Source organism: Salvelinus namaycush, chromosome 6 (assembly GCF_016432855.1).
Source record: "Salvelinus namaycush isolate Seneca chromosome 6, SaNama_1.0, whole genome shotgun sequence".
NCBI lineage: Eukaryota > Metazoa > Chordata > Actinopteri > Salmoniformes > Salmonidae > Salvelinus > Salvelinus namaycush.
In genome coordinates this window covers 9,516,538-9,659,225 of record NC_052312.1, presented here as the reverse complement: position 1 = coordinate 9,659,225, position 142,688 = coordinate 9,516,538, and the positions used below count along the sequence as shown (strand labels likewise).

At 44.5% G+C, this 142,688-nt stretch overlaps 5 protein-coding genes across 8 annotated transcripts in view; 3 read left to right on the top strand and 2 right to left on the bottom strand.

Annotated features, from left to right (window-relative positions):
* The window catches only part of LOC120049602 (transcription factor p65-like), a 19,001-nt gene extending 197 nt beyond the window's left edge, over positions 1–18,804 (top strand). Inside the window, exons 2-11 of one of the 2 annotated variants that reach the window (XM_038995896.1) lie at positions 3,286–3,321; positions 13,457–13,593; positions 14,105–14,250; positions 14,468–14,559; positions 15,015–15,149; positions 15,364–15,468; positions 16,413–16,628; positions 16,753–16,827; positions 16,930–17,004; positions 17,178–18,804. In XM_038995896.1, coding sequence (XP_038851824.1) covers positions 3,286–3,321; positions 13,457–13,593; positions 14,105–14,250; positions 14,468–14,559; positions 15,015–15,149; positions 15,364–15,468; positions 16,413–16,628; positions 16,753–16,827; positions 16,930–17,004; positions 17,178–17,953 — 1,793 coding nt within the window. In that variant the 3' untranslated portion in view covers positions 17,954–18,804. The remainder of the gene's footprint in view (positions 1–3,285; positions 3,322–13,456; positions 13,594–14,104; positions 14,251–14,467; positions 14,560–15,014; positions 15,150–15,363; positions 15,469–16,412; positions 16,629–16,752; positions 16,828–16,929; positions 17,005–17,177) is intronic. The other variant, XM_038995897.1, reaches the window with a different exon arrangement.
* A 2,813-nt stretch (positions 18,805–21,617) lies between these two features.
* Positions 21,618–37,542, bottom strand: LOC120049600 (UPF0696 protein C11orf68 homolog). 3 transcript variants are annotated; one of them, XM_038995893.1, is made up of 2 exons: positions 37,471–37,542; positions 21,618–22,967 (listed from the first exon to the last, which is right to left on the bottom strand). In XM_038995893.1, the coding sequence occupies exon 2, from the start codon at positions 22,898–22,900 to the stop codon at positions 22,136–22,138; it is 765 nt and encodes a 254-aa protein (XP_038851821.1). In that variant the 5' UTR covers positions 22,901–22,967; positions 37,471–37,542; the 3' UTR covers positions 21,618–22,135. The 3 variants fall into 3 exon arrangements, with proteins under 3 accessions (XP_038851821.1, XP_038851822.1, XP_038851823.1); XM_038995894.1 differs by lacking the exon at positions 37,471–37,542 and adding an exon at positions 36,397–36,508; XM_038995895.1 differs by lacking the exon at positions 37,471–37,542 and adding an exon at positions 25,694–26,287.
* Positions 37,543–37,850: 308 nt separating this feature from the next.
* LOC120049222 (dr1-associated corepressor-like) lies at positions 37,851–42,652 on the top strand. Its single transcript, XM_038995457.1, has 7 exons — positions 37,851–38,020; positions 39,583–39,655; positions 39,980–40,073; positions 40,212–40,334; positions 40,463–40,553; positions 40,735–40,823; positions 41,219–42,652. Exons 1-7 carry the CDS (start codon positions 37,979–37,981, stop codon positions 41,391–41,393), a joined length of 687 nt encoding a protein of 228 aa, XP_038851385.1. The 5' UTR covers positions 37,851–37,978; the 3' UTR covers positions 41,394–42,652.
* A 2,184-nt stretch (positions 42,653–44,836) lies between these two features.
* LOC120049599 (mitogen-activated protein kinase kinase kinase 11-like) lies at positions 44,837–86,136 on the top strand. The gene is made up of 10 exons (XM_038995892.1): positions 44,837–46,747; positions 70,460–70,640; positions 72,983–73,131; positions 73,645–73,820; positions 74,031–74,277; positions 76,124–76,240; positions 77,517–77,679; positions 79,850–79,950; positions 80,116–80,763; positions 82,184–86,136. The coding sequence occupies exons 1-10, from the start codon at positions 45,976–45,978 to the stop codon at positions 82,795–82,797; spliced, it is 3,168 nt and encodes a 1,055-aa protein (XP_038851820.1). The 5' UTR covers positions 44,837–45,975; the 3' UTR covers positions 82,798–86,136.
* Positions 86,137–110,036: 23,900 nt separating this feature from the next.
* LOC120049479 (neurexin-1-beta-like) overlaps positions 110,037–142,688 on the bottom strand; it is a 167,882-nt gene continuing 135,230 nt past the window's right edge. The window contains exons 5-7 of the mRNA XM_038995744.1: positions 133,771–134,099; positions 124,271–124,349; positions 110,037–113,349 (exon numbers count right to left, since the gene is read on the bottom strand). Coding sequence (XP_038851672.1) covers positions 112,469–113,349; positions 124,271–124,349; positions 133,771–134,099 — 1,289 coding nt within the window. The 3' untranslated portion in view covers positions 110,037–112,468. The remainder of the gene's footprint in view (positions 113,350–124,270; positions 124,350–133,770; positions 134,100–142,688) is intronic.

Sequence of the window (142,688 nt, the reverse complement as noted above, 5' to 3'; positions counted from 1 at the left end):
CTCGTGTGAAGCTTAGCAACTTGTTTGCGCACAAGGGGGAAGCCCCGATACCATTGGTTTTGTACTACCGCAGGAGGAGTCAATACAACATAATGGAGATCACTGTCCGCGACTTGCCAGCACTGTAGCCTACTAGGAAGTTGGACATGGTTTGAGATAGGCCCACATCTATTATAGATGTATTATTTTACATCATATCTAGTAGAACGTGATCCTTCGTGACATTGAAGCTGTATAGCCTATGCACATTATGGATGCCTTTTTATCCCAACACTAGGGTAGTGCGACAGTCAAGAGGCCTAGGCTACGCGATTCTCCGATATATTTGACTTTAGCCGCAGGGAGATATTTCCCTTGTATGACCAATTATACAACTTTGTTGACGCTTAGCTTAATTATTAAGGGGACAATGTCCCCGAAATGACTTCATAATGTTTACACAACATTGCATATGCCTATTTGATAGATGTAGCTGTATGTTTAATGCCTAAATGTTTACAATGTATGACATTTAGGAAATCGTCATACGTCGTCACAGCGAGGTTTTGCGCTGATAGGTTAATAACAGGTTAATAAAGCAATGCAACAACAATGTGACTCAAAGTTGCATTGTACCTAATAGGCTTGAAGGTCGAACGTCAACAAGCTGGATACTTTGTAACCAAATCAGTTCTACAACACCACTGAGGAATGGACAACACACATGCGCGAGGCGCGTCTCACACACATTTGCCCCTCAAAAAAAGGAAACGTTCTTGTAATATGTCACGTGTTGGGACAGTCGGCGATGGCACATTGAAATAATAAAGGCACTAGGTTTTTCATTTGGGTCGCCAGGGCGTTACTTTCGCTTTGAAGATAGCCTTAGTTTGGTAACAGTGGGCTTTGCATTGCTTGCTGTTTGGGGCTTTAGGCTGGGTTTCTGTATAAGCGCGTTCTGGCATCTGCTGATGTAAAAGGGGCTTTATAAATAAATTTGATTTGATGAGCACCCACTTTCACTACTTAATTTAAACCTCTTGTCAATATAGCCTAAGTTATACATGTATTCGTTCCTGCTGCATTATTTACATTGGTTTAAAAATGAGTCTGAAAATCGAGTAATATACTGTTTTATCAGGAGTTGAACATCATTGTCAAAGTTAACTATACAATCATCAAAGCTACAACATAAGGGAGGCTTTGAAAGCTTTCTAAAAATGTTAATGTCATGTAATAACACTCAACTCAATCCATGCTCAAACACCATGTGTAATCAATCTTGTCTACCCAGTTGATGCAGAATCGACCATAGACTATCAAGGAAGAAACACAGTCTCCAGTCCTTTTCCCATGAACTAGAAAACGTCTGTATTTTAGATGTGTTCTACAAACCGACTGCTCTATTGAACTATTTCAGACACAATAGAAGTGATGTCAGGTGGTAAAAATAATGGTAATCTGACTATCTTTATTTCCTCTGTGTTTACTTTTCTTTATTAATCCGCAGTTCACTCAGACATTATGAGCAGTTATACCTTGCCTGCTATTGTGTTTTAGAGGAACCTCCTTTGTTTTCAATGCATTTAGCTTTGCATATTTGGGGCAGCAGGTAGCCTAGTGGTTAGAGCAGACATGGGCAAACTACGGCCCGCGGGCCACATACGGCCCGTTAGGCTTTTTAATCCGGCCCGCCGAACTTGTCCAAATTATAGTAAAAACCTCCTTTTTTTCCCCTTTCCCTGCAATGCCCACGTTTCCCCAATAGATGGCGCACTCAAAACACATTGACCGTTGTTGGAGTGGCGCGTATTTCTCTTTATTTCACTTTAATTTTCACTTCGTTTCACGTCACCATTAAGCCCTTCTGTGAAAATGAGCGGACCAAAGAGAAGGAAAGTGGACAGCGAATGCCGAGTGTTTAATAAGGAGTGGACAACAAAATACTTCTTCACTGAAGTCCGATCAACGGCTGTATGTCTGATATGCCAAGAAGCTGTTGCGGTTTTCAAAGAGTACAATATCAGCCGTCACTTTGCCACGAAGCATGCAAACTATGCTAGCAAGCAGTCAACACAAGAACGGGCGGCGAAATAGTATGTAAATGCCATATCTTGCATATTCCTTGAGACAAATTTATTAACTGATAAGGGCTATTTTTCACATTTGAAAGACAGTTAATAAATTGGGTTGTAGTGTTCTTACTGTGCTATGAGGTTTGCACACACTACATTTAATGCTTTAGTATATCCGGCCCAAACACTCCCTCCAAATGCTCCTGGCCCGGCCCCTCTGTCAAATTTTAGAACCCATTGTGGCCCGCGAGTCAAAAAGTTTGCCCACCCCTGGGTTAGAGCATTGGGCCAGTTTGCTGGATTGAATCCCGAGCTTCCAAGGTAAAAATCTGTAGTTTTCCCCCTGAACAAGGCAGTTAACCCACTGTTCCTAGGTCGTCGTTGTAAATAAGAATTTGTTCTTAACTGACTTGCCTAGTTAAATAAAGGTTAAATAAAAAATAAAAAAAGTAATATTTAAGGGGGAGTTCACCCCAAAACATTCCTAGGCCGTTTATAACACTTGCCTAGCCATTTGTCATCGCCCCAGACAGTTTGTAGGTCCATTGCTTGAGTATTTAGATTTCTGTATTTTTATATAAAAATGCTACTTTTAAGGTTAAGGTTATAATTAAAATCACATTTAAGAAGATAAATTGTAGAGATAGACAGGTTTTATGACTTTGTGGCTGTGGTAACTAGTGACGACCCGACTCGCTGCACGCATTAATCTACTTCCTGGATTTCAATGCGAAAATAGGGGGTAGAATTCTCTTATAAGCTACATCTAAATCAGGGTTTCCCAAACTCTGTCCTCCAATGGGTGCACATTTTGGTTTTTGAAGGGTCCAGGGCCCTCAAACTCAACTCTGGACCTCGAAACCAGTTCCACTGCATTTTTTCATTGTTCCCCTCTAATCAGGGACTGATTTAGACCTGGGACACCAGGTGGGAGCAATTAATTATCAGGTAGAACAGAAAACCATCAAGCTCCAGACCTCATAGTGTAGGAGTTGAGGGTGAACTTCCCCCTTTAACTTCTACTTTTAGTTAACACCCTTCTGCTTATGGAGGAGCTGCATTTGTACCGCGAAGCTGTTGTGATCTTCAATGTTAGCAGTTCTTGTCTGCCTTTTCTCATCTGAGAATAGTTGAGGGGAATTATGGGTTGTGGATTTTGGTTGATAGTTGTTTCTTACTGACTTATTTGTTCTAGTAAATGTTTTTGTGTCAATTTCTCCCATCTCCATAGGAATGTATGGATGGGGACAGCCCCCTTTGAAACAAGGTAAGGAGAGTTATATCACGCTGTTGACCTGTTTTCTGTTTGTCTCTGTTCACTTTATGGCTTCTCCCTTATCATGACTGTATTCACGTGAAGCATCAGCTTTATTTTGAAACACATACCGATATACATACACTGCTCTTTCCATGACATAGACTGACCAGGTGAATCCAGGTGAAAGCTACAGTACTCGTCAAAAGTTTGGACATACCTACTCATTCAAGGGTTTTTCTTTATACACACATGGAATCATGTAGTAAACAAATAAGTGTTAAACAAATCAAAATATATTTTATATTTGAGATTCTTCAAAGTAGCCACCCTTTGGCTTGATGACAGCTGTGCACACTCTTGGTATTCTCTCAACCAGCTTCTCCTGGAATGCTTTCCCAACAGTCTAGAAGGAGTTCCCACATATGCTGAGCACTTGTTGGCTGCTTTTCCTTCACTCTGCAGTTCAACTCATCCCAAACCATCTCCATTGGGTTGAGGTTGGGTGATTGTGGAGGCCAGGTTATCTGATGCAGCACTCCATCCCTCTCCTTGGTAAAATAACCCTTACACAGCCTGGAGGGGTGTTGGGTCATTGTCCTGTTGAAAAACAAATGATATCCTATCTGGTTTGCGCTCAGCTGTAACCATGCTGGTTAAGTGTGCATTGAATTCTAAATAAATCACTGATAGTGTCACCAGCAAAGCACCATCACACCTCCTCTATGCTTCACGGTGGGAACCACACATGCAGAGATCATCCGTTCACCTACTCAGTGTCTCACAAAGACACGGTGGTTGGAACCAAAAATCTTAAATTTGGACTCATCAGACCAAAAGGACAGATTTCCACCGGTCTAATGTCCATTGCTTGTGTTTCTTGGCCCAAGCAAGTCTCTTCTTCTTATTGGTGCGCCAAGGATATAGCTCATCAGTCGAGGATGTGCCACCAGGAATTAACAAGCGTAGCGAATTCGGGGCGCATTTTCTACCAAGAATGAACATACTAGCCGATGTCGACCCTGTATCGAATCCCGACACGGCTGTATTTAGCTTTTAATTGTTTTTTAATGCTTTATTTTCCTTACTGTGACAATCTGAGAGTAGAAAAGCATTGAGCTTCATCCGACAATCATTGTTCCTCTCAGCCCGTAAATCTGTCATCATCATCCATAACTTTTCCGAATGAAAACCCGTCTCTTATTGTCAAACCGCTCACCCTCTACAGGATTCAAACCTATAGAAGGGGAGCCTAAATGTGTTAAGCCTAAACACCACAGGAGTTAAATCTTGTTTATCTCAACAACAAAAAAATGGCTTAATCTTTACATTTAATATCAAGTTCACATTGAACACGTAATGTTGGCTAAATTGTTTTGATTGTAAATCAAGAAAGTAATTCAAGACACAGAATTGGAGGAAGACGTGAGAATGACAAATATATTCTAATTGTTTGAAATCAGTGCACAAGGCACACAAGCAGGAACATTACATCGTTTATACAATGGAGCATTCAAAGACTGACACTTGATCAAAATGTAATTACAGAATTCAGCTAAGGGGTTTTGTGCTCAGAGTGAATTAAGAGGAAGGGGATAATACTGTTGAGAAATACATCAATGACAAATTATGCTGTTTAAACAGTTAAATAAACACCACAGATGGACAAACAGTTGAACACAAATAATTACAATTATATATAATTTACTGAAAATGGAGAGCGACTGATCGCTGGCTCCATCAGAATGCAGAGTACGGGGCTGACTGAGGGACAGCCGAGCATAGGTGTGGAGATCATGAACAGAGGCCCAGCCGGGCACCGGTGTGGAGATCATGAACAGAGGCCCAGACGGGCACAGGTGTGGAGATCATGAACAGAGGCCCAGCCGGGCACCGGTGTCGGCCAAGGGGGTCGAGGGCACGGACAGAGGCCCAGTCGGGCACTGGTGTGGAGATCATGAACAGAGGCCCAGACGGGCACCGGTGTGGAGATCATGAACAGAGGCCCAGACGGGCACAGGTGTGGAGATCATGAACAGAGGCCCAGCAGGGCACAGGTGTCAAGCCCACGGACAGAGTCCCAGCTGGTGGTGGAGTAGTACATACAGGAGTGGAGGACTGATGCCGGTAGATGTGTGGACTGGATGGTGGGGTGGGACCTCCAGGTACTCCTTTAAAGTCATCTGATTGGCAGCATGTTTTTTTGCGTCACTCTTCATCGATGCCACCAAATACCCAGCATACCACAGAGCATTTTCAACAACCTACTTGAAGGTCTGCTTCCTCTAAAGGCTGAACTGCATCTCATGTTGACCCAGCAAGTGTGCCTTGTTGCTAGGTTGCCAACTCGAAGCAGTACAGCCCTCCTGGATAAATGTATCCAGAGATATACAGTAGCCCCGGTGTCCTCTCTTTCAGAACTATGTCTCCTGAAATGGCAAGCATCCTTACTGTCAAAAATCAAATCAAATCAAACCCAATTTTATGAATCATATATACAGAATACAGCAGGGTGTAAACAGTGCAATGAAATGCTTACTTGCAAGCTACCTCTCAACATAGCTCTTATGTCATACAGCATGATATTTGTGCGTCTGTAACTTTCTCACTCATCATTATTCAGAATTCATCAGGACTATCCGTAATCCTGGTATCATCCACATTAATGTAGAAGTGTTTAGAAACATATTCTATTGACTCCAAAATGACACAATACATTAAAAAACAGTCATTTCTATTGGGCACAAAATCATCTGAAACACAACCAAAACAAAGAGTGTCCAACAGTTTGTAGAGACACAAGCTTGATGTAATCATTGTGTGCTAGGAATATGGGACCAAATACTAAACTTTTGACTACTTTAATACACATAAGTTAATTTGTCCCAATACTTTTGGTTCCACTTAAATGGGGGGGTCTATGTACAAAAAGTGGTGTAATAAAAAGTGCTGTAAATGGATGAAAATACCCTCAAATTAAAGCTGACAGTCTGCACTTTGTGTCATTTCAAACCCAAAGTGCTGGAGTACAGAGCCAAAACAACCAAATATTTCACTATCCCTATACTTTTGGAGCTCACTGTATATTTAGTTTGTATTCCAACTCTTTGCTTCTCCTGAGGTAGCCTGCTGATCATGACTCTCACTTCATTACATTACACATAAGAGTCATTGGATGAAGGCTTCTTCTGTACGGCGGAGTTTTGTTTAGAGCCCAGACTCTCTAAACAAAAGGTTAAAATTATACACACCGTTTATAGGTTTAATGTTACCTTACCACACGGCCATATCTCCATGTTACAGGTCGTGTTTTCAGAGTCGACTACCTGTGCTAAAAAGCTATCTGTGTCTCCCAACACCTATGTGTAAACAGAAGAAGGGCGCCGCAACATGTTGTCACAAAAAAATATGCTTGGCTGCAACTGTGTTAAAACAGTGTACAGTAAGTGTGTATTTTGCATGTGAAATTATTTTGCTGTGTTTTATGTTTCTAAACCTGTACCGGAATTGAGAATCGATTCACGTTCAGAAGGTGTATTTGGCTGTTTTGACTGCCAGAGTCAATTCACACTTTAAAAAGAACATTTATGGTCCTGGACTAAGGAGTAACGTTAACCCGAACAGGAGTGGAGGACAGGGGACTGACTGATGCAGCTGTGGACTGGATTATGGTAGAGGGGGTGGGAGTAGGACAAAAGGTGCCAACAAGAGGCAGGGCTGTCTCCACCACTGGAACTGTCAGGTCCTGAAATTCCACAAGCTCCACAAAGCCCTCATCATCCTCCCCTTGGACATCAGGATCACCTGTTTCCAGGTCCTCAATGGCAGCCTTGTAATCCTGCAGCACCAAACCAGTTTGATCAAAGAGGTACTCCAAACCTATCAGCTCCCCTAAAGAAAAAAACCCACATAAATATATGAGCATACACAGGATTGAGTATGGAATAATTCTATAATAACATTTCACAAAGAGAAATGTGTTGCTGTTTGTATTAAATATAAATGCTGTATTAGATTATTAATTGCATTATATTGCCATTACCAGTCAAGATGATGGCGCCAGTGGGTAGGGCTGCCGTTTTATCGGCCCTCAACCAATCATGCTATTTTGTTTGTTTTTTCGCGTCGTTTGCAACTTGTTTTGTACATAATGTTGCTGCTACCGTCTCCTATGACCGAAAAGAGCTTCTGGACATCAGAACTGGGATTGCTCACCTCAAACTGGACAAAGAGTTTTTCTTCAATGAGTTTGACGCGAAGGATATACTGTTGACACCCGGCCAGATGTGATCCCCGTGATTCGCTGGAGAAGGAAATGTATATTTCGAGGCAAAAGATCAGGGTGCCTTGTGAGGACCAGGCGACGAGTGGCTAATCTGCCCTTGCCCTCCGTTCTGCTAGCTAACGTTCAATCGCTAGAAAATAAATGTGACGAACTGAAAGCACGTATATCCTACCAACGGGACATTAAAAACGGCAATATTTTATGCTTCACCGAGTCGTGGATCAACGACGACATTAAGAACATAGAGCTGGCGGGTTATACACTTTATCGGCAAGACAGAACAGCAACCTCTGGTAAGACACGGGGCAGTGGCCTATGCATTTATGTAAACAACAGTTGGTGGACGATATCTAAGGAAGTCTCAAAGTTTTGCTCGCCTGAGTTGGAATATCTTATGATAAGCTGCAGACCTCACTATTTACCCAGAGTTTTCATCTGTTTTTTTTCGTAGCTGTCTATATACCACCACAGAGCGAGGACGGAACTAAAACCTCACTAAATGAGCTGTATTCCGCCACAAGCAGACAGAAAAACGCACATCCAGGGGCGACGTTCCTAGTGGCCGATGACTTTAATGCAGGGAAACTTAAATCAGCTTTACCGAATTTCTATCAACATGTTAAATGTGCAACGAGAGGTAAAAAAGTTCTAGACCACCTCTACTCCACACACAGACGCGTACAAAGCTCTCCCTCGCCCTCCATTTGGCAAATCTGACCATAACTCTATCCTGCTGATTCCTGCTTACAAGCAAAAATTAAAGCAGGAAGCACCACTGACTCGGTCTATAAAAAAGTGGTCAGATGAAGCAGATGCTAAACTGCAGGACGTTTTTGCTAGCACAGACTGGAATATGTTCCGGGATTCTACCGATGGCATTGAGGAGTACACCACATCAGTCACTGGCTTTATCAATAAGTGGACGTCGTCCCCACAGTGACTGTACGTACATACCCCAACCAGAAGCCATGGATTACAGGCAACATTCGCACTGAGCTAAAGGGTAGAGCTGCCGCTTTCCAGGAGCGGGACTGTAACCCGGAAGCTTATAAGAAATCCTGCTATACCCTCCGACGAACCATCAAACAGGCAAAGCGTCAATACAGGACTAAGATTTAATTGTACCAAACCGGCTCTGACGCTCGTCGGATGTGGCAGGGCTTGCAAACTATTACAGACTACAAAGGGAAGCACAGCCGTGAGCTGCCCAGTGACACGAGCCTACCAGACGAGCTAAATAACTTCTATGTTCGCTGTGTGATCATGCTGTGTGACTGTGACTGTGTGATCATGCTCTCCGCAGCCGATGTGAGTAAGACCTTTAAACAGGTCAACATTTACAAGGCCGCTGGGCCAGACGGATTACCAGGATTTGTACTCTGAGCATGCGCTGACCAACTGGCAAGTGTCTTCACTTACATTTTCAACCTCTCCCTGTCTGAGTCTGTAATACCAACATGTTTCAAGCAGACCACCATAGTACCTGTGCCCAAGAACACTAAAGTAACCTGCCTAAATGACTACCAACCTGTAGCACTCACATCTGTAGCCTTGAAATGCTTTGAAAGGCTGGTCATGGCTCGCATCAACACCATTATTCCAGAAACCTTAGACCCATTCCAATTTGCATACCGCACCAACAGATCCACAGATGATGCAATCTCTATTGCACTCCACACTGCCCTTTCCCACCTGGATAAAAGGAACACCTATGTGAGAATGCTATTCATTGACTACAGCTCAGCGTTCAACAGCATAGTGCCCTCAAAACTCATCACTAAGCTGAGGACCCTGGGACTAAACGGCTCCCTCTGCAACTGGATCCTAGACTTCCTGACGGCCCGCCCCCAGGTGGTAAGGGTAGGTAACAACACATCTGCCACGCTGATCCTCAACACGGGGGCCCCTCAGGGGTGCGTGCTCAATTCCCTCCTGTACTCCCTGTTCACTCATGACTGCACGGCCAGGCTCAACTCCGACACCATCATTAAGTTTGCTGATGACAACGATGAGACAGCCTATAGGGAGGAGGTCAGAGACCTGACCATGTGGTGCAAGGACAACCACCTCTCCCTCAACGTGACCAAGACAAAGGAGTAGATTGTGGACTACAGGAAAAAGAGGACCGAGTTCCATGGCGTCCACATCAACAACAAACTAACATGGTCCAAGCACACCAAGACAGTCGTGAAGAGGGCACGACAAATCCTATTCCCCTCAGGAGACTGAAAAGATTTGGCATGGGTCCTCAGATCCTCAAAAGATTTTACAGCTGCACCATCGAGAGCATCCTGATGGGTTGCATCACTGCCTGGTATGGCAACTGCTCAGCCTCCGACCGCAAGGCACTACAGAGGGTAGTGCGTATGACCCAGTACATCACCGGGGCCAAGCTTCCTGCCATCCAGGACCTCTATACCAGGCGGTGTCAGAGGAAGGCCCTAAAAATCGTCAAAGACTCCAGCCACCCTAGTCATAGACTGTTCTCTCTGCTACCACCGGCAAGCGGTACCGGAGTGCAAAGTCTAGGTCCAAGAGGCTTCTAAACAGCTTCTACCCCCAAGCCATAAGACTCCTGAACAGCTAATCAAATGGCTACCCAGACTATTTGCACCCCCCACGCTGCTACTACTCTGTTATTATCTATGCATAGCCACTTTAACAACCCTACCTGCATGTACATAATTATCTCAATTACCTCGACCCCGGTGCCCCTGCACATTGACTCTGTACCGGTACACCCTGTATATAGCCCCACTATTGTTATTTACTGCTGCTGTTTAAATATTTGTTTTTCTTATTTTTACTTTTTTTTAAACTTTTATTTTTTAGGTATTTTCTTGAACTGCATCGTTGGTTAAGGGCTCGTAAGTAAGCATTTCACTGTAAGGTCTACACCTGTTGTATTCAGTGCATCTGACAAATAACATTTTATTTGACCAGTGTATTTGCGTGGAACAGTGTAAGGAACAGTTTGTTCCAACTGATGACCTTCACTCTAGCAACCTATGTTGTCATCTCTAGCTACTTGCTAAAGCACAATTCTACCACAAACAGATGCAAGTGCATAGGATATCACTCGTGCCATTTAATTCATAATTAACATGATGACACTAGCCTATTTGATATCAAGACAGTGTTTGCCCTATAGCTATGTCTAGTCCAATTTGCAAAATGAATTAAAAGAGAAAAGGAGTGGTTTGCTGATGCTGAGTTGAGTGAAAAAACACAACTACTAGCTATAAAAATCTCACTTTGTTTCGATAGCTAGCTACGGTAATAAGAAAATAATAACTCCAGATAAGTATGGAAATAACGTTAGTGGGGTTAAGACTATTTTGATGGTCAGAGTCATCGGACATTAAGCTAGCTACGTTACTTCGATAAACTGTGTCAGTGTCAAAACACCAGTTTGCTAACGAGTTAGATAGCATTAATGTAACTACACTGTAAATCTTGTTAACCGTACTAACGGTTTAACCAGCTAGATATTTTTACCAGCTAGATATTCCAATTGATGTTGATGATCAATGAAAACAGCAGACAACAAAAAGTTGTAGCTAACATTACTTAAGATAACTCAAACAAAATGACCTGAGAGGAAATATATTTTTCCATGGTCCTCTTCTAGCGTTTAAAGGTCCTGCCATAGCTCTATCCTCATTGGTTAATTATTGGTTACTTCTTGGTTTCACTGGCGTCTCGGATTGGTTGGGGAGTGCAATTCTTGGTTACTTCTTGGTTGCAGACGGCAATATGATTGGTTGTCGCAACCAGAAATTGTAAGGGGGTGCCATTTAGTAGTGGTTTCTTTGCAGCAATTCGACCATGAAGGCTTGATTCACGCAGTCTCCTCTGAACAGTTGATGTTGAGATGTGTCTGTTACTTGAACTCTGTGAATTATTTATTGGGCTGCAATTTCTGAGGCTGGTAACTCTAATGAACTTATCCTCTTCAGCAGAGGTAACTCTGGGTCTTCCTTTCCTGTGGTGGTCCTCATGAGAGCTAGTTTCATCATAGTGCTTGATGATTTTTGCGACTGCACTTGAAGAAACTTTTAAAGTTCTTGAAATGTTCTGTATTGACTGACCTTCATGTTTTAAAGTAATGATGAACTGTTGTTTCTATTTGCTTATTTGAGCAGTTCTTGCCATAATATGGACTTGGTCTTTTACCAAATAGGGCTATCTTCTGTATACCACCCCTGCCTTGTCACAACACAACTGATTGGCTCAAACGCATTAAGAAGGAAAGAAATTCCACAAATGAACTGTTAACAAGGCACACCTGTTAATTGAAATGCATTCCAGCTGATTACCTCATGAAGCTGGTTGAGAGAATTCCAAAAGTGTGCAAATCTGTCAAGTATAAGGGTGACTACTTTGAAGAATCTCAAATATAAAATATATTTTGATTTGTTTAACACTTTTTTGGTTACTCCATGATTCTATATGTTATTTCATAGTTTTTATGGTCTTCACTATTATTTTACAATGTAGAAAATAGTAAAAATAAATAAGCTCTGGAATGAGTAGGTGATTCCAAACTTTTGACTGGTACTGTATGATTCCCTTATTGATGTCACCTGTTAAATCCACCAGTAGATGAAACCACTGGGTAAAATCACTGGGGAAGCCAAGCCAGAAATGTTTTTGTTTCATCACATAACCGGAGAACAACAGTAACATGACCTACAGCATGGTCAAGCAAGTTCATGTTTCCGACATTTTCAGACGACTATACAACTACTGATTTAGAACCACAGATAGTTACCACAAGTTGCAAAGAAAACAGGAGCTGCCTCCACTATTCCAGCACCGTTTCATCATCATAAAATCAGTTATGCTTAGATACCAAAAACAATTTAGTCCAATCAACGTAAGCTAAATATGATGTGGCTGTCCATGGTTCTGATTTCTGTGTGTGTGTGTGTGTTCGTGTGTTCGTGCAAGTAGAAAAAACATGTTGACTCACCCTACTTGTTGAGAAATGCCAATGCCATCCTCACCTCTTTTCATGTTGACGAAAAGGGATATGACTGTGTGATACAGTACACGTCACGCTTACATTTTTTGTTGTCGTAGGCTACCTTGCTAAAATGTTTGCTCGCTAGCCTAACTTCCTTTAATGGGCAACGTTAGCTAGTTATCATTAGCCTTCTACATCTAGGTAAATATTGAACTTCCATCGTCTCAGGCCAGGGGCACCATGTATGAATTTATGGTTGGATCAGAATTGCCGTTATAATCATTGGCCAACGCGGAGAATTAAGTAAAACCACATGTCCAAATCCCTATCTATCAGGTATGAAGGTAAGACCCAGATGCAGACTACGTCAAATGAACAATGGTTGAATAATCCAACAGGAGCAGGCAATAGATTCACAGTTGAGCTCACTCAGTTTAGCTCAACGCTGAGTGGCTATTATTTAATACTTTTTTATTAATCAAGGGAGGCCAAATGCTCGCCAGCTTCCCTTATATTCAATGCTACGGGCGACAACAATGTCATACTCTTTTTGACCAGACAGCATCAGATAGATGGCCTACACATAGAGAGAGAGAGGCGCTGTTTTGCCCGCTCGGATGCTTTCTCCGGCGAGACCCATTCAGCCTTTTGCGAATTGAAGGAAAATTATGAAACAGAGAGACAAAAGCCTGACTTCCCTTGGCATCCATGAATACACTGAAATCAACTTCAATCAGTGTACATGAAGGGGAGGAGACCGGTTAAATAAGGATTTTAAGCCTTCAGACTATTGAGACATTGATTGTGAATGTGTGCCAATCAGTTACATTGAGATAGTAATGAGATCCCATTGGAATGAAGGTCACAGTGTATCTCTCTCTCTCTCTCTGCAGGGAATTCTTTCATAGAGATCATTGAGCAGCCCAAGCCGAGAGGCATGAGGTTCAGGTACAAGTGTGAGGGGCGCTCGGCGGGCAGCATCCCGGGAGAGAAGAGCAACGATACCACCAAGACACACCCTGCCATCAAGGTTAGGGCACCCTTAAATGACACATAATTGGCACACTGATCTAACTATGTATTAAGGGGCCATGCTTTATTTGCACTGTAGTTTATTGAGACGTTCAGAGACCTTCAAAACCAAGGCTACATTCACCATATATTCTAATATACTGTAGTTGATGGATAAATGATTAAACAATGTGTTATGCAAATTAGTCATTTTGTCTAGTTATAACCATAGCTGTCTGTTTTACTACTACACAACACGGGTTTTGTCTATAGCTTTTGTTAAAATAGATTTTTTTTTTAGCAGGTTTAGGATACCTTACACAGCAGGTTAGGTTAATTCATGTGTCAGGTTAATGTTAGGAAAAGGGTTAGGGTTAGGGTTAGCTAAAATGTAAAAAAATATATAATTTATGTCAAATTTGACAGAAGCTGTATCCCATCTAGACATGACCCACCTTTGAAAGGAAGAGGTGGAGATTTTGTGGCGAGTGATGACACACATCCTGCTAACCTGGTTTGCTCCCATGCAGGTGCACAACTACAATGGTCCCCTGCGTGTCCGTGTCTCCTTGGTGACCAAGAACCCGCCTCACAAGCCCCACCCGCACGAGCTGGTGGGGAAAGACTGCAAACATGGCTACTATGAGGCAGACTTGCAGGAGAGACGAGTACACAGGTTAGACTGTGTGTGAGTGTGATAGAAGACATATATTTGGATGACCAAAAGATTACCAGTTAATCATTTATATGACCATTTAGGTCAAGGAAAAGTTGTTTCACATAGTCTTGATTTTTTAAAGACTAGAACCAGAGCGTGGTTGAATGAAGCACCCTCTTGTGGTTGATCACTATCTCACACGTTCACTCTGACTCCTCTCTCGGTCTGATCTCAGTTTTCAGAACCTGGGCATTCAGTGTGTGAAGAAAAAGGATGTGAACGAAGCAGTTTCCTGTAGACTGCAGACCCAAAACAACCCCTTCAACAGTGAGTACAGACAGACACACACACACAGTCGGTCCATTGTCATAACATTGACAGTTATGCACATATTGACTCAGCCAATCTCATTTTCATGTTTTGTTTACCTTGGTTTAATCCAATAATATTGTGTGAATAGTAATGTATTTGTCCTCTGTGACCATGATACAGTCAATGCTAGGGCTGGGAATTGCCAGAGACCTCATATTATCACGATACTTATGTGCCGATACGATATGTATTGTGATTCTCACGATTCTATATATGTTGCGTTTGATACTGCGATTTTATTGCAATTTGATGTTAAACATATTGCTCACTATGTTTGCTGTAGCATGAGAAAAATATTATTGCGATATGTAACTATCGATTTTGTTTTATCACTTGTCAATGCCAGATAGCCAATCCCAGATGCCACACCCTTTGGCTTTGTGACTGACTGTGTTGTGTTTTGGCGGTAGTTCCCGAGGCGAAGGTGTGGGAGGAGGAGTTTGACCTGAATGCAGTGAGGCTTTGTTTCCAGGCCTCGATTACTCTACCTACCGGTGAACTCCACCCTCTGGAGCCCGTGGTGTCTCAGCCCATCTACGACAACAGTGAGTCTGCTACACACACACACACACACACCAGATACAATCTTTAGATACACACACTCACTGAGTACACACTGGCTCCTTCATCTGTCATTCTTCTGTCCAGGCTGTTCCTGTTCCACTGTTTACTCTGTCAGTTTCACTCATTTATAAACATGAACTAGACAGGTGCTGTGGCCCTTTAACGCTCCTTCACTCCCGTCTCTCTCTCTTACAGGAGCACCCAACACAGCAGAATTGAAGATCTGTCGAGTGAACAGAAACTCTGGGAGCTGCAGAGGAGGGGATGAGATCTTCCTACTCTGTGACAAAGTGCAAAAAGGTTTGTCTGACACAAACACTCCAATTGTTGTTGGTGTTATTGAGTTGAGCCTGTTAGTTATTTTTTACCTGCATTCAACGGCTTTGTTCTCCTGTTAGTGTGTGGACTCTTTTGAAGTTCCTCTTTGCCAGACACCCATTTGAAATCATGGTGTATAAGCCCACTGGTAACCACTTACTTTATTGACATCCATTTGAAATCATGGTGTATAAGCCCACTGGTAACCCACTTACTTATTTGACACCCATTTGAAATCATGGTGTATAAGCCCACTGGTAACCACTTACTTATTTGACATCCATTTGAAATCATGGTTTATCAGCCCACTGGTAACCCACTTACTTATTTGACATCCATTTGAAATCATGGTTTATCAGCCCACTGGTAACCCACTTACTTATTTGACATCCATTTGAAATCATGGTGTATAAGCCCACTGGTAACCCACTTACTTATTTGACACCCATTTGAAATCATGGTTTATCAGCCCACTGGTAACCCACTTACTTATTTGACATCCATTTGAAATCATGGTGTATAAGCCCACTGGTAACCCACTTACTTATTTGACATCCATTTGAAATCATGGTGTATAAGCCCACTGGTAACTAATTACTTAATTGACACCCATTTGAAATCATTGTGTATAAATCCACTGGTAACTAATTACTTAACTGACACCCATTTGAAATCATTGTGAATAAGCCTACTAGTAACCACTTAACTAATTGAGACTCATTTGATAGTATTGCGTATAAGCCCACTTAATTGTTCAAACTTAGAACGAAGGGACTATTATCTCCTCTGTATTACATGAAACTGTGGGCTACCAATTATTTTGTTACAAAATGTTACCAGGTCAGCTGGACTGAATGAATTCTCCCAGCCAGAAACTCACCTCCTTCCCATCCCCGCTTCCACCCTCTTCTTTGTTCCCTCCACAGAGGACATCGAGGTACGGTTCTTCCAGGACTCGTGGGAGGGGAAGGGCACCTTCTCCCAGGCGGACGTCCACAGGCAGGTAGCCATCGTGTTCCGTACCCCGCCCTTCTACAACACCAACCTGACCGAGCCAATCAGAGTGAAGATGCAGCTCCGCAGGCCCTCGGACCGCGAGGTCAGCGAGCCAATGGACTTCCAATTCCTGCCCTCTGACCCAGGTCTCTTCCCTTTTTGTTACTATGACGACCCGTTTGGTTTCTTTTGGCGACACTCCTGTAGGCTGTGAGGTTGTCATGCAAAACCTTTCACCCAAGCTAAGTCTTTTATTTTTTCACTATACAGATGAATATAGACTGATAGAGAAGCGAAAACGGACAGAGGGAATGTTCCAGAATCTGAAGCTGGGGTCCATATCAGGTAGGTGTCTATAATGATCCATGTCACTCACTGAACTAGACAGCTGTCTCATCTGATGGTTTTGGGGGAGTTCATGTGTGATGGTTTATGTTTGAATTCCAGGGGCCATGCCAGCAGAGAGGCCTTTCAACACTGCCAGAAGAACAGTCACTGCCAAGCCAGCAGCTAGCCAGCCTGGTAAATCATCCTACTTATTTAGCTGTTTCTTCTTCATACAGTTAAGGGTGTTCTGTATGTAACATTAGTGGCCAGAAGTTAACATAGATAACTGTTTAGGGACCCTAAGTTAATTTGTAAATTCAACAGCATTGGGTAGGGGACAGTGGTATTGACTGTTTGCCCTCTTGCAGTGAACCCAGTGGCGCCCCCTCGTGCCGCCTCTGTGAAGCCCCAGCCCTACTACAACAGCCCCCAGCCTGGCCAGCTGTTCCAACCCCAGCCCAAAGCAGAGCCCTCCTCCACTCCAGCAGAGACCTGGAAGTTCCTCAACAGCCTGACCTTGGACTCCCAACACAAAGCCACCCCCGTGGCCCGATTCACCACCAACCCCCAGGCATCTGCAGCCACCTCACAGGCCTTCCCCACCGTCAACCTGTCGGACCTCCACGGCTTCACCTTCTCCACCTTCGCTAGTCCCCAGGAGCCAGTGAGCGCAGCCGCTACCCCAGAGCCCACCTCTACCTTTGTCCAGGATTCTCAGTTCAGGGTGGATGGCCCCATGGTGGATGAGGAGCTACCCGAGTTCCCCAGCTTCTCTGAGGTCCACCAGTCAGGGACACTAGATAACATAAACATCGACGACTTCCAGGCTATGCTGGTCCAGAGTGGTCTGGCTGGAGAGGGGCCAGGGAACAGTAGGGTGTCGGTCTCTCAGGCACCCTGCCACTTACCTGCCACCAACCCTGTGGTCAACAACAGCTGTGGCGGCAGCACCTGGATGAACTACCCCAACAGCATCGTGAACCTGCTCCAGAGTGAGGGCATGATCGACAGTTCTCCTGGCAACTCCAACCAGCCGGCCGTCCTCGACGACCTGGACGTCTTCAGCTCCATGGACGAAGACCGTCTCATGTCCATCCTGAACAGTGGCAACCAGGCCGGTTTCGTGTCCGGACATCAGACTTAGAGACCTCTGTGATTTTACAGATATTTTTACTGCAATACTACTCTTCTGTCCCCTTGCCTTTTGAGACCCAGCTCCCTTCCAACCAAACTTCCCTTGTACTTGTTATTCTAATGGACTACAAAGAAAATACATTTGGCTGGCTGATCGAGAATCAGATGATGGTGCTGTTTGCTCTCTTCTCTATGTGGATTGTGGACATGTTAATTAGGACAGCTGCAGAACCCTGCCTGTACTCGAACAGAGTGAATATGAGAGAGGGCTACAGGGAACCCCTGGTAACTGCCAGTTTGTGGGCAATCGCAAGACCCAAGGATTTGTCACTTTCTGTCAACCCCTAAAGATACACCTCCACTGGGTTGTGTATAAACCCAGGCTTGTATCTAGTCTCCAAAGGCAGTGGTATTCACTCCTGGTCCCTAAGAACTTCATGGTTTGAAATGTGTCTTCTTGAATCATTGTCAAAGTCTGGACTGGATAGTCCAGGGCCCGGTTTCCCGATAGCAATGGAACTTAGGCATCTTTCCTACAACGCCTGAAGATGTAACTTACAGAGTACAAAAAACATTAAGGACACCTGCTCTTTCCATTACATAGCCCAGGGATATTCAACTCTTACCCTACGAGGTCCAGAGCCTGCTGGATTTCCTGTTCTACCTGATAATAATTGCACACACCTGGTGTCCCAGGTCTAAATCTCTCCCTGGTTAGAGGGGAACAATGAAAAAAAATGCAGTGGCACTGGCTTTGAGGTACAGAGTTGACCAGGTGAAAGCTATGATCCCTTATTGAGGTCACTTGTTAAATCCACTTTGTGACGACCCTCCCACTCTGTCTACCGTTTTCTCTCTCTCTTTGCTCTTGTTTCCTTATTAGGATGCTGGTGGGCGGAGTTGGGAGGGTCGTCAGCTACATGGGGAACACCTGGGCCCACTCTCCCAGGATAAAATTTCGTTATTTAATAAATATATTTTGTTATTCCTTTTCTCCACGTTGTCTCCCTTTTGTTACGGGCTTTGAGCCGGTTCGTGACAAGTGGGGGCTCGTCCGGGATGTTTGAACGTATTAGTAAAGGGAGACAACGTGGAGAAAAGGAATAACAAAATATATTTATTAAATAACGGAACTAGGTAGCACCATGAAACATAACCGAATCTATCAAAATGTCTGCCTGGAGAGAGTCCCCCTCATGAATGGAGAAGTGGTGTATTTATCCTGGGAGAGTGGGCCCAGGTGTTCCCCATGTAGCTGACGACCCTCCCAACTCCGCCCACCGGCATCCTAATAAGGAAACAAGAGCAAAGAGAGAGAGAAAACGGTAGACAGAGTGGGAGGGTCGTCACAACTTCAATCAGTGTATGAAAGGGAGGGGACAGGTTAAAGAAGGATTTTTAAGCCTTGAGACATGGATTGTGTATGTGTGTCAATCAGAAGGTGAATGAGCAAGACAAGATTTCAGTGCCTTTGAACGGGGTATGGTAGTAGGTGCCAGACGCACCGGTTTGTGTCAAGAACTGCAACGTGGCTCGGTTTTTCACACAAGTTTCCCGTTTGTATCAAGAATGGTTCACCACCCAAATAAAATCCAGCCGACTTGACACAACTGTGCTGTCAAGTTGGAGACGTGCCAGGATCCCTGTGGAACGCTTTCGACACCTTGTAGAGTCCATGCCCCGACAAATTTTCACTCGAAAACCACTGTCTGTATCAAGGCCTTTTGGGATGACACGTGGTTGTTCTCCAAATAAGAATCAAAATGATTGCTCTGTCATCATCTATTATATTGTGCTTGTTTGTGTGCTATATGTTTTGTTGGACTCGAAGAATATCAGAAGATTCAGATTTTTACCAGAAATCGGGTCATAATATTAACCTTGGCTTTCACAGCTTGTCATTGAGAACTTATACATTTGTATGTGAAAGGGAAAATATTTCTCAAAAAGGGAATAATTTTTGCAAGCACAAAATAAGTTCCCAGTTTAGCTACGCAATCTAACAACCAATGAAAATCCTTAAAATTGTTGGTCATCTACTTCATGTGTCAAATTCATTCCACGGAGGGCCGAGTGGCTGTGGGTTTTCGCTCCTCCCATGTACTTGATTGACGAATTAAGGTCACTAATTAGTAAGGAACTCCCCTCACCGGGTTGTCGAGGTCTTAATTGAAATAAAAAAATAAACTGCAGACACTTGGCCCTCCGTGGAATGACTGACATCCCTGATGTAGATGAGTGAGGCAGATGTCTATGCATTACAACCATTCAATTTTAATTGGAATAGTTTATTACTAGCCTATAGGGTAGGTAGTGTAATATCACCGTACTATAAAGCAAGACAAGAATACATTGAAATGACAATGTGCTTAGGCTTTAGATCACGTGTCAAATTCATTCCACAGAGGGCCGAGTGTCTGCGGGTTTTCGCTCCTTCCTTGACGAATTAAGGTCACTAATTAGTAAGGCACTGCACTCACCTGGTTGTCTCGGTCTTAATTTAAAGGGAAAGCCAGCAGCCCTCAATGGAATGAGTGACACCCCTGCCTTAGGTGATGATATGCGCGATATAGTACTCACCTTGGTGACCTATCTAAAATGTTATGTACAGTTTTACCATGTTAACACCTAAGTATAACTTGTCACTGTAATTTTCAATACATCTTTGGAACAGGAAGGATATTGTTTATAGATGTCAGAAATGAAGCAGATGCACTGATGTGCTTAGTAAAAAAGATTTGTTAGTTGAGTCGGTATCTCAAATATCATTTCCGCCCGTCAATTATGCTCATTCACAGTGTAGTTTGCTTTAAGGTCAGTGTGATACCATTACATTTTGCGGTATGGTATATGAACTTCGGCTGCAGTTCATTTTACATCAAATAAAACATGTTTAAACGATAACTCTGTACTTAAGTCAATGCTGCCTCTGAAAACAGACACTTGTATAATATTATATGCAGACAGAAAATTAGATTAATTTAAACATTTGGGTTTGCTAAGTGATTGTACGTGTTGCCTACTACACTTCCCACTGTCACTCAATACAGTATAAATAATCCCCTTTAAAATTTGCGCCTGAAATTACATACCCAAATCTAACTGCCTGTAGCTCAGGACCTGAAGCAAGGATATGCATATTATTGATACCATTTGAAAGGAAACACTTTGAAGTATGTGGAAATGTGAACTAGGAGAAGGAGAATAACACAGATCTGGTAAAAGTTGGTACAAAATAACACATTGGTTTTTTATTTGTATTATGGTTTGAAATGCAAGAGAAATGTAATGTATTATTCCAGCCCAGGCACAACTTAGATTTGCCACAAGATGGCAGCAATGTATGTGCAAAGTTGTAGACTGGTCCAATGAACCATTGCATTTCTGTTAAATTTTGTATCAAGACTGCCCTAATGTGCCTAATTGGTTTATTATTAACGGTGCACTCTCCTCAAACAATAGCATGGTATTCTTTCACTGTAATAGCTACTGTAAATTGGACAGTGCAGTTAGATTAACAAGAATTTAAGCTTTCTGCCAATATCAGATATATCTATGTCCTGGGAAAATCTTGTTACTTACAATCTAATGCTAATCGCATTAGCATACGTTAGCTCAACCGTTTCATGGGGGACCCACCCATCCTGTAGAGGATAACTGACAATACAACAGAGAATGTTTAAAATACATTTATTTGGCAATTGATGACATTGAGCACAAAACATATTGAAGCCAAACAATGAAAATGGTAAGACATTTTTATTACAGATAACTTGACATCTTTGTAAATGTTAAAAGGTACAGAATCACAACAAAACATGCATGTATTCAGTCACTGCATGACCAGTGACAAGCTCTGGTTTCAGAGTTGTGGATGGCAGCTGCACTACCGAATAAGTAAATTAAAGACTTGATTTACAAATTTTTTGCTTGTATGTAGACAATATAATCTGAATCTTGAAGCACCCTGCAATGAACTATGGCAAGAAATTATCTGAAATTAATTTCAGCATGATGAACAAGTCTGCTTCGAGACGTATAGGAAGATCTCAGAAATATTAAACCCCATACTTCGGGGAATTAACTGAACCCAAGTCAGAAGTACAGTGCTGTACAATATAGCCTAATTCATGGCGTGTCCAACACTAAGCGCTTGTTTAGCAATAGCAAACTATCCTCCCACACTCCTTTCCTAGGTGACCTCCAGATTGGTGACTTTGTTGACGATGTGGGAACGTCGGGGCACACACTCCAGGTCGTACTTGCTCTCGTAGATTGTGGGGCAGAGATTCCAGCGGTTGTTGCGGTAAATACCCAGGTAAGTGTAAACATCCGGCTTGAAGGACAGCAAGCACTTGACGCCCGTGGCCCGGATGACTGCATCCAGCCTCATCACCTCGTTCTCATCTGTGAAGTCCTTGTTATAGGAACAGATGACATGCTTACGGTCAGACGTGGGGTCGCGCGGGCTCACCTTGGTCTGGAGGATCTTCCCTTCCACGGCTGCTCTGGCCACACACTCCCAGGCATGGTCCACCTTGAAGCCTGAGTCCAGGTGCATCAGCCACTTGCCGGTGAGCACCCTGTGGTTCAGTGCCAGTTCTTTCACAGTCTGGAAGGTGATGGTTCTCCCGCTGGTCAGCAGCCTCTCCCAGCTCGCCTGGAGTCCAGTGATGTCCCCTGTGGCAGGGCAGTGGTCCGGGCCCAACACAGCGATCCACCCCACAGGTCCCTTACCACCCTCCTCGTCCCCAAAGCGCCCCACCTGGGATGGCCTGTTGGTCTCCAGCCAGGCGTCAAACTCAGCTGCAGGCGTTTTGCGAGAGTCAAATATGATCCAGGGGTCCATGTCTGCAGCCATGGACTCTGCTGCATAGCTCTCTGCAGGTAATGGCTCTGTGTTCTCCACCTCTGCCCCCTCCTTTGGGACATCTTCCTCCACCTGAACATCCTCCATGGTGGAATCTCAATAAGGGGTTCCTGGGGTGGGTTCTCAGCAATGGTCAAATGGGTGCACAATTTTCCTGTAGATAAGCATGGATGTTAGTTTGAGTAGGAAAAGTTATAAAACCTTGTTCATGAGAACACTGCCTTTGCACTCATCCCGAACAAGCATACAACAGAGAGCATGGAAAGCCCACAATGAGCTCGTACAATCAAAGATAGAAGCTGTTTTGGCCTAGCTTTGTTAAACAGCTAGCTAGCTCGTTAGCATGGATAAATGTTTAGAACTCTGTATTTACATTTTACTTGCATGAACAGAGCAACTTACAGTATAGTAATGAAATGTTTCTGTACTAAGGTAGCTGGCCAGCTAGCAATGTTTAAGCCTGCTCAAGCCTCCATGATTTCAATGTCGCTAGCAAAACTTTGAAACACTCCGTATACAAAATAGCATGTAGCCTAGCGAACGGTACCTAAGCAAAACAAATTGTCCTCTCACTGTCAACTGCGTCTATTTTCAACAAACTTAACATGTGTAAATATTTGTATGAACATCATACGATTCAACAACTACGACAAACTGAACAAGTTCCACAGACATGTGACTAACAGAAATGGAATAATGTGTCCTTGAAGGGAGGGTTAAAATCAAAAGTCAGTATCTGGTGTGGCCACCAGCTGCATGAAGTACTGCAGTGCATCTCCTTACGGACTGCACCAGATTTGCCAGTTCTTGCTGTGAGATGTTACCCCACTCTTCCACCAAGGCACCTGCAAGTTCCCGTACATTTCTGGGGGATAATGGCCCTAGCCCTCACCCTCCGATCCAACAGGTCCCAGACGTGCTCAATGGGATTGAGATTCGGGCTCTTCGCTAGCCATGGCAGAACACTGACATTCCTGTCTTGCAGGAAATCATGCACAGAACAAGCAGTATGGCAGGTGGCATTGTCATGCTGGAGGATTATGTTAGGATGAGCCTGCAGGAAGGGTACCACATGAGGGAGGAGGATGTCTTCCCTGTAACGCACAGCGTTGAGATTGCCTGCAATGACAAGCTCAGTCCGATGATGCTGTGACACACCGCCCCAGACCATGTTGAACCCTCCAAATCAATCCCTCTCCAGAGTACAGGCCTCGGTGTAACGCTCATTCCTTCGACGATAAACACAAATCTGACCACCACCCCTGGGTAAGACAAAACCACGACTCGTCAGTGAAGAGCACTTTTTGCCAGTCCTGTCTGGTCCAGCGATGGTGGGTTTGTGCCCATAGTCACCTATTGTTGTTGCCCGGTGATGTCTGGTGAGGACCTGCCTTACAACAGGTCTACAAGCCCTCAGTCCAGCCTCTCTCAGCCTATTGCGAACAGTCTGAGCACTGATGGAGGGATTGTGCTTTCCTGGTGTAACTCGGGCAGTTGTTGTTGCCATCCTGTACCTGTCCTGTAGGTGTAATGTTCGTATGTACCGATCCTGTGCAGGTGTTACACGTGGTCTGCCACTGCAAGGACGATCAGCTGTCCATCCTGTACCTGTCCTGTAGGTGTAATGTTCGGATGTACCGATCCTGTGCAGGTGTTGTTACACGTGGTCTGCCAAGGCGAGGACGATCAGCTGTCCATCCTGTCTCCCCGTCTTAGGCGTCTCACAGTACAGATATTGCAATTTATTGCCCTGGCCACATCTGCAGTCCTCATGCCTCCTTGCAGCATGCCTAAGGCACGTTCACGCAGATGAGCATGGACCCTGGGCATCTTTCTTTTTGTGTTTTTCAGAGTCAGTAGAAAGGCCTCTTCAGTGTTCTAAGTTTTCATAACTGTGACCTTAATTGCTTACCGTCTGTAAGCCGTTAGTGTCTTAACAGCCGTTCCACAGGTGCGTGTTCATTAATCGTTTATGGTTCATTAAACTAGCAGTGTTTAAACCCTTTACAATGAAGATCTGTGAAGTTACTTGGATTTTTACGAATTATCTTTGAAAGACAGTGTCATGAAAAGGGGACGTTTACTTTTTTGCTGAGTTTATTAGAAAAATAAAGGTTACGTGTGGATCACTCTTATGTGTAATAAGTGTAACTACTTATGTGGATAACTCCCATATGGTATCCTTCCGCGCGGCAGTATACATTGCGTAATAATTTCTGATTAGTCCCGTGTAGTGCTGCGGCTGACCCCCTTAAGTAACTGCCGCCGAACTACTTCCACCTTGTGTCCTTTGAAGCACTGTAGATCACAGACAGAGGATTTGAGTGATCCAATAGCTCAAATAACCGTGGTTACATACATAACCTTCGTTATGTAGCACTATATTGGATCACTCCAATATGGTATCACAATACCATATAAAAAAAAATACATTTTTTATTTATTTATTATTATTATTTTATTTTTTTAAATCGGTGAACTAGGTAAGGGTCAGACAGAGAACAAAGTCCCGTAGGACTGAGCTCAGCGCAGTCATAGTTGCTACATCCCTCCGTCCCCACTCAGGGAAATGGAGGCAACACCAAGCACAGTGCAACAATGACTCGATAGTAACTAGAAAAAGGTGCTAGATGATGCCCAACTGGCTAAAGCGCACGTTATTGAGGGGAACTCCTTGCAGCAGTGCCCACGATTTAGCTAGTCCTCTAGTAGAATGCGCCATTACAGCAGAAGCCGCGGGAGGAGCATTTGCGGACAAATGTTAAGGGCCGGTTCACGTCTGTCAAGAATGAGGGGTTAAGACGGAGGGTGAAACTCGTCGTCTGGACTAATTCTGAAATGCATTCAGTGCTCACTGAAAAAGGCATGAAGTTTACTCACCCTCTTAGTGGAGGTAATAGCCAACAGGAATGCCATCTTCATGGATAGGTGCTTCAAAGTCATCGACTCTAGGGGCTCAAGGGCGGCTTAGCAAGCGCTGACAGCACAACGTCAACGTTCCAGTTTGGCACCGAGCGGGCCATTGTTGGACACTGAAGTTGAACTCCCTTCATAAAATTTGGAGAGCAATGGGTAGCCAGCCATGGGTCCCTCTTGGCCTTCGTCATGACGGCTAAATACACTAAATGTGGATTCCGCTCAGCCCGGATCAAGCAGTGACTGAAAACCGTTTGCACATATTGCTCTCAAACCAGGTACAGAATATGCCCCACCACATTTCATATGACGCAGTGGTGGAAGAAACCATGGCGCTCTGCAATGTGTTCACCACATTGTCCTGAAGGCCAAGACTGGTCCACTAACGCCTTTGAGGCCAAGCCCGAAGCATGTCATTCCAGATGCCAGTGGTCCCCTAGCCTGAAGAGAAGGTCGGGCCTTAAGGGCAGCTTCCATGGTGTCCCCGAGAGGCTGAACCATTGGAAAGCGTAAAGCAGCATCTCTCAAGAGCATGTCTGCTGCATTGTTCAAGAACCCTGGGATATGTGCTACTCTGATCAATGCCGAACGGGTCTGGGCCCATGGCAAGAGCTCCCGAACCATTGGATTAGGAAATGCTGTCCTACCAGGTAGGGCTGGAATGGTTGAAGAGCTAGGCAAACCAGCTAGCTCCAGCACATTGATCCAATGGCCAACTGCCTCTGAACACAGCACCTCAACCTGTCAGAGGCTTCAGTGCACACCAGCTCTCTGCGGTGGACTCGGATCAGGCTCACACCATTTACCAGGAAGGAGCGGGATAGCCACTTCGATGAGGTCCTCAAACATTCACTAATCACGAACAGTTGACGGTGTCTGTTGTTTTGGGGGCTGCCTGTGGGAGTTGAACCATCGCATGAGTGGCCTGATGGAGAATGCCCAGTGGAACCAACAGTGAAGCCACCAATTTTGTTACTCTCGCCTAAGGGAGATGTGCCCTCATGAGAGTCGAGTCTATGGACATCCTGAGGTAGATCACCTTCCGCGAGGGGGTCAGGTCCCATAACTCGAATGTGTGTCAAGAGGGTCCTTGTGTCTGTTGTGGCCTGTTCACTGATGGGGCAGACTATCCAAACATCCAGGTAAGGCAGTTAATTCCTACAGTGGAATGTGCCACCACTTCAAAAGGCAAAGGCAACCAGGGCGGCCAAAATGCTGCCGTAACAGTGTCCACCATGCAATGTGAGAATCAGGTTGGATAGGCCCTTGCACAACACTCTCACCATAGTTACCTGATAAAGCTTTCGTATTGCCTGCGTCTGTGAAAAGTGTCCATTGCTCTAGCAAGGCACAACACACTGGGGGGAAAACCCTAGTTCACCTGCAACAGCGAGTGTGGACAACTTTCTTGACCGGTTAATGTGTCTGTCAGACAGAACCCTTGGCCAGAATGAGGGGTTTGGATGTAGGTAATCTGAACTTCTTCTGAAAAATTGTCAACCAGGGCATTAACACTAGAAAATCAAAACTACAGCGGTGGCCAGCATCGGAGGTCGTAGCCTTCCATCACTATATTCAGTGCCCATGTGGACTCCACTTGCCTCTGTTTGGATTTTGGGCCTGTGCCAATGCCAGCCAGCACCTCAGGGTGACTACAGAGTGCCACACAGGCAGGGTCACCTGGCATTTCTCAAGAAAACCCCCCCCACTGGAAATGGTAGTTTCTCTCTGTGGGAGGAAGACATACCCTGCAGTGTAACAAAATGGCAACCCCAGCTACACACTGCACAAGACCAGCAGTGGAATCTAGCTGTTTTGCAAGTTTCTAAGGGAAACTAGGATAGATAGTATCTGTACTGTAAACTAAAGTAACAAAACTACAGTAAACCCAGCTACAGTGCCTTCGGAAAGTATTCAGACCCCTCGACTTTTTCCACATTTTGTTACGTTACAGCCTTACTCTAAAATTGATTCAACCCCCCCCCCTCAATCTATACATAATACCCCATAATGACAAAGCAAAAACATTTTTTTGTTGTTGCTAATTCATGAAAATAAAAAAATGAAATAGGCATTTACATAAGTATTCAGTCCGTTTCCTCAGTACTTTGTTAAAGCACCTTTGGCAGCGATTACAGCATCGAGTCTTCTTGGGTATGACACTACAAGCTTGGCACACCTGTATTTGGGGAGTTTCTCCCATTATTCTCTGCAAGCTCCGTCAGGTTGGATGGGGAGCGTTGCTGCTAGGGTTGCAAAGGGTCAGAAACTCCACGGAATTTTTCCGTGGGAGGTTAATTTCCCAAATTCCCGGGCAAAAATTAATTTAAAAAAAGTTAGATTATAACAGTAAACCTTTTTTTTGTGGGATACACAAGGATATTATAGGTCTTGTGGCATATTTTGGTTAAACTATCCTCAATTCATAGGAATTGTAACCCTCTGCATGCACAGTGCATTCTTCCATCACATGTACAGCTGATTCTCAAGATCTTGCACACTAATGAGATGCTATTGAGCCCACACTACTACACTGTCTGAGCCAAGGACTCATGCTTTCTGGTAAGTTTTGATTACAATACTGGGTGGGGTGAATATATTTTATGTGACATGCATTATTTTTTGTTAACTAGTAAATAGTAGCCTACAGCAAAGTGTGTTTAAAACATTTCTAACTTGTTAACACTTTCTACTAGTTAGTTTCTGCTACCATGTGGGTTTTAGCTTGCTTGAGCCTGCTAACTGAGTGTTAATTCACCTGTTCCCATACAGGTTTCATTTTAAAACATTTATCTTACAAAGGAGCTGTTTAATCTAACTGCTTAACTATTTATCTGTACATGGAATTGGAGTTTTTGTTCTATTTCCCCCCCCTAATCTTAACAGGAAACTGCCACTGCCAACTGCCATCTGATGTGTGGAGACATTTCACTGCAGCCAATGGAAAATAAAAATCTTTGTACATTTGCAAATACTGTGCCAAATAATATGTAAAGAATAAAACAAAGATGCAGAATCATCTGGCCAAGTGCATAAAGTTCCCTCAGCGCTCACAACAAGCAACCTCTGACAAAAGCCCCTCTATTTCTGTTCGAGGTGAAAATTATGAATCAGACACCTTATCGGTAGCAACGGCTCATGGTCCTCTTGGAATCATATATTTTTTTGACTCAACGGAGGAACGTAGTCAGAATTGCTGATGAATGTCTTGCTCGAGCTGTGTATGGAACTGGTTCACCTCTGATGCTCACAGGCAATGTGTATTGGAAGATATTTCTGAATGTTCTTCGCCCAGCATACACCCCTCCAACCAGACATGCTTTATCTACTCATTTGCTGGATGCAGAGTTCAAGTGAAGGTCAAGCAAATAATAGAGAAAGCAGACTATTGCAATCGTCTCTGATGGGTGGTTGAATGTTCGTGGACAAGGAATAATTAACTGCATCATCTCCACCCCTCAACCAGTATTCTACAAGAGCACAGACACACCAGTCTCTACATTGCAGATGAGCTGAAGGCAGTCAATGACCTTGGACACCAGAAGGTATTTGCACTGGTGACACAATGCTGTGAACATGAAGGCTGCTTGGTCTAAAGTGGAGGAGTCCTACCCTCACATCACACCCATTGGCTGTGCTGCTAATGAATTGAATCTACTCCTCAAAAGACATCATGGCACTCAAAAAAATGGATACTCTACAAGAGAGCCAAGCAAATGGTTAGGTATGTGAAGGGTCTTCAAATTATAGCAGCAATCTACCTCACCAAGCAACATGAGAAGAATAAGAGCACCACATTGAAGCTCCCCAGCAACACTCATTGGGGTGGTGTTGTCATCATGTTTGACAGTCTCCTGGAGGGGAAGGAGTCTCTCCAAGAAATGGCATATCAGTCTGCCGATATGGACAGCCCCATCAAGAGGATCCTCCTGGATGATGCATTTTGGGAGAGTGGTACGCAGCCTGAAACTCCTGAAACCTATAGCAGTAGCCATTGCACAGATTGAGGGAGACAATGCCATCCTGTCTGATGTTCAGACTCTGCTTGCAGATGTAAGAGAAGAAATCCATACTGCCCTGCCCACTTCACTGCTCCAAACAGTGGAAACTGCAGTTCTGAAATACATCAAAAAGCTTGAAGACTTCTGCCTGAAGCCCACACACGCCGCAGCGTACATGTTGGACACCAAGTATGCTGGCAACAGCATCCTGTCTGGTGCAGAGATCAACAAGGCCTATGGTTTCAACACTACTGTGCCTCGCCACCTTGGCCTGGTGGCAAATTTGAGGCTTTTTGAGCCTGACAACAAGCCATCAACAAGTTTGGAAAGTGACAGTGAAGATTAGGCTTCAGAGTCTGACGTTCAAGAGGTGGACATTGAGGAGGTCCAGGGAAAAGACATGGAAGCCTGAGGAAGACAACCAAAGCTTTAGTTTCTAGACTATCATTTCACAGATGTTGAAAATGTTTTTGGGAGATGCGATGGATCATTGGGGATCATTCAATATTCCCTTTTGTTGTTCAGTGAAATCATCCCATGTGAAGAGTCAATTCGTAACTAAATAGTATTTTTTTTCCTATTGGAAGGACTTAATCATTTGCCATGTCTACTTATGACAAGGTAAAATGTTTGTTTGTCTCCATATGATATGGTAAATAAACTCGGCAAAAAGAGGAACGATCCCTTTTCAGGACGCTGTCTTTCAAAGAATTCGTAAAAATCCAAATAACTTCACAGATCTTCATTGTAAAGGGTTTAAACACTGTTTCCCATGCTTGTTCAATGAACCATGAACAATTAAATGCACATGCACCTGTGGAACAGTCGTTAAGACACTAGCAGCTTACAGACGGTAGGTAATTAAGGTCAGTTATGAAAATTTAGGACACTAAAAAGAGGCCTTTCTAACGGACCCTGAAAAACACCAAAAGAAAGATGCCCAGGGTCCCTGCTCATTTGCGTGAACGTGCCTTAGGCATGCTGCAAGGAGGCATGAGGACTGCAATAAATTGCAATATCCATACTGTGAGACGCCTAATACAGCGCTACAGGGAGACAGGACGGACAGCTGATCGTCCTTGCAGTGGCAGACCACGTGTAACAACTGTACAGGATCGGTACATCCGAACATCACACCTGCGGGACAGGTACAGGATGGCAACAACAACTGACCGAGTTACACCAGGAACACACAATCCCTCCATCAGACTGTCCGCAATAGGCTGAGAGAGAATGGACTGAGGGCTTGTAGGCCTGTTGTAAGGCAGGTCCTCATCAGACATCACCGGCAACAACGTCACCTATGGGCAAACCCACCGTCGCTGGACCAGACAGGACTGGCAAAAAGTGCTCTTCACTGATGAGTCGTGGTTCTCTCACCAGGGGTGATGGTCAGATTCGCGTTTATCGTCAAAGAAATGAGTGTTCCACCGAGGCCTGTACTCTGGAGCGGGATCAATTTGGAGGTGGAGGGTTCGTCATGGTCTGGGGCGGTGTGTCACAGCATCATCGGACTGAGTATGTTGTCATTGCAGGCAATCTCAACGCTGTGCGTTACAGGGAAGACATCATCCTCCCTCATGTGGTACCCTTCCTGCATGCTCATCCTGACATGACCCTCCAGCATGACAATGCAACCTGCCGTAATGCTTGTTCTGTGCGTGATTTCCTTCAAGACAAGAATGTCACTGTTCTGCCATGGCCAGCGAAGAGCCCGGATCTCAATCCCATTGAGCACGTCTGGGATCGTTGGAACGGAGGGTGAAGGCTAGGGCCATCCCCCCAGAAATGTCCGGGAACTTGCAGGTGCCTTGGTGGAAGAGTGGGGTAACATCTCACAGCAAGAACGGGCAAATCTGGTGCAGTCCATGAGGAGGAGATGCACTGCAGTGCTTAATGCAGCTGGTGGTCACACCAGATACTGAGTTACTTTTGATTTTGAACTCCCATTTGTTCAAGGACACATTATTCCATTTCTGTTAGTCACATGTCTGTGGAACTTGTTCAGTTTATGTCGCAGTTGTTGAATCTTATGGTCATGCAAATATTTATCCAGGTTAAGTAATGAAAATAAATGCACTTGACAGTGAGGACTTTTTTGTTGTTGTTGCTGAGTTTAAAAACATCTACATTTAAATAGTATTAATATTAATTCCCATATATTCCCACGTAAAGTTTCCACCTCTGAATATTCCCCAAAATGTGCAACCCTAGTTGCTGCCCAGCTATTTTCAAATCAAATCAAAGTTTATTTGTCACGTGCCCCCGAATACAACAGGTGTAGTGTAGGTAGACCTTACTTACAAGCTCTAACCAATAGTGCAAAAAAGGTATTAGGTGAACAATAGTGAAGTAAAGAAATAAAACAGTAAAAAGACAGGCTATATACAGTATCGAGGCTATAAAAGTTGGGAGGCTACATACAGACACTGGTGTATGTACATGTAGATATGGTTAAAGTGACTATGCATATATGATGAACAGAGAGTAGCAGTAGTGTAAGAGAGGGGTTTGCGGGTGGTGGGTGGGACACAATGCAGATAGCCCGGTTAGCCAATGTTTGGGAGCACTGGTTGGTCGGCCCAATTGAGGTATTATGCATTTGAATATATAGCTAAAGTGACTATGCACATATGATAATCAGAGAGTAGCAGCAGTGTCAAAAGAGGGGTTGGGGGGCACACAATGCAAATAGTCTGGGTAGCCATTTGATTACCTGTTCAGGAGTCTTATGGCTTGGGGGTAAAAACGGTTGAGAAGCCTTTTTTGTCCTAGACTTGGCACTCCGGTACCGCTTGCCATGCGGTAGTAGAGAGAACAGTCTATGACTGGGGTGGCTGGGGTTTTTGACAATTTTTAGGGCCTTCCTCTGACACCGCCTGGTGTAGAGGTCCTGGATGGCAGGCAGCTTAGCCTCAGTGATGTACTGGGCCATACGCACTACCCTCTGTAGTGCCTTGCGGTCAGAGGCCGAGCAATTGCCGTACCAGGCAGTGATGCAACCATTTAGGATGCTCTCAATGTTGCAGCTGTAGAACCTTTTGAGGATCTCAGGACCCATGCCAAATCTTTTTAGTTTCCTGAGGGGGAATAGGCTTTGTCGTGCCCTCTTCACGACTGTCTTGGTGTGTTAGGACCATTCTAGTTTGTTGTTGATGTGGACACCAAGGAACTTAAAGCTCTCAACCTGCTCCACTACAGCCCCATCGATGAGAATGGGGGCATGCTCGGTCCTCCTTTTCCTGTAGTCCACAACCATCTCCTTAGTCTTGGTTACGTTGAGGGATAGGTTGTTATTCTGGCACCACCCGGCCAGGTCTCTGACCTCCTCCCTATAAGCTGCCTCGTCGTTGATCAGGCCTACTACCACTGTTGTGTCATCTGCAAACTTGATGGTGTTGGAGTCGTGCCTGGCCATGCAGTCGTGGGTGAAAAGGGAGTACAGGAGGGGACTGAGCACGCACCCCTGGGGAGCTCCAGTGTTGAGGATCAGTGAGGCAGATGTGTTGCTACCTACCCTCACCACCTGGGGGCGGCCCGTCAGGAAGTCCAGGATCCAGTTGCAGAGGGAGGTGTTTAGTCCCAGGATCCTTAGCTTAATGATGAGCTTTGAGGGTACTATGGTGTTGAACGCTGAGCTGTAGTCAATGAATAGCATTCTCACATAAGTGTTAATTTTGTCCAGATGGGAAAGGGCAGTGTGGAGTGCAATAGAGATTGCATCATCTGTGGATCTGTTTGGGTGGTATGCAAATTGGAGTGGGTCTAGGGTTTCTGGGATAGTCGTGTTGATGTGAGCCATTACCAACCTTTCAAAGCACTTCATGGCTACGGACATGAGTGCTACGGGTCTGTAGTCATTTAGGCAGGTTGCCTTTGTGTTCTTGAGCACAGGGACTATGGTGGTCTGCTTGAAACATGTTGGAATTACAGACTCAATCAGGGACATGTTGAAAATGTCAGTGAAGACACCTGCCAGTTGGTAAGCACATGCCCGGAGCACATCTCCTAGTAATCCGTCTGGCTCCGCAGCCTTGTGTATGTTGACCTGTTTAAAGGTCTTTCTCACGTCGGCTACAGAGAGCATGATCACACAGTCGTCCCATCAGATCTCTCCAGAGATGTTCGATCGGGTTAAAGTCTGGGCTCTGGCTGGGCCACTAAAGGACATTCAGAGACTTGTCCCGAAGCCACTCCTGTGTAGTCTTGGCTGTGTTCTTAGAGTTGTTGTCCTGTTGGAAGGTGAACCTTCACCCCAGTCTGAGGTCCTGAGCGTTCTGGAGCAGGTTTTCATCAAGGATCTCTCTTGTACTTTATGTTAATCCTTCCCTCGATCCTGACTAGTCTCCCAGTCCATGCCGCTGAAAAGAACATCCCCACAACATGATGCTGCCACCACCATGCTTCACCGTAGGGATGGTGCCAAGTTTCCTCCAGAAGTGATACTTGGTATTCATGCCGAAGAGTTCAATCTTGGTTTCATCAGACCAGAGAATCTTATTTCTCATGGTCTGAGAGGCTTAAGGTGCCTTTTTGCGAACTCCAAGCGGGCTGTCATGTGCCTTTTACTGAGGAGTGGCTTCCGTCTGGACACTCTACCATAAAGGCCCGATTGGTGGAATGCTGCAGCGATAGTTGTACTTCTGGAAGTTTCTCCCATCTCCACAGAGGAACTCTAGAGCTCTAACAGAGTGACCATCGTATTCTTGGTCACCTCTCTGACCAAGGCCATTCTCCCCCGATTGCTCAGTTTGGCCAGGCGGCCAGCTCTAGGAAGTGTCTTGGTGGTTCCAAACTTCTTCCACTTAAGAATGATGGAGGCCACTGCATTCTTAGGGACCTTCAATGCTGCAGAAATGTTGGTACCCTTCTCCAGATCTGTGCCTCGACACATTCCTGTCTCGGAGCTCTACGGACAATTCCTTCAACATCATGGCTTGGTTTTTGCTTTGACATGCACTGTCAACTGTGGGATCTTATATAGACAGGTGTGTACCTTTCCAAATCATGTCCAATCAATTGAATTGACCACAGACGAACTCCAATCAAGTTGTAGAAACATCTCAAGGATGATCAATGGAAACAGGATGCGCCTGAGCTAAATTTCAAGTCTCATAGCAAAGGGTCTGAATACTTATGTAAACAAGGTATCGTTTTTTTTTATTTTTAATACATTTGCAAACATTTCTAAAAACCTGTTTCACTTTGTCATTATGGGGTATTGTGTGTAGATTGCTGAGGAAATTGTTATATTTAATACATTTTACAAGGCCGTAACGTAACAAAATGTGGAAAAAGTAAAGGGGTCTGAATACTTTCTAAAGGCACAGTATATACTGAAACCCTCAGTGTAATAGTTCTGAGATGTACGTTTCCAGTGGAAACTAGGAGTTAGTGTTAACTGTAAGTACAACACAACTAATAACCCCAGCTACACACTGTGCAACACGGCAGTGTAATAGCTGAAAAGTGAGTTTCCGAGGGAAACTAGCAGTTACTGTATGTAACCTACTGTAAGTAGTGCAACAGAAAAACTATAGTAAACCCAGCTACACACTGTGTAGAAAAACTCAGATAGTTAGTTTCCAATTATGGGATATTTAGTCTGTACTGTAAATTAGTGCAAAAGAACTATAGTAAAAACAGCTACACACTGAAACCCTTAGTGCAATAGTGCAGAGATGTGAGTTTCCAAGGGAAACTGATTACTGTAAAACAGTAACAAAAACTATCACAACCCAGCAACTACGTTAAAGAAAAACCCAGTGTAATCTCACTATGGCCGGGCTAACAAATACTGGAAAATGAAGCCAAAAGTAATATTAGTGTCTATAGTAAACACTTTACGATAGTATAGAATGGGACCTACAGTATCATACTTAGTCTCATTATCTGAAGACGAGCTGAACGGCTTTTCGTTGTGGAAAACTGAAGCCAACAGTGTGAACTGCCTGACCATAAAGGGGTAGGGCATTCTACCTCAAACACGTTTATAGCTTATTTCTTGCTTTATACGTGGGGGTGCTGGTTGGCAGGACTTCAGGAAAGTGTGTTTATAACTGTGCTTAGTCCTGCAATGGTCACCTCTCGTTTAGCTAGCTACTTTGCATAGCTCGTTCACCGTGGAACACACAAGAGTCTAGGCAACATGGCTGCACCCGGTGAGAGATGAAACGTGGTGCACCTCACATCACCTAGTTCACTCAGGGGAGCACTGCAAGCCCACCAGAGAGAAACAAACAGTCTCCCGATTTTGCGGGGAAGGCACGGTCCCCGAAGCCGAAGGCTATTATCGGGAGGGTTCCGGGGACAGACAAGTCACAGACAACTAAGAAAAACCCTCAGCGCCGCAATACTGGTAGACCAAACCGAGTATCGCCCAGGTCGGTACACTGTCACAAGTAATAAAAACAAGGACAAAACCCAAACTAGATGGCACAAGCCATTCCGAGTGGGGGGGACAGGAGAGCACCCTGATGGAGAGGGTAGCTAGGTAGCTGGTCCAAGATATTGAATAGCTGCGGGTATACTTCCGCACTTTTACACTAAGAGATCTTACCATGCGATTCCTCTGGAATGAGCCAACAAAAGGAAGAGGGTCAGCCGCAGTACTACCTGGTACTAATCTGAAATTTCAAATGCGTAAAAGACAAACCCTCCACTTACCCTTGCGGGAATCCTAGCTGCAATCTTTTCCACCGGTCCAAACAATTAGCCAAGCAAGGGTGTTTGGCCCCTCAGCACTCGTTTGTGATAGTGTAAGATTCTGTTAATTCCAGGGCCTAAAACGCCCCATAATTCAATTCAAAGATTAAGTCAGCCAAAACTTAAAACCAACATCAGTAAAAACGAATCTAAAAGTTCAAAATTGTGCTAATAATGCACGACAGCACAAACACGTAATGACGTTTGTTTGTTTAGCTTTTGGAAATGCTAGTTAGCCATACAACTTTCCCTGACATCACACATTGTAATTGTCGATTTACCCGATATCGTCGGATGGCTAGTATTCGATGTCTGCGGATGGTTTGTCATCTAGCCATGACATGAAATGCAATCAAAATTGACCGAGCGCATATAAAAGCACACAGCTACTGGTGGTTCCATGATGAATGAAAAACATCCGTGGGACTAACTTTAGGCCAAGGTCGACCATTTAAAATGAATTCCTTCCGCCAGCGCACCTTGCCCTGCAAGTGTCAACTCATCATCATACCTCATGATATGTCATCAGAAGTGTCCACTTAATTTGAGGGCTGACGGGGAAGGTGTGTGTTGTGTTTGGAAAGCAGCCAGTTGGTGTCTTTTAGGTGTTTGGACTGAAGCATCTTACTCGGAATGTATCCTGCCGCGCGAAATAATACCATACTCGAGTGATCCAATATAGTGCTACATAACACACATGAGTCTAGACAAGATAACTGCGCTTCGTGACACCTAGTTCATTCTCAGGGAGAACTGCAAGCCCGCCGAAATTAAATATATAGTCCCCGAACCCGGGGGCTATGAACAGGAGGGTTCTGGTGGACAAACCCTCAGCACCACAATACCGGATATACCAAACCGAGTATCGCCCAGGTTAGTAATAAAAACAAGGACGAAAACCAAACGAGATAGCACAAACTAAATCGAGTGGGGGGACAGCAGAGCACCTTGATGGCGAGGCTAGCTAGCTGCTCCAAGCTATTGAAAAGCTGCGGGTATTACTTATGCGTTTATACACTAACATAGAGCTCTTACCAAACGAATCCTCGCTGGAATGAGCCGAGAAAATGAAGAGATGGAAGTAGTGCGCCGACTGTTATTTAAGGGTGTCAGCCGCAGCACTACCCGGCACACCAGACTAATCTGAAATTCTTACTTGGGGTGTATCATGCCGCATGGAAGGAGTGATCCAATATAGTGCCACATTACATTTGTATCATGCACTTTTAGCTTTTTGTCACGTATAGCTTGCAATGTTGCATTTTACTTCAACACGGGAGTCCTTTGATAATAATCAATCTGTGTTTGTTTATTATTTCAAACCCGCGTGCTGTCTATTTGACCAGACCAGACCAGACAGTGTGCAGGCTTAGGCGAGAACCCTACGGAACGTGAGACCCTGCGGAACATCTCGAGAAGACGACGTTGCTACGTGCTAGGCTAGCTAGGAGCTAACGATAGGTACCCACTTAGGTGCGTGTTGGAGGGACATATAACACACCATTGAAGATTGTTTTAAGTTAACTAGCACGGTTACTCAATAATGCCCAGCAAAAAGAAGAAATATAACGCCAGATTCCCTCCGGTAAGTTGATACTTTGCTTGCTAATCAGTTAGCTAACGGTAATGATCTAGCTAAATATGAGCTGGGACTACCAACGCGTTTGCTAAGTAGCTTGTAAACGTTAGCTAAAACAGTGCACCCATGAATGGGATTTGGGCTTGGTTGCTAGCTAGTTTGCAATACAAGAAGACAAAACTAACTAGTTACTTAGGAGCTAGCTAGCTAGAGCTGTATCGTTCGATATGTTATCTAGCTAATGTGGTAACGAGTTAGCCAGCCACTATTTAAGGGAGGGTGGCCATTAAAAATGTATTGCTGTCTAGCGTGGTCATTGTTATTTGCAAGCTTGCCACCTGTGCTGAGAGACCTGGATTAATTATTGACCAAAATCAGTATGACCATGTTAGGTAGGGATTTGCATCAAAATAAGTGACATCTTGTATGGAAAATAAGAGGATGTTGCTTGCTAGTATAATGGCTAAGTGGTCAGCAAACCAGTCCCCCTATGAATGTCATGATACCTGCTGCCGCTACTCACTCAATCAATGAACATTTATTAATAAAGCCCATTTTACATCAGCCAGACAGTTGTAACAAAGTACTTATACAGAAACCGAGCCTAAAACCCCAGAGGGCAAGCAATGCAGTTTTAGAATCACGGTGGCTAAGAAACACTCCCTAGAAAGGCTGGAACCTAGAGAGAAACCCAGCTCTGGGGGTTGGTCAGTCTTCTGGCTGTGCCAGGTAGAGATGGTAAAAGTAAATGGCCACTAATGCCAGATTGTTCTTCAAGATGTTCAAACGTTCATAGATGACCAACAGGGTCAAATAATAATCACAGGTCAGCACCTCAGGAGTAAATGTCAGTTGGCTTTTTCATAGCTCAGCATTCAGAGGTCGAGGCAGCAGGTGCAGTAGAGGGAGTGAGGTAGCTAGATGGCTTTGTAGATTACCTCCTCCCAGTCTTGAGATGTGAGATGAGCCAAAACAGACAGGGCTGAAACCAAGTAGGTGCATGGTGGTCTCTAGCTAGGTGAACTTGGTAGGAGAATAACAGGTACAGCTTCAAAAGAAATAGGCCTGTAGATTATATAATCGTCACCATAACAAACAACTAGCTCCCAGTTCAAGTGTGGTATTATTAGCTACCTATCAAGATCGTCATCATGTTACGCTCTGCATGACTTCTGCTCATTACCTAAATCCTCAGGTGTTTCAGATAGGCCAGCATTTCGCAAACTCGGCCCTTGGGACGCCAAGGGGTGCATGTTTTGGTTTTTGCCCTAACTCTACACAGCTAATTCAAATGATCAAAGCTTGATGATTAGTTAATTATTTGAATTGGCTGTGTAGTGCTAGGGCAAAAACCAAAACGTGCACAGAGTTTGGGAAACCCTGGGTTAGGTCTATGCGTTGCACATTCAGCCATTGCTGTCTGTAGCCTAGTTTCCTTGTCATCTAACCGCGGTCAGTGTGCTGTTCATGTGTGGTTCAATTAGTACAGTCCGCAATCATGCAAATGCTTAATAGCAGTAGAATCTTTAAAGCACTCTTTCACTGACGTTTTCCCATTCCTATTACAGGCCAGGATTAAGAAGATTATGCAGACTGATGAAGAGATCGGCAAAGTGGCTGCCGCAGTTCCTGTCATCATATGTATCCTTATCAGGCCTGAGAACTTCACCTGGCTGTATTTCATTGCAAGTTTCAAGTAACTGCATTTCAAAACGTGTTTATTTGCCAATGACGATATGGAGATTTAGCTTACAGGGTAATTGTTTGTGATTGTGTTGTGCAGTTTGAATGAAATTAATTTGATCCACTGTTTTGAGGGTTTGTTGGCCTAGTAACAGTCTAGTGTTCACTCTTGAGTAGTTGTGAAATATCTTACTGTAATTGAGTTATTGAAGACAAGAAAACATGACTGCCTGGTCCTGTCGGCTAGTGGCTACTTTTCCCTTTTCTTAATTCAACCACCAGCACGAGCTCTGGAGCTGTTCCTGGAGTCTCTCCTGACGAAAGCCTGTCAAGTCACCCAGTCCCGGAACGCAAAAACAATGACGACGTCACACTTGTAAGTAATTTATTCAGTTATCAGTGTTGGTCACAAAAGTTGGTAGGACTACAGACTGTAATGGTCAGCATTCTTGCCTATCAGTGCTTTTGGATCTCTGGGAAAGTAATGTTTTCAACAATGTGTGTCTGTGTGCAGAAAACAGTGCATTGAGCTGGAGCAGCAGTTTGACTTCCTGAAGGACCTGGTAGCAGCAGTGCCAGACATGCAGGGCGAGGGAGAGGAGAACCACGCAGAGGGGGGGGAAAAAGGTGCACGCAGGTAACGGACACTGAATGATACCCACTGTTGACTTGGATAGATATGACTGATTGCCCCCTAAAGATTTGTTCAATGGAAAATGTGAATTATGAAATCTTAACTTTGTGTGCTTACTTTGTATCCTGCAGAGGTCGAAAGCCAGGGTCAGGCCGCAAGAACGGAGGAGCCCGCTCCAAGGGCAAAGACAAGAAGCTATCAGACACAGAGTCGGAGCAAGAGGTTGGTGTTGACCTTTAATTTGTCAGTCACTAAACACAACCTTACCTTCGGTAACAGTAACCTTGTATTGGGGGAAATGTTAGTTAGTTTGGCTAGGTGGCCAATTTAAGTTATATCAGGTGTGATGGGGAAGAGTGTGGATTTCAGAGGCTTATTTAGCTTTTTGTTGACATGGGAACAGGATGACTCTGAGGACAGCGAGACAGATGGGGATGAGGAGGACGGTTCTCAGTCAAGCACAAACCTGCAGCCGCAATCCCGATTCCACAGGTAAACACGCACTGCCTGCCACTCCAGTATCCCTGGAAATATGGTTTTGGGACTGACCCTGTATATAGCTTACTTACTTTCTCCTGTTGTTATTATTTCTATTTTACTTGTTTTTGTGCTACTGATATTGATTAAAAGTTTACTGTGTTGTTGGGAAAGAGCAAGCAAAAAAGCCATTTCACTGTATTAGTGCACGCGACAATAAAAACTTGAAATACACACACACGCACACACACACTGAAGTGAAGCAGATATTTGCTTTTCTGGGTGGTGTCCAGTAGAGCAAAAATCTGTTGATAATTGGACAAGTTCAATGATTACTTCTCAATTACAAAACGTTTCAACAATGTTTTCCACGTCCAGAACATGACTCTTCTCTCTGTTGTGTGACACAGCCCAGACACCATACCACCTCAGTACCTCCACATGGGCACCGCACAGGGGGGCCTGGCCATGTCCCTGGGCTCCTTTGCCCCCCACCCCTCGCTGATGGGCACCGCACCCCCGCCTCCCCCCTCCATGCCGCACAAAGACGACGACGATGATGACGATGAAGACTATGACTCTTAGCTCCCCCCGCTCTTTTACCTTTCATTTTCTCATAAGTTGTTCTCTTGTTTGGCTGCATTGACAAAGAGGTGGGTCTGGGGAAACGCTCACATGCAGCTCATTGTTCAGGAAAAGTCTACAACTGTCAGTAAGGCTCGTAGACATGACAGCCGCCACCGCTGAAGACGAGAGTAATTGGTTGTATATTATATTTTAATTATAATTTTTTTCTTATTTTATTGTGGAGAAAATTTGAACCAGGTTGTTTTTTTAAGACAGGTGGTCGTTCTATTTGGACTACAAAAAAAAACAGTTGATGCGTCAAAGGCTCTGGCCTAGCCCAAGGACAGGTTTGATTATTAAGTCCCATTGTAGTTTGCACTTTGGTTATTCTCTCTGTGTTTTCTGTTTACGACATTGGTGTTCAAAGAACATATCACTCCATTTCTGCTCAAGTTCGGTTGAGATCCACAAACTAACACCTGCGCAGCCTAACATAGCCTCATAGAATACTGTACACACATAGACAGCTACTTGATGATTTCAGAGCAGCAGTAAGTAATGTTTTAAAAGTGATCAGCACTTACCTATAGGAAAAGGACATGAGATTATTGTCTGTGAGGATTATCATGAATTTGGCAGAGTGGCAGGTCATTCTCGCCAACTAGTTTGATTGTTAGGCTACATAGGCCCTCAACAAATGGGGAGGTGTATTTTACGAAAGGTTATGAATTCTTGTCAATGCATTTTTTTCCCTTTTTAATTCAACTTTTTATGATAATTTATCCTCATGAAGACCTTGACCGTTAGCTTACTTCAACCATATTCAAATGTAATTATGCTAATGTTTACAACTCCCAATTGGATGATCTTGTTTGTTCATTTGAAATTTGGGTGACAAGTCACTACTTTGGAGGTATGACATGAAATATGTTGTCTTGTACCCCCCCCCCCCCCCCAAACCATCTCTTGAAGACAAAAGTGTCTGTGCTGGCTATTCTTATCTGAAAGATACTGTGACGCTCCTGAAGCATAACTTTGTTTTTAAAGTTGTTAAACCCCTCCCCTTCCTCCCCCCCCCCCCACTTGGAATAAAATTTGCCTTTGTATTACGTGTTGTTCTTTCTCTCTTTTTAGATTGTTTTAATGTCTGTGTCTGTCTTGATATGAAATGTTTAAAGGTAGGCAGTTAAACGTGACGCTGTATGTAAACTTTAACATTCTTTTTATTTTGTATGGGTGAAATAAAGTTCAGATTTCAATAAAACACTGCTAATTTTTTCAATTGTTTTATTTTTGTTTTACGTAACTGCATGAGATGTTTTACCAAACAATTCTGTGACATTTCAAACCGTGATGATATAAGCTATTTGCTATTGAGTCCATTGAAACTGGCAATGAACTTAATTCCATTGGCACATAAGCAAAACATTGCACACAGCTTCACTGTAGTGTAAAATGTTCTTTGTGTTCAACCCCACCCTGCTACCCACATTCTTTTGGCTTCACATTCCTATATGGAAAATCTATATTTCTCTAAACAGCCTTCATGTCTCCAAAGACTTCCTGAGGGGTGTGCCCGACTCTCAGGCATGGATAAAAGAAATGGCCAAGCCGACCATGCATTAGTTGTCAGTACTCCTATGAAGTGTATAAACTTTTAAACAATGGCTGTTTGTCACCATAGCTGATGTGTGTTTTTGCCTGTCAAGGCCATGTCATCAACAGAGTAGGCAAGGTGATTGAAGTGCAGGCCAGCACAGGTCTGATCCGTGGGAGAGGTTTATTTGATTAGACACTGCACAGAGGAAATACTCTTTCTATTGTCACTCTGTGCACTGTTTACCCCCCCCCCTCCTCCTCCCTCCCTCATCTTCTGAGTTTGCTTTCATATTGTAAATGTAGCATTAGGCCTGTCTCAGCCACAAAAACAACTGCATCCTTCCTGCACAAGCAATGAGTCAGTGCTGGGTAGCATGGGGTGGGGGATACATCTAAAAATATATATATATTTAACTAGGCAAGTCAGTTAAGATCAAATTCTTATTTACAATGATGGCCTACTGGGGAACAGTGGGTTAACTGCCTTGTTCAGGGGCAGAACGACAGATTTGTACCTTGTCAGCTCTGCGATTCGATCCAGCAACCTTTCGGTTACTGGCCCAATGCTCTAACCGCTAGGCTACCTGTTGCCCCAATAAATGGGATGGGGGATGCATGGGATGGGGGATACATGGGGTGGGGGATGCATGGGTGGTGTTTGGTGGGGGAGTTGACTTTAGGAAGCAGCGGAGCAACAATCACCTACCATGGGGCAGGGAAGCTATTAAAGACCACAGAAGGACCAACACTGTTTCCACATAGCAGCACACGGCAAAGGTGCCCCCTCCCCCATCTACACTACAGTAATGACGAGGACAATTATCCCTGTTTCATATGACTGTATGATCAACCACAATATTATTTGAGACTATGTAACCCATTATAGGCCTTATAAACTCAATGATGATGTTTATATGCCAACATTTGCACATTGGACCGGACCACTAACTTGCCCCAAGGTAAAGAACAGCCTCAATTCGTTGGGTCATGGACTCTACAAGGTGTCAGAAGCGTTCCACAGGGATGCTGGCCCATGTTGACTCCAAAGCTTCCCACAGTTGTGTCAAGTTTGCTGGATGTCCTTTGGATGGTGGACCATTCTTGATACACACGGGAAACTGTTGAGTGTGAAAAACCCAGCAGTGTTGCAGTTCTTGACACACTCAAACCAGTGCTCCTGGCACCTACCACCATACAGTTACATATTTTGTATTGCCCATTCACCCTCTGACTGGCACACATACACAATTCATGTCTCAAGGCTTAAAAATCCTTATTTTACCCGGATTCACCTAGTCAGTCTATGTCACGGAAAGAGCAGGTGTTCCTTATGTTTTGTACACTCAGTGTATAACCTCATCCAGTTGTGACACTTGGCCCATAACAATTAGCGGCCTAATGACAATAAGGCTCCTTTGTGCGACATGCTATTTATTTGGCACTCAGATATTCCAGTAAACCTCAAATGCAGAACACGGGAATTAGGAATTAGTCCGCATATTACTGCCTACTCCATCCTCTCTCGACCAGAGTGAGTGTTGCGTTGTTTCTCTAATCAGGGCGCAGGGGTATATTCGCCGATTTTGTTGCAAAACGTTTAATCTGTTCCAACAAAACCGTTTACTCCAAACGGGAAAAGTTTTGCAACGAAAACGAGAGCTTCTATAGGACAAATTCAGGTAGGCCCCTCCCCGATTTGTTCCGTTTGCTCTGTTTGCTTCCGTTTGGTTCTTAAACGGTAAACTGTTTCCGTTGCAAGAAGTAATGAATACACCCCTGATTCTTTTCCTGTTGGGAAAAAAGTTTCTAAACCCCACCCTCTTCTTTGATTGTAAGCACAGACGTAGAGTGGTTCGAGAACGGGACGAGGGAAGACTGCTTAAGGAAGAGGGGACATGATAACAAATATTAATGAATCAATTATGACATTGATAATAACGACGAGCTTGCCAGGGCTTGGCACTAACGTATCGTTACGCACAATACAGGATTTGTTTTTGGTGTGCGTTTCTCTTTTAGAAAAAGTAGACTCCTAAGCAGGTTTGTACTACTCTTCCTGTTGCGAACTAGGTGGATATCAAGTTCTTATTGAAAATACATACGTGTGCAATTAAGACATTGTATGTCACCATCGCGTAAGACAGCAAATATGGATACAGTTGCGCAAACGGGTGCGGGATTTGTTGACAGAACGCACAGAAGTTTTGGCCAGACACCGTTATTCGTGCTCATGGTTTAGGGCGAGTTGGTAAGCTTTGAAACTTGTCGTAAAGCACGGGGTTCTCAGGACTAAATGCGCCTTTCCTGCTATTCTTCTCCTCTTCTCAGCGCTTCCTGCTTATGGTGGCCACCGCACTTCATGGATAAAAATGCAGAACTCAAAATGGACAACTAAACGGAGTTGAACTCTTCCGTTGGGTTATTATTGTCCATGTTCTGGATATTCTGCAACCACCTGATGCTCATTTTGGTATGATGTGATCCATCCTGTGTTCTACACGGTCGTGGTTTTGCTATATTTGAATAAGTCATCCTTTATTTCATATCTCAAGAAGCAGCACCTAATCATTGGTCAATATGTGACAATTTGTGGTATAGTTATAGAGTAATTAAGTGAGCTATGTGCTCAAACCACGCATTGAGAAACCACACCACAACAGTCGAGTAGAAATTTGCTTTATGGAGACAATTCTGCCTTTTTACACATTGGCACACTTGGTAGGACTGGTCACATCCATGGCCTTTGTTTGATTGTTGCCAGCTCTAATGGAAACATATGTAGTCCATGTCAGGTTGCATGAGAGACATTTTTTATCCTGTTGTCTTTGAACACGGTTGTGTTCCTGTTGGCCAGGCCTTTGAACAAATTTAATTGGTCCCCGATGAGCCAACTAGACACAGACGAACAGGAGAGAGGCGCAATAAAGTACATTATTGTACTTTATTTTCAAAACCACACAGAATCAAACCCAGTGTCTGAACATCTGTTCATTGCGGCTCCATGGAGCCGCTGAAGAACATTTTTACCCGCGGCCCGCTGTCGAACTGGAAAGGTCTGGATCAATCACAAAAAGGGAACTTCACCAATCCCGTGTGGACGGCTTTATTCGACTATGAGGCCTCCGGTAAAGACGAGCTCACCCTCCACAAAGGTGACCTGGTGGAAGTTCTGTCACTGGACTCTGAGATATCTGGTGACGAGGGCTGGTGGGCGGGCAAGGTCAACAATAAAGTGGGAATCTTTCCCTCGAACTACGTCTCCTTCAAGCCTCCTTCATATGGGAAACTGCAGGGCAATGGAGTTGGCGTGGTTGGGGAGCTTGGGCCAGCCGTAGTGGGGGTGGGGGAGTTTGAACCCGAGGCCGTGGATTTCAGGGAACTGAGCCTCGAGGAGGTCATTGGGGTCGGCGGCTTCGGCAAGGTGTATCGCGGTACGTGGAGAGGTGGGCTGGAGGTCGCCGTGAAGGCGGCCCGCCAGGACCCAGACGAGGACATCAGCGTGACGGCCCAGAACGTGCGCCAGGAGGCCCGGCTGTTTGCCATGCTCACTCACCCCAACATCATCGCCCTCAAAGGGGTTTGCTTACAGGAACCCAACTTGTGCCTCATCATGGAGTATGCGTCCGGTGGCCCGCTGAGCCGTGCGCTGGCTGGGTGCCGCATCCCGCCGCATGTCTTGGTCAACTGGGCAGTACAGATTGCTAGAGGGATGCTCTACCTGCACACAGAGGCCATCGTTCCTGTCATCCATCGTGACCTCAAGTCTAACAACAGTAAGTCACTACACTAGTCACGTCCACTAGGATAGCCTGATTTAGAACATTGTTATAGACAACACTAAAGACAGCTAGAAGGTCAAACGGCTGTCAACTACTGTGAATTACTACATTTCTTTAGATCCATGACAAACTGTCAAATTCAGTTTCACCAGTTCAATTGGCTCTGAGTGAAATGGTTAGTCTTCCTATTTGCTGGGGAGCTTGACCTACAGGACTCAGGACATTGTACTAGGTTATATTGTTGCATTGCCAGAGGCTACACCTCACCACACACTTTGTCTTTGGCGAAGCTCACTTCTCCCCTCTCTACTACAATATCGGCTCTAATGGCTCACAAATAACAAGCACAAACATACACATTTGATTATTATTGTCCCTTCAAATGGCAAAATGGGACACTATTAATTCACTTTGGCTGCAGTCCAAAAGCGATTTAAATTGTCACATGTTTTGTTGTTTGCTCTTCGCTTGATCTCACAGGGAGCGTGGGAAATGAGATGATTATTTGGACGGAGCATCTCTCTCTCTGTTGTGCTAGGTTATTGCTTCATATCATGTGAGCACTGTAGCCTGTATACATATAACAGAAAGAAGAGAGCTCTGTCTGAGGAGATTGTGAAACGTCTAGCGAGCATTTCTCGATAATGAGACCAGCCGCTTCGCAAGCAAAGGTCAAGAATTCTAGTGGGTGAATTTTAAAGACCGTCAGAAGTCACCCTTTGAACTTTGATGACGTTGATTGCGAGAATGACCGCAATGTCGGCTTAGGTAGGTGTTTTGGGCTCTAGCTTTGGCCATCTAGGCCCTTCCATGGACCTTGTCATTAAACCACATCAAATAGATGCAACAAAGGTGATACAGAGAATTCAACCCTCTCAAACCAAAAGCTTCTTGGAACTGTCAGGCTGAGAGGCTTGATAGTATCCTTGATTGTCAAAACACAAGGCCACCGGAATTCACACAGAGGCAAAACCATTATTATCATAATTTTGACAAGTCCGATAATCCCTGTCAGTGGCTTGGCAATATCTTTAATGGTTCAGAGTTTGTTTTTGTTCAACATCCCCTCTTTTTCCATTCGTTCAGATCACCAAAGACCCACTTCCATCTTGGATAATCTCTCTGTACAGCCATGTTACGTTAGGCAAACAGAAAAAGATCAAGGTAGTTTTTTTTGTTAGACAAGAGACCCACATCACTTCTGAGAATATGGACCATGGTAGGTCTGTCTTAGTTCTACACCCAATTTCAAGGTTTTCGGTCACACCAAACACTAAGTAGGCCAAAGTATCACTGTTTCAGTCCATCACCTCCATCTTCCTCATTAAGAGGCAAGCCAGCAGCTGGGAGAATCCCAGGTCTGACGGGAATAAAATCTGTTGGGAAGTGAGCTGGCAACCGGAGGGTGGCTGGTATAAAATCCTTGATGCCATTGCCTTGCCTGACGTTGTGCCCTTTAGCAAGGCACTTAACCCCTCACAGCAACTGCTCCATGAGCGCCCAGTATGGCAGCCCCCTGCCCTAACCTCTCCAACCTGTATGTTTGTCTATTGGAGAGGTTGGGATAAAGCAGAAGTCACATTTTAGTTGGACTTTGTGTACAATTGACAAGTAAAGTCATCTTAATCTTAACTTGTTCCCACACACTCCCCTCCACTCTCATTCTCCACTGTTCTGACTGAGCAGACATCAACGAATCCACTGGACTGGAAAACATCCCTTTTGAGTAAAAAAAAATATTTTTTGAATGTAGGGTTTGTAGGCTATATGGAGCAACACAACCAACACAGTCCCTCTTTGTGCTGTAAAGATGTTATCTCTGCACTACTTCCTACCTCTTGTGTTTTGATTTCTTCTCTGAAGCTTTGTCCCAGACCTGCCTATACTTGTCTCTCTGTTGTGGCACTGAGCAATATCCAGTTGTTTGGGGAAAGGGAGGTCTGTGTTCGCTCCCGATGGCTTTCAAAAGACACGATCTGTTCCTATAGAGAGAGCAAGGGCATGGTTTCTTCAGTGTTTCACCCATCATTTTAAAGTGTACAGGAGAACCACCCCTTTAATCAAATCAAATGATATTGGTCACATACCATACACATATTTGTCAGATGTTGTTACGGGTTTAGCGAAATGCTTTAAGGTTTCAAGGAAAGGTAGCGAGGCGCACAAGTTGGCGGCCATTGAAGGAACATTGCGGTGTTCGAGCTTCTAAAAATAATTACAAACCATTGATCCACAATGAAGTTCCTGCTATTAGGTGAAGTAGGTAGCGTAGAGATGTGGTCTTAAGGGCAGATATTCAGAAGAATGCAGAAGGTTCTGGTGCAAAGGTGTCCAATTTTTATTTCTAGGGTTCAATAGTGAGAGCCGGCGAAGACGCCTAACAGCAGGAACAACCCCATCTAGTGGTCAGAACCTGGTAATACCAGGATGTAGGATGGGACATCAACCTAACAACTTCCATTATTCATTTCTCTGAACAGGGGGAAAGAATCATCACCAAATTCACTGAATACATTACATAGGATGAAGAATCAATACTCTGAACCGCATTGCTATACTACTTGTCAGACATAGAAACCTGATACTATATTTTGTTGGGGTGGGATGGGCGTAGGGTGTCTGTGGGCTGCTTTTGACTTTCTTTGGTTTCCTCATGTCTTATTCATTGTTAGAAAAAAGTTTGGTTCAAATCTGATGTTAGGTAATATAATTATTGAATATAATATGAATTCTACAAATTAAAATGGACAATTTGGGCATAATCGTTTAATTTCTCAAGGATCAAAATCTATTTCAACAAAATCACTTTGCTGGAATGCTTATTTGATATGTTTCTAACTACAGAAATTATTTCAGAACAATCTGATATGGTGGGTGTCATTTAAAGACTTTTAAAGTTAATTAAAATACTTTTTTTAGTGCACTGTTGCAACGATAGAGCTCTGTTTAGGGTGACAGACACTATTTATAGCTGTAGAGATTTGAAAGGAGAAGAGCCTGTAGCTTTGTGCTGTAGTTACACATCAGTGAAGCGTACTGATTGAACAGGACCATTGAAGAAAGTGTACACAGAAGACGGCCTTGAATGCAGGCCAAAGGCCATCACTGGAAAGTAGATGCAGAGAGACACACACAAGAGTGAGTGTTTACACAGGGCTGGATTAAGAAATCATAAGCCCCGGGGATTTTAAAAACGCATTTCATGCAATTCTACCTCGTTTACATGGCAAAAGACATTAGCTGAATCTTTTTTAATAACACAAAAATGACCTAAATGAGTGGCTACTCTGACACTGAGAAACGGAGCTCAATCTGGCTACTAAATACAATTTTCAGTGGCACATTGACTCACCTAATGATGATGAAGCCATAGGTTACTCACGGTGATGGCCGACGCGCTCGTCGTGGCAATAGCCCATCTCAAGATGAGCTACTTTGAAAAACAGTTTTGCTGTTAGCTACAAATTGGGAGTTTTTTTTATTTGCAAAAGGCAAACCGACAGCCGCAACTATAGAAATATAATCTATGGATGGCAGTTCCCATTCAAGTCAGGAATGGCATCCAATGCTAGTGTACCCATGAGTTTAACAGTCAGATTGCCAGGGTCAGAGGTTACAAAACCCATCTATGGATTACATGTCTATGGCCAAAATGCAACAAACTGTAGCCTTTATTTGGTGCACATACTGCCAAAATTGCAGCCATCTGGACTGTAGGCATACCGGTAACTGCCAAAATAAAGTTGTAAACAAGGGACACTTTAGTAAATAAGGGATACAAATTAATATGGTGTGGGGTGCATTTTCCTGGTATGGTTTAGGTCCACTTGTAGAATCTATGCCAAGGCGCACTGAAGCTGTTCTGGCAGCTCGTGGTGGCACAACACCCTTTTATTTTTACAGTATATATTTCCTTAATATTGTAAAAAAAAATATATATATATATATATACACACACACACACAGTACCAGTCAAATTTTTGGACACACCTACACATTCCAGGGTTTTTCTTTATTTTTATTATTTTCTACATTGCAGAATAGTAGTGAAGACATCAAAACTATGAAATTACACATATGGAATTATGAAGTAACCAAAAAAGTGTTTATATTTTAGATTCTTCAAAGTAGCCACGCTTTGCACACTCTTGGAATTCTCTCAACCATCTTCACCTGGAATGCTTTTCAAACAGTCTTGAAGGAGTGCCCACATATGCTGAGCACTTGTTGGCTGATTGTGGAGGTCAGGTCATCTGATGCAGCACTCCATCACTCTGCTTCACGGTCAAATAGCCCTTATTCAGCCTGGAGGTGTGTAGGGTCATTGTCCTGTTGAAAAACAAATGATACTGGGACTAAGCGCAAACCAGATGGGATGGCGTATCGCTGCAGAATGCTGTGGTAGCTATGCTGGTTAAGTGTTCCTTGAATTCGAAAATAAATTATCTACAGTGTCACTAGCAAAGCACCGCACTCCATCACACCTCCTCCATGCTTCACGGTGGGAACCATACATGCGGAGATCATCCGTTCACCTACTATGCGTCTCACAAAGACACGGCTGTTGGAACCAAAAATCTCAAATTTGGACTCATCAGACCAAAGGGCAGATTTCCACCGGTCTAATGTCCATTGCTCTTGTTTCTTGGCCCAAGCAGGTCTCTTCTTCTTATTGGTGTCCTTTAGTAGTGGTTTCTTTGCAGCAATTCAACCATGAAGGCCTGATTCACGCAGTTTCCTCTGAAAAGTTGTTGAGATGTGTCTGTTACTTGAACTCTGAAGCATTTATTTGGGCTGCAATTTCTGAGGCTGGTAACTCTAATGAACTCCTCCTCTGCAGCAGAGGTAACTCTGGGTATTCCTTTCCTGTGGCGTTCCTCATTAGAGCCAGTTTCATGATGTTTTCTGCGACTGCACTTGAAGAAACTTTCAATCCCTACCTTGTCACAAGACAACTGATTGGCTCAAATGCATTAAGAAGGAAAGAAATTCCACAAATTAACTTTGAACAAGGCACACCTGTAATTGAAATGCATTCCAGGTGACTACCTCAAAGTTGGTTGAGAGAATGCCAAGAGTGTGCAAAGCTGGCATCAAGGTGAAGGGTGGCTACTTTGAAGAATCTCAAATATAAATATATAAAATAACACTTTTTTTTAGTTACTACATGATTCCATGTGTGGAATTTCATAATTTTGATGTCTTCACTATTTTTCTACAATGTAGAAAATGGTAAAAAATAAAGAAAAACTCTTGAATGAGTAGGTGTGTCCAAACTTTTGACTGGTACTGTATATAATTAAGTGTTTTAAATATAATAAAAAATGTAGATATATAATTATTTTTTGCTGCCTCTTGGGCCCCGGAGCTTTACCCGGTAAGCCCCTGCATTAATAAGACACACACACACACACCTCAACATCAGTCAGTCATTGACACATTGTCCCTCAGATGCACACAATCAGTCATAAACACATTGGCACACATACAGTATATTTAGACACTATAACTGCCATAAAAAAATCTCACAAGTATCAAACACTGCAAGCTCCCAGCTATTATCTAATCAATGCAACATTGACACTATCCCACCCCTGGTTAGCACTATCCCACCCCTATCTACTATCCCACCCCCGGTTAGCACTATCCCACCCCTATCTACTATCCCACCCCTGGTTAGCACTATCCCACCCCTATCTACTATCTCACCCCTGGTTAGCACTATCCCACCCCTATCTACTATCCCACCCCTATTGGCTTAAAAAGCCAAATCGAACACAATATTTGCCAATTAATTTCCAGGAATATTGCGTCTGTCTGTGTGGTGCGTTTGTCAATCACTCAGTGTGTAGCCAGTTGATGTGATAACCGTCTTGTGGGTTGACAGAAATACTTTCCCCAAAACCTTAAATGTTAACTGCGAAGTAGACTTACCTGGCAGAAGTAAATCATTAGTAAATCTATTATTTGTTATTTGCAAACTTTGCCATGAAATGATCAGCAGCAGTACAGAACCATCGCTAGACCGGCACATTAGACCACATTCCTCACTCGCTAGATTCACAGTTAAAGGGCCAGAATGGCAATTAAAGGGGAATTACACCCCCCCATAAAATCACATTTGTTCGTTTTCTTCCAGACCTAAAAAAAAATGGTATTCAGATGTGGTTTAAGCATTGACATGGACTCAGAACATCCAATTTATTTGCTGGAGGATGTTGCAGGCAGCAGAACGTTCTCCACGGCGTCTCCAGACTCTGTCACGTCTGTCACGTGCTCAGTGTGAACCTGCTTTCATCTGTGAAGAGCACAGGGCGCCAGTGGCGAATTTGCCAATCTTGGTGTTCTCTGGCAAATGCCAAACGTCCTGCACGGTGTTGGGCTGTAAGCACAACCCCCACCTGTGGACGTCGGGCCCTCATACCGCCCTCATGGAGTCTGTTTCTGACCGTTTGAGCAGACACATGCACATTTGTGGCCTGCTGGAGGTCATTTTGCAGGGCTCTGGCAGTGCTCCTCATTGCACAAAGGCGGAGGTAGCGGTCCTGCTGCTGGGTTGTTGCCCTCCTACGGCCTCCTCCACGTCTCCTGATGTACTGGCCTGTCTCCTGGTAGCGCCTCCATGCTCTGGACACTACGCTGACACACAGCAAACCTTCTTGCCACAGCTCGCATTGATGTGCCATCCTGGATGAGCTGCACTACCTGAGCCACTTGTGTGGGTTGTAGACTCCGTCTCATGCTACCACTAGAGTGAAAGCACCGCCAGCATTCAAAAGTGACCAAAACATCAGCCAGGAAGCATAGGAACTGAGAAGTGGTCTGTGGTCACCACCTGCAGAATCACTCCTTTATTGGGGGTGTCTTGCTAATTGCCTATAATTTCCACCTTTTGTCTATTCCATTTGCACAACAGCATGTGAAATTTATTGTCAATCAGTGTTGCTTCCTAAGTGGACAGTTTGATTTCACAGAAGTGTGATTGACTTGGAGTTACATTGTGTTGTTTAAGTGTTCCCTTTATTTTTTTGAGCAGTGTATATAGGGCCCTTTAGTTGTTTATCAACCATCATTCTACCAGGTATATTGATGGAAAACATAGTGCACTAAGGACCCGGGAACAGTCGCAAAGGAGAAGAATGTGCCTATTTGAAGGCTATAATTTTTTTTAAGTAGCTCTCATGCTAGAAAATGTTTAAATACCCTGGTTTAAATAGATCTTGGATCAACACTTTTTTTTTTAAAGTAGCTCTCATGCTAGAAAATGTTGAAATAAATCTTGGATCAACACTTTTTTTTCCAGAGTGGACAAGCATCTGACACAGCTGTGCACCACCAGTGTGTTTTCACTCCGGGCCCCTAGCGCCCCAACGCAGCGCACTGAAAACATCCCCTGTGTTATTCTCCCCTCACAGACACTTGCAGTCTCTCGCTACTCACACACATCAACATTCCCAAGTTCACTGAGGGGAATTATGAGGGCAATTTGGACATTTAGCCCACAGTGGTGGCATGTGAGGTATTCAGTCCAGGAAATAGAAATATTGAACTTGATAAACTCCTAAAATGCATAGTGACTTGTATTATCTGTAACAGGGGTTGCTGCGTCAATAGACTTGCTTTGCCAGTCACAGGTATGTAGGTGGAGACTACAGAGTCAAGCAATACTAGGCTAAAGAGTGCTGATCTAGCATCAGGTCCTGTTTGTCCATGTCATCTTATTCATTATGATCTAACTCTGAGACGCTGTATGAAGACGAGCCCTGATATGGACATTAGAAAGAGAATCCTAAGGAATGTTATGTAAATTGATGTACAGTATTCTGAAAGTATTCACAACCCTATACTTTTTCCACATTTTGTTGTGTTACAGACTTAATTTTAAATGAATTAAATTTAGATTTTGTGTCACTGGCCTACACAAAATTTTCCATAATTTCAAAGTAGAATTTTTTTTTTTAAAGAAATGTTTACATATTAATTGAAAATGAAAAGCTGAAATGCCTTGAGTCAATAAGTACTGTATTTAACCCTTGAAGTTATGGAAATCCGAAGTAAGTTCAGGAGTAAAACTTTGCTTAATAAGTTGCATAGACTCACTCTGTGGGCAATAATAGTGTTTAACATGATATTTGAATGACTACAGAATCTCTGTACCTCACACATACAATTATCTGTAAGGTCCATCAGTCGAAGAGTGAATTTCAAACACAGATTCAACCACAAAGACCAGGGAGGTTTTCCAATGCCTCGCAAAGATGGGTAAAAAAAGCAAGTGGTGGTGAAGTTATTAGTTAAACTTTGGATGGTGTATCAATTCACCCAGTCACTATAAAGATACAGGTGTCCTTCCTAACTCAGTTGCCGGTGAGGTAGGAAACCACTCAGGGATTTCACCATGAATTCCATGGTGACTTTAAAACAATTACAGAGTTTAATGGCTGTGATAGGAGAAAACTGAGGATGGATCAACAACATTGTAGTTACTCCACAATACTAAACTAAATGACAGAGTAAAAAGAAGGAAGCTTGTACAGAATAAAAATATTCTGCAATAAGGCACTAAAGTAAAACTGCAAAAAAATTGGCAAAGAAATTAAATGTATGTCCTGAATACAAAGCGTTATGTTTGGGGCAAACACAACGCATCACTGAGTACCACTTTTCATATTTTCAAGCATGGTGGTGGATGCATCATGTTATGGGTATGCTTGTCATTGGCAAGGACTAGGGAGTTATTTGGGGGGGATACAAATAAACGGAATAGAGCTAAGTGCAGGCAAAATCCTAGAGGAAAACTTGGTTCAGTCTGCTTTCCAACAGACACTGGGAGACAAATTCACCTTTCAGCAGGACAGTAACCTATAACACAAGGCCAAATATACACTGGAATTGCTTACCAAGACAACATTGAAGGTTCCCGAGTGGCCTAGTTACAGTTCTGACTGAATTCGGCTTGAAAATCCATGGCAAGACTTGAAAATTGCTCTCTAGCAATGATCAACAACCAACTTGACAGAGCTTAAAGAATAATGTGCAAATATTGTACGATCCAGGTGTGGAAATACTTTCTGTTAGAGACAACCAGAAAGACTCACAGCTGTAATCGCTGCCAAAGGTGATTCTAACATGTATTGACTCAGGGATGTAAATACTTATGTACAGGAGATATTTCTGTACTTCATAGTTAATACATTTTCAAACATTTCTAAAAATATGTTTTCACTTTGTAATAGTTAATTTTTTTAAATCCATTTTGAATTCAGTCTGTAGAATAAAAAATGTGGAATAAGTCTAGGGGTATGAATCCTTTCTGAAAGCACTGTGATGGTTAGAGATAGGGCTTCACAGTTATGGCCAGTTAGTCATTGAAAATAAAGTGGTTTGTTCAGTAGGTCATGGGATGAGTAGGAAGAGACGGAACCCGTAAATTCAAATCAATAACTACTCTGCATTTTAAAATTGCAAACAAACTATGCTCTATTTGTGGCTTTAAATCCAACTAGGAAGAGACCCTGGTCTTGTAGCTAGAAACAGGTTGAAATGCTAAATGTAACCACAAATCAATTTAATAAATTACCTTGCTATTAGTTAATTCCAATCTTCTATATTAATTCTCCAACCAATCAAGTTTTTTTCTACAAATACCTTTGTCACAAAGTGCATAGTTTCGCTTACTGTCTGTTAGGAGAGACAACAAAGTTCAAAACCCCCAACTATAGCACAGCCGACACAGAGAGTGGCAAGGAAAAACTCCCTCAGTCTTGATTGGAACAAACCTGTACTTATCCTTTTGCTGACATTGGCATATCTTCAATGCCAGCGTGTTGCTGCCTGACAGGCATCACCTGTGATGGGGTGGCGGTACCAGGCTCTGTGGAGGAGTTCAACCAGGGCAAGGCTCCAGTGTGTTTCCATTGGCACAGTGTCTGACTGGCTGTGATAAGAGTTCACTAGGCCCAGGGCCCCCCCCCCCCCCCCCCCCCCCCCCCTCTTTATTTTGGAAATGCCGGCAGGCTGCATCCGGAGATCCCAGGCTCTGATTGGGTTGGGTGGGGGGGGGAGGAAGCAGGATGGTGAAGGGGATGGTGGAGCAGGTAGGAGTTGGCACGGGATTCCCTTTTACGCACTGGGTAACTCTGGCTTTGATACACACGCATGCACGTACACCATAGACACACACACACACAATCCCCCTACACACACACTTGACTAATGTTCCAGAATAATAATATGCTGTATAGAGCAGAGAGCTTTAGGATGACGGCCCGAACAACAGAACTCCAGGGGACGAGAGGGGACAACGAGGCACTGTAAGGTCTCACCACACAGGATGTGAGAGGATTCCAAAACCCAGGAAATCGTTGAGAATCTTTTTCCAGGTTTAGGCTAACATTTTGGTTTCTCTCACTAGCTTGGTTTTTCATCTTTTCTACAGTGATCCTAAGGCAGTTGTCATGTAGATAGAGAATTCTCACCACTGGCTTGTGAAATGCTAAAGGATCAGGCTGATATTTGGCTAGAAACATTTGACACATTTTCCTGTATTATGTTTCCATCTCTGTACCTGAGCATGTGTATATGCAGTTGTATTAGAGTTGAGGGATACTTATCATACTTCTACATTTCCGTTTGGCTCTGTCAGTTGAAACTTATTTATCTGTTGCAGTGCTGTTCTACACGACTGTGCAAACATTGGAGAGTGTTTAGTCAGCTAAACCTTGATTAGTTAGGTAGGCCAACGCACGACATGGGACCAATGCATTGTACTATGTTTTAAAAAGGGCTAGTTTAAAAAAAAAGAAGTGACTGCCCACTTACCACCAGCTACGCCTGACACAACCTCCTGATTGACCCCTTGGCGACCCCCACATTCTGGATTTCCCAGGATACCAGAGAGGAGGAGGTGAAGTGATATGGTTGACTCCGCCCCAAAAGTGTTTTGTGCGAGCATATAGCCTTGAGTAGACCGAGTGGGGAATATTTTATATAGGAGTTGTGCTTGTTGTTCACATACGTGTCTGCCCTCTCGTTGGCCAGAAGGTTTCCGACTCCTCCCGCCTGCCTTCCGCCTTTGCGGACATTTTTTCCTATTGTTAGAGCAGACAGTCCAATATCTTGTCAATATATAGATCATCTTTGAGGATACTCAGCGAATGGAGGTTAAACTTCAACAACTGGCAGACATTTTGGCTCCAGTAGTTTGTGTTAGCTAGCGCTGGTTAATAGGTGAGTTATCTCAGGCCCCTGGTGCATTACATGATGCAGAGATAATCATTAATAACTCTCTGAGATAGCGTTGTTAGCTTCACTGTGATTTGGACATGTATCTCTGTCTCTCTATCTTCTGTCTCTCTTCTGTCTCGGTCTCTGTTTCTGTGTCTCTCTTTTCTGTCTCTGTCTCCCTCCCTCTCCCTCAGAGTTTGAGGTTGCCAGACTGTCTGTCAGCCTATGGCTCCATCCCTCAGGGGACAAAGCTCTCGTTCTTCCCGGGGAAAGCCCCCACCCCTGCCGGAATTCTCCCTCGCCTACGGACAGAGAGCAGATCCGGCCCAAACCCACAGGAGGGGAGGGCAGAGGGAGGGAGAGAGAGAGGGAGATATGTGAAGAAATTAACAGTAGAGACAGATGACCACTTTATGAATTACTGATCAGTGTCATGCTACTAATTAATTTAGTCAAGTTGTCAACACAGGTGAGGCCTTATTCCGTAAAGTTGCAAAAAGAACAACCAATATCTGTGTGTAAGTACAAGCTACATTTATTGGAATGCCTCTGGAGAATGCAAATGTGTGTTCTCTGATAAGCTGCTGAGAAAGTGAAATAGGCCCACGGCCCTTCCTTGGTTGTGGTGCATGAAGTGCATATCAGTACTCACTCACTCACTCACTCACTCACTCACTCACCCACACTCATGAGATGTAATGTTTTTTTAGTTTGAGTTTATTTCACCTTTATTTAAACAGGTAGGCTAGTTGAGAACAAGTTCTCATTTACAACTGCGATCTGGCCAAGATAAAGCAAAGCAGTGTGACACAAACAACAACACAGAGTTACACATGGAATAAACAAGCGTAAAGTCAATAACACAATAGGGGAAAAAAGTATATATACAGTGTGTGCAAATGGCGTGAGGAGGTAAGGCAATAAATAGGCCATAGTAGCAAGTAATTACAATTTAGCAAATTAACACTGGAGTGATAGATGTGCAGATGATGATGTGCAAGTAGAAATACTGGTGTGCAATAGAGCAGAAAAGTAAATAAAAACAATATGGGGTTGAGGTAGGTAGATTGGATGGGCTATGTACAGCTGCAGCGATCGGTTAGCTGCTCAGATGGCTGATGATTAAAGTTAGTGAGGGAAATACAAGTCTCCAGCTTCAGCTATTTTTGCAATTCGTTCCAGTCATTGGCATCAGAGAACTGGAAGGAAATGCGGCCAAAGGGGTTTTGGCTTTGGGGATGAACAGTGAGATATACCTGCTGGAGCGCGTGCTACGGGTGGGTGTTGTTATCGGGACCAGTGAGCTGAGATAAGGCGGAGCTTTACCTAGCAAAGACTTATAGATGACCTGGAGCCAGTGAGTCTGGTGACGAATATGTAGCGAGAGCCAGGCAATTAGAGCATACAGGTCGCAGTGGTGGGTGGTATAAGGCACTTTGGTAACAAAACGGATGGCACTGTGATAGACTGCATCCAGTTTGCTGAGTAGTGTTGGAGGCGATTTTGTAAATGACATCGTCGAGGATCGGTAGGATAGTGAGTTTTACTAGGGTATGTTTGGCGGTGTGAGTGAAGGAGGCTTTGTTGCGAAATAGAAAGCCGATTCTACATTTATTTTTAGATTGGAGATGTTTAATATGAGTCTGGCAGGAGAGTTTACAGTCTAGCCAGACACTTAGCTATTTGTAGTTGTCCACATATTCTAATTCAGAACTGTCCAGAGTAGTGATGCTAGTCGGGCGTGCGGGTGCGGGTAGCGAATGGTTTAAAAGCATGCATTTAGTTTTACTTGCGTTTAAGAGCAGTTGGAGGCCACGGAAGAAGTGTTGTGTGTCATTGAAGCTTGTTTGGAGGTTTGTTAACACAGTGTTCAAAGAAGGGCCAGATGTATACAGAATGGTGTCGTCTGTGTAGAGGTGGATCAGGGAATCACCCGCAGCAAGAGCGACATCGTTGATATATACAGAGAAAAGAGTCGGCCCGAGAATTGAACCCTGTGGTACCCCCATAGAGACTGCCAGAGGTCTGGACAACAGGCCCTCCGATTTGACACACTGAACTCTGTCTGAGAAGTAGTTGGTGAACCAGGCAAGGCAGACATTTGAGAAACTAAGGCTGTTGAGTCTGCCGATAAAAATATGGTGATTGACAGAGTCGAAAGCCTTGGCCAGGTCGATGTACTGTGCAGCAGTCTTCAACCTTTTATCGATGGCGGTTATGATATCGTTTAGTACCTTGAGCGTGGCTGAGGTGCACCCGTGACCAGCTCGGAAACCGGATTGCACAGCAGAGAACGTACGATTGGATTCGAAATGGTCAGTGATTTGTTTATTAACTTGGCTTTCGAAGACTTTAAAAAGGCAGGGCAGGATGGATATAGGTCTGTAACAGTTTGGGTCTAGAGTGTCACCCCCTTTGAAGAGGGGGATGACCGCGGCAGCTTTCCAATCTTTAGGGATCTCGGACGATACGAAAGAGAGGTTGAACAGACTGGTAATAGGGGTTGCAACAATGGCAGCGGATCATTTTAGAAAGAGAGGGTCCAGATTGTCTAGCCCAGCTGATTTGTACGGGTCCAGGTTTGGCAGCTCTTTCAGAACATCTGCTATCTGGATTTGGGTGAAGGAGAAGCTGGGGAGGCTTGGGCAAGTAGCTGCGGGGGGTGAGGAGGAGTGCTGGGAGGAGGTGGTCTTGTTCTCCATGGACTTTACAGTGTCCCAGACCTTTTTGGAGTTAGCGCTACAGGATGCAACTTTCTGTTTGAAAAAGCTAGCCTTTGCTTTCCTGACTGACTGCATGTATTGGTTCCTGACTTCCCTGAACAGTTGCATATCGAGGGGACTGTTCGATGCTACTGTAGTTCGCCACAGTATGTTTTTGTGCTGGTCGACGGCAGTCAGGTCTGGAGTGAACCATGGGAAATAGCACAAGGTTTACTACCCTGTAACACGTTAAATAGCTTGAGTTCCCCTAGATAAGGCATTAGGAAACCTTTCTTCCCACAATGCAATGCAACAGAGCAGAAGATCTTGTTTCCCATATAGGTATCTATTGTATACCGAGCCAGTAAATACATTTCTAGGTTGCTCCTGAGAGAGTCATTCCAGTAAGTGACTACCTACTCTGTTTTCTGAACAACAAACTATACCAAACAGAGTCCTGTTGCCATGGGGATGGAGCAGCCGTCTTTCGGGCGTCTGTTTGGTTGCCCTGCCTGTGTCAGGGGGTTGATTGTTTGGAGCTGGGAAGAGAGGCAGGTGCCAGCTCTGGGTGTTGTACTGCCATATGTCCTTGTTCCCTTTATTCACGATGACAAGCAGTGACCAGTTAACTACAACTGTTAAGATAACGTTACATAGGCCTACTACCTTCTGCATAACGGTTATGGTAACGTTACATAGGCCTATTATCTTCTGCATAACGGTTATGGTAACGTTACATAGGCCTACTACCTTCTGCATAACGGTCATGGTAACGTTACATAGGCCTACTACCTTCTGCATAACGGTTATGGTAACGTTACATAGGCCTACTACCTTCTGCATAACGGTTATGGTAACGTTACATAGGCCTACTACCTTCTGCGTAACGGTTATGGTAACGTTACATAGGCCTACTACCTTCTGCGTAACGGTTATGGTAACATTACATTGGCCTATTACCTTCTCATAACGGTTATGTAATGTTACATAGGCCTACTACCTTCTGCATAACGGTTATGGTAACGTTACATAGGCCTACTACCTTCTGCATAACGGTTATGGTAACGTTACATAGGCCTACTACCTTCTGCGTAACGGTTATGTAATGTTACATAGGCCTGCTACCTTCTACATAACGGTTATGGTAATGTTAGCTAGAAGGCCATAGACTTCTAGTCTGCTACATCAGTTGGTGAACCTTGAACCCTGAGATATGTCATGCTATTGAAGTCAGTGGTCACACAGTTCACTGGTTATTGTTGTAGCAGCCAATGATATTGAGTGGAGAACGCCATGGTCACGTGGTGCGTTGGGCCAAAGAGGGTCTGAATTAAGGCTGCACTCTGCCTCATCACAGGCAGTGGAGGAAGACTATTGAGCATGCTGACATTGCTAAAAGGCTTTGTCTGTGTGTGTGTGTGTGTCTGTACATCTTAACAGTTCTTTCAGTTACTGAAAGTCACGACCCTGGCAGACACCTCTGGGTGTCCTATTGGTCGATAACAATCAACCTTCTCTCATTGGAGCGACCGATTTGTGTCATTCACCCAAATATCCCACAGTCCTCTCTGGCTGTATCAATCATGAGAGCAACCTGACCCCTGTTAACCCCAGTTTCTAATAATAGGATTTGTCTTAATGCGCACGATGAAGCGCAATGGTGAAATAGGTCCTCTGTTTTGAGGAAGGGCCAAAGCCGATTGGTCTTATTGGCGTCACTTCCTGAAGATGAGTTCTTGTTTTCTCATACTTTCTCATGCTTTCTCTTGTCTCTCTGCACCAGACATACACTGAGTGTACAAAACGCATCTTTCCATTGTATCGGCACCTAAGTATTGTGATAATATTGTATCGTGAGGTCCCTGCTAATTCCCAGCCCTACTTGCGTCCAGGGCCCATAGGGCTACTGGTCAAAACTAGTACATTATGTAGGGAATAGGCTGGCAATTGGGATGCAGCCCTTGTTTTGAAATGTGCAAAACACGGGCTCCTGAGTGGTGCAGCGGTCTAAGGCACTGCATCTCAGTGATAGAGGAATCACTACAGACCCTGGTTCGATTCCAGGCTGTATCACATCCGGAGTCCCATAGGGCTGCGTACAATTGGCACAGTGTTATCCGGGGTAGGCCGTCATTATAAATAAGAATTAGTTCTTAACTGACTTGCCTAGTTAAATAAAGGTTAAATAAAAAAATACAATAAAATAGCGACATTTGATGGATGGAATGGAGACTCGTTTTATTGTTTACGTTTCGCTTAAAAGGCCTTTTTTCCAAGACAAGGACTCATCATGCAGCTAACAACGTTGACAAAGAAAATTCTTCTGTCTAAAGTGTCCTGTCTAATGTCTCATATCTACCCCATTTGGTTTGTTTTTCTCTAGTTACCTGATAACCTACGATTCTAAGACAATGGTTTTACTGTAAATCCTCTGAATGAGAGGAAGTCTGACGCACATAAATGAGAAAAACGGTATGATTCTTCGAAAGACAAAAGAGGCCAAGCGGGACGGAGGGCATTTGTCTGGTTCTCATCACACAATTTAATGCCATCGGCTCTCAACTGTGTCTATGCTCAGTTTTTAGATATAGATACCTTAGGAGGACTTTCTGTGTTTACAATATGCATGTTTATTTGACGCTGTGTGTGACACTGCGTGTGTTGTTCCCATGTGCATACGCCTGTGTTCCGCTGTTCTCTCCATCTTTCTAGTAGTTGAAGTGTGTGTGTGTGTGTGTGTGTGTGTGCGCGCCAGAGCGAGCACTGTGTGAGGGTGCAAAGGTTACTGTTCATTGTGAGAGCTGAGCCTTTTCACGATACCCCCACCCCAGACTCTTGTGATGCATTCCTTTGTGACGTCAAACAAGGCACGCCCGCTGGGCTGCCAGGCAGATGTCTACAGAGGGAGGGACCCAGAGTGTGTTTGTGGGTGAAACAGAGAGAGAGACACAGAAAGAAAACATGCACTTATACTCTGAAATAAACTGAAAGTGTCTGGAAATAGCACAAGGCTTACTTCCCTGTAACACGTTAAATTCTTCCATAATGCCGACTTTCTCTGGACGTTGGGTGCCTGTCATTAACCCTGAAGATGCCCATTTGTTCAGTGAAGGGGGAGGGCATGGGGTCGGTCAAATCCTACCGCATGTTTGGCTTATTTCCAGAGCTTCAACCTCTTCATCTCACACCAGAGAGAGCATATCCACACCAGAGAGAGCATATCCACACCAGAGAGAGCATATCCACACCAGAGAGAGCATATCCACACCAGAGAGAGCATATCCACACCAGAGAGAGCATATCCACACCAGAGAGAGCATAGCATATTTTAACCATGCAGGTCCCGTTTTGGATGTGCATCAAACCCATCATAGTCTGCATTGTTTTAATATTATATTCCCACAGGGAGAAATGATGGTGCCTGTAAGTGTGACATAGTCTATTTAAAACAAGTTGTTGGTTTGTTTTGTTTAGAATTATTTGTTCTATTTTTTGGCCTTATCAATACTTAATTTAATCTTGCTTATTGACAATGTTCGGCATGTCTTCGCTCAGCCATAGTGTTATTTACAGTCGGCCTAGCCCCTATATCAGTGTGAATGGTATTGAAGCCATACAATTCCTTTAGAACAATGTGGACTGCAAATGGGTTCAAGTTAACATATAAAGCCTACATTTTATTTAGTTCCTGTAAGCCATTTAACAAACTATAATGGACTAACATTGGAATTAGAGTTGATTCCAAGGCAATACATAAAATACCGTAAATACTCAATCTGAAGCAACCACATATTTTGCCATGGAGCACGTTTTGATTGGCCAGTGAGGGGCCAAACCTCGACACACCCACAACTTGTTTATTCATAAAAACGCAGCCCTTTCACGGCAACGCCAGCAAGTGTGCCGATTTATTGTGATAGTGAAAATAGCCAAATATTTCTGACTCACCCCCTGAATCTGTAGCGTTTCCTCCTGCGCCTAAATATGTCATTGTATTAGGTTTGTTAAAATGTCGTAACGTTGTATCATTAATGTGACGACTGCTGTTTATCGAATAATTAACTTAGTTTATAATTACATGATTAAATTAATGAGTTGATCATTAACTCAGTAACCTGGGGCACCATTGGAAACGTTTGTTTAATGAGTTTCCATTTCCCAAATTAACTCAAAGAATATCAGAATATAGATTTTACAGCAGCCACCAATCAATTAATTTCCTTTACAGTCTCATCCTGAACGCCACATAATTCGCAAATCTGCACAAACCCGGCTCTCACTAAATCATTCCGTACCACACCAATTGAGTTGATTATTTATTTACTAACAAGCTAAATGATAATATACACAAACACAGTCTAAGCTATTGATTAGAACTTAGTACAATGAAACAGGTCCCTAGCGGACCAACACAATATAACACGTGTTACACAAGATGGGGATTTAGAAAGATTGAGAGGGAGCACGAGAGAAAAGCACACTTGGATACATTTGTAAACTATGCTTAGTTTAGCCCTAACACCTTGCCCGGAACTGCCGCTCTAATGGGTCAGAATTATAATGATGTAATTACTTGTTGAAGGTCTCCATTGGGTATCTCTTCGTGGACCAAGTTCCTCTTAGGAGATTTAGCCGGCAACCTTCTACTCCGATGGCGGCACCTTCTTCGTTACTGGGTGAAAGTCTCTGATTGTCCACACGATGTCAGAGTCCTTTCTCTTAGTGGTGTGTTCCCTCGCACTCGGTTTGTGAGAGTGGACTTCTGAGGAGGCTAATCAGCCGTGTCAACGCTCCCAGCTTGGGTAGGAGGGACGTGTAGACAACCGATGATTTGAAGAGAAGAACTGGCTGGTTCTTCTTGAATTCCCCTTTTTTAGATACAGTAATCAACCGTAGCCTTGATTGTTTAGAGGTTCCTTTGCCCTCTTCCTCGTGTTGCGTTTGTGGGGTTGCGACTATCTTAGATCACGCTGCAGCTGTGGTCCGTTTTAGTGTGATATGTAAATTAACTCATGTTTTATACCCCAGGGTAGAAAGGGGCGTTTACGTCTTTATGACTATTATACGTTGTCTGGGATGTATCTAGTTACGAGGCAAGGTATCAGGATTTTACTTTGACCTAGTTTAGACAACTAAATTCACAGTTCATCTTTACAAAAACATTATCTTTGATCTGGATATTTTCAGTATGTAAACATCATGTACATATTATGAAAACTCTTCAAGTTACAATGTTTTCTTTATAACGTCCTCATTTAACTTTTAATAACATAGCAAAAACAACATTCATTTTCATATTCCATCTATCGTTGTTACCACCATTTCAGCTGATGAAATATATTGTCCCAAAGTCCATTTATTACATGTTATCGTTCTGAGGTAGATTATCCATAGGCCCACCATACATTCCAGCCCTCCACATTGAGATGAACATTGAGAGGTGTCATAACCCCCCTGTGATCCACGGTAACCTGACCCGAACAGGCCAGTCATGACACATAATATCTTATCAGTGTAAAACTACAATGTTGGGTTGTTAAAATATAGCCCATGGGGCTTCCCGAGTGGCACAGCGGTCTAAGGCTGTCACTACAGACCTGGGTTCGATCCCACGCTGTGTCACAACCGGCCATAACCATAGGGTGGCGCACAGTTGGCCCAGCTACGTTAGGGGAGGGTTTTGTCAGGGGGGGCTTTTCTTGGCTCATTGCGCTCTAGCGAGCCGGGCGCCTGCAGGCTGACTTCAGATGTCAGTTGAATGGTGTTTCCTCCGATACATTGGTGCAGTTGGCTTCCGGGTTAAGTGGCAGGAGGAACGCGGGTCAAGCGGTGTTAAGGAACGCGGTTTGGCGGGTCATGTTTCGGAGGACTCATGACTCGACTTTCGCCTCTCCCGAGCCTGCTGGGGAGTTGCATCAATGAGACAAGATCATAATTGGATATCACGAAATTGGGGGTAAAATAATAAAATACAATAAAATAGAGCCCATAATATCTTAGCAGTCTAAAACTACAATGTTGGTTTGTTCTTTGTATTATAAGTGTGACCTCACTGATCTAAAAGAGTAAAGGGGAAGAGTGTGTGTGTGTGTGGCTTAAGACTCGTCTTGCATGGAAGTTTCTCAATTATGCAGGAGAAGTGCTGAATCCCCTTTTGCAATGATGCATTTAATTGGATTATAATGACTTAATGCATTTAATTGTTTAATAAGAGTGTTGAGGAAATCCTTCATTCCCACCTTCCTTTGAAGCCAGTACCAGTGTAAATTAGGGCTGACCCCAAATAGTTGACTGGACGATTGTGTTTTAGTTGAGCAGTAACGCATATATGTACAGCATTTGCGCCCATCTCGATGAACTAATCCATGACGGAGGTCTAGACTAAAAGCCATTTATGCTTGATCCGAAAATGTGGTCGGCGCCTCCAGAGGCATGCAGAGGCCAACTCGAGCTCTGTACCGCATCGCCATGCGCCTCCCAAATGTTGTAACAATGCAGAGGGCTCTGTATAGCTCCGCATTGACATCCTGTGAAACACAAACTCACTTCCTTGACAACAGCGCTGCACTTCTCTGCGAAGTGCAAGAAGTATGAATGCCCTGACGTATCACCATATGCTGCATGGCCAATGCAGACTTTGGATTGACCATGCGCCCAGATGCACAATGCACATCCCTCTCCAGAATGCGCTCTCCCGCCAATTTGTGCACATTTATTGTTACATAACTTAATTGTGTGAATTGTTTGCGTTGGATTGTTAGTGTATATCAATTCCCCATTACATACCGTGCATTCAGAAAGTATTCAAACCCCTTGACTTTTTCCACATTATGTTACATTACAGCCTTAATCTAAAATGGATTTTAAAAAGTTTTCCCCCCTCAATTTCACACACAATGCCCCCAAAACAGGTTTTTATAAATAAAATAAATCACATTTGCATGAGAATTCAAACCCTTTACTCAGTACTTTGTTGAAGCACCTTTGGCAGCGATTACAGTCGTGAGTCTTCTTGGGTATGACGCTACAATCTTGGCACACCTGTATTTGGGGAGTTTCTCCCATTCTTCTCTGCAGATCCTCTCAAGCTCTGCCAGATTGGATGGGGAGTGGCGCTGCATAGCTATTTTCAGGTCTCTCCAAAGATGTTCGATCGGGTTCAAGTCCGGGCTCTGGCTGGGCCACTCAAGGACATTTAAAGTTTTGTCCTGAAGCCACTCCTGTGTTGTCTTGGCTGTGTGCTTATGGTCATTGTCCTTTTGGAAGGTGAACCTTCGCCCCAGTTTGAGAACCTGCTCCAGAGCGTTCAGGACTTCATCAAGGATCTCTCTGTACTTTGCTTCGTTCATCTTTCCCTCGATCCTGACTACTCACAGTCCCTGCCGCTGATACCCTTCCCCAGATCTGTGCCTCGACACAATCCTGTCTCTGAGCTCCAAGGACAATTCCTTCGACCTCATGGATTGTTTTTTGTGCTGACATGCACTGTCAATATATATACATAGACAGATGTGTGCCTTCCCAAATCATATCCAGTCAATTGAATTTACCCCAGGTGGACTCCAATCAAGTTGTAGAAACATCTCAAGGATGATCAATGGAAGCAGGATGCACCTGAGCTAAATTTCGAGACTCATAGCAAAGGGTCTGAATACTTATGTAAATAAGGTATTTCTGCATTTTATTTTTAATACATTTGCAAACATTTCTAAACTTTTTGCTTTGTCATTATGGGATATTGTGTGTAGATTTGAGGATTTTTGTTTATTTAATCCATTTTAGAATAAGGCTTTAAAAAGGGGTCTGAATACTTTCCGAATGCACTGTACAGTATATCACTTGTAGTACATTTACATTCTAACCTACAATGTTTGTTACTTTGGTTACGGTAATTTATTTTAATGCATTCAATATTATTATTCCAGTCTTCCTGTTCTCCTTGTCGGAATGGACACGTTGTTTGCAGAGTGCACAACCTATGCCATACTTGTGAGAAACAAGTTTTGGTTTATTTCATTCCATTTACGAGTTTTGTCAATTTAGTCATTGTCATTTGTTTGGAGCGCTCCTGTCAATGTTGAGTAAGGACGCGCACGCATAGAAATAGGCCTATAGGCTACCTGGGGATCTGATAGTATTTCTGATTGGCTTAACACACCACCACTAATGACCTGTGGAGCTTCTCAAAGTAAAGTTTTCTTCACCTCAAACAGCAAGCAAACAAAATCTGTTTTTACATCCATTGAGAATAACAATAGTTCCTCAATGTATTTTAACAATCTTTCCAGCTCTCTCCCATTCCATAACCACTCCACGTAAAGGGAAAAATGTCATGCTCTGATCCAGTGGAAACGTCATAAAGGAAAACTCATTTTGGGTGCTGGTACTGTTTATATGTAGGTGCAGGATCTCCACAATACTTTTGAGCTAATAAGAGGAACAGGAGCTCAAGCAGTAGAACATGTGAGGTGCAGGTACTCAGCTCCGGTGAGCTCCTGCCCAAGTCAAGCACTGCTTCTTATCCCTTGTGCAAATAGCCTACAGCTGTGTCTGTCATGTGCTCACTGGCACTGGAAACTCTGAGGGCCCAGAATATTTTATAAAATGTTGCAAGTTCGCTAGGCAAGCTTCGGGCCAGACCCAAGTTAAAAGTTGATACAATGTTTGAAGTTTGTTGCAGACAGGCCATGTGTAGCCAATATGATTGATAGGATATTTATTTTTATCAGCATATTTTCTACCTGCAGGCTGCAATGTTTTTATTTGTTGGCTTTATATAGGCTATTTTTACATAGTTGGCAATGGCAATAGAAGTAACTTTTTAGGTTTGTATCATTTTAATGTAGATTTGGATAGAATGTTGTTTAACCAAATGACAATGAGTTTGAGATATGATATATTATAAATAAAATTAAACTGTTTCGCGAAAATGTGCATATGAAAACCGTAACTGGCATGCAGATCAGTAGATTGGTATTCAATATGAGAAAGGTTGCCTTCTCCTTGTGTAGCCTGTTACCGGCAACTTCAGGAGAGGAATGTTAGAATCTGGAAAGCCAGCAGGAGCGGGAGGAGAATAGTTGGGTCAGGTTTTTTTTCTTCTGGTTATCTAGATCTCTGGCACCCTCTTGAGGCATTTGTCTTATTTCATCAAACCGTAAGCTTAAACCATATAGTTGATTTTATTCAAACACATAGTGTGTCTATATATAGAAAAATACACTTTTTTTTTTCGACCAATCAATTTGTCGAAAGAACAGACGACTTTCGGGTGACGAAGATTTTTGTTGTTGTAGGGGATTGCCCTAGTGTAAATATTATTCAGGCTTCACTTCTCTTTTCTTACTGTCACTTTCCTGATAGCTGCTTTATTAAGGAAAGTTTTTACTTTACTATGACTGTGATGTGGTTGTTGTGCCTACATTAACTTGAATTCTCTAACTGTAAGGGGCGGCAGGTAGCCTAGTGGTTAGACCGTTGGGCCAGTATCCGGAAGGCTGGATCGAATCCCCGAGCTGACAAGGTCAAAATCTGTCTTTCTGCCCCTGAGCAAGGCAGTTAACCCACTGTTCCCCAGGCACCGTTGATGTTGATTAAGGCAGCCCCCCCGCACCTCTCTGATTCAGAGGGGTTGGGTTAAATGCAGAAGACACATTTCAGTTGAATACATTCAGTAAGACAACTGACCTTTCCCCTTGAGTCGCTCTGGCAAAGATCATCTGTTACATGTCTAAAATGTAAAGGAGAATTAAAAACGTCTTTTCTTTCTCTCTCCCAGTCCTCCTGGCCCAGCCTATGGAGAATGATTGTATGGAAGGGATAACTCTGAAGATCACAGACTTTGGCCTGGCACGGGAGTGGCACAAGACCACCAAGATGAGCACAGCGGGCACCTACGCCTGGATGGCACCGGAGGTCATCAAGTCCTCCACCTTTTCCAAGGGCAGTGACGTCTGGAGGTAAGATTGTGTGTGTGGTAGATCAGTGCGGAAGCAATATCCAGCAGTAAATAGCTACATACCTCTACCGTTACAAAACTGTGTGTATGATGACGAGATATGAGATCTTCCCTGCTACAATAAGAGTTAAATTACAATACAGATAAATGACAAGAATATTTAAGGGCCATTACTGTTGTGTGTGTAGGAACTTATCCTCCACCTTCTCTGACCGTGATGGAATAGAGGAATATGTTGCAGGAGGGTACAGCCATGTGATAGCAGCAGTGATAGAATATAAGGATATGTTGCAGGAGGGTCAACAGCCACGTGATAGCAGCAGTGATAGACTAGATGGATTTGTTGCAGGAGGGTCAACAGCCACGTGATAGCAGCAGTGATACAATAGAGGGATATGTTGCAGGAGTGTCACGGCCTTGTGATAGCAGCAGTGATAGAATAGAGGGATATGTTGCAGGAGGGTCAACAGCCACGTGATAGCAGCAGTGATAGAATAGTGGGATATGTTGCAGGAGGGTCAACAGCCACGTGATAGCAGCAGTGATAGAATAGAGGGATATGTTGCAGGAGGGACACAGCCACGTGATAGCAGCAGTGATACAATAGAGGGATATGTTGCAGGAGGGTCAACAGCCACGTGATAGCAGCAGTGATACAATAGAGGGATATGTTGCAGGAGGGTCAACAGCCACGTGATAGCAGCAGTGATACAATAGAGGGATATGTTGCAGGAGTGTCACGGCCTTGTGATAGCAGCAGTGATAGAATAGAGGGATATGTTGCAGGAGGGTCAACAGCCACGTGATAGCAGCAGTGATACAATAGAGGGATATGTTGCAGGAGTGTCACGGCCTTGTGATAGCAGCAGTGATAGAATAGAGGGATATGTTGCAGGAGGGTCAACAGCCATGTGATAGCAGCAGTGATATGTTGCAGGAGGGTCAACAGCCACGTGATAGCAGCAGTGATAGAATAGAGGGATATATTGCAGGAGGGTCAACAGCCATGTGATAGCAGCAGTGATAGAATAGAGGGATATGTTGCAGGAGGGTCAACAGCCACGTGATAGCAGCAGTGATATGTTGCAGGAGGGTCAACCGCCACGTGATAGCAGCAGTGATAGAATAGAGGGATATGTTGCAGGAGGGACACAGCCACGTGATAGCAGTAGCAGCAGCACTTCATAGCCTGCTTTGTGTGAGACGTGTCGTGCACACTGTCCTATTGTCCACAAGTACGGAGAGAGGAGGGTGGAAGGCCACACTGCAGACCTGACCGCAGCCCTTTTATCTGTGAAGGGTGTGTGTGTGTGGCCAAGCACAGGATGTACATTCAAAATAGCACATCAACACACACATATCTCTCTCACACTCTCCTTGGACATGTCACTATTTCCAAACAAGCTTCTTCCAGTTTGCCTTCATAACAGATACTTTGCATATCTTAATGAGAGGGTGGTAGAACCTGCTATGAAAATTAAGGGGTAATCTTGACCCCCCCCCCTATTCTTTATCATCCATCTCCCTGCCTGCATCCCAATTGGCTCCCTATTCCACATAGGGCTGTGGTCGAAAGTAGTGCACTATTTAGGGAATAGGGTGCCATTTGGGACGCTTTCTGTTACTACTTCTTCATCATAAAGCTGTAGATCTCAGATGAGGAGGTAAAAACAGAGGAGTGGAACAGTCTCTGTTGGATGGTGTTATTAAAGGACTATATTAAAACGCTGAAGGCTACACGCCCCACTTGCAGGCTGCCTACCGGCCTTTTAGAGGAGTTTGTGTGTTGATTGAATGGATGTAATTGACATTGTGGGAGAACCAAGCACTTTGCCACTCTGAGGATCGGTAACGTCCCGTGTGTGTGCGTCATATATATATATATATACTAAAAAATATGATAGATCTGTTTCCCTAATATATATATATATAGGGAAACAGCTTTATCATAATTTTGTTGTTTGTTGTAAAAAAGTGTCTTTCTACCCTATTTGTCTTTATGCATGATGTTTTATAGATTCATAGTGCACTTCCATGAGCGGCATATTGATTACAAATAAATAAATACATAAATAATAATAATATATTGCATAGTTACCTTCCCTCCACTTCAGCTGTTGATATAATTTACATGCTCTGTACAGTGTGTGATGCTATACATACATAAAACAAACCCCTCCTTGAGGTGCCCCAGTCATTTCACATATTTCTTCCAACACTGGCACACCTGATTCAACTTGTCAATCAATGGCTTCATGATTAGTTGACTAATTGAATCAGGTGTGCTAATACCGGAGACGGTAACTAACTTTTCATTGAATGCTCTCCCTCTCTCCTCCCCAGCTACGGTGTTGTATTGTGGGAGTTGCTGACAGGGGAGGTTCCCTACAGAGGGATAGATGGTCTGGCAGTGGCCTACGGAGTGGCCGTTAACAAACTCACCCTCCCCATCCCCTCCACCTGCCCAGAACCCTTCGCCCAGCTCTTGGCAGGTAAGAGTCCTGTGTGTGTGTGTGCTCGTGCGCATACTTGTGTGTTGAATTTGGTGTTACCATAATGCTCTCTTTCTCCATTTCCTCAAACCTGGAGGAGAAATATGAAATGTTCCATAAAATGTTAAATTTGGTCACATACAGGAAGAACACTCTGAGCAGCTGGTTATGTTGTGTAATGTATTTTGGCTGCTGTTCATATATCTTCTGAAGGATATTGTTGTTGTTGATTTGCTGTGCCAGTTGTGTTGGTGGCGGTTATGTTTGATAAAAGTACAAAAGAAAAGTCACTCCCAATTATTGTCATGGTATCAGCCTTGACAATGCCTGGCCAAAATTCAGCTAAAATACAACTGTAATAGTTGGAGAGTTGTTTGTGCTTGAATTGTGTCATGACCTGAATGCAATCCTGCACTTATAGATAAATGTCCCATGATTATACTTTGGTAGTGGAGCAACTGTCATTTGCATGGTTTTTATAATTATCTTAACTGAGTGTTTCTGCCTTGACAGAGTGCTGGGATCAGGACCCACACCTCAGGCCCAACTTTGCCTCCATCTTGGTTCAGCTAACTGCTCTTGAGAGGCAGGTGGTGGAGGAGATGCCTCAGGACTCCTTTCATTCCCTACAGGAGGACTGGAAACTGGAGATCCAGGACATGTTTGATGAGCTGAGAGCCAAGGAGAAGGTGAGGGAGACCGAGCCAGCTGTCTTTTCTATTAAAGTGAGGCTGGGAGAGTAGGATTGGATGATGATTATTTTGTGTGTTCGGAGGGTGCATTTGTGATGGATATGTATGTTGGACTATGAGTGCATGTTTATGCATGTGCACAGAACATTTTGTAATGGTGTTTGTGCGTGTGTGTAGTAAAACAATAATAACCAGTAATAACTCCAGGAGCTGCGTTGTCGCGAGGAGGAGCTGAAGCGCGCGGCGGTGGAGCAGAAGTCTCACGAGGAGTTCCTGAGGCAGAGGGAGCAGCAGCTGGCCCAGTGGGAACAGGATGTGTTTGAGAGGGAGCTCAGTCTCCTCATCCTGCACATGAACAACCAGGAGAAGCCCAACGTCAAGAAGAGGAAGGGAACCTTCAAGAAGCACAAGTTGAAGGGCAGCAAGAACGGAGAGAAGATCAGCATGCCTCAAGGTGAGGGGACGGTGATGAAACTTGCTTGAAATGTCTCTCTACACACGTTCCAAAAAGGTTCTTTGGCTGTCCCCATAGGATAACCTTTTTTTGGTTTCAGGTAGAACCATTTTTGGTTTGTTAGAACCCTTTTGGGTTCAATGTAGAACCCAAAAGGGTTCTACCTGGAGCCAAAAAAGGGTTCTTCAAAGGGTTCTCCTATGGGGACAGCCGAAGAACCCCTTTACGTTCTAGATAGCTTTTTTTTCTTACAGTATGTACTTCAAGATTTTGCATTGAAGATGAAATGTTTGAGGTGACAGTACAGATGAAATGTTTGAGGTGACGGTACAGAATGTCACCTTTTTATTAGAGGTTTTTTTCATAAATATCTGTTTTACCGTTTAGAAATCAAAGCACTTTATAGATCCAGTCCCTCCCATACTGTAAGTGAATTTATCCAAATACTTATGACACCTTGAAATGGGGGGACTAGACAGATATATGTATGAAAATAACCTCAAATAAAATGTGACATTCTGTACTGTCACCTCAAACATGTAATTTTTAATAAAAAAATTCTGGAATATAGAGCCAATTAAAAAATATATATATATATATAATAAAATCAAAAATATATATATATGCATACATAGGCGAATGTATGTTGGTTGAATGGTTGGTCGGTCTGTGAGTCGGGCAGGCACATAGACAGAAAAAGACTCAGTTAGTCCACAGTACATGTCATTCAGCTCAGCTCACACTCCTTCACTACTGTGTCAACTGAGTGTGCAGAAGAATCATATACCCGTTATCTGCTGTAGACTCACTTTCTCTTGTAGACCACTCCTATTGTCTACTGATAAGAAACTCACCATAGAAACAAACAATGCTGTACACTCATCATGCCTGACAGAGGCTCTCAGTTTCTCATACAGATGCTCTCTCTCTTTCCAAATGCACACAGACTTACTTTGTGTGTGTGTGTGTGTGTGTGTGTGTGTGTGTGTGTGTGTGTGTGTGTGTGTGTGTGTGTGTGTGTGTGTGTGTGTGTGTGTGTGTGTGTGTGTGTGTGTGTGTGTGTGTGTGTGTGTGTGTGTGTGTGTGTGTGTGTAGGCTGTGGTCAGGCCATTCCCAGCAGCAGGGTAGTGATTTGCTGGTGGGTTGATGAAAGGGACATGGAGCTAACCCAACCACGCCTCTGGGCTTCCTGTCACTCCTGGCTGGCCCTTCGCTCGCTCGCTTGCTCTCTCGCTTCCTCTCTCTATCTCTCTCTCTCTCCTCCAACTCTAACTTCTTTCTCCCTTCCAGCTATATCTCGTTCCCAGCTTTCTCTCACTCCCTGTCTCGCTCTCCCAGCTGTTTCTTCATTTTTCTCCCAGCTCTCCCTTCTTGCCTCTCTTCTTCTCTCCCAGTACTTCCACAACCAATGTATCTTACTACGCCAAGCTAGCCGAGAACAGAGACATCCTTCAGGCCTCTCATGTTTTCGTTTACTTTGGCCTCAAAAATGACCATATTCTCTCACAAATGACCATATTCTCGTAGCACGAAAATGAAATTCAGACACCCATGCCACCACATAAAATATACATTTATTTCTAAGGTAAACAAATTGTTGACGACAAGCACGTTAGTTTCTTTGTCTTTGTTTGAACCTGGGTCGAATTCAGTGGGCCACACTGTAGCAAAACACTGTTTACCTGTAAAATCAATGTGTTCTTATTGGATGAAGCTAAGGTAGTACCTCCCCGTTTTACTGTTTCAAAACGTTTCCTCCCTACTGAACAGGACCCACCATCTTCATTTTATGATGTATTTTCTGTCTGTGTAGTCTGGTCTCACATCTGGTGTATGTCTCTTCCAGACTTTATCCATAAGATCACTGTCCAGGCGTCTCCGGGGCTGGAGAAGAGACGCAACTCTCCTGATCTGGGCACCGGCACCTCTCCCTCATTCGGCCCACGCTTCCGAGCAATCCAACGTGAGTGTGGTCTTCATCCACCACACACTCTCAGTTCACACAGACACACACGCCTCCACCGAACACACATCATCCTTTTTTTCACCTCTACACGCTCACCTCACTCTGCCCTTACATTCTCTGCCTCTTTCCCTACAGACTTCCTCTCTCCCTCTTACACATCCTTTCACAACAATAGCTGTTCCAGTCCAAATATCCTCTCTTCCTTCCTTTTAACAATGGATCAACAGTCTATTTGCTTTAGCCTTTAGTTCTCTATATCTGCAATGTCCTCTTTCTACCAGCTAGGGGAGTCTTTGCTCCATGTGCTACAATGACATAAATCATCTCTGTATTTTTACATGCGTGTGCTGTTACGCAATGTCTCTTTACTGAATAAGAAACCAGCTAAATTCATTGGTCTGTGTGTTACAGTGCTAAGTAGGAGTGGAAGGGCATTTGATTAACAGCACTGTTCTGGAGTTCAGCGCTAAAGACTAATTCCATTATAGTTTCCCCTTAGTGGGAGAATTCTCCCCATAGATAATGTCCTATACCACACCTACAGGAATTTTCTGTGTCCCAACAGACTGAAAGGGGTTTTCCTAAAATGCCCATAAAATAGGTCTAACCACAATGGTTGAGTTTAACAGCACAATAAAGATTGCAATTTAATGTATATTAAATATTTTATTGGATTAGTGGTTTTTAAACATCTGTTTGATTCATTTATGTGTTTAAAAAGTGGGTTGGATTCATGCGTCTGTAATCATTTGTAGGCTTAATGGTACTTTTTAGGGCTCAGTGTGCGGTTGTCATTAAAATGTATTTCCTTATTTAGCAAACATCTGTGCTAGCTATGTCACGGCAGACAATGACTTACTGAACCCAGGGGCCATATGGTTAGAATTATGTTAGCATTATGTTAGCGCTTTAGCGTCTTAGCATCTTTGCACTGTATCAGCCCATAGAGATTGCAGCGACGTCGTGAATGACTAACGTGACAGCAGTTTGCATCTCGGAGTCAGAACCCCCTTTAGGACGGGAAGCCTGTTGTGTGACGGCGCTGCGAGAGCTGCTGAGTCATGCAGTCAGTGTTTGTTTAACATTAGCGTAGCTGAGTTAGACTTTCTCATCCCCTCAGGGCTAGCGATGCTAAGTGTGCAGCACCAGGTGGAATCTCACTTCTATTATTGTCCACTTTGATTCCCCCATTCTCTGTCGCTCCCTGCCTCTCCCCTCTATTCCCAAACTTCTCTCTCTCTCTCTCTCTCTCTCTCTCTCTCTCTCTTTCCAGTCAGCCCTAGTGAGAACAGCAGGGCGTTTGGTCTGAGCTCCATGTGGCCCCTAGAGGTCCCTCCACACAACAAGCAGGCCAACGGGGACCGGCTGGGGCCCCACTGGAGGCCCCAGAGCCCTAAGAGCCCCAAAGTCCTGCGCCTCAGCCCACAGGAGAGCAGGTAGTAACCCCCTCCCTTACACTGACAACAAGCACATGGCTGAGCTCTGTAATCACCACTTCATTAAGTCAGGATTCCTATTTGACTGAGCCATGCCTCCTTGCCCGTCCAACATTTCCTCATCTCCCACCCCTTCTAATGCAACTATCCCTGATGCTACTCCCTCTTTTCTCCCTGCCCCGCAATAAAGTTTCTCCCTGCAGGCAGTCACTGAGTCCAAGGTGCTAAAGGAGCTCCTGAAACTTGACCCCAAAAAACCATCTGGGTCAGATGGTTTAGACCCTTTCTTCTTTAAGGTTGCTGCCCCTATCATCGCCAAGCCTATCTCCAATCTTTTTAACCTGTCTCTCTTTTCTGGGGAGGTTTCCATTGCTTGGAAGGCAGCCACGGTTCGTACTTTATTTAAAGGGGGAGATCAAGCGGATCCTAACTGTTATAGGCCTATTTCTATTTTGTACTGTTTATCAAAAATGTTGGAAAAGCTTGTTAATAATCAACTGACTGGCATTCTTGATGTCTATAGTATTCTCTCTGGTATGCAATCTGGTTTCCACTCAGGTTATGGTTGTGTCAACTCAACCATAAAAAGATCCTCAATGATGTCACCATTGCCCGTGACTCTAAGCAATGTTGTGCTGCTATTTTTATTGACTTGGCCAAAGCTTTTTATACAGTAGACATTATTTTCTTGTTGGCCGGCTAAGGAGTATTGGTGTCTCTGGGGTCTTTGGCCTGGTTTGCTAACTACCTCAAAGAGTGCAGTGTATAAAGTCAGAAAATCTGCTGTTTCAGCCACTGACTTTCACCAATGAAATACCACAAAGCTCAATCCTAGGCCCCACTCTCTTCTCAATTTACATCAACATAGCTCAGGCAGTAGGAAACTCTCATCCATTTATATGCAGATGATAGTCTTATACTCAGCTGGCCCCTCCCTGTATTTTGTGTTAAATGCTCTACAACAAGCTTCCCTAGTGTCCAACAAGCTTTCTCTGCCCTTAACCTTGTTCTGAACACCTCTAAAACAAAGGTCATGTGGTTTGGTAAGAAGAATGCCCCTCTCCCCACAGGTGTTATTACTACCTCTGAGGGTTTGGAGCTTGAAGTAGTCACCTCATACAAGTACTTGGGAGTATGGCTAGATGGTACACTGTCCACTCAGCACATATCAAAGCTGCAGGCTAAAGTTAAATCTAGACTTGGTTTCCTCTATTGTAATCGCTCCTCTTTCACCCCAGCTGCCAAACTAACCCTGATTCAGATGAGCATCCTACCCATGCTAGATTACGGAGACATAATTTATAGATCCGCATGTTAGGGTGCTCTCGAGCGGCTAGATTGTCTTTACCATTCGGCCATCAGATTTGCCACCAATGCTCCTTATAGATCACATCACTGCACTCTATACTCCTCTGTAAACTGATCATCTCTGTATACCCGTCGCAAGACCCACTGGTTGATGCTTATTTATAAAACTCTTAGACCTCACTCCCCCCTATCTGAGATATCTACTGCAGCCCTCATCCTCCACATACAACACACGTTCTGCCAGTCACATTCTGTTAAAGGTCCCCAAAGCACACACATCCCTGGGTCGCTCCTCTTTTCAGTTCGCTGCAGCTAGCGACTGGAACGAGCTGCAACAAACACTCAAACTGGACAGTTTTATCTCAATCTCTTCATTCAAAGACTCAATCAAGGAAACTCTTACTGACAGTTATGGCTGCTTTGCGTGATTTATGTCTGTCTCGATCTTCTTGCTCTTTGTGCTGTTGTCTGTGCCCAATAATGTTTGTACCATGTTTTGTGCTGCTACCATGTTGTGTTGCTACCATCTTGTTGTCATGTTGTGTTGATACCATGATGTGTTGCTGCCTTGCTATGTTCTTGTTTTAGGTCTCTCATGTGTTGTCTCTCTTGTCGTGATGTGTGTTTTGTCCTATATATATATATATTTTATTTTTATCCCCGTCCCCGCAGGAGGCCTTTTGGTAGGCCGTCATTGTAAATAAGAATTTGTACTTAAGTGACTTGCCTAGTTAAATAAATCAAATCAAATCCACCCCTCCATACACACAGGGCCAGATATGAATCCTATGTGGAATATTGTGTGGCACTGTATTGGCTGAAGCAGAAATATTGTGTTTTAAAGCAATTATGTATGTTCCAGTCTTTCAATGAGAGCCAAGCTTCTGGACATGGACAGCAATGAGAACGGAGAATCCAAGGATGACTTTGAGGAGTACAGACCAACCACGCCTGTCCAAAACGGTATGCTCTTCACCACTACCGGAGTTACTTTACCATATTCACACAAAAACCACCTCTATCCTAACTAATTGCGTCATAGCTGATTTGTAAATTGTGCTAAATTAGTATTCTGTATGCCTGAGCTGACCAACCAACCTACCCCTCTCTCTCTCTCTCCCTCCCCAGGCTCCTCGGTGAAGGAGCCCCCAAGGCCTACTCTACCTCAGGGGGACTCGGGTATCGAGGAGGGGCTGGAGGGGGGCTCCCCGGCCAGCTCCCCCAGGCCTGAGCACCGCTCCCTGGGAGGCTTGCTGAGGAGCACCCACCGGGCCCTACTGGGTGGCGGCTCCCTCCTAGCCTCTGTGGCCCTGGGACGACACCTGGACGTGCCTCACATCCCCCCCAGGGTTCCCCCCCGGACTAATCCCCCGCCCCTGGACCACCACCACCTTCTGCAGGAGGTCCCAATCACGGCCCTCAAAATCCCCTCCTCCTCGGACCCCCCGGTGGTGGATGACCTTGTAACCTTCTCCAACTTGGAGCACCTCCCCCGGCCCCTCTTTGACTTCCCCTGCGCCCTGCACGCCCCCGGGGTGAAGCCTCTGCCCCTCACGCCACCTCCGCCTCACCCCCGGGAGAGGGCCTGCCACAGGCACGCCCAGACCCCTCAGAGCCCCCGGAGCCCCCATTACCAGGTCCAGAGGCAGGCTAGCCCAGCAGAGTGGGCGCCGTCCCACCACCACACCAACGGGGAGGCAGGCTGTGACGCCTGGGGCCAGGGGTCAGACAGGAGGAGGAGGTCCAGCCAAGGCCTTCTCTCTGCCTCTCAACTAGGTGAGTGTATATGCACAAATACAGACACATGCATGCAACACACACACACACACCCCACTTCCCCCTTCAGACTCCAGACAGGTTTTTTTTATTGTTTCATCATTACGAAGCAAAAACACACCTCCCCCATATGCGTTGCATGTGGCTTACTTAATAGCAGCTCTGACAGTTATACTGATGATGGAGCAGGAGCTAAAGAGTAAAGGTAATAGATTCTCACAGTCAGTTAAGGGCTGTTTTACAGAGTTGCCCTCCGGTGCCATTTTATATGTTAACTTCATATCTAGTCTGTCAGAAAACAGTGTTCTCTCTAAGGGTGCCATCGTAGAACAGCCTCGAGCCCTTCATCAAGCCTGTCTCTGCTTGTAATGCTGCTAATAACTAGCATCTTCTAATCAAGCAACACATCACAAGGAGCACTTAGAGTCAAAAGCTACATAAAACAAATAAGGCAATTACCGTACACCGTAATATGGTACGTTTTATTAGCTGTAATGACATGAAAATAACAAGTTGTTTTTGCCAGCAACTTGTTTGGACAGAAATGGAATTACTGGAAGGAAGAAAATAAAAAATCTCAGAACACTGCTCAGCGATTTGACTGTACTTTCATGGGTACACTCAATGTCTGTCTGTGTAATTGTATTTCTATGTTTTTCTAGGATGCGTCCCAAATGGCACCCTAGTTCCTATATATACTGAGTATTACCCCCCCCCCCCCCCCCCCCAGAACAGCCTCAGTTTGTTGGGGCATGGATGGACACTATAAGGTGTCGAAAGCGTCGTGGAGGTGCATTTGATTAACAGCACTGTTCTGGAGTTCAGAGCTAAAGACTAATTCCATTATAGTGACTGTTTCCCCTTAGTGGGAGAATTCTCCCCATAGATAATGTCCTATACCACACCTACAGGAATTGTTTGTGTCCCAACAGACTGAAAGGGGTTTTCCCAAAATGCCCATAAAATAGGCCTAACCACAATGGTTGAGCTTAACAGCACAATAAAGATTGCAGTTATTACTATTATTACTGCCTCCAGAGAGCTGTCTCAGGGTTGAAAAGGTGTGTGTCAGATGACCTATCGTCTACATGGAAGCTGATCTCGCTTCAGTGCTTATTCAATGCCCCAGTAGGGTCTAATTTCCATCACTGAAAGTGAGGCTTTTGTCAGTCTGTAATACTAGACTAAGAAGAAAATGTCTGCACACTTAGTCAATTGCCATTTATGTGATATGTGGTTTATATTAGCTAAGCTGTCAGTGAAATGGTTATTATTTACCTTCCTGTATCTTAGAAACCTGTTGGGCGTGTGGTAGATTTTGATGCTTCAGTCTTCCGACACCTGTTTTAATTCATTATTACGTAACATATTTATTATCATCTCTGTGTTCCACTCATATAATCGGCTCTCTCTCTCTCAGGCCTGGACCTCCCCATGTGCCAGGACAGTCTGGAGTCAGAAGACAATCCCTTGGCGGTCCCCTTCTCCCTTTTCCCTGACCCTCGCCTCTGGAGCCCCAAAACACGTCGCCTGGAGGTCAACGTCATCCCCCGCCCGCGCCCCTCCCCCATCCGACCCCGCATCGACCCCTGGAGCTTCATCTCTGCTGGGGGCAGTGGCGGAGCGTTCGGTGGTGCCCGCAGCCCTCGGCGGTCAGATAGCCACCCATTGGGGTACCAGCCCTCACCCACCAACCCCTTCACGAACTGTGACCCCTTCCCCTCCCCAGACTGCGACCCATTCTCCCTGAGAGCCGACCCATTGTCAGGCATTACGCCCTCACCCTTTGACCCCTTCTCACCACCGTTCCCCACCTCCCGCTCGGCGCCCTGCTCCACCAACGGGTCCCCAACCCTGCCCACGTTCCGGGTGGCGCCTCTGAACCCGGCCGACTCGCCGCTTATCGACCTGGGCTGGGCGGCGGTGTGCGGAGTCAAGCCCCTGGAGGTCACCAAAGAGAAGACGCGACCCGGGAGGACTCTGGGACTCAAGCCCTTCAAGTCCCCCACGCAACCCAGAGACGATCGCTTCTAAACTAAACCTCCAACCCTGACCTTGCCTTTCTCATAATACAGAGTTTATACAAGTGTTTTTTTAAGGAATGCGGCCCCAGCCCCCGAAATGGACAGGTACAGGTTGTGTATATCCTGTCTTAGGAATGAGGAGGATTTGGAGTCCTATTCAAAACAAAAAATGCACATGATACTCATGCATGCCCCCCTTTAGGGGAATTGTGGGAAATGGGGTGCCCAAACAGTGGAGTGGTTTCGTGTTGCCTTAGAAACCAACAAGGAAGCTAAGCCTGCCTGCCATCTAGCTCAGTGACACTGGATTGTGGGAGTGGATTTCTGTGCACAACAAACCAATGTCTGATGCCCATTTTATTCCAGAGGATTTCTCTCACATATATTTTGGAGAGTCCGATTGGTGGGCTTCTCCAGACTCAATCAGACGTCCCTCTATCGCTTCCACTCGTCTCTCTTACTACTTTTTGAAGTGTGTGGACAATACGAAGCTGAAAACAGCAGCTTGCTTTATCTGTAGCTCTGAAAGCATTCAGGGCCTTGGACATTTAGAGTGCAATTTGCTTTATGAAGCATTTTAAAAGGTTTCTGGTCTTGAGTGGTGAACCTACTTCAGAATCTATTTTCTATGATTTGGCTGAAATGTGCAAAGGACTAGGAGCTAAGTGAAGCTAGGTGCAAGATATGACGATGATTCTTGTCTTACCCTCGACAAACAAAAAAAAGTCTCAAGCGTGTTTGTCTCTCTCTTTGCAATAAACAACATGTGATGGGTCAATGTGAGAGAGTTCTCCAATTATGGCTACAGAGGTGCCATATCATCCAATTGAAATTCCTTAGAAATTCTCTGCATATTAAAGCCAAACAAACCCAGGACCCAGGCATTCCACTAGGAAAAAGATAACATTCCAATAACATTCTGACCACATTCCCAAAATGCGACTGATTTATTTGGCAGGTCAGCAGGCGACAAAGCCTGGGGGAGACTAGAGGCGCCTCACAGCACATTCCGTTCATGTGGCAAAGAATGTGACTGCTTCAGCCCACAGTGTTATACACGTTTGCCCCTACAGTATGGCAGAGTGGTAGGGTGCATAACTATAGCTCCTCCCCCCATTTGTCCAGTATTATCTACCAGAATTGGTTCTGTCCAGTCCAACATGGGAATACTGTTAAATCTTGATTGGATGAAATCCTGGAAGTAGCAACTTAAAGAGGATCACTGACTATTACACTCATTTCTTAGTGACTAATTGGCATGTTAGAAGGGAAGCTACAGTATAATAGCCTGCAAAGAAATTTGGTTAAGATATCCTCTCTCAAAAAATACGTGCCATTAGAATCCAATGGCTGTTTCGTTATAGGGGAAGCGAGTTTACCCAAGTGGCAAGCTTTGTAATTAGTCTTAATGACTGTGCTGACGAACTGAGTGGTAATATTAATTAGGATTGTGATAAGGACAGGGTTAATTTATTAACATGGAGATATTTGCCTAATTGATGCATTTCCCCCAACATAAAGTTTAGACTAAATGAGTCAGGATCTTTAAAGGGGATTTAAGCAGTGCTGTTCGTTTTATCGCATCCACGGCAGGAGGCCCCTTTAATGCGATTCCAGATGATACAGAAGCCTGCCCCCTTCAATTTCCTGACCAATGCACATGACCAGATCCTCTGGTCAGGTCGCGTGACCAGGGGATCAGAGTTCTTCGTTCCTGGTCAGGTCGCGTGACCAGGGGATCAGAGTTCTTCGTTCCTGGTCAGGTCGCGTTACCAGGGGATCAGAGTTCTTCGTTCCTGGTCAGGTCGCGTGACCAGGGGATCAGAGTTCTTCGTTCCTGGTCAGGTCGCGTGACCAGGGGATCAGAGTTCTTCGTTCCTGGTCAGGTCAGATGGTCAGCAGAGACTCCTAGCCTTACCCACCACTTATATCCCACTTCTTCTCAGGTCAGGCAAACTGCTCCTCTCTTGATCCAAAGAGATTGGGTCTGTTTTCGCTTCACGCCATTGACTACTGACTGGACTGCATATCAACCTATAAGGTGCCTCCCCTCTCTACCTCTCCCCCTATGTGATGTGGACATAACTACTTAGAGACATATCATCTTTGATCTTTGTCATCGTTCTTATTGAGATTTGTTTGAGAGGCAGGTGTGGCCTGAGACTACAGTATATGTCAACCCCAAATCGGTCTGTCATCATTATCCGATAAAGAACAGAAAGTGAGCATTCACTCCAGTCGAAGATACATGCACTATGGAATTTAAATTGTGGTTCAGTGGAAATGAACAGCTAGCGGCGTCAATGTCTGAGTCGATAAGGGCAGTCCAGTGCAACTCTGAGTAGGACTGGTCTAGTCATCACCAAAGGACAAGGAAATGGCCAAGGATGTTTAGGATTATAGTTTAAAGTTATTTTATTCCCAATCATAGTATTACATATTGGTATTTCAAAAGGGTCCTCTCTAGGTTTAGTTTGTAGATTTGTAAACCAGCCATGCAGTGCCCTGTGACACTGAATGCTTAAATACACCCTTATTGTACTGACGTGAGTTCCAACCGAACACCCCACGGTGTGTGTGTGAATGCCTGCCAAAAAACGAGTGTACATATATGGAATAGGGTGCCATTGAATATAGAGCAGCTCCTCCGCTCTGGGCCCCTGGCTTTTCCCTCTCCCATCACAGCGTCATCTAAAGCTGTGGCAGGTGTTATTGCCTACTATACTAGTCCATACAAGACCCCTGCACTTTAGCCTCAACATACAAGTCAACAGACAACCCCTGTAATTCCCATAGGGATGAAACTAAGACTGATGGTCGAAATTGTCGCAAGAGCATCGGTATTGCTGCCTGTCCGTCTCTCTCGTCATGTGTCAGTCAGTTTGTCTAGGTCCAAGCCCTCATGTCCGTCTCAGTTCTTCAAGGTCTTATCTGTGATTTCCTTTAGACCACACGCTGCCAGTCGGATGCGTCCAACCCTTTAAAAGCTATAGTGTAGTGCACAGATAACCCCAAAGAGAGTTTATTCAACTTATGCCTCTGCATTTTTGTGAAGTTGTATGTTTGCTTTAGTAAGGGCACAGTCACTATCCACCTATGTGATGATCTTGTGTAGATGATCAGTTTGACTATGTTTTAGGTCAAGAGTCAGTGATCAATGTGTTTTGATCTTGGCAAGCCATCAGACAAACAGATACAGTGGAATCTCCCCTTTATGTTGGGTGTCATACTACACTGGTAGTGAGATTGAACATTTACAATTTTCTTCAAGTAACTAGCTGTATTTGTATTCATTTGTATCCCCATTAGCTGCTGCCTTAGCTGGACTCTTTCTGGGGTCCAGCCAAATTAAGGCAGTTATCCCATTTTTTTTTTTTAAATACAATACATTCACAACAGATTTCACAACACATTAAGTGTGTGCCCTCAGGCCCGTTCTCCACTGCCACTTATCTACAATACAAAATCCATGTGTACGTGTGTGTGTATAGTGCATATGTTATCGTGTGTGTGTGCCTGTGTTTGTGTCTCTTCACAGTCCCCGTTGTTCCATACGGTGCAAAGGTCATTAGACGATAACCTTTGGGATGACCTTTCGGTTGTACACAATTCAAATTCACTCATGATGTCTGGATAGAATCAAAAGTCTACCTTATCTCCCTGGCCTTAACCCAATTGAAAGAAAAAACCCTCCGCCCTTGTTTCTCTCTCTGATTATATCCATGGTCTTCTAACCTGGTCATGGTGATGACAGGTTTTTGGACAGGAAAATAGATTCCTTGAACGCTCCTAGACCGCTGTCGGGTCGCGCCGCTGGTCCCTTGATTGATGCGGATGACAGGCGGCGCTCCAATAAGAAACTCCTGACGAGTTGTTTGTGACGCGCCGCCCTTTCAGGCATTGCCTCATCCGTCATCGCGAATCGGCGCCCCCCCATCCGTGCTGACAGGCCTGAATGAAACAGAACTTTGCAGAGGAGAAGAGGAAAGTATGCCAATAGGCCATGTTAGGTCTCTAGGACAAATACTGGCCTCATTCATGCATACTTTGTCCATTTGTGTCAAGCTTTGAGGTGTATCAGTTAGTAACATAACCAAATTATTGAAGCTCTTTTATTTTCACTTAACAAATCGCAACAGGTCTATTACGGTAATTGCTTCCTGCCTCAGCCAAGGCATGCTCTCCCTCTCCTTCATCGTTAGTGGAGATTTAGGGCCGGACGCGGCTCATTTACCCAGCATCCTCGCTACTTACCTGGACTGAATGAATTAGACGTTCATTCAAATAAACCCGATTTATGGACTCTATTTCCACCCTCTCGTACCCGGCTATTATTACCAGAGGGGGATTATGTCTCTTTGTGAACACCTGCCATGTACTTTTGTTCTGCATGATGTTGTCAAACAAAATTATTAAAGATGACCTTTACCAACCGTGGGGGAAAATAGTCTCTAGGGAGCCAACAATGTCTCTGTGTGAGGCTAAGCCAATACCAGGTGTAGTCTAGTTCTGAAGCTAGCTCTTAAGCGTATTTTTCATCCGTTTTAGTCTGAATGCTCGTCAAGGTCACAATCTGTTGTCCTCTCGTTCAAATGATGACAGTTAAGAGGCCTAAATCAAATAAATGAGGCAGATTTGTTTCCAAGACAACCACGCTAGACAACCACACTTGGGCTCCCGAGTGGCTCAGCGGTCTAAGGCACTGCATCTCAGTGCAAGAGGCATCACTACAGTCCCTGGATTGAATCCAGGCTGCATCACATCCGGCCCATAAGGCAGGGAACAAATTGGCCCAGCGTCGTCCGGGTGTGGCCAGGGTAGGCTGTCATTTGTAAATAAGAATTTGTTCTTAACTGGCTTGCCTAGTTAAATAAAGGTTGAGATTTTTTTTATATATATATATATATATATATATATATACATACATACATACATACATACATACATACATACACACACACACACACACACACACACACACACACACACACAGGGATGATTAAAAATATAGTACACTTTAGAGGGAGCGATTGGCTGTAGACGTAACAATTACACGCGCATGTGCTTTTGACACATCTTTGTTAATTGCTCATACAGGTAACGGCTTTCTTCCACTCGGTCAATAGTCAAACAGAAGAATAATAAGAGCAGTTTGGCTACGGAGGAGACGCATCTAGACCTTGGAACTAAATAACCACAGATTGGTCCATGCGTCGTTTTCCCACACTTTATGAACTGAACTGAATTCTGGGTAGCCGCTTTATTTTTTTTATTTAACTAGGCAAGTCATTACACAAAAGCATATGTAACACATAAATTGAATAAATCAAATTAGAATATCTCTGATGGAGCTGTCAACATTTTAAGATGTTGACGGAGAGGGTTACCCTGTCAACCTGAATTAGACTGAATCCGATAAATTATCTGATTTCTCTCTCTTCCTTGTCCTTTTGGTTTATTTGAGTAAACAGTTCATATGCAAGATATGTGGGGGGTATTTGTTGGTATAGGTCATCTCACTAAAGTCCTGCTTAAATTTACTAATTTAATCAAAATCGTCAAACAATAAGTAACCTATAAAAGATGTTTTGGATGGTGCAATTCCCTGGGATATGTTCGGACTCACACTCAGATAACCACAGTAGTGTACACAGTGCATATGGAAATTATTCAGTCAATTTGTTACGTTACAACCTTATTCTAAAATGGATTAAATTGTTCCCCCGCAATCTACACACAATACCCCATAATGACAAAGCAAAAACAGTTATTTAGAAATGTTTGCTCATTTATTACAAATAAAAAACAGAAATACCTTATTTACATAAGTATTCAGACCCTTCGCTATGAGACTCGAAATTGAGCTCAGGTGCATCCTGTTTCCATTGATCATTCTTGATGTTTCTACAACTTGATTGAAGTCCACCTGTGTTAAATTCAATTGGACACGATTTGAAGAGTCCTTTAGGTGCCTTTTGGCAAATTCTAAGCGGGCAATCATGTGCCTTTTCCTAAGGAGTGGCTTCCGTCTGGCCACTCTACCATAAAAGCTTGATTTGGTGGAGTGCTGCAGAGATGATTGTCCTTCTGGAAGATTCTCCACAGAGGAACTCTGGAGCTCTGTCAGAGTGACCATCGGGTTCTTGGTCACCTCCCTGACCAAGGCCCTTCTCCCCCGATTGCTCAGTTTGGCCGGGCGCCCAGCTCTAGGAAGAGTCTTGGTGGTTCCAAACTTCTTCCATTTAAGAATGATGGAGGCCACTGTGTTCTTTTCGGGATCTTCAATGCTGCAGGAATTTTTTGGTACCCTTCCCCAAATCTGTGCCTCGACACAATCCTGTCTCGGAGCTCTACAGACAATTCCTTCGACCTCATGGCTTGGTTTTTGCTCTGACATGCACTGTCAACTGTGGAACCTTATATAGACAGGCGTGTGCCTTTCCAATCATGTCAATCAATTGAATTTACTACACGTGGACTCCAATCAAGTTGTAGGAACATCTCAAGGATGATCATTGGAAACAGGATGCATCTGAGAATATCGAGTCTCACAGCAAAGGGTCTGAATAGTTATGTAAATAGTTTTTATATACTTTTTCAACAATTTGGAAAACGTGTTTTCACTCTGTCATTATGGGGTATTGTGTGTAGATTGAGGGGAAAACATGTATTTAATCCATTTTAGAATAAGGCTGTAACGTAACAAAATTTGAAAATAGGGAAGGGGTCTGAATACTTTCCAAATGCACTGTAGTACTCCTTACTGTGACCGGCTCCCATCCGCTTGCTATGGAGTTTTATATAGGGTGACAAGTGATAGGATATTATATTTATAATGGCCCTTTTTTTTTAAACACTGGACTTAAAACATTTTGAAGAGGGCCAGAGACAGTCTACATTAGGATGCTTGATTGCTTCATATTTTTGGATGACATTGTTTTTTACATTAGGTTTTCACTGGAGTATTTAAGATGAAACAGGATGGGTGCTTCACTGGGGAAAACTCTTATGTTCCTGCTTCCAAGTTGAACTAAAATGGTTTTGTAAAATCTCTCTAGGCATAAATATTGTTCGAGAGATATCCTTCTGACTTGTACATTGAACAAGATCCCAACCGGAGATCCATTCGAGGCACCCATACTGATAGACTGCTATCTACCTAGTAGAGATGAGGTCTTCAGTTTGACTGAAATATGTTTTGACAACAGTGGACATTTTGTGACCTCCTCCCTGTCTTTGTAGAATATATATTTGCTTTGTGTTTGTTAAACATTCCTTTCTGAATCCTTTTTAATTTTCTTCAAAAACATAGGCTATGTGATGAGTATTATGTTGCATTTCCTCAAAGCAGTACAATTTCCCAGATTTGGGGTTCTATTCAGTCTGTATCGCTGAAGCGTTACAGATTTCGCGGATAGAAATGTAAAGGTAATTTCTGAGTGAGCCGACATACGCAGCATTTACCTAGAATGCTGTCTCCGCCAACGTGGGAACATTGCCTTTAAATTTCAGTTTGGCAATAGGAATTGAATAGAGCCCTTGGTTTCTGCTCGTATGAGTTTGTCGTTGGGCTTTGAGAGGATGTCGTCATTTGTTGAGTTGTTTGTGAAATCCGCACTGGGCTGGGCCTAATCAAAAACTATTTTATTTTCGTGCATCAGAGGCGTGTTTGTGTATATGTGAAAATGTGTGTACTTGTTTTTTTGTTCTTGACTATTTTAATGGGGTTTAACCTGTGGAAAAACAAAGGAAACTCAAAAAGAAAACGAGACCAAATAAAATGTAACAACCCTGAGATGTGTGGTTTTGTTATTTTCCTTTGGGGTTTTTCAAATGAAAGCTAGCAATAATTAATCCATATATTAATCCAAGTCCATTCTTTATATATATATATATATATCTTCATTTATTTTCCTAGGAAGTGTAGCTACACTTCCTCTCTACACCTCATGTAAAAGTCCCCTAAAAGACTTGTGCGCATGGATTGCTGCCCACATATGGTGCACATGCAGGACTTTTATTTTGTGTTGAGCAGAGAAGAAGTGACCTGTCACCTGTAAGGAAGGTTACCTAAAGCAGATTCCTGTTTGGAAAGTCTGTTTAATAATACTTTCCTGTGGATGTTTTGTTACCAGCTGCATACGGACTAACCACACAGACAACCGGCTGGGGATATTGAAATGGAATTTTATTCAACATTTTGGCTTGCAGGGAACTTTTCAAAAATAGTCTATGGTAAATTGTCCAACTGTGAATAGCTATAGAACATCTCTTGAAGTAAAGCTACACAATATATTTAGTTAATGCTACAACAAATATCTATAGAATATCAAGCTGCACAATGCATTTAAATAGGAAATAGGCTTCCTCCACGGTGCAGCGTGTTAGACACGTGACAGGATCAGCAGTCTTCATCCTTCCCACTTTTTCTGTGTGACAGTGCACATTTATATGTTATGGCAGTTGTGAAGCCCAATGCTTTTCAGATACACGGGGTGAGGAGCAGTGTGTGTTCACTGTGCTCAGTTCACTGACCCATACGTTCCACATACACACACACACACACACACACATCAGAGTGAGGGTGGGTTTTTGTTCTTCACTGTCAGTGCTTTGTCTCACATTGCCTCGCTTACGTTGTGACTAACCCAGTGCCATTTTGTAAAGACAGAACAGGTAGAAATACATGTTCCCCTGAAACAAAAGAGAACCCCAGATACAAAGATGGAGAGACACAGTCACCTCCAAAATGATTGGAACCCTTGATAAAGATGAGCAAAAAAGACTGTTTATAATAAACAATACAATACTGAGCTGTATTGTACGCTCATAAAAATGGGACAATTATACTATGTTATACTAATACAATTGCTCAGAGAAATCTTTTGTTTAACAAAAACATAGGTGTAAATATTTTTTGACATGGCTGTTTTCAATGCTTCTGCGAGGATAACAGCACTTTGACTTTCTCTATAATATTTTATGAGATTGGATAGCACATTGGGAGGGATCGTAGACCATTTCTCCATACAGACTCTTTCTAGATCCTTGATATCCTTCGGTCTGCACTTATGTACTGCCCTCTTCAAACCACAGATTTTCAATGGGATTCAAGTCTGGAGACTGAGATGGCAATTGCAAAATGTCTTTGTGGATTTTGATTTTTTGTGCTTGGAGTTATTGTCTTGCTGGAAGATCCACTTGCGGCTAAGTTTCAGCCTCCTGGCAGACGCAACCAGGTTCTTGGTTAATATGTTCTGGTACTTGGTAGAGTTCATGATGCCGTTGACCTTAACAAGGGCCTCAGGACCAGTGCAAGCAAAACAGCCCTATAACATCAAAGATCCACCACCATATTTTACAGTAGGTATGAGGGTTATCTGCTTATTTCGAGGCCAAACCCACCACTGGTGTGCGTGGCCAAAGAGCACTATTTTCATGTCGTCTGACCATAGCACCCGGTTCCAATTTAATTGCCAATGCCATTTAGCAAACTCCAGGCCTTTACATGTGTTGGTTGCTCTCAATAAAGGCTTTTTATGGCAACCCTTCTAAATAGCCTATTGGCATGGAGGTGGCGTCTAATTGTAGATTTGGAGACCCCAAGATGTGACCAAGTTCTGTAATTCTCCAACTGTGGCCCTTGGACTTTTCTTAGCCTCCCGAACCATCTTCCTCACTGTGCGTGGGGACAAGATGCAATTGTCTCCTCTGCCATGTAAGTTTACCACTTCCAGTTGTTTTAAACTGCTTAATTGCACCCATTGCCTGATTTGTGAAAGTCAACAACCATTCGTCTCTTCATTTGTGACTTCCTTGCCTTTCCCCATGGTGATGGATGACAGTGATTTTTCATGCGTTTTACCAGATGTTTATACCCCAGTGAAACCGGAATCCATGGAAAGCCACAATACAGTAAAATGTTAACGCAGATTACGTTTTGTTTTGTTTATAAGGGGTGCCAATAATATGGATTACTTGTTAAACAAAATGTGTTTCTCTGAGCAAATGTATTAGCATAACTTATTATGATTATTTATTATATAGTCTTTTTTGCTCATCTTTATCAAGGGTGCCAATAATTTTGGAGGTGACTCTATATGGCTGGCTCAGATATTCAATTCAGTGTAACTAAATGGCATGTTCTGCAGTGCATCTACACTGCCCTAAAGGAAAACTACACACCCAAAATATTGTTGGGGTATTTGTTTCATTAGTCCATTGTTGACATAGTCCCAAAATGTTTAGCTTTTCAGCAATCCTTTAAGTATCTTAGCCACACATTTAGAGGGACTGTAAATTAATAATATGCTGCAGATAACTCCGTATGAGCTTGATTCAGACTTAGGAAATGTGCACCTTTCCTACTCTCACTTCTCAGTAGTTGGTATTCAAACGTACCTTTATGCAGGTGCGTAAACGGACTTTGCAGGCGTGGTTGCTTTACGTGCACAAAATAAATTAAATTAAACATTCAATACAAAGCCATCCCTTTAAATTTTTCTCGACAGACTCACTAGAATATTAAGTATCAATGAAAGAAAGCCAAATAAATACTCACATAAATACTTTGTCTCATTGTCAGCACCAATACTCTTAAAAATACTTTGATCTTGTATATTTTTTAGGATTAGGAAAATCGGTTTGGAGAGCCTTTACGCATTAAATATATTGGTGAATCAAAATTAGTGGGTTGATTAATCCTGAAAGTTGCCATATTCAATTGTTCAATCTGTGAAATATTGGAAGCTGAGAAGTGTACAATAGGGGTTTAACAGTAGTTCTATAAATGTACCCTAATAATCCTCACTAATCGTAGAACTTTGATGACAACGGTTCAGTCGTCGTGAACCGTGCTCCAGGTTTAAACTGCTACGTATGGTCTGCATTCCATAACGATTCAAATAGGCTACATGTCTCGTAATATGTTAGCCTAGTTGGATCCACTATTGCTAGCAATCCTCAGGAACAACCACACTAACGTGACAGAGAAATGTGTTCCCCCATATGTAAAAGGTGGAAAACTGTTTGAGAATTGAGGCTATTTCATGTTGTGAGGTCTATACATGCAAATGAGCTCTGATGTGACTCCAAAATGCAGTGCCTTCACATTTCTAGAGACGTTAAATGAGTCTTGCCTTCAGAAAGTATTCATACCCCTTGATTTACTCCACATTTTCTTGTGTTACCGCCTCAATTCAAAATGGATTAAATATATGTTTTTCCTGAGTTAGGAAGGACGCCAGTATTTTTGTACTAACTTGGTGTGTTGATACACCGCCCGAAATGTAATTAATAACTTCACCCTGCTCAAAGGGATATTCAATGTCTGCTTTTTTTATTTTCACCCATCTACCAATAGGTGCCCTTCTTTGCAAGGCATTGGAGAACTTCCCTGGTCTTTCATGTTAACATGTTAAGCACTATCATTGCACATGTAACTAATTATGATGAGTTGTTAGGCACATGTTTACTCCGGAACTTATTTAGGCTTGCCATAACAAAGGGGTTGAATACTTAGACTCAAGACATTTCCGCTTTTCATTTTTTATTCATTTGTAAAAAAAATTGAAAAACATAATTCCACTTTGGCATTATGGGGTATTGTGTGTAGGCCAGGGACACATCTCAATTTAATCAATTTTAAATTCAGGCTGTAATACATTTTTTTTTTTTTTTTTTTAAATCAATGGGTGTGAATACTTTCTGAAGGCTCTGTATCTAAGTACTACTCTGACTTTGCACTTTAAAACTCTTACACCTCATAGAATGTCAATTCACATCCAAAACACACAGAGAAAGCAGTTTTTGCATCCCAAATGGCACCCTATCCTCTATATAGTGCACTCCTTTTAACCAGAGCCTCATGAGCCTCGGTCAAAAGTAGTGCACTATATAAAGAATAGGGTGCTATTTGGAAGATGCATAAAAGGAGTACCCTCTGGATGTATGACCCTCTTCCATCTCGACCGATGTCTTTGAGGCTCTCACTGTTACCATGGACACCATGTGAAGTGAACGTCTATCGATATCTGTGCATATTTCTATGGTATTTATGTATTTGTTCTGTTTTCTTTTACCTTTGCTTTTAGTACACAATCATTCAATGCTAGAAAGATATGTTTTACATTTCCCCCCAAATCCTACTTTCAAGTAACAAAATACATTTTTCTTATACTATATTTGACAAATGATTTGCAGAATTTTAGCGTGGGTAGGCCTAATACATCGAAGCAGTAAAAATGTAATTAAATCAGAATTCCCCACTCGTCCAAAGCACTCCACTCCTCAAGGGAGGACGCCATCCTCATCATTAATAAAGAATAGACACAGACTTTCTCTTAGCATTCCGATCTGCCTCTGTTCTGGTGATTCTCCTTTGAACTGATTCCTTTTCTTTGAGGGAAATCTGAAGGATTTATGCAAGATTACATTTGTTTAATTTCAAATCCATAAAGAGTGCATTTCCCTGTTCATCAAAGTGTAATGTTAAGAAGATGATTAAGGTTGGGAGAAAACTTGATAAAATTATGATTTTTATCTTTGACGGGTGCTTGCAGGCTTTCTGAGGGAAAGAAAGGCTTCTAAACATGTTTATTCCTTCTGATTTGATAGTTTGCTGGCTTTCATTTTGTATCCAGGGATGATTTTAACACAACCACACCAATGAACTGAACTCCAATGCCTTGCAAAAATATAATTGGGTGAATATGTAATACCTATGCCGTTTGTAGTCCCACTGAAAAAGTAAACAAGACCAACTACATTTGTCTGAGGGCCCTTAAGTTGAGGCAAATAGAGCTAAATTGTTTTCGTTCCGTTTTTTTTATTATCATAATTTGTTAGATTAACTTCCTACAAGATCAGAAGATTATGAACACACAATTATATCATCATCAGCATCATAAAAGGGGTAGCTCTATATTAGGAAAGGGCATTTAGTTTAGACAGCATCACCACTTAATCACACTCCATGCCCACAGGCCACAGGCAGTAGCTAGCAATACTCTAAAGGCTACTCAAAGGAAGGATGTGGGGAGCCTAGCCCTCGCTCAGATTGGTCAAAGATGGTGGATAAATGAAGATAGTTCACGCAGGCCTTTTACTGTTGGAAAAAAAATGGGTGTGTTTCCCATAGACACCAATGCAATAGCAGTTGGGTCTGGTCTACTTAGTTCTTTGACCCCCCCCAAAAAACAGCAAGTGGGGTGTTTTGCTTCTTCTTCTGTCTCTGGTGGTGGGAGGGCTGGTTGTTTGGTGTGCTCAGAGAGGAAGTGAGAGGTTTTACTCTGCCCAAAATCTGTCCATGAAAAGAAGCCTACGAAGTCGGATAGTTGAGAGAGTCAATGCTGAGAGCGTGTCAAATTTGGTCAACAAAAAATGTAATGGCTAATTTGCTACGTGAGGCGTATTTATTTGAATAGAAGTTTCGGAATGGCTAGGTTGTTATGAATGTACTAACCTAACATAGCAGGTGTAAAAGAAACGCCTGAAACTAGATCCCCTACATGCTGGTCTTGACCAGAAGAAAAAAGCTGTCCGGAGGTTCTCTTCTGCACTGTTCAACCAATCCAGTAAATGAGGAGTTAAGATGGAATGTCGCCAGAGATTATTTTGGGGAGATGGGAAACTCCATTGGAATCGTGTGAGTGCCCATTGTGTACGTTGCCCATTTGTCGTCAATGGGCCATGTCGTACATTCTGGGCAATTCTGGGACAAAGAGGGCTCTCCTTCAAGGAGTGAATGGGAGTCAATTGGATGCTAGCTTAAAAACCCAACATTGGCATGAATAACGTCAACAAGAAGTACATTACAAATCTTTTCCGAGATGTGAGATAATTAACTTGTTTTTAGTAATATCGTATAGCTTTGGAATCGTGACATTACGTACTTTTGAGGAAAATAGGCAAGTTTCTCGACTCATACCCTGACTTTGAGAAGGGTTTGCCTGACGATTAGCTTAGCAATCACATGACAATGTGAACATGATTGGTCAACAGTCTGCTGGGCGGGGCGTTATACTTTCCTCCGTTCATATTCCCAATGGGATTCCTATCTCCTCTTTTCTCTAATATCTCTGGTGTTGCCTTGTTAACATCCAAAAGCAGGCTCTCTTTCCATTTCCCTGAACCAGAATATCTGGTTGTTGGGGCCTTGAAAGAGGCTATGAATACATTGATATAAGTGGACGACTTTATATTGGAGATGTGCCTGTTGTCATAGAGATAGATAGAGGTGTCATCGTGGCTATAACCTGTTTTAGCATGGACATGGCCATAGAGGGCTTCCACCATTTTAATGTAGTCAACTGGGTGGGGATTCCTATGAGTTAGGAGCAATCAGCCAGTGAAGAACAAAATTCACTACTTTAAAATGGAGATAGCCTCAATGGCGCTGCCCATGCTGTCACAGACGCTATAATGGCACAGATACAAAGATGAGTCCACTATCTATCTCTATGGCCTGTTGTTCACATACGTTTATCTGCCCTCGCATTGGCTAGAATGGTCCCACCTGATCTCGCCACCTCTGCCTGCCTTCCATCTTTGAGGTCACTTGACTATCTTGTCAATATAATTGACAATCTTTGGTGTGTTGCTGCACATGGAGACCAGACGTCCCTTTCATTGAACTACAGGGTGAACACTTTATCAAGGATAGCCTGGACAACAGAAGATTGGTGGCACCTTATTAATTGGGGAGAACGGGCTCGTGGTAATGACTGGAGCGGAATCAGTGGAATGGTATCAAATACATCAAACACATGGTTTCCAGGTGCCATTCCATTTGCTCTGTTCCAGCCATTATTATGAGTCGTTCTCCCCTCAGCAACCTCCACTGGCCTGGAGTATATACATAATATTTCTGCGTTCAAGCAAAACAATAGTGAAATCGAGTGATATTCAGTGTGCATTCCAGGCTATCCTTTGACATAGAAAAACTGAATACCACGTAGGTCAAATAAAGTGACTTCTGGTCCCCATGTGCAGAAACACAAAAAGAGGGGATACTATGAGGGTCAAAATGGCCTGTTTTCTGAAGATGGACAGCAGAGGGCAGTGTTTCAACGTGCATCTGTTGTCAACAACTCCAATTGCATGAGGCATATTCAAAGATTCTCTGAATTGATTATCATTTAAAAAAATGTATTTAGATCACTTGCACATTTCGATGGATCTATCAAGGCTAAATGACAAAACATACACAATGTATAGGCAGTCGTCATCATGACTCGTTACTGAGCTTGAATGTTCTGCTGATCAACCCCTTCCCTCAAATTGGTCAAAAGATGGCTTTCACTACGGAATAGTCAACCGATGTTTAAAGAAGATAAAAGCATTGTTCAATCATAGTGAGTTATGGTAAGCCAAGACTGCATATTGTTAGATTGAGAACAGCAACATTACAGAAGAAAAATGCTTTGTAAAGCCTGCCTTGTAGAATTCTGCTGTACTTGTGAAATTACTCTTTTGCCACATACATTATCTGAAAAAGATGGCACATGGCAAAGAAAATTATCCTGTTTAAATGTCCTATTAAATCTATGGCAGAATGCATTTTTGGATCAAATACTCAATTATAGTTAAGTTATTCTCTAAACACAAGACTGTGTTTTTGCACTAGTTATAGCTCCACTGAGAAGTATGCCAAGCCTCCTTTTGCAATTTGTCACGATATCTTAATCTTCTCCTTAGTACAAGATTCTAAATGACTCAGTCCTGTAGTTGTTCTTTGGTACTGGCATCCCTAAAAGGTGTAACATCTTTTTAGTTGATAGCCAAACTAATTCTACAAATCCCATGGCCGTGTTTTGGGGCTGTGCAGTGCATACTAGCACACAAACAACTACAAAAGCTGCTATTTTGAGGCGGCTGATAAGAGAAGCTGAATAAATAGTTGTGTTTACACAAAATACTTCAGAGGAGGAGTGTTTGAGGGTAAATATTTCAATTGGCCTCTGCATAATGTGTACAGAACAATTACATGCTTCATTATTGTGACAAAATGGCCGAGACAACGGCAGTTATTTGTTCTTCACTTTGCTTGAGAAGCGCCGGGCACTTGGTATTCATTTTGTTCGGCTGTGTGTGTCGCAGCGCACAAGATAATAAATGCTGCTTGTTTTGAAGCTACACTGTAATTTGCAATGTGCATATTAAGAGGTGGGGTGGTTGTTCCTAATAAGCCATGCTGTAGATCAGCACACCATGTAAACACACGAGTGTTCTGTTGGAAAAAGCTGTTACAACAGCAAATGATTGAATGATGTCATACTGCTCATGCTCTGAAATGAATAAAGGTGAAATATGGATTGAACTTGTCAGCGTACTGTCTTGATCTGTAGTACAGGGTACGCCTTTGACAGAGCATTGAGATGCACCCCCAACAATAGAGTATTGAGATTTAAATCCAGGAAGTCCATAGCCCTGCTGTGTGAACAATGATGACAGATTGGCCCCATCTCTTATCCAAATGAAATATAGGAAGTCCATCCTTCCACCGACCACCTTTAATAGATAACCAGTAGGATACGTACCTGGGGACTATCTTCATATTAGCTGACCCTCCCTCCTTGTTTTCTATATATCACTCTCTCTGTTTCTTTCTCTTCTTTCCTCATCAACCCTCTGTTTTCTTTTCTAACCCCTTTTGGTGTTCCACAGTTGGTCTATTAATTATCCTTACCTGTGGAAAGTCATCCCAATATTGTGTTCTAATCCCTGTCCTCTCAATCCCTGTCCTCTCTATCCCAGTCCTCTCAATCTCTGTCCTCTCTATCCCAGTCCTCCAAATCCCTGTCCTCTCTATCTCAGTCCTCCAAATCCCTGTCCTCTCTATCCCAGTCCTCTCAATCCCAGTCCTCTCTATCCCTGTCCTCTCTATCCCAGTCCTCTCTATCCCAGTCCTCTCAATCCCTGCCCTCTCAATCCCTGTCCTCTCAATCCCTGTCCTCTCAATCCCAGTCCTCTCAATCCCAGTCCTCTCTATCCCTGTCCTCTCTATCCCAGTCCTCTCAATCCCAGTCCTCTCTATCCCTGTCCTCTCTATCCCTGTCCTCTCTATCCCAGTCCTCTCAATCCCTGTCCTCTCAATCCCAGTCCTCTCAATCCCTGTCCTCTCTATCCCTGTCCTCTCTATCTCAGTCATCTCAATCGCTGTCCTCTCTATCCCAGTCCTCCCAATCCATGTACTCTTTATCCCAGTCCTCCCAATCCCTGTACTCTCTATCCCAGTCCTCCCAATCCCTGTCCTCCCTATCCCAGTCCTCCCAATCCCTGTCCTCTCTTTCCCAGTCCTCTCTATCCCAGTCCTCCAAATCCCTGTCCTCTCAATCCCTGTCCTCTCTATCTCAGTCATCTCAATCCCTGTCCTCTCTATCCCAGTCATCCCAATCCCTGTACTCTTTATCCCAGTCCTCCCAATCCCTATACTCTCTATCCTAGTCCTCCCAATCCCAGTCCTCTCAATCCCTGTCCTCTCTATCCCAGTCCTCTATCCCAGTCCTCCCAATCCATGTCCTCTCTATCCCAGTCCTCCCAATCCCTGTCCTCCCTATCCCAGTCCTCCCAATCCCTGTCCTCTCTATCCCAGTCCTTCCTATCCCAGTCCCTCTCTATCCCAGTCCCTTCTATCCCAGTCCCTCCCAATCCCTGTCCTCTATCCCAGTCCCTCCCTATCCCAGTACCTCCCTATCCCAGTCCCTCTCTATCCCAGTCCTTCCTATCCCAGTCCTCTATCCCAGTTCTCCCTATCCCAGCCTCCCTATCCCAGTCCCTCCCGAAGACTTCTCACACACTGTGTGTGGTATTTGCCATCACTAACACAGAGAGGCTGCTGCCTACATACAGACTTGAAATCATTGGCCACTTTAATAAATTAATCACTAGTCACTTCAATAATGCCACTTTAATGTTTACATATCTTGCATTACTCATCTCGTATGTATATACTGTATTCTATACCATCTATTGCATCTTGCCTATGCCACTCTGTCATTGCTCATCCATATATTTATATGTACATATTCTTATTCCATTCCTTTACATAGATTTGTGTGTATTAGGTAGTTGTTGTGGAATTGTTAGATTACATGTTAGATAATGCTGAACTGTCAACTAGAAGCACAAGCATTTCGCTACACTCGCAATAACATCTGCTAACCATGTGTATGTGACCAATACATTTGGATTTGATTTGGTATTGTTTTCACCTGACATTGTGTGAATAGTACAGTCAGCTCCAATATCCTCATTAGTTTGATGGAGTTGAATGGAATGACGAGTAGATTTTAGTAGAATAGAATGTGACTACATTTAAAGAATATATCTAGGTGAGCTGGATACTTACTTTAAAGCCACAGTGGCCTGATTACAACGGTATACAGGCTTATTTAATGAGCACCTATTCATTATTTTGTGTCCTTAATTTGTTCTGTGTGAATGAGCTTAGGATTAATCTCAAACGTGATTAATTAATCAATGACAATGATGTAGTTTGTTATTGGTACGGTGCTGATTAGAATTCAACATGGAGTGGTTATATAGGCTGAGTGAAGAAGCCTCTGAGTCTTTATAGACAAGGGCTCTATTCTATCTGTGGCGTCTGCTGCTGGTCTCAACATGGCCTTTACACCCTAAACAAGCACGCGCAATGGCCGGACCTGGTTACCATGGCAACCGCGGCAAAACATGGTAGGGGAAGGATGGTGCAGCTCGGAAAACGCGTGCGCAGACACACACACACACACACACACAGAGACACACCTAGGCTTGCTCCTCCAATCTCAGCTACGTCTCCCCTTTGCAGTACAGATCACTTCATCCCATCCCCATGTCCTCCATCTCTCCATCTGCCTCTGAGCTGCTATAATCCTCTGACAGTCAGATTGATAGATAAGCGCAGTGAGAATGGCTCTATTCCAGTGACTAGTGTTTGGAGGCAGGTAGCTATATGTTCATCCATCATTCCACGTCCCTGTGCTTCAGTATGTCTGCAGGGCTGCAGAGTTCTGCACTACACTGACAGCCTCGCTCTCTCTTACTCTCTCCTTCTTTCTCTCTTACTCTCCCTTTCTCTTACTTTGTCTCTTTCTCCTACTTTGTCTCTTTCTCCTACTCTCTCTCCTTCTTCTGCTGTCTTACTATCTTTCTCTCTTCCATTATCTCTCTATCTCTCCCTGGCTCCCATCCACACAGATAGCGCACGCTACATATTTGACTTGTAAATTGGGCATCTATGTGTCATCCTCACCCGTGGCTATCAATGTGTCTGTCAGCCATGACACATCTTGTGCATTTCTACACACTCAGATGTGTGGAGAGAGAGAGAGGTTGAGAGAGAGAGAGGTTGAGGGAGATATGTGGAGAGAGAGAGAGAGGTGGAGAGAGAGAGAGACAATGAGAGAGAGAGAGTGTGAGGAGGAGGAGGATCGTCAGAGGCTGCTGCTGCTGTTGTGTTATCAGAGAAAGCTTCCTGCGGTTTCCACAGGTCCTAGATCAGCTGGTGTGTCATCAGATGGGGCCCCCGGCGGTTTAGAGAAAGGTTCTGGATCAGTAACACATGATGCACCCTGTGGAGGAGACTTGAGTGTGGGGGAGTGGTAGGAGAGAGAGACTAGGCCCTCTCTCTCACCATAGTGGAGTTTGAAACTGTTTGGGATGGTGTTAACACACAGTAGTTCAGAACACTGAAGCTGGGTTGGTAGTGGCACTGAGAACTATGAGGGACAAACGTTTATACACACACACGCACGTACACAAACACACACACAAACACGTACACACACACACACACACACACACTTTTCGTGATATTTTTCCATGAGGCAATATGAGACACAATGTCACTGCATCTTTGATTGTATGTTAACAACATAATACCAGTAGTTCTATCATGACCTGGCATATTAAAAGCCCTGAGGAGTCCCTGCCCCAAACCCATTTTACAGGTAATAGGCTGGGAAGGATTACCTGCCCTGCTCTCTGCAGGGGCACAATTTCTAGCCCTGAGGGATGCTCCTCTGTCATTTAAAACGATGTGCCTGGAGGGAACACATCACACACACACACATATCTCACATAGACACATCAGACACACACACAGACATCAGACACCGTACATCACACAAGACATTTGAGCTCAGAAAGCGAAGTGAATAAACAATAAACTGGCACTGAAGACCCATCGCAAACGCAAACGCACAGTAACACTGATGTGTGCGTGCTTCAGATTATGTCAGAGCTGATGGCTCGTTGGGGGAAGTGATGACGTATTCCTTAAAGCAACGTTCGAGGCTTGTTTACCACAACGCTTTTCTCAACAATGCGTAGTTATGAGACGCCATAGACGTTTTTGATGAATGCAGAGGGAGGCAAGCTGAGGAAGAACAAAGAGGAGTATTTTCAGAGAAGGGGGTTGGCGTTGGTGTGAAGCTCTCTCTCTCATGTCTTCAGGCTAGTTAGGAGTCGTAGCGTTTGAGGAGACCTGTCATGTTGGTAAGGATTGGCCGCGGGGGAGCGTTTGTTTTGTAATGCAACAAAGGGGAGAGAAAGAACAAGAGATGATGAAATAGAGGGGAAACACCAACAATAATTGGAGGGAATTCTTTAGGATGTGAAGTCGATGATCAAGCCATCCTTTACCTAGCTTGCTCCAGAGAACTCTGTGACTGAGTTGGGTTTGGGTTCTCTGTTCATGTTTTTCTATAAAGTGTGTGCATGCGCATTCTCTTATTCAACAGTTTGTGTGTTTCTGCCTGCCGACTGCTGGACTAGTGTAGGGAGAAATAAAAATACACATTTCAATTATCAGACTTTCCTATTTGTGTCTCCACTGGCTTTCATCCACCCAAATAACTCTGTAACCTGTATCCTTGTCTTCCAGCCGCAGGTCTTGGTCAGATGAAGTACCTCCAGGATTGTGAGAGCCAAAGGGATGTAGAAGATACCATCATTACCAGTGTAACAGTCACCTCTGTGGAGTTGGAGGCCAGATGTTCTCCATAGCGTGTGGAGTTGGAAACCAGATGTTCTCCATAGTGTGTGGAGTTGGAGGCCAGATGTTCTCCATAGAGTGTGGAGTTGGAGGCCAGATGTTCTCCATAGTGTGTGGGGTTGGAGGCCAGATGTTCTCCATAGTGTGTGGAGTTGGAAACCAGATGTTCTCCATAGTGTGTGGAGTTGGAGGCCAGATGTTCTCCATAGTGTGTGGAGTTGGAGGCCAGATGTTCTCCATAGTGTGTGGAGTTGGAAACCAGATGTTCTCCATAGTGTGTGGGGTTGGAGGCCAGATGTTCTCCATAGCGTGTGGGGTTGGAGGCCAGATGTTCTCCATAGTGTGTGGAGTTGGAAACCAGATGTTCTCCATAGTGTGTGGAGTTGGAGGCCAGATGTTCTCCATAGTGTGTGGAGTTGGAAACCAGATGTTCTCCATAGTGTGTGGAGTTGGAGGCCAGATGTTCTCCATAGTGGGTGGAGTTGGAGGCCAGATGTTCTCCATAGTGTGTGGAGTTGGAGGCCAGATGTTCTCCATAGTGTGAGGAGTTGGAAACCAGATGTTCTCCATAGTGTGTGGGGTTGGAGGCCAGATGTTCTCCATAGTGTGTGGAGTTGGAGGCCAGATGTTCTCCATAGTGTGTGGGTTTGGAGGCCAGATGTTCTCCATAGTGTGTGGAGTTGGAAACCAGATGTTCTCCATAGTGTGTGGGGTTGGAGGCCAGATGTTCTCCATAGTGTGTGGGGTTGGAGGCCAGATGTTCTCCATAGTGTGTGGAGTTGGAGGCCAGATGTTCTCCATAGTGTGTGGAGTTGGAAACCAGATGTTCTCCATAGTGTGTGGGGTTGGAGGCCAGATGTTCTCCATAGTGTCTGGAGTTGGAAACCAGATGTTCTCCATAGTGTGTGGAGTTGGAAACCAGATGTTCTCCATAGTGTGTGGGGTTGGAGGCCAGATGTTCTCCATAGTGTGTGGAGTTGGAGGCCAGATGTTCTCCATAGTGTGTGGAGTTGGAGGCCAGATGTTCTCCATAGTGTGTGGGTTTGGAAACCAGATGTTCTCCATAGTGTGTGGGGTTGGAGGCCAGATGTTCTCCATAGTGTGTGGGGTTGGAGGCCAGATGTTCTCCATAGTGTGTGGAGTTGGAGGCCAGATGTTCTCCATAGTGTGTGGAGTTGGAGGCCAGATGTTCTCCATAGTGTGTGGAGTTGGAGGCCAGATGTTCTCAATAGTGTGTGGAGTTGGAGGCCAGATGTTCTCCATAGTGTGTGGAGTTGGAGGCCAGATGTTCTCCATAGTGTGTGGGGTTGAAGGCCAGATGTTCTCCATAGTGTGTGGGGTTGGAGGCCAGATGTTCTCCATAGTGTGTGGAGTTGGAGGCCAGATGTTCTCCATAGCGTGTGGAGTTGGAGGCCAGATGTTCTCCATAGCGTGTGGGGTTGGAGGCCAGATGTTCTCCATAGCGTGTGGAGTTGGAAACCAGATGTTCTCCATAGTGTGTGGGGTTGGAGGCCAGATGTTCTCCATAGTGTGTGGAGTTGGAAACCAGATGTTCTCCATAGTGTGTGGAGTTGGAGGCCAGATGTTCTCCATAGTGTGTGGAGTTGGAGGCCAGATGTTCTCCATAGTGTGTGGAGTTGGAGGCCAGATGTTCTCCATAGTGTGTGGAGTTGGAAACCAGATGTTCTCCATAGTGTGTGGGGTTGGAGGCCAGATGTTCTCCATAGTGTGTGGAGTTGGAAACCAGATGTTCTCCATAGTGTGTGGAGTTGGAGGCCAGATGTTCTCCATAGTGTGTGGAGTTGGAGGCCAGATGTTCTCCATAGCGTGTGGAGTTGGAGGCCAGATGTTCTCCATAGTGTGTGGAGTTGGAGGCCAGATGTTCTCCATAGCGTGTGGAGTTGGAAACCAGATGTTCTCCATAGTGTGTGGAGTTGGATGCCAGATGTTCTCCATAGTGTGTGGAGTTGGAGGCCAGATGTTCTCCATAGTGTGTGGAGTTGGAGGCCAGATGTTCTCCATAGCGTGTGTAGTTGGAGGCCAGATGTTCTCCATAGTGTGTGGAGTTGGAGGCCAGATGTTCTCCATAGTGTGTGGAGTTGGAAACCAGATGTTCTCCATAGTGTGTGGAGTTGGAGGCCAGATGTTCTCCATAGTGTGTGGGGTTGGAGGCCAGATGTTCTCCATAGTGTGTGGGGTTGGAGGCCAGATGTTCTCCATAGCGTGTGGGGTTGGAGGCCAGATGTTCTCCATAGCGTGTGGAGTTGGAGGCCAGATGTTCTCCATAGCGTGTGGAGTTGGAGGCCAGATGTTCTCCATAGTGTGTGGAGTTGGAGGCCAGATGTTCTCCATAGCGTGTGGGGTTGGAGGCCAGATGTTCTCCATAGTGTGTGGAGTTGGAAACCAGATGTTCTCCATAGTGTGTGGGGTTGGAGGCCAGATGTTCTCCATAGTGTGTGGAGTTGGAAACCAGATGTTCTCCATAGTGTGTGGAGTTGGAAACCAGATGTTCTCCATAGTGTGTGGGGTTGGAGGCCAGATGTTCTCCATAGTGTGTGGAGTTGGAGGCCAGATGTTCTCCATAGTGTGTGGAGTTGGAGGCCAGATGTTCTCCATAGTGTGTGGGGTTGGAAACCAGATGTTCTCCATAGTGTGTGGGGTTGGAGGCCAGATGTTCTCCATAGTGTGTGGGGTTGGAGGCCAGATGTTCTCCATAGTGTGTGGAGTTGGAGGCCAGATGTTCTCCATAGTGTGTGGAGTTGGAGGCCAGATGTTCTCCATAGAGTGTGGAGTTGGAGGCCAGATGTTCTCTATAGTGTGTGGAGATGGAGGCCAGATGTTCTCCATAGCGTGTGGAGTTGGAAACCAGATGTTCTCCATAGCGTGTGGGGTTGGAGGCCAGATGTTCTCCATAGCGTATGGAGTTGGAAACCAGATGTTCTCCATAGCGTGTGGGGTTGGAGGCCAGATGTTCTCCATAGTGTGTGGAGTTGGAAACCAGATGTTCTCCATAGTGTGTGGAGTTGGAGGCCAGATGTTCTCCATAGTGTGTGGAGTTGGAGGCCAGATGTTCTCCATAGTGTGTGGAGTTGGAGGCCAGATGTTCTCCATAGTGTGTGGAGTTGGAAACCAGATGTTCTCCATAGTGTGTGGGGTTGGAGGCCAGATGTTCTCCATAGCGTGTGGAGTTGGAGGCCAGATGTTCTCCATAGCGTGTGGAGTTGGAGGCCAGATGTTCTCCATAGTGTGTGGGGTTGGAGGCCAGATGTTATCCATAGCGTGTGGAGTTGGAGGCCAGATGTTCTCCATAGTGTGTGGGGTTGGAGGCCAGATGTTCTCCATAGTGTGTGGGGTTGGAGGCCAGATGTTCTCCATAGCGTGTGAAGTTGGAAACCAGATGTTCTCCATAGCGTGTGGAGTTGGAAACCAGATGTTCTCCATAGCGTGTGGGGTTGGAGGCCAGATGTTCTCCATAGCGTGTGGAGTTGGAAGCCAGATGTTCTCCATAGTGTGTGGAGTTGGAAACCAGATGTTCTCCATAGTGTGTGGGGTTGGAGGCCAGATGTTCTCCATAGTGTGTGGGGTTGGAGGCCAGATGTTCTCCATAGCGTGTGGGGTTGGAGGCCAGATGTTCTCCATAGCGTGTGGAGTTGGAGGCCAGATGTTCTCCATAGTGTGTGGAGTTGGAAACCAGATGTTCTCCATAGTGTGTGTGGTTGGAAGCCAGATGTTCTCCATAACGTGTGGAGTTGGAGGCCAGATGTTCTCCATAGTGTGTGGGGTTGGAGGCCAGATGTTCTCCATAGTGTGTGGGGTTGGAGGCCAGATGTTCTCCATAGTGTGTGGAGTTGGAGGCCAGATGTTCTCCATAGTGTGTGGAGTTGGAAACCAGATGTTCTCCATAGTGTGTGGAGTTGGAAACCAGATGTTCTCCATAGTGTGTGGAGTTGGAAACCAGATGTTCTCCATAGTGTGTGGAGTTGGAGGCCAGATGTTCTCCATAGTGTGTGGGGTTGGAGGCCAGATGTTCTCCATAGTGTGTGGAGTTGGAAACCAGATGTTCTCCATAGTGTGTGGGGTTGGAGGCCAGATGTTCTCCATAGTGTGTGGAGTTGGAAACCAGATGTTCTCCATAGTGTGTGGAGTTGGAGGCCAGATGTTCTCCATAGTGTGTGCTGTTGGAAACCAGATGTTCTCCATAGTGTGTGGAGTTGGAAACCAGATGTTCTCCATAGCGTGTGGGGTTGGAAGCCAGATGTTCTCCATAGTGTGTGGAGTTGGAGGCCAGATGTTCTCCATAGTGTGTGGAGTTGGAGGCCAGATGTTTTCCATAGTGTGTGGTGTTGGAGGCCAGATGTTCTCCATAATGTGTGGAGTTGGAGGCCAGATGTTCTCCATAGTGTGTGGAGTTGGAGGCCAGATGTTCTCCATAGTGTGTGGGGCTGGAGGCCAGATGTTCTCCATAGTGTGTGGGGCTGGAGGCCAGATGTTCTCCATTATGTGCGTGCTCATTATATGGGAGTATACACTGGGTGGTTGAAGCCCTGAATGCTGATTGGCTGAAAGCGTATACCATGGGTATGACAAAACATGTATTTTTACTGCTCTAATTACATTGGTAACCAATTTATAATAGCAATAAGGCACCTTGGGGGTTTGTGGTATATGGCCAATTTACCACGGCTAAGGGCTGTAACCAGGATGCGTCGTGCCTAAGAACAGCCCTTAGCCGTGGTATATTAGTCATATACCACACCCCCTCATGCTTTATTGTTTAAGTATACACTCAGTTTATTAGGTACATCCATCTAGTACCGGGTCGGACTCCCTTTCCCTTCAGAGCAGCCTGAAATCTTTGGGGCATGGATTCTACAAGTCAAAAACATTCCACAGTGATGTTGGTCCATGCTAATGTGATGGTATCACGCAATTGCTGGAGATTGGATGGCGGTACACCACAACTTTTGCCATTCTCCTTCAACCTGGGGCGGCAGGTAACGTAGTGGTTAGAGCGTTGGGCCAGTAACCAAAAGGTTGTTGGATCGAATCCCTGCGCTGAAAAGGTAAAAATCTGTTGTTCTGCCCCTGAACAAGGCAGTTAACCCACTGTTCCCCGGTAACTGACTTGCCTAGTAAAAAAACAAAAAAAACAACTCTCTCATCAACAAGCTATTTTCGCCCACATGACTACATGTTTTTTGTTTATCACACCATTCTCAGGAAACCCTAGACACGGTTCCGCATGAAAAGCCCCGATACGGGATCCGGCGTGCCTGGCACAGACGATCATACCAAGCTCAAAACTCGCTTAGTAACAGAATGCCTGTCCGCCTGCTTTCTATAGCAATCCAAGGCCACGTGACTCACTGTCTGGAGGAACGATCCATTTTCCTGAATGGGGTACCTAATAAACTGTCCGGTGAGTGTATAGTATTTCAGCTGGTAAATACAGTATGGCCTATGTGTGTAGGTAAGCAGCACGCCTATCTCCTCTTCCACTCGTCACCTATGCAACCCTGGAAGGCAGACAGGATTGTTATGTTGTGATGTCTGTTGTGATGTCTGTTGTGATGTCTGTGCATGTGTATTAATGACTTCACAACGACTCCTGACAGGTGTACTGGACTAGCATTATACTGGAATAATACCTTAAATATCTAGCCTCATTAGTCCCTATAAAGCGCCAGCTTCAAGTTCCACTTCTGTAAGTGGAAGTAGTAGCTACATAGTGTTAAGTACGTGTTAAAGTAGGAGATACTTAGTGTTAAGTACGTGTTAAAGTAGGATATACTTAGTGTTAAGTACATGTTAAAGTAGGATCTACTTAGTGTTAAGTACGTGTTAAAGTAGAGGCTACTTAGTGGTATGTACGTGTTAAAGTAGAAGAGACTTAGTGTTAAGTACGTGTTAAAGTAGGATATACTTAGTGTTAAGTACATGTTAAAGTAGGAGATACTTAGTGTTAAGTACGTGTTAAAGTAGAGGCTACTTAGTGTTATGTACGTGTTAAAGTAGAAGAGACTTAGTGTTAAGTACGTGTTAAAGTAGAAGATACTTAGTGTAAAGTACGTGTTAAAGTAGGATATACTTCGTGTAAAGTACGTGTTAAAGTAGAAGATACTTAGTGTTAAGTATGTGTTAAAGTAGGAGTGTTGAAATAAGTGTTGTGTTAACACTCTTCGACGTGACAAACAACATCTGGAATATATGTGACTGATTGAGACCAACAGACCACGCAACAAGTGATATAAGAAGTATATAACCAAGTGTATTCCCCTCTGTTAATGTACACATATTTAGAGTCATCTCACTGGAACACTTTACAATAACATTTAGAAAGAACAGGAAGATACTGGGAGGAGGAGGATGGAGAGGAACATAAACCGGACAAACTGGATGAGGAAGAAGGATGGGTTGGAGCCAGTCTCCAGACTTGGCAGCCGTTTTGACTCTAGCAGTTATAGAGATAGATATAAAACAATAGAAAATAGAAGATGGATAAGACCCAGTTCGGTCTTCAGTTAATGAATGGTTACATACAATCTGCCATTGTGAGTAAAGGGGATGAAGGATGGGGGGATTGATTTAGGAAAGAAACGGAGTGAGGTGGCAGCAGTGATGGAGAGGAAAGTATCTTGTCTCCGTACTGACAAGGAGAAAACACGGTTTTATGTTTGTAACCCAAATCACATTTGCTCAATTACCAATTATATATCAATTTCCAATTTCCCAGAATCAATTATCTTTGTCATAATTTTTTCTCTAAACAGGAAGGGAAAACACATATTTTCTTAGTAATGGGATGAGAGATTCAAATATTTAGACATTGCACAAACTTTTTTTGGAGGTTTTTCTTTTCTTTTCATGGTACAGTTTTCTTTTTTAATAGTTGAGAAAATTGGACTACTAGAGTTCTTGTCCATCTGCTGTTCGCCTTGTTCTGTCATTCTTTTTCTCATTGAATGTTTTTCACTAGACTTGCCCTCATTGGCTGTCATCAGTCTTGACCAATGAGAGGCAAGAACGCAGATCCAAGGTAACGTACGCTTTCCCCCCAACACTAGGGGGCGACAGTGGGACTCCAGCAAATGAATTCACAATTTCCATCAAATGTCTCGCATTTTTTGAGGGAAAGAAACCTGCGTTTCCCACTGTCGTTGAATGTTGGTCATAGTATGTATGATTGGTGGGGCGGGGACGGGGACGGGGGGACGGGGGGGAAATCGGTCTCATGTCAAAGTAGCAATAGTCCATCAAATTCGTTATTTATCACCCAGTCCACTGATACACACGCATTCGGGTACATTTCTCCTCTTATGCTCTCAGTTAGGTCCATTGGTTTTTTTTCTCTGAAACTTCTATACATATATATATTTATTTAGAACAAAGTCAGTTTGTCTGCTGGAGGTTGGTTTCTGGTCTGTGTTTGATAGTAACGACGTGAGCTGCTTCCTCCGCATTAGTGGGCTCAGTAGGGGGAAATGCTGTGTGGAGCCCAGAAGAAAACACATGACGGATAGCCTATCTGTTGGAAAACTGAAAGACGACCCAGGGTTTTGGCCTCAGAAGTTGGTTTTGCAGCTAAAACGTAATAAGTAGCATCCGTTGGTTGGTTGGAGTTTTTGTTGTTCTCACGCGCTAGTTAAACGTTATCAATCAGCGGCATCATTTTTTTTTTCTCCACAGAAATAGTAATCTCTTTTTTGTAAATTAATACTACATGCTTGAAACACAGCAGAATAATGTCGCATCAGTTCCTCGGGACCGCAGACATGGAGAGAAAGAGAGCGCACGAGTGAAAGAGAAGGGGAGGGGGAGAGAACGAGAGAGACTTTACGAGAGGAGCGAGGTGATGTTTCAATACTTGGAGGAGGGAAGAAGGCAGATTTGACACCTAGTTTCTGTATATTGGCAGTCATTTTGTGTAATCATACTTGGCTAGCAGTGAAGTTTCAACTTCCAATACAAACCCATCTATTTAGATAGAATCAACCCATTTACGATTGAATCCGTTAGCTTGTTGACTGTTTAGACCCGCTACATAGCATCTGATACCAAACAACAGGCCTCTGCTCTAATTCTGATGGTGGTTTTTCCTTCTCTGCATCTCTCTGTAGCCCCATGCTTAACTCTGATTGGAGGCTATATACAATACAATACCCTTTAAAACGCTGCTGGATTAGCTGGCTCCATTGTAGCATGAGCTCTGGGTCTGGCGATTGGCACAAAACTATGTTGCATTGAGCGAGGTTTGGCAGCCATTTGTTGTAGCCAAGACTTTGTCTCTCTGTGTTTAAAAAAAAAGAAGGTTATACGGCCATGTGAGAAAGAATATTACTGTAATGGAGAAAAATACCACACGTTTTTTGTAATAACTGTAGTTAAAAAGGAGTATGTGTAGATCTAATGAAATATGTTGCTTTTCTAATCTCATCTTTTATCTCTCTGCTTTAGGCTCTATATGGGTTGAGAAGGAAAGCTAGGAGGTCATTTTGTCAGTAAGGTTACCTCTATACTAAACAAAATAAAACTCTGCCAACAAAGATTTGACTCATTACTCTACAGTTGTCAGTTCATCTAGTGCCTCTCTCCAACCTATACCTTCAACTCTTCCCTCTCTCCTCCTCTCCACCCCTCCCTCTCTCTGTGCGTCTCCTTTCGTCCTCTGTGTCTGGCTAGGCCGGTCTCAGACATAGTACTCCTTGTCTTTGTTCTTCTTGTTCTTGATGGTTGTCTTGGCTGTGCCTGGCTGCTTCTCCTTCACCAGTGTGCCGTTGCTCTGCGTGGCCGAGTTACTGATGTAGTTACGGCTCTGGTCCACCTGGTAGGAGCCCTCGTCCCGGTTACGGTACTTGTACATGGCGTAGAGCAGGATGAGGATGCAGAGGGCGGCGGCCGCCACGATGCCCACCACCATGCCCGTGGTGCTGGTGGACTCCCTAATCACCTCTACCGCGCCAGGAGGCCCTCCTCTCTCCGGGGATGTGGGGTCTGGGGTGGGCACATGGGGGAAATTGGGAGGGTAGGTTATGCCCGGGACGTGGCGGTGGCGGTCAGGGTCGGAGGAGGGGTGGGCGGGCGGCAGCAGCACCTGATCCCGGGTGTTCATCTTGCCGGCAGGAATGTTGCTGCTACTGCCGCCTGGCTTGTTGAGCCTGGGGCCTAGCTGGTCGGGGTTGGCCGTGGGGGTGGACGACAAGGGGGGGCGGTGGGAGTTAGGGGGCCGGTGGGAGAAGTGACGGTCGCGGGGGTTTTGGACGCTGCCCTCGTTGGGGGGAGGGGGGAGGACCGTCCTATCAGTGACGAGGGGGGAGTTTTTGTAATAGTCCTCATCGTCCGACTCGGTCATCTCGCCCGAGCCGTAGGCGGACACCTCAATGGGTCCCGCCTCCTCGCAGTCCTCCTGATCCAGTGGGCAGGGGGGGCGGCCATTGGGCAGGGGGAGGGATTCTTTGGTGGTTTCGAGGAAGGGGCGGTAGGTGGGGGGCGGGGGGATTACGGGGTAGCGGGTGGCGTAGGGGGGGTCTAGGGAGTCCACAGTTATAATGGGCAACACTAATTCACCTCCTAGGACAAGAAAGAGACAACGGAGGGAAGAGAGCGTTAGTGAGAAACTGAGGGCACCTCCTCGGGACCAAAATAGAAAAGCAACAACAGTTCAAATGAAAACACCAACACCATTATTAGAACATCACTAAAACCTAACATGAGGTTAGTTCTAAAGCTAGTTTAGTTAGTCTCTAGTCTTCTATTTAAAGAGTTAAGTTGACTAAACAGATGTACAATACATAGTATAAAGATAATAATACATATTCTGCTATTCCTGATATCTCCCTGACGCTAGACTGGACATGACTACACAGATATGTTACTGTACATGTTTAAAAGACTAAACAACATAACATCTACTAGATACAAGTTATCCTTCTCTATCTGCCTGTCTATGCTGTTCTATTTCTACGCTAGCTTTCAGTTTTTCTTTGGGTTAAATAAGATAGCAAACCACGGAGTTCAGGTCACTTACATCAACAAATTGGCCGCATGATTTTTGCATGAAAAAAAAAATTACAAAAAGAAAGCTGTGTAAGATTGTTCTCGGATAGTGATAAACAACTTTCCCCCCATTTCTTTTTATTTTATTTTTTGTGTGAAAAATAAAATAATTATCTGAATAATTCATTGTGTTTTTCAGTTTTCATGAAGAATGGTTCAAATCCCATTCCGCCTGGGGGCATGGTGATCTGTATTCAAACTCTAAAGACCAGCTGGGGGAAACTGATTCCCCTAGTTTCTACCCTGAAACACAGTCTACAGATGTGGTCCCAACACCCATATCCTCCCACTAGATATGCTAAAACATGGGACATGAAGAAATCCTATTCTCAATTATCACTTGACACAGTTAACAATTTCTCAGATCTTTCTGTCTTACCCGGATCTCTATGCCTTCATATTCAGTCTTAGATGGGAATTGAATGATTTTGCAAACTACTTTTTTGTCCTTTGTAATATAATCACACCCACAGTTAATAAAACATTTTAGGGTGTTACACATCAGTACATTGCTTTGAAGTTAAGTCAGGACAAAATCATTGAGTCAAACATAGGAGTGCCAATAACATACTAGGAAAGTGTTAGCAGTACATAGCACAACATAAATAACAAGTTACATTCCTTCTTCGAAAAACTATTTGCTACCCTCTGCCGCATCCCGTAATCGTGTTAGGGTCACAATCCCAGAAACAATTAGTAAAAATGTTAGGGGGCAATTTGAAAGGTTATGACATTTCTCTTTATGGACATTGGTAATGTGAGCCACAGAAATGTCCATAACATTGATCATACATAGTCTTAACGCTGGGCCTTTCTTGAGTTGATGAGGTAAATTAATGTATCTAAACAGAATAGGGATCGGATAAAGCGAGTGAGTGTGGAGAAACCTAGAAATGTGTATCGAGGGTATTTTGGGGTGTATTTGTCACCCCCAGGCCAACATATCACACCAGCGCTCAAGTCCCCCAAGCCACATTTTTCCTGACAACCCCACAATTAGTAGGACAAGGGACTTTCAGAAGGGTTATAGAGCAACTTTTACACAAAACCTTTCAAAAGATTATCAACAATAATACACAGCGCACAAAAACAGGCCTTGAAAAGGAGTAAAAACATGAATGCTGAGAAAGAGAAAAGTTAGTCAGTAATCAACCTTATAGGATCCAGCCCATTCCCAACTCATACAACTCCTACCGCACAGCCAAAATGGCCGCTGTGTTACTCTGGCAACATAAAGGTGCCTACTTTTATGTGTGTTTCTCTGTGTCTGAAGGTTAAGATACACCTTTGAAGAAAGTGGTGGCATATTTGAGGAAAAGAGAAAAATTCACAGAGAAAATGAATGAACCATTAGCCCAAATAAGATAGCACTATAGATTCTGAGATGACTGGTCATACATATTCTGTAAACATGTCAGATTCTGAGTTATCTTTCAAACGTTTCCTACTTTCCCTCTTTCTGGACTCTAGAGATAGTTAGCTTCTTCTCTGAGTGTCTAGATAAGATGGAGGTGCAGCTTCACTACATATACAAAAGTATGTGGACACCCTTGAGTGGATTCGGCTATTTCAGCCATACCCGTTGTTGACAGGTGTATAAAATCGAGCACACAGCCATGCAATCTCCATAGACAAACATTGGCAATAGAATGCCCTTACTGAAGAGCTCAGTCACTTTCAACGTGACACCGTCATAGGATGCCACCTTTTCAACAAGTTGTTCGTCAAATTTCTACACTGCTAGAGCTGCCCCGGTCAACTGTAAGTGCTGATATTGCGAAGCGTCTAGGAGCAACAACAGTTCAGGCACGAAGTGGTAGGCCACACAAGCTCACAGAACGGGACAGCCGAGTGCTGAAGCGCGTAGTGCGTAAAAATTGTCCTCGGTTGCAACACTTACTACCGAGTTCCAAAATGAAATAGGTTTGGCCGAGCATGGCCGAGCAGCCGCACACAAGCGCAATGACAACTGTTGGCTGGAGTGGTGTAAAGCTCGCCGCCATTGGACTCTGGAGCAGTGGAAACGCTTTCTTGGGTGTAATGAATCACGCTTCACCACTTGGCAGTCCGATGGACGAATCTGGGTTTGGCGGATGCCAGGAGAACGCTACCTGCCCAAACGCATATTGCCAAATGTACAGTTTGGTGGAGGAGGAATAATGGTCTGGGGCTGTTTTTCATGGTTCGGGCCCCTTATTTCCAGTGAAGGGAAATCTTAATGCTACAGCATACAATGACATTCTAGATGATTCTGTGCTTCCAACTTTGTGGCAACAGTTTGGGGAAGGCCCTTTCCTGTTTCAGTATGACAATGCCCCCGTGCACAAAGCGAGGTCCATACAGAAATGGTTTGTCGAGATCAGTGTGGAAGAACTTGACTGGCCTGCACAGAGCCCTGACCTCAACCCCATCGAACACCTTTGGGATGAATTGGAACGCCGACTGCAAGCCAGGCCTAATTGTCCAACATCATTGCCCGACCTCACTAATGCTCTTGTGGCTGAATGGAAGCAAGTCCCCGCAGCAATGTTCCAACATCTAGTGGAAAGCCTTCCCAGAAGAGTGGAGGCTGTTGTAGTAGCAAAGGGGGGACCAACTCCATATTAATACCTAGGATTTTGGAATGAGATGTTTGTCCACATACTTTTGGTCATGTAGTGTATCTTTACCTCGCCATCTGTCTATCTGACGGAAATTGTGCCAACGCGATGCCTCGCTGTCCCCCTGCTTCTCTGTAGGCCGACTATCCCTCACTGCGTTCCGCTACTGCGTGGCCCAGTTATAGGTGTCTGACACTGAAAGAGTGTTGTGAGAAAACCTAAAGCAGCTATGCATCTGCTGGAGCTGCTCATTGTGTCTACAGAATATAGCTGGGGAAAAGTGACACTTGGTTAAAGGAATTGTTAAAGAGTCTTTGTGCACCTGCTTCTAATGTGAATCCAAGACTTCCTTCGAAAGTACAGTCATTTATTACTGTTCACATTCTTCTCAAATATGTTGCAGGCCTTTGGGCCTAATTATCATAAATGAGTATGCAAAAGCATTTTGAGAGGACCACCCCTGCAAACGATACCACCACTTTCTACTGGCCACAGAATTCACAGCTTTAGCGTGAGTGCCATAAGCTTTGTCATTGGTGCCATGATAGGAGAAGTTACTGTTAACCACAGGATGGAGAAGATAATGGGTTCTCAACCCTCAAACACAGACGTCTACATGTACAGCTGCACCTGACTCGCTCATTTCTTCACTGAGTGTTTCTTTGTCTGGACACAGTCCTGTCAACACCTCTGATATACTTCCCCTTCCCATGACTGTGCCCTGTAACGGCATATGCAGCTTCTGATTGGTCAGTTCGCACCCATAGGTTGGCCACACAGCCACGCCATTGGCCATATGATGAATCAGCTGGTGTGAATGGACTTGTTCAAACAGGCTTCAAACGCTCCGGTCATCGTCACAATGAGAACTGCCAAGAACCCATAGAGAACCCATACCACTGCCCTTCGTTTGGAAAATTGAAAATCCACTTTACTCACTCCATTGTGAAATGATTTGACCTGTTGAGAGAGTCTGAGCTTTTCCACTAGTTAGGCTAGCCTGCTGTGTTGCCTGTGTCGGTCCTCTCCGCAGCACTAGAGAAATAGTCACCTTTTTAAAACCAAAACTCCAAAGGGGTGTGTATTTTCCCTAATAAGCAAGCAGATCGTTAAAGATGGATACTGATATAAACACTGGGACTTAGTTATTCTACCTATCACGTTGGCTCGTCCTGAACAAACACTGGGACTTAGTTATTCTCCCTATCACGTTGGCTCGTCCTGAACAAACACTGGGACTTAGTTATTCTGCCTATCACGTTGGCTCTTCCTGAACAAACACTGGGACTTAGTTATTCTACCTATCACGTTGGCTCGTTCTGAACAAACACTGGGACTTAGTTATTCTACCTATCACGTTGGCTCGTTCTGAACAAACACTGGGACTTAGTTATTCTACCTATCACGTTGGCTCGTCCTGAACAAACACTGGGACTTAGTTATTCTGCCTATCACGTTGGCTCGTCCTGAACAAACACTGGGACTTAGTTATTCTGCCTATCACGTTGGCTCGTCCTGAACAAACACTGGGACTTAGTTATTCTGCCTATCACGTTGGCTCGTCCTGAACAAACACTGGGACTTAGTTATTCTGCCTATCACGTTGGCTCGTCCTGAACAAACACTGGGACTTAGTTATTCTGCCTATCACGTTGGCTCGTTCTGAACAAACACTGGGACTTAGTTATTCTGCCTATAACGTTGGCTCGTTCTGAACAAACACTAGAACTTAGTTATTCTGCCTATCACGTTGGCTCGTCCTGAACAAACACTGGGACTTAGTTATTCTGCCTATAACGTTGGCTCGTCCTGAACAAACACTGGGACTTAGTTATTCTGCCTATAACGTTGGCTCGTCCTGAACAAACACTAGAACTTAGTTATTCTGCCTATCACGTTGGCTCGTCCTGAACAAACACTGGGACTTAGTTATTCTGCCTATCACGTTGGCTCGTCCTGAACAAACACTGGGACTTAGTTATTCTGCCTATCACGTTGGCTCGTCCTGAACAAACACTGGGACTTAGTTGTTCTGCCTATAACGTTGGCTCGTCCTGAACAAACACTGGGACTTAGTTATTCTACCTATCACGTTGGCTCGTCCTGAACAAACACTGGGACTTAGTTATTCTGCCTATCACGTTGGCTCGTTCTGAACAAACACTGGGACTTAGTTATTCTGCCTATAACGTTGGCTCGTTCTGAACAAACACTAGAACTTAGTTATTCTGCCTATCACGTTGGCTCGTCCTGAACAAACACTGGGACTTAGTTATTCTGCCTATCACGTTGGCTCGTCCTGAACAAACACTGGGACTTAGTTATTCTGCCTATCACGTTGGCTCGTCCTGAACAAACACTGGGACTTAGTTATTCTGCCTATCACGTTGGCTCGTCCTGAACAAACACTGGGACTTAGTTATTCTGCCTATCACGTTGGCTCTTCCTGAACAAACACTGGGACTTAGTTATTCTGCCTATCACGTTGGCTCGTCCTGAACAAACACTGGGACTTAGTTATTCTGCCTATCACGTTGGCTCGTCCTGAACAAACACTGGGACTTAGTTATTCTACCTATCACGTTGGCTCGTCCTGAACAAACACTGGGACTTAGTTATTCTGCCTATCACGTTGGCTCGTTCTGAACAAACACTGGGACTTAGTTATTCTGCCTATCACGTTGGCTCGTCCTGAACAAACACTGGGACTTAGTTATTCTGCCTATAACGTTGGCTCGTCCTGAACAAACACTGGGACTTAGTTATTCTGCCTATCACGTTGGCTCGTCCTGAACAAACACTGGGACTTAGTTATTCTGCCTATAACGTTGGCTCGTCCTGAACAAACACTAGAACTTAGTTATTCTGCCTATCACGTTGGCTCGTCCTGAACAAACACTGGGACTTAGTTATTCTGCCTATCACGTTGGCTCGTCCTGAACAAACACTGGGACTTAGTTATTCTGCCTATCACGTTGGCTCGTCCTGAACAAACACTGGGACTTAGTTATTCTGCCTATCACGTTGGCTCGTCCTGAGCCACTTGAAATTTTAACGGTTGAACGACTGACTGTTCAGAGTTTGTACGTTGCATAAAAATTGCTTCTATTACGTTGTGGATGGAATCGAGATTAGAAATCGGTATTTTCTAGTCTCTGTCTAACCTAATGCATTCTCCATCTCTGCAATGGTCTGCTATACTGGGTAATAATCCATTTCATGAAGCCTACATCCTTGATTTAGTTAAGAAGTTCTTTGTCTGGACCTAGTTCGCATTCAATAGCGAAAAGCACACCGTTTCCTTTCACATAGACAGTGAATAATTGAATACACAGTCCACACATGCCGTCCTACGTCCTGAGGGAGGGTAATGTATTCTGACGTTGATTGATGAAACTACGTTCACCCCGTCTGATTGATTACGGATTGCTCCTTCCCACAATGCTTTCTGCACAGCACTTCTGGATGGGTCCCATGAATTCTCCCTGGTTTTGGCTTGGTCGGCAGCCTAGTGTTTCTACCTCAGCGTGACGCAAATTAGAGGGTCAACGTATGAAATATCAACGTATTTACCACTGTTTGATCCTGGGCTGAGTCAACGTATGAAATATCAACCTATTTACCTCTCGTTTGATTTTTCTATCTCCCTCTTTTCTCTCCATCTTGTCTGCTTTGTCCCCTCTCGCTCTCTCTCCATCACAGTCAGTCTTCTCATCTCTTACTAATATTTACTGAAATATTTTAGTGTTTTAGTTTAAAATCCACAACGGTATTTAAAACCACAATCTCATTAAGGACTAAAGAGTAAGAAAAAGTGACATTAATCTGGCCAACAACATTTGTTTACACCTTTTCACAGTTTTGATGTGATTTTTGGAACATTAATTCATTTTGATTTTGATATGGCTGCAGCGTTTGTTTCCTTTGGAGAGTGGAGTTGAAGCTAGTTGATATTCTGCCTCAGTGAGCATATTGGATTTGATGTACCTCATAAGACAGACAATATACTATATATTGATGCACAGAAAAGGCCTCAAATATAGTCTTTTGACACATGGAAATATATATGTAGTATCAACCAGCATAAGTGTGTACATTCCTCTGAAAATCTGAATTCAGACACTGTATAGTACATCTGCAAGAAGAAATGAAATATATGAATATAATTAATGAGGTAACTTTTCAATTATCTCTTTTGTCTTGCCCATTCACCCTCTGAATGGCACACATACACAATCCATGTCTCAATTGTCTCAAGGCTTAATATTCCTTATTTAACCTGTCTCCTCCTCTTCATCTACACTGACTGAAGTGGATTTAACAAGTGACATCAATAAGGGATCATAGCTTTCACCTGGATTCACCTGGTCAGTCTATGTAATAAAATAAAGAGCTGGTGTTCCTAATGTTTGGTACACTCAGTCTATATCAACATCACCATACAGATACCCACTGTTCTCAATGGATCAGTTTGACCAAAGTTATTTCTGCCCCACCATTTGTTCTTTAAAGCTGCAGTATGTAACATTGTGGGAACCTGACCAAATTCACATATAAATGTGTGTTATAGATCTGCCATTCTCATTGAAAGCAAGTCTAAGAAGCGGTATGTCTGTACTATGTGCAGTATTTCTATGATTCCCGTTCTTAAGTTTCATTTTTGCATATTTTACTTTCGGTTTTGTACACCAGCTTCAAACAGCTGGAAATACAATATGTTTGGTTATGGAAAACATATTTCACATCGGCTTAGATGATACAATGATTATATACATTATACTTGCTTGCTTAGTCACATAAACTGAAATTAGGTGAACTATTAGAATTTTTGCAACCAGGAAATTGCGCCGCGATTTCTGCATAGGGCACCTTTAAAGGAAACTGAACCTTCCATCTCACTGACGTGGAGCTCTGTGACAGCACTGTCACCTGCCCCTCTCATGAGACATTACTGTAGTGTACATGTGTGGTAGAGAGAGAGAGGTAGAGAGAGAGAGGGAGAGAGGGAGAGGGAGAGAGAGAGGGAGAGTGAAAGGGAGAGAGAGAGGGAGAGTGAAAGAGAGAGGTAGAGAGACAGAGGGAGGGAGAGAGAGGTAGTGAGAAGTAGAGGTAGAGAGAGGTAGAGAGAGGTAGAGAGAGGTAGAGAGAGGTAGAGGTAGGGAGAGGTAGGGAGAGGTAGAGAGAGAGGTAGAGGTAGAGAGAGGTAGAGGTAGAGAGAGGTAGAGAGATGTAGAGGTAGGGAGAGGTAGAGAGAGAGGTAGAGAGAGAAGTAGAGGGACAGAGGGAGAGAGAGGGAGAGAGAGAGAGAGAGGGGTAGATTGTTAGCAGGCTAAAGGGCGGCAGGTAGCCTAGTGGTTAGAGCATTGGGCCAGTAACCGAAAGGTTGCTAGATCAAATCTGTCAATCTGCCCCTGAACAAGGCAGTTAACCCACTGTTCGTAGGCTGTCATTGTAAATAAGAATTTGTTCTTAACTGATTTGCTGATTCTTAACTATCTGTATCTCTTTGTGTGACTATGTGCGTGAGTCCTCCAAAGCCGATGCTGTGGTGTAGATAGCAGGGCTTTGTTAAAGGAGCCCTGCTATGTATTCTTCCTATTCTGTCTGGGGCTCATTAAAAGTGAACGAAACCAAATCCAGGCTCGGTTGGATGATGTAATTACAGCAAGTCTAACGAGGCCAAATATTAATTAGCCCGGTGGGAGAGGCAGGCAGGGCAGATAGAAAACTCAGACGTTACGCAGGGAGGGATCCAACATCTCTTTCTCTCTTTCTCTGTCGCTCCCGCTCTCGTCGGAGAGCAAGGAGACGTGACGCACATCTCAACACCAATCACTCCTCCAAGATGTGGCTTTCCACCCCTCTCTCTCTCACTGTCTTTCTGTGGCCGCTTCTTTCTTTCATGATCGGTCTCACTCTCTCCCTCTCTGTCGCCTGTTCCCCTTCTTTAACTTTGTATGTGTGTTTTGATATGTGTGCTTCCATGTGTGTGTGTGTGTGTGTGTGTGTGTGTGTGTGTGTGTGTGTGTGTGTGTGTATGTGTGTGTGTGTGTGTGTGTGTTTCTTTCCCTTTGGACTCCACTGAAATGCCTTCAGAGAGTTACAATGCCCCTGCAGCCGGTTCATATGAGAGGTAGATCTCCCCAGTTATTGGCTCATTTGAGAGGTAGATCTCTCCAGTCATTGGCTCATTTGAGAGGTAGATCTCCCCAGTCATTGGCTCATTTGAGAGGTAGATCTCTCCAGTCATTGGCTCATTTGAGAGGTAGATCTCCCCAGTCATTGGCTCATTTGAGAGGTAGATCTCCCCAGTCATTGGCTCATATGAGAGGTAGATCTCTCCAGTCATTGGCTCATTTGAGAGGTAGATCTCTCCAGTCATTGGCTCATTTGAGAGGTAGATCTCCCCAGTCATTGGCTCATATGAGAGGTAGATCTCCCCAGTCATTGGCTCATATGAGAGGTAGATCTCTCCAGTCATTGGCTCATTTGAGAGGTAGATCTCCCCAGTCATTGGCTCACATCAGATAATGCTAGGTCTCTCACAGGGGTTTTGTTTTCTAGGAGGGATTCAGGCTGTTGCCACCCCCCTCTACTACGACTGTGATATGTGGTTGTCTCACCTAGCTATCTTAAGATGCACTCACTGTAAGTCGCTCTGGATAAGAGCATCTGCTAAATGACTAAAATGGAAAGGGTTACAGAACATAATGTGTGTGTGTGTGTGTGGAGGATAAATGTGTGTGTGTGTGTGTGTGTGATGTTCTGTCTCGCAGGGAAGGCCAGACTGAGTAGAAACTTTCCCCGACAATAGTGTGAGAGACAGCCTAGTGTCTATCAGGAGCTGTGTGGTACTGCTCTGTCTTCTGGACAGCTACCGAAAAACTATAGTTTCTCATTCTGATAACACCTCTATTTCGGCATCCACCACCTACAGTGAAACCACACAGAGAATTGATCTAGTGTCGAATATTTCGGCTTAGTGTAGATCAGTATTACCTAGTAAGCACAGTGATTCCCATAATCTCCACCCACTTAATTAAGGTGTAATACGATTTTCATGTGGTTTTTTAAACACCTTAACATCTATTGAATAAAAATTGTCAAATGTAATGTAATCTTCTATTCGTAATGCAGAGTTCTATTCCACATCAAATGAAAACAAGATCAAAAAACGGAACGTTAACTAAATATTTTATAAATGTTATTTCTAGACCTCCTAGGTTGCTGTAGGTAAAGCATTTGATTTGAGTCTTCACTGGAGAACACATAAACATGCCCAGTGGAACTTAGCTCTGGCAGTCTTAGCATTATGATGCATGTAAGAGTTCTTGGCAGTTCCCAGGCAACCAGCCAGTGTCCTGAAATCACGGTAAAATCTATAAACATCCTGCCCTTTTCACACCTACGTCCATCCCATGTCAGAAGTTAATTTGACCTTTCTGTTCACGTCGACATTGCTCAGCTCCGAGTCCACTCAGCCGCCACTGTGAGGCGGACGGTCAAGAGGAGTTCAATGTTGAATCTGTCCGGCCCTGTTAAGATGCTGATTGGGGCAGCTCGTCTAACACCTGCAGCTACCCAATTAGGATGCTAGGCTACCTTGCAGATGGCTCGGGAGACTTTGGAGCTATCACTGCGCCACTTTGAGATCTTAGCCAATGAGAAACCAGGGTGGGTGCACATCTGGCCAATCAGAGCTGCATATGAGAGGTCATGGGGTCACAGTAGTAGAAACAAGTGGGTTAGGGGAGCTAGCTGTTTCTGTTCTTGTGGGTCTCTGCTGGGCTGATGGACCCCCTGTAGTGGACACAGAACCCCCAGAGTGGACTCACCATTTCCAGGCTCACACTCCTCCAAGTCCTCGTCATCACTGGGACACTCAGCAGACGCTACCAATATGTCATCCGTGTTCTGGAACAGAGAGGGAGGGAGAGAAAGAGAGAGAGGGGAGGGAGAGGGTGTGAGAGTGGGTTCTATTTCTGGGGCAAACAGGAATTTTCTCCTGTCAATGGGACCTGACTAGGATCAACTCTGGTTGTAGGATGTAACTAGGGCCCAAAGTTTACCTGGGCAGGTAGTGTAAACATACGTTCCAACCCGTTATTCGACTAGTCGGACACCAAGGAACAAGGTAAGCCCAATACAGTGTCACACCTTCAACCTGGTTATCACTGTTTCTTCATTGGCCAACTCCCCTGTCATTGTAGTCAAGCACCAACAGAATGGCAACCAGTCTGACACATCTCCATTTTGAGTTCACCACACTCCATATAATACAACCCAGTGATAATAGATTGTTGACGTCCATTAAGCCCAGAGCCACAGCACACTACATTATCACAGTGGAAGATAGGCTAATAGCGGCCATAATAAAAAGCCCATTCAGAACTCTGTCGCTCGTGTGCTCTCACACCCCTGTACTGCCTGGCAGAATACCTTATCTATTCTCCTCAACCCCCAGGCTCAAGTTAATATTCAAGACAAGCTCAGCCTGAAGGAATACAGGGGGAGAGATGAGGGCTTTTTATCATGAGCAGCACAATTGATTTCAGCACAGTGATTTGTTCACTGTGTCTGTACACAGAGTTCTCCTTTATGTATCCATAGCCAGGATGAATTTACTTATTCATCAAATGGTGTGTGTGTGTGTGTGTGTGCGTGCGTGCGTGCGTGCGTCCACCTGGACTTAATGAGCCGATGGTAAAATCTGCACCAGACACACTCTTCCATTTCATTTACCATCTCCTAAATGGGCAGCGCTCCCTTTGATAACAAATATCTAATGATGTTGTAGCCTCGAATGGATTTCTAACGTTGTGCTTTCAATGTATATTTGATTAGTATTTTCTCTGTCTGGATATAGAACGTCATTAATGAGTTGAAACAGTAGATGAATACAGATATGAAGGAGCACGTGGTGTTTGAACCCTTTTTACGTTACATTTTAGGAATGCAGCTTGAAAAAAATCTATTCATATCTGAAAATATTGCCACTACAATAGAATTGGTATTTATTTATTTAGGATAGTCCACTCGGTAACATTTGCCACTGTTTTCAGGTCCAGTACATTATTCCGGGCGCCGAAGACGTGCATGTCGATTAAGGCAGCCCCCCCGCACCTCTCTGATTCAGAGGGGTTGGGTTAAATGCGGAAGACACATTTCAGTTGAATACATTCAGTTGGACAACTGACTAGGTATCCCACTTCCCCTGTCCCTTATTAGATGCTGTATGTATGTTATCAAGGAGTTGTCTCAATGCCTCCCACTGGAGTTAGGAATGCAGACATTCTCTTCCTTCTTCTGGACACCTGGACGACCTGCCCATGCTGCACTGTTGACGTCTTGCTGCAATACTCTTCATTCATCCAGATCAGTGTTAACCAAATCTCTTCTCGGGGCAGTTCCATTCATTTAGTCTATTCCAGTACCAGCACACCTCATTCATTAGGGCTCCCGAGTGGCGCAGCAGTCTAAGGCACTGTATCTCAGTGCTAGAGGTGTCACTACAGACCCTGGTTTAATTCCAGGTTGTATCACAACCGGCCATGATTTGGAGTCCCATAAGGCGTCGCACAATTGGCCCAGTGTTGTCCGGGTTAGAGTTTGGCCAGCGTAGGCCGTGTTTGTCAATAAGAATTTGTTCATAACTGACTTGTCTAGTTAAATAAAGGTTAAATAAAATAAACAAATTAATTCAACTAGTAACTAATCATGTGTAATGGCTGGTGGTACTCAGAGTAGGGTAAAGTAGCCCCTAGACGCTGATCTGGGGTCAGTTGAGCATTTCCACCAATAATGGTTAGGGTTAAGATTGGGAGAGGGTAGAAATCTAGGATCATATTCCCAAGGGGAAACTTCAGGAGAAGAGATGACTCCCCCCATTCTGTACCATGTAGTCTGCTATCAGTGTAAAATGAAACCAGAAAAAGTGACGGTCTTATTTAAAACATCAAATAATTATTTGTCATGATCAAAGCGTCTCAATCAGAATAGCTGAACGTTTTTTTTTCTTCTCTGTCTTGGAGAAATTTGGGTCAGTTCCCCTGTGTCCCGTCCCCCTATCCCGTTTCGATGGTGTTGGTAGCATCACGTCAAGCAGAAGGGGGCCTTCTGGCTCGTTAAAGCAGCCCTGCGACATCAGCTTGCGCCCCCCCAGTTGAGGCTGTACAGTACATATAGAGCAATTACCAGGTTTGGTCTAGCGCAAAACACATGACAGCCTCCATAAGCTGGCCTATTAACTGCACAGACGACTGTGTGCGTGTGTGTGTGTGTGTGTGTGTGCGTGTGCGTGTGCGCGTGCGTGTGCGTGTGCGTGTGCGTGTGTGTGTGTGTTGGGGACGCAATGCTAGCTAACTGACTAATGCATGGGTCATGTGAACAGGGTTGAGAGGAGCGCCCCATCAGATCGCTGGCCCAGGAAATGGAACTAAGAAGACCAACAGGATCTGACGGGCGGACATCTTAGCTGTTGAATGTAGCGTGTGTTCTCTGGACTTCTTCAGCTGTAAAGCGATGGGCCATTTCAGCCATAGTTGTAATGTTTGATATGGGATTTGGGGTTGACATGTTGGCGTTTCCTTTGTCTTGTCATCGTTGTCTTCCCACTCCCCCAAAACTGAAATACTCAAGTTCTGTCTCTTCCTGTTCACTCTTCCCCATACCGCCATCCCTCTCTCTCTCTCCTCTATCTCCATCTATCTATTCGTTTGCCTCCGTCTGCCACACTCAACCTCTTCCTCCGTCCCTTCATCTCTGTCTTTGTCTCATCTCTCTCTCCTTGTCCACCAGCGGGAGAGCAAGGCGAGCTCGCCGGGCCGTGAAAACGGCACATCAGCTATTAGTGGAGCAAAAGGAAGATCTACCAGGAAAAGCAGGGTATTGACAGAGCCATCCGTTAGAGTGGTGAAAGCTGGGTTAGACCAACAAAGCAGGGTATTGACAGAGCCATCCGTTAGAGTGGTGAAAGCTGGGTTAGACCAACAAAGCAGGGTATTGACAGAGCCATCCGTTAGAGTGGTGAAAGCTGGGTTAGACCAACAAAGCATGGTATTGACAGAGCCATCCGTTAGAGTGGTGAAAGCTGGGTTAGACCAACAAAGCAGGGTATTGACAGAGCCATCCGTTAGAGTGGTGAAAGCTGGGTTAGACCAACAAAGCAGGGTATTGACAGAGCCATCCGTTAGAGTGGTGAAAGCTGGGTTAGACCAACAAAGCATGGTATTGACAGAGCCATCCGTTAGAGTGGTGAAAGCTGGGTTAGACCAACAAAGCAGGGTATTGACAGAGCCATCCGTTAGAGTGGTGAAAGCTGGGTTAGACCAACAAAGCATCCGTACTAATGCACACGACTGAATTCCACCAATTTGTTTTGGGACAATGGACTAATGAAATAAATACCAAAAGATCATTTTTGTTGGTGGACCTTTCCATTAAGGCTTAGATCATAGAATTAGTAATTATGGTACTTGGTTGAGTAACTTGTTCGTAATAAAATGTTATTTGGGGTTATCCTATGTAGGTACAATGCAATATGGCAAAGCCGTTAACATTTTTGAACATCTCTGAGAAATGCGGGAAAAGGACTTATTAGCTCTCAAAACACACTGAAGGTAGGATCTGAGGGTGTGTTATGACTTTGTGCCATGCATAAACGTCAAGCCATAAACATTATGCTCATTAATGACAGAAAACAACACCAGATATCTGCAGGAGTTGACTGTGCCTCCGAGTACCAGGATGCATACAGACATGAATCATTGATCTCATGTTTACTAGGGTCTGAGAGTAGCGAAACCGCACACCATCATGTCTCCTGCATAACCACAGCAAAGAGGTCATCAGATATAACATAGGGTGTGTCCTAAATGACACCCTATCTCCTATATAGTGCACTACTATTGACCAAGGCCCATAGGGAATAAGCTACCATTTGGGAGGCACCCATTGTGTGTAATATGACTCTACAGAGGTCCCTAAACTCCATTCCTAACAGTAGAGCCAGTTGCGTCATACTGTACTTCATTGACTTTGGAAGGACAGACTATCTGCATTGGTAACTGTGCAGAACCACAACCATTGAATTATACATTACTTTGGAAGGATGGCGAAGCTAGCAGCATTGATCTTTATACTGTCTACAATGTGTGATCTCCTCTCTCCTCACAACCGATGGATAGAGTGCATGGACAGTCCGCGACTGCTTTGATAACACCATGTAGAGATAATTAAGCGACTGCTTTGATAACACCATGTAGAGATAATTAAGCGACTGCTTTGATAACACCATATAGAGATAATTAAGCGACTGCTTTGATAACACCATGTAGAGATAATTAAGCGACTGCTTTGATAACACCATATAGAGATAATTAAGCGACTGCTTTGATAACACCATATAGAGATAATTAAGCGACTGCTTTGATAACACCATATAGAGACAATTAAGTGACTGCTTTGATAACACCATGCAGAGATAATTAAGCGACTGCTTTGATAACACCATATAGAGATAATTAAGCGACTGCTTTGACAACACCATATAGAAATAATTAAGCGACTGATTTGATTACACCATATAGAGATAATTAAGCGACTGCTTTGACAACACCATGTAGAGATAATTAAGCGACTGCTTTGATAACACCATATAAAGATAATTAAGCGCATTTCCCCCCATTTATTCAATTTAGTCAAGCTGAAGTCAAAGGATTGTGGCTCTGGCAATGCAGTGCGATCAGGGATGGACAATGATGGTGCAATAGCTAACATTGAATTAGATGGGACTTGATTGGTGTTTGCAGTGTGTTAACCAGCGGTATGAGACACCCACCCCTCTCTAGTCTACCCCTACACACCCTCTCATCCCCCTGGCACGCTCAGTCTCTCTCAAGCAGCCTATCGCAGCCTCTCGCTATCTCTCTCTCGTTTCTCTTCTCTCCGAGAAGCTTTTAGTTCCACACAGTAATTAGCCCTGTGTTATCAGCTCAGGAGAGAGAAAGAGAGAGAGAGAAGGGAGAAAGAAAGAGGGGGAGTTAGGGAGTCGGTATGAGAGCAGTGTTCTTCGGCAGAGAATGCTTAATCATGGTAGGCTGGCATGCTGAGAGCTTTGTGTGATTGAGCGTAGGAAAGCTTGAGGACAACAGGGTTGGGTAAGTTCCCGTTACTCCCAACCCTGGAGGACAAGGAGGGTGATAATGAACAACTTGTTGGAGACAAACCCAATGTTAATTGGTACTTTTTCATATTTGCAACGCAACACCGCGCAAGTTTGTTGAAATGTTAGGAACAGCCCCAGCTTACGTAAGAACTGAGCCTTACCTAATCCACCCGTACATAATTGGGTGTTCTGTAACGCTTGAAACATGGAACAAAGTAAACAAACGGATAGACAAAAAAAAATCCATCCAGACCTGGTTTAGTCATTAATTTTCTTTCAAATGATGAATATTATGCATGTAAGAGTCCTTGGCAGTTCTCAGGCAACCTGCCAGCGCACTATGTCCTGAAACAAGGTAAAATCTATCAACATCCTATACTTTTCACGCCCCTGTCCATCCCGTGTCAGAATTTTGTTTACTTGATGTATTGACTTTGAGTGATTGAGACTGCCTGGAATGGCAGATGTCCGGTGTTTGCACTTTAGGGACTACTCCATTTGTTCAGTTGTGTCAGGCTAGCTCAATCAATATAGCTAAACTATTTGGAAGAAAACAATTTGAACTCTAAAACCAACAGCTGGTCCTCCACTAAACTCCCATGTCTCTCTAGGTCCCTGGAGCCTAATAATATTCTAATGCTATGACACCCCACTGCTGCTGCATAGCTGCATTTACATTACATTACATTATAATGTATGCAGCTTGCGGACTAATTAATAGATGGTTGGGGCGCTGAAATGGGGGGAAGCGCTTTCCTCTCCTGGAGGACATGGGGCCAGCTATTACAGCTTATTATGGACTGCGTGTGGACTGGGAGGCATGTCGACTACATGGGGACTGGGAGGCATGGTGACTACATGGGGACTGGGAGGCATGGCGACTACATGGGGACTGGGTGGCATGGCGACTACATGGGAACTGTATGTCTACTGTAGGTGGTGCATTAGTTCTGTCCCCTATTCTTCCCTAGCTGCCACTGAGGAGTGAGGGATCCAGTCCAGATTAGTCCTGGAAAATCATAGCCTTCAGACATGGACACGAGCTTACACACACACACACACACACACACACACACACAGACACAGACACACACACACACACACACACACACACACACACACACACACACACACACACACACACACACACACACACAAACAGGATAAAAACATGTTTAGAGAGTAAGTCTGGGTAATTGAGATGAGCCATTTATTTTATTTTATTTCATCCATGTCACAAGTGTCTGGCTACGTGTGATTGGTAGGTCTGGATGGGTGTGATTGATATGTCTGGATGGGTGTGATTGATATGTCTGGATGGGTGTGATTGATACGTCTGGACGGGTGTGATTGGTAGGTCTGGATGGGTGTGATTGATAGGTCTGGATGGGTGTGATTGATAGGTCTGGACGGGTGTGATTGGTAGCTCTGGATGGGTGTGATTGATAGGTCTGGATGGGTGTGATTGATAGGTCTGGATGGGTGTGATTGATAGGTCTAGATGGGTGTGATTAATAGGTCTGGATGGGTGTGATTGATAGGTCTAGATGGGTGTGATTGATAGGTCTGGATGGGTGTGATTGATAGGTCTAGATGGGTGTGATTGATAGGTCTGGATGGGTGTGATTGATAGGTCTGGATGGGTGTGATTGATATGTCTGGATGGGTGTGATTGATATGTCTGGATGGGTGTGATTGATATGTCTGGATGGGTGTGATTGGTATGTCTGGATGGGTGTGATTGGTATGTCTGGATGGGTGTGATTGGTAGGTCTGGATGGGTGTGATTGATATGTCTGGATGGGTGTGATTGGTAGGTCTAGATGGGTGTGATTGGTATGTCTGGATGGGTGTGATTGATAGGTCTAGATGGGTGTGATTGATATGTCTGGATGGGTGTGATTGGTAGGTCTAGATGGGTGTGATTGGTATGTCTGGATGGGTGTGATTGATAGGTCTAGATGGGTGTGATTGGTATGTCTGGATGGGTGTGATTGATATGTCTGGATGGGTGTGGTTGGTATGTCTAGATGGGTGTGATTGGTAGGTCTAGATGGGTGTGATTGGTATGTCTGGATGGGTGTGATTGATATGTCTGGATGGGTGTGATTGGTATGTCTGGATGGGTGTGATTGGTATGTCTGGATGGGTGTGATTGATAGGTCTGGATGGGTGTGATTGGTATGTCTGGATGGGTGTGATTGATAGGTCTATATGGGTGTGATTGGTATGTCTGGATGGGTGTGATTGATAGGTCTATATGGGTGTGATTGGTATGTCTGGATGGGTGTGATTGGTAGGTATAGATGGGTGTGATTGGTATGTCTAGATGGGTGTGATTGATAGGTCTAGATGGGTGTGATTGGTAGGTCTAGATGGGTGTGATTGGTATGTCTGGATGGGTGTGATTGGTATGTCTGGGTGGGTGTGATTGATACGTCTGGACGGGTGTGATTGGTAGGTCTGGATGGGTGTGATTGATAGGTCTGGATGGGTGTGATTGATAGGTCTGGATGGGTGTGATTGATAGGTCTGGACGGGTGTGATTGGTAGCTCTAGATGGGTGTGATTGATAGGTCTGGATGGGTGTGATTGATAGGTCTGGATGGGTGTGATTGATAGGTCTAGATGGGTGTGATTGATAGGTCTGGATGGGTGTGATTGATAGGTCTGGATGGGTGTGATTGATAGGTCTAGATGGGTGTGATTGATAGGTCTGGGTGGGTGTGATTGATAGGTCTGGGTGGGTGTGATTGATAGGTCTAGATGGGTGTGATTGATAGGTCTGGATGGGTGTGATTGGTATGTCTGGATGGGTGTGATTGATAGGTCTGGATGGGTGTGATTGATAGGTCTGGATGGGTGTGATTGGTATGTCTGGATGGGTGTGATTGATAGGTCTGGATGGGTGTGATTGATAGGTCTGGATGGGTGTGATTGATAGGTCTGGATGGGTGTGATTGATAGGTCTAGATGGGTGTGATTGATAGGTCTGGATGGGTGTGATTGATAGGTCTGGATGGGCGTGATTGATAGGTCTGGATGGGTGTGATTGATAGGTCTGGATGGGTGTGATTGGTATGTCTGGATGGGTGTGATTGGTATGTCTGGATGGGTGTGATTGGTATGTCTGGATGGGTGTGATTGATAGGTCTGGATGGGTGTGATTGGTATGTCTGGATGGGTGTGATTGGTATGTCTGGATGGGTGTGATTGGTATGTCTAGATGGGTGTGATTGGTAGGTCTAGATGGGTGTGATTGGTATGTCTGGATGGGTGTGATTGGTATGTCTGGATGGGTGTGATTGATAGGTCTGGATGGGTGTGATTGGTATGTCTGGATGGGTGTGATTGATAGGTCTGGATGGGTGTGATTGGTATGTCTGGATGGGTGTGATTGGTATGTCTGGATGGGTGTGATTGGTATGTCTGGATGGGTGTGATTGGTATGTCTGGATGGGTGTGATTGGTATGTCTGGATGGGTGTGATTGGTATGTCTGGATGGGTGTGATTGATAGGTCTGGATGGGTGTGATTGGTATGTCTGGATGGGTGTGATTGGTATGTCTGGGTGGGTGTGATTGATACGTCTGGACGGGTGTGATTGATAGGTCTGGATGGGTGTGATTGATAGGTCTGGATGGGTGTGATTGGTATGTCTGGATGGGTGTGATTGGTATGTCTGGATGGGTGTGATTGGTATGTCTGGATGGGTGTGATTCATATTGCCCCTAACAATGTGTTTAGGCTTCGATCCGTGATATTGCTTTGGAAGGAATCAAGACTCAGTCTGGATTGCTCTAATAGGGTATACTAGACTGTGGAATTTATATGGAGTTCATTTGAAGTTCAAGTGTGGTTTTGTAGAGAAGGATAAACTTCATGAAACATTCATGACCCCTATTATCTCAAACCACTACTAAGCCATCTACCACTGTGGTTAGAAAGTTGTCCTTATAGGCACAGCTCTAGGATCAGATTATCCTCCCCAAACCCCATCATCTCAAAGGAAAAACTCAAAACTGCCTTTTGATTACTTTCTAGGACCCAGGGAAACTTCATCCCCTTCCCTCCTACCCAGCCCAGGCCAGTCTATAGTCTACATCCAGCCTACCCTACCCTACCCTAACCCAACCCCATCCTAACCCACCCTAGTCCCCATCCACTAACCTGTGTGACACTGTCTCTCATGGTGGGTGAGCGCTGCTTGCGGGTGGTAGTGGTAGCCATCGTGGTGGTTGTCTCCATGATGGTGGTGGACATGTCGGCCAGCGGCGTGGTGCTGGTGGTGTCTGTGGTGAGCACCGAGGGCACGTCGCCCACCAGCCGCAGGTTGCCCTGGGCCTGCACATTGGGGTCGCCCTCGGCCGCCAGCTTGAGCACCTGCAGCCCGTTGTAGTAGAGGCCCGAGATCTGGCCCTGGAAGTGACGGGCCTTGTCGCCGCCACCACCGCCGATCTTGATGAACGCCTGGCTGTTGAAGATGGTCAACTGTCGACCTGGTGGAGGGAGAGGAGAGAAAGGGGGGAGAGAGAGAGAGAGGGAAGAGAAAAGTGGTAGATAAAAAGGGGTAGAAGAAAGAGAGGTGGGCAGAGAAACAAAAAGAGACAGACAGAAGAGAAAGAACAAAGCAGAAAGAGGAGAGAAAAGCGACGAGGAAGACACCATCAGTCTCTGTCTCTCCGTATGCTGACCAATTCCCCACACTCACACATACAGACACAGAGTAATGAAACAGCGGGGGACAGTATCCATCACATGGGGGGGATTTTCCCCTGGTAACACGTTAGGGAGATTGGAATCTTGCCTGAGCCGTTCTGCTGCAGGTGGCGGCCATTACGGCTTGACTCTGGCACACGCAAGCCGTTCAGTTTCATAGCAGAGCCTGAAGAATGTGGAAACTGGCAGAGTAATAGATTGCAGGCTGTAGTAGTGGTCTGACCCTGAGGCAGGGGGCTGGGTGGAGATGCATCTCATTCCCCACAGAGATGGAATACATTGCAGGCGGTGCTAGCCGGTGTCATTGACCCCACCTCACCTGAGACACACAAATGATGAAGTGCCTCGGAGAAAAAAATAAAAAACATCCCATCCCAGAGAACGGAGACGGACGAGCCGTTTAGCCAAAATAAACCCCTTTGATGGAAATGGTTTTCATGTTTAATTCAACGGCGCTCTCTCTTCTCGTCCTCCAGTCATTACTATGCATCTGGACTGGACGGATGAGGGTTCGTCTCATTTGCATGATCCAATACTAATGTGTTACCAGGGGGGGTGATCCGAGGAGGTGGACTTGTTTTCATTTATTCTCCTCTTTTTCTTTGCTGATGTCAGTTCTTGTTTATTTCCCCTCTGCTTCCCTCACACTCATTTTCTCAGTGGACGGGGTGTCATACTGGGCCAATCAGGTTGGATATCAGAAGTGATGACACTTGACCTCATTCATGGGCTGCCCGGGGGGTGTGGAGGGCGGAGGGAGGGGTGAGAGAGGATTACTGTAGGATATTTATTTGTTGGAAGTGGGTTAAAATGTAACCTGATGAGGTAATTACGGCAGAGAGAGAAAAGAGAAGAGGAGAAACCAAGAGAGGCCTGTCTTAATGGATTAATCAATCCCTGTTGAGAGAGAGAGAGAGAGAGAGAGAGAGAGAGAGAGAGAGAGAGAGAGAGAGAGAGAGAGAGAGAGAGAGAGAGAGAGAGAGAGAGAGAGAGAGAGAGAGAGAGAGAGAGAGAGAGAGAGAGAGAGAGAGAGAGAGAGAGAGAGAGAGAGAGAGAGAGAGAGAGAGAGAGAGAGAGAGAGAGAGAGAGAGAGAGAGAGAGAGGGGGGAAGGAGTGTGTATGCGTGTGTGTGTGTCTAATGCGTGTACAATATGTATAGAAATAATTGACATTATGAAGATAAAATGATTTTGACATTTCTACATTACAAACTCCTAGAGGACAGACTTCAAGTCTTTAGAGGACAGAAATCCAAAATAGCTTTCATTCCATTTCAATTAGCATTACTTTTTATTGTCCTAATGGGGTAACATTATTGTGTGTATATGCCTGCATGTCTATGTGTGTGTGTGTGTGTGTACACGAAGGAGGGGGGGGAGAGGGGGAGAAAGAGGGGAGAAGGAGGGGGAGGGGAGAAGGAGGGGGAATGGAGAAGGAGGGGGGGGGGGGGGGGGGGAAGGAGGGGAGAATGAGAGGGAGAGGAGAAGGAGATTGGAATGAGGATGGATAATAGGAACACACATGCATGTAGTAGGTGCGCACACACACACACACACACACACACACACACACACACACACACACACACACACACACACACACACACACACACACACACACACACACACACACACACACACACACACACACACACACACACACACACACAGGAGTTTTACCATGGTCAGGTCATGTGGTCAGGAAATACTGCTGTCTCAAATGAGTTCAGATATCAACTAGCTGAAATCTGGAATCTCCAGCAGCTATGAGGAAGCTAGGGAATACAGTACCCTGCTGAGTCTTAGCCAGTAAGAAAGAAATGCGTAGGCTGAGAGAAAGTTAACTAAAACAATATTCTAAAACAGTGTTCAACACTTGAGAGGTCCTTGGGGGATCCTTAAAGATGTTTTATTTTCTCCCCTACATCAGTCAGAGGAATAGATGCCCTCAGGAAGAAAGTGGAGGGAATCAGTGTTTGTTTGTGAGACTGTCCGATGGAAAGGAGACTTTAACAGGGGCTGATGAAGTTATTGTTTTGGGGCCTGCTGGGTTAAATTGAAACTGACGTGTCACTTCAGAGCCAATTTAGCCTGGGAGGGTTTAGAGGAAGGGAGAGGAGAGAGGAGAGAGGAGAGAGGTGAAGGTCTTGGCACAACTGGCAATCAGACTGCTTAATATGACACAACCAGGTGTGTGCGTGTGTGCATGACCGCTCGCATAATAACATGCGTGAGCTGTCTGAGACGTGTCATCAAGGTGACCTTTACCTGTACGTGTGATAGGTAGCCATTTGGAACAGAAGGTTTTTTCCTCTGCGTGTGATGGGTGTGTGAGTATGTGTGTGAGTGTGTGTGTGTGTGTGTGATCTAACGGTGGACAGGGCTGGGCTGCATTAATGAGAGTTTATTGTACCAATTTGAGTGTTGGATCAGGTGTCAGCTCCCTGGTCTCCTCTCTCTCTGGGCCCTTATGATGATGGGCACATAATGGCCCTAGGGCCCGGGGCCCAGGCTCTAAAGGCTGGGAAGGGAGGTGACAGCCACTAGCTGGTCCTCATTAAAGCAGCCATTCAGGACGACACACACTACTACCTAAATAACTTTAGCCCTGCCGACTCTAGAGTGATGGACGTACTTCCGCCCTGCCGACTCTAGAGTGATGGATGTACTTCAGCCCTGCCGACTCTATAGTGATGGACGTCCTTCAGCCCTGCCGACTCTAGAGTGATGGACGTCCTTCAGCCCTGCCGACTCTATAGTGATGGACGTACTTCAGCCCTGCCGACTCTAGAGTGATGGACGTCCTTCAGCCCTGCCGACTCTAGAGTGATGGACGTCCTTCAGCCCTGCCGACTCTAGAGTGATGGACGTACTTCATCCCTGCCGACTCTAGAGTGATGGACGTCCCTCTGCACTGAAGGAACTCAAGTCACTTAGGTGCTTGTCTTATATTTATTTGTCTCTCTCCCTGCATCTCCTTTTCTCTCACACACTTGACATGTAGCTCTTCTCTGTCCCCAGCTTCCTCTTCCTCTATCACTAGAACATTGCTGTAGCTCTTCTCTGTCCCCAGCTTCCTCTCCCTCTACCATTAGAACATGGCTGTAGCTCTTCTCTGTCCCCAGCTTCCTCTTCCTCTATCACTAGAACATTGCTGTAGCTCTTCTCTGTCCCCAGCTTCCTCTTCCATTAGAACATGGCTGTAGCTCTTCTCTGTCCCCAGCTTCCTCTTCCTCTATCATTAGAACACGGTTGTAGCTCTTCTCTGTCCCCAGCTTCCTCTTCCTCTATCATTAGAACATGGCTGTAGCTCTTCTCTGTCCCCAGCTTCCTCTTCCTCTATCATTGGAGCATGGCTGTAGCTCTTCTCTGTCCCCAGCTTCGTCTTCCTCTATCATTAGAGCATGGCTGTAGCTCTCCTCTGTCCCCAGCTTCCTCTTCCTCTATCATTAGAACATGGCTGTAGCTCTTCTCTGTCCCCAGCTTCCTCTTCCTCTATCATTAGAACATGGCTGTAGCTCTTCTCTGTCCCCAGCTTCCTCTTCCTCTATCATTAGAACACGGTTATAGCTCTTCTCTGTCCCCAGCTTCCTCTTCCTCTATCACTAGAACATTGCTGTAGCTCTTCTCTGTCCCCAGCTTCCTCTCCCTCTACCATTAGAACATGGCTGTAGCTCTTCTCTGTCCCCAGCTTCCTCTTCCTCTATCATTAGAACATGGCTGTAGCTCTTCTCTGTCCCCAGCTTCCTCTCCCTCTATCATGAGAACATGGCTGTAGCTCTTCTGTCCCCAGCTTCCTCTTCCATTAGAACATGGCTGTAGCTCTTCTCTGTCCCCAGCTTCCTCTTCCTCTATCATTAGAACACGGTTGTAGCTCTTCTCTGTCCCCAGCTTCCTCTTCCTCTATCATTAGAACACGGTTGTAGCTCTTCTCTTTCCCCAGCTTCCTCTTCCTCTATCATTAGAACATGGCTGTAGCTCTTCTCTGTCCCCAGCTTCGTCTTCCTCTATCATTAGAGCATGGCTGTAGCTCTCCTCTGTCCCCAGCTTCCTCTTCCTCTATCGTTAGAACATGGCTGTAGCTCTTCTCTGTCCCCAGCTTCCTCTTCCTCTATCATTAGAACATGGCTGTTGCTCTTCTCTGTCCCCAGTTTCCTCTATCATTAGAACATGGCTGTAGCTCTTCTCTGTCCCCAGCTTCCTCATCCTATATCATTATAACATGGCTGTAGCTCTCCTCTGTCCCCAGCTTCCTCTTCCTCTATCATTAGACCATGGCTGTAGCTCTTCTCTGTCCCCAGCTTCCTCTATCATTAGAAATTGGCTGTAGCTCTCCTCTGTCCCCAGCTTCCTCTTCCTCTATCATTAGAACATGGCTGTAGCTCTTCTCTGTCCCCAGCTTCCTCTTCCTCTATCATTAGAACATGGCTGTAGCTCTTCTCTGTCCCCAGCGTCCTCTTCCTCTATCATTAGAACATGGCTGTAGCTCTTCTCTGTCCCCAGCTTCCTCTCCCTCTATCATTAGAACATGGCTGTAGCTATTCTCTGTCCCCAGCTTCCTCTTCCTCTATCAATAGAACATGGCTGTAGCTCTTCTCTGTCCCCAGCTTCCTCTTCCTCTATCATTAGAACATGGCTGTAGCTCTTCTCTGTCCCCAGCTTCAACTTCCTCTATCATTAGAGCATGGCTGTAGCTCTCCTCTGTCCCCAGCTTCCTCTTCCTCTATCATTAGAACATTGCTGTAGCTCTTCTCTGTCCCCAGCTTCCTCTCCCTCTACCATTAGAACATGGCTGTAGCTCTTCTCTGTCCCCAGCTTCCTCTCCCTCTACCATTAGAACATGGCTGTAGCTCTTCTCTGTCCCCAGCTTCCTCTTCCTCTATCATTAGAACATGGCTGTAGCTCTTCTCTGTCCCCAGCTTCCTCTCCCTCTATCATTAGAACATGGCTGTAGCTCTTCTCTGTCCCCAGCTTCCTCTTCCATTAGAACATGGCTGTAGCTCTTCTCTGTCCCCAGCTTCCTCTTCCTCTATCATTAGAACACGGTTGTAGCTCTTCTCTGTCCCCAGCTTTCTCTTCCTCTATCATTAGAACATGGCTGTAGCTCTTCTCTGTCCCCAGCTTCCTCTTCCTCTATCATTAGAACACGGTTGTAGCTCTTCTCTGTCCCCAGCTTCCTCTTCCTCTATCATTAGAACATGGCTGTAGCTCTTCTCTGTCCCCAGCTTCCTCTTCCTCTATCATTGGAGCATGGCTGTAGCTCTTCTCTGTCCCCAGCTTCATCTTCCTCTATCATTAGAGCATGGCTGTAGCTCTTCTCTGTCCCCAGCTTCCTCTTCCTCTATCATTAGAACACGGTTGTAGCTCTTCTCTGTCCCCAGCTTCCTCTTCCTCTATCATTAGAACATGGCTGTAGCTCTTCTCTGTCCCCAGCTTCCTCTTCCTCTATCATTGGAGCATGGCTGTAGCTCTTCTCTGTCCCCAGCTTCCTCTTCCTCTATCATTAGAACATGGCTGTAGCTCTTCTCTGTCCCCAGCTTCGTCTTCCTCTATCATTAGAGCATGGCTGTAGCTCTCCTCTGTCCCCAGCTTCCTCTTCCTCTATCGTTAGAACATGGCTGTAGCTCTTCTCTGTCCCCAGCTTCCTCTTCCTCTATCATTAGAACATGGCTGTTGCTCTTCTCTGTCCCCAGTTTCCTCTATCATTAGAACATGGCTGTAGCTCTTCTCTGTCCCCAGCTTCCTCATCCTCTATCATTATAACATGGCTGTAGCTCTCCTCTGTCCCCAGCTTCCTCTTCCTCTATCATTAGACCATGGCTGTAGCTCTTCTCTGTCCCCAGCTTCCTCTATCATTAGAAATTGGCTGTAGCTCTCCTCTGTCCCCAGCTTCCTCTTCCTCTATCATTAGAACATGGCTGTAGCTCTTCTCTGTCCCCAGCTTCCTCTTCCTCTATCATTAGAACATGGCTGTAGCTCTTCTCTGTCCCCAGCTTCCTCTTCCTCTATCATTAGAACATGGCTGTAGCTCTTCTCTGTCCCCAGCTTCCTCTCCCTCTATCATTAGAACATGGCTGTAGCTCTTCTCTGTCCCCAGCTTCCTCTTCCTCTATCAATAGAACATGGCTGTAGCTCTTCTCTGTCCCCAGCTTCCTCTTCCTCTATCATTAGAACATGGCTGTAGCTTTTCTCTGTCCCCAGCTTAATCTTCCTCTATCATTAGAGCATGGCTGTAGCTCTCCTCTGTCCCCAGCTTCCTCTTCCTCTATCATTAGAACATTGCTGTAGCTCTTCTCTGTCCCCAGCTTCCTCTCCCTCTACCATTAGAACATGGCTGTAGCTCTTCTCTGTCCCCAGCTTCCTCTCCCTCTACCATTAGAACATGGCTGTAGCTCTTCTCTGTCCCCAGCTACCTCTTCCTCTATCATTAGAACATGGCTGTAGCTCTTCTCTGTCCCCAGCTTCCTCTCCCTCTATCATTAGAACATGGCTGTAGCTCTTCTCTGTCCCCAGCTTCCTCTTCCATTAGAACATGGCTGTAGCTCTTCTCTGTCCCCAGCTTCCTCTTCCTCTATCATTAGAACACGGTTGTAGCTCTTCTCTGTCCCCAGCTTTCTCTTCCTCTATCATTAGAACATGGCTGTAGCTCTTCTCTGTCCCCAGCTTCCTCTTCCTCTATCATTAGAACACGGTTGTAGCTCTTCTCTGTCCCCAGCTTCCTCTTCCTCTATCATTAGAACATGGCTGTAGCTCTTCTCTGTCCCCAGCTTCCTCTTCCTCTATCATTGGAGCATGGCTGTAGCTCTTCTCTGTCCCCAGCTTCCTCTTCCTCTATCATTGGAGCATGGCTGTAGCTCTTCTCTGTCCCCAGCTTCATCTTCCTCTATCATTAGAGCATGGCTGTAGCTCTTCTCTGTCCCCAGCTTCCTCTTCCTCTATCATTAGAACATGGCTGTAGCTCTTCTCTTTCCCCAGCTTCCTCTTCCTCTATCATTGGAGCATGGCTGTAGCTCTTCTCTGTCCCCAGCTTCGTCTTCCTCTATCATTAGAGCATGGCTGTAGCTCTCCTCTGTCCCCAGCTTCCTCTTCCTCTATCGTTAGAACATGGCTGTAGCTCTTCTCTGTCCCCAGCTTCCTCATCCTCTATCATTATAACATGGCTGTAGCTCTCCTCTGTCCCCAGCTTCCTCTTCCTCTATCATTAGACCATGGCTGTAGCTCTTCTCTGTCCCCAGCTTCCTCTATCATTAGAAATTGGCTGTAGCTCTCCTCTGTCCCCAGCTTCCTCTTCCTCTATCATTAGAACATGGCTGTAGCTCTTCTCTGTCCCCAGCGTCCTCTTCCTCTATCATTAGAACATGGCTGTAGCTCTTCTCTGTCCCCAGCTTCCTCTCCCTCTATCATTAGAACATGGCTGTTGCTCTTCTCTGTCCCCAGTTTCCTCTATCATTAGAACATGGCTGTAGCTCTCCTCTGTACCCAGCTTCCTCTTCCTCTATCATTAGAGCATGGCTGTAGCTTTTCTCTGTCCCCAGCTTCCTCTTCCTCTATCATTAGAGCATGGCTGTAGCTCTCCTCTGTCCCCAGCTTCCTCTTCCTCTATCATTAGAACATGGCTGTAGCTCTTCTCTGTCCCCAGCTTCCTCTTCCTCTATCATTGGAGCATGGCTGTAGCTCTTCTCTGTCCCCAGCTTCCTCTTCCTCTATCATTGGAGCATGGCTGTAGCTCTTCTCTGTCCCCAGCTTCATCTTCCTCTATCATTAGAGCATGGCTGTAGCTCTTCTCTGTCCCCAGCTTCCTCTTCCTCTATCATTAGAACACGGTTGTAGCTCTTCTCTGTCCCCAGCTTCCTCTTCCTCTATCATTAGAACATGGCTGTAGCTCTTCTCTGTCCCCAGCTTCCTCTTCCTCTATCATTGGAGCATGGCTGTAGCTCTTCTCTGTCCCCAGCTTCGTCTTCCTCTATCATTAGAGCATGGCTGTAGCTCTCCTCTGTCCCCAGCTTCCTCTTCCTCTATCGTTAGAACATGGCTGTAGCTCTTCTCTGTCCCCAGCTTCCTCATCCTCTATCATTATAACATGGCTGTAGCTCTCCTCTGTCCCCAGCTTCCTCTTCCTCTATCATTAGACCATGGCTGTAGCTCTTCTCTGTCCCCAGCTTCCTCTCCCTCTATCATTAGAACATGGCTGTAGCTCTTCTCTGTCCCCAGCTTCCTCTTCCTCTATCATTAGAGCATGGCTTTAGCTCTTCTCTGTCCCCAGCTTCCTCTTCCTCTATCATTAGAGCATGGCTGTAGCTCTTCTCTGTCCCCAGCTTCCTCTTCCTCTATCATTAGAACATGGCTGTAGCTCTTCTCTGTCCCCAGCTT

What these genes read in the sequence shown, in the direction of transcription:
- LOC120049600 (XM_038995893.1), bottom strand. Translation starts at nt 22,900, where the DNA reads ATGGAGGATGTTCAGGTGGAGGAAGATGTCCCAAAGGAGGGGGCAGAG.
- LOC120049599 (XM_038995892.1), top strand. Translation starts at nt 45,976, where the DNA reads ATGGAGCCGCTGAAGAACATTTTTACCCGCGGCCCGCTGTCGAACTGG. An exon ending in GAAGATCAGCATGCCTCAAG is followed by an intron (nt 74,278 to 76,123) that starts GTGAGGGGACGG and finishes TGTCTCTTCCAG; the next exon opens with ACTTTATCCATAAGATCACT. An exon ending in AACCACGCCTGTCCAAAACG is followed by an intron (nt 79,951 to 80,115) that starts GTATGCTCTTCA and finishes CTCCCTCCCCAG; the next exon opens with GCTCCTCGGTGAAGGAGCCC.
- LOC120049222 (XM_038995457.1), top strand. Translation starts at nt 37,979, where the DNA reads ATGCCCAGCAAAAAGAAGAAATATAACGCCAGATTCCCTCCG. An exon ending in ATAACGCCAGATTCCCTCCG is followed by an intron (nt 38,021 to 39,582) that starts GTAAGTTGATAC and finishes TTCCTATTACAG; the next exon opens with GCCAGGATTAAGAAGATTAT. An exon ending in ACAATGACGACGTCACACTT is followed by an intron (nt 40,074 to 40,211) that starts GTAAGTAATTTA and finishes GTCTGTGTGCAG; the next exon opens with AAAACAGTGCATTGAGCTGG.